Source organism: Gymnodraco acuticeps, unplaced genomic scaffold, assembly GCF_902827175.1.
Source record: "Gymnodraco acuticeps unplaced genomic scaffold, fGymAcu1.1, whole genome shotgun sequence".
Lineage (NCBI taxonomy): Eukaryota > Metazoa > Chordata > Actinopteri > Perciformes > Bathydraconidae > Gymnodraco > Gymnodraco acuticeps.
In genome coordinates, this window is record NW_022991435.1 from 4292038 (window position 1) to 4414998 (window position 122961).

A 122961-nucleotide genomic window follows, 5' to 3' on the forward strand; every position below is an offset into this window, starting at 1 on the left:
AGGATTTAAGATAATTAGCTTAAATGAGTACCTTTCATCCAAGTATTGTTATCATAATTATACCCACACTGGTGGCAGAGTGTATAAACCATTTAGTGGATGATTTTATCCAAAGTTCCAGCTCACATTACTGCAAGTGAATACCTTTGTTGCGTTCCCTACTGGACTAGGGGAACCAAAGGGAAGCCACACAATACAAAACAACTGGGCAAGAGAAAAAAGGAGAGGAAACTGGTTTGTGAAGCCACAAGATGGTCTTCTAATTATTCAAAGAAAAAGGGCTCACCAGCCAACTTGCAAAGTAAACTAAGATAAACTTTCTTCTAACAGAAAGTGACTAAATTAAACAAGGTACAAAGGTACACATCTCCTAACAATGAACAACACACACGTTAAACTAGGCCTCACACAGACACAGAGACACATGACACACAGAGACACAGAGACACATGACACACGGAGACACAGAGATACACGGAGACACAGAGACACATGACACACGGAGACACGGAGACACATGACACACGGAGACACGGAGACACAGAGACACAAGGAGACACGGAGACACATGACACACAGAGACACAGAGACACATGACACACGGAGACACAGAGATACACGGAGACACAGAGACACATGACACACGGAGACACGGAGACACATGACACACGGAGACACGGAGACACAGAGACACACGGAGACACGGAGACACATGACACACGGAGACATGGAGACACAGAGACAAACGGAGACACGGAGACACAGAGACCATGCTGCACACATGCGCCCAGAGCCGGCCCGACCCATTAAGCGACATAAGCGGCCGCTTAGGGCCCCGCAGCCACTAAGGGGCTCCCTTTTTAAATCAAAAAAATATATATCAGTACACCGTCGCCGTGATAAGTATGTTTAATTAATTGTGTTAATATGCCTAGATTGCCTACTCTCAAAGTCATGTATTATATTATTGAGTCAATAATATAATACATTAACCCTGCTTTACCTGAACCTCATCATGACACAAGAGAGGACGGCAGGAATGTAATTTCCCGTGTTCAGTCAATGCAACAGAGGCAAGACACCAGAGCAACCAGAGAGTTGAATGGAAATAAACATCTCTCTTATTGGCTGACAGGTACCTATCCTGTGAGCTGTGACAATGTTTAAAATAAACTGTCAGTCGGACTCAGAGTTTTTGAAGATGGACATAACAAAACATTTTCTTAAAAAAGACGACAATTCTCAAGTGGTGGCTCACACAACAACCCCAGAGCCACCACTTGAGCCAGATAAACAAGGTATGTAAATGTCAGTAAACTTCCAAGTTATGCGAACATGTAAGCAAAGCATAAATTACAGCTACGTTGACGTTACTTTGAATCGCGGGGTAAGCTAAACCGTTAGCAAGTAGCTATAGCTAGCCAGATATATTAAATAAACACTTTGTCATACAATCTAAATGTAATGTTTTTTTAGCATTACCTGGTGATTTCAAAGAAAGCTCTCTGGAAAATGTTGACTGTTCGACATGAAGCTACCTTACAGTACACCGTTGATCCTGAGTCCTGTCAGTTAAAGTGTTTCATAGTTAGCTTAGCTAAGCATCAACCTAGCACTGAAATATATGTTATGTGACAGTATTTCTGAGAAAAAGTCAGCTGAAATGGTGGCATAGTTGCCACTGTTTTACGTGTCAACAGCATGTTTGAACGTATTTGCAGCAGTAAATGTGGCTGTTTGGCCACTGACGTTGCCATAACAACACCTGAATTTAAATGTGCAACCTCTTTTTGTGACAGATTTTTGCAAGAAATTATAATTCTTCTGAATGATATTCCTATTGACAGCTAGTTTCTATGTGAACATTATGAGATGGACAGCCAGAGAGAATACATGAAAAACAGTTATGAAATACTATATGACAAAACAAGAATACAGTTTAAGTGATTTGTAAAATATCCATAAAGAAAAATCTGTTTACAGTTCTGTTTCATATGGGTGTTGAGAGATGTATCCATAGATCTCTTAATGTTGCTCTCAAAGTGCACCAGATTGATGCTTTTAACATCAATATTTAAAAAAAAAATCTTCCCGGGGGAGCATGCCCCTGGACCCCCCTAGAGGAGGTTAGGACCACAGTGTTTACATGCTTATTTATGCTTATGCTAACATCATAAGACAAAAGTTGGTTCAGTGTTGTGTGTAGTGAGAACGTGCTAGAGTGAGGGGGTCCCCAAGCCAAAGCTCGCTTAGGGCCCCCAAAAGTCTAAGGCCGGCCCTGCATGCGCCAGAGGAGAAGGAGAGAGCGACTGCAGCCTTTCTCAGGTCCTTTATGGAGGCCCTGATTGGGGATTAGGAGCACCTGAGGAAGAGGCTGCACCTGGAGACAATCAGGGGGAAAGAGAGAGACACACACAAGCACCCACTACGGCACATAACAACCTTAATAGCCAGAAAGTGCAATGGAGTGCAGAATAATTTGAAATCCAGTGTCCTGCCACAAACCAATGCATGCCCTTCTATGAAGGTAGATATGGTGCAAAATGCGAGAGCGTGTAATAGTGATGGCGAGATGAAGCCTTATGAAGCTTTGAAGCTTTCCAGCTAATTGGTTCGCAAAAGGGTTCATCTCATGAGGCTTCATCATGGGCTTCATTTGAACACAAACCCCCTGTTGGTCAAAGTATGTAAAACAGGCAGATTTGACATCTCAACAGTGTGCTCTATCTCATACTGAGTTCCCATTGAGTAAAGCCTTAGAATAACGAACAACGAACATAAAATCATATTTTCATGTTAACAACATTGTATTTATTCCAGTTTAATTGTGATTGAAAAGCCTAAGGAGGCTGGTAAACATTGCAAAGAGGGATTTGTATTCCTTAATAATATTCGTAAACTTAACCATGTTGTAGCCTGAGAAAGGCTAAATCATATCAAAGAATACATTTATTAGCTACATTTTCTCTTTGTTCAGTCATTGAACCAGGGACCCTGCGGTTGTGAGTCAACTGCTTTCCAGCTAAGCCACAGCACACACACTGATTTTGACTGAACACACTGTATACTATTTATTCCTGTATTTATTCATTTATTTATGTATACTTATGACATGTTCCAACCTCTATATAAGTGAGGGTCTGAGCTCTCTTAATTCCGTCACCGGGCCCGGGTACAGGAGGGGTAATATCGTTTTTATTATACATCCATGGGTAATATGAGCGTTGTGGTTCAACCGATCTGAATCGCTTCCTGAAGCAGTCACGTGGTATTGACAAGCAGCGAGGCTTCGTTTGTCATCAATGACGTCACTGGCCCAAAACGATACAAGCCTCGATACAAGCTTCACAAAAAGCTTCGGGGATTACTCGACACACGCTCCGAAGCCTCTGCGCAATACGTAACATCACTAATTGATACCACTGTCATATTGCTCAAAATAATGATATTGCCAGCAGGCGGTTATTAGCTTAGGATAAGACTTAACACAGAGACAAAAGTGTTCCCCAAAGCTCATTTATTGCAAATGTTTTAAATGTGGTGATAGTGGGTAGGTTTTCCCCCAGGTTAGCTTTTTGCCCTTGCTTTTGCCTTCATGCTACGCAAAGCTAACCAGAGCAAAGCTGTTTGCCCCTGCTTGAAGTCTTTATGCTACGCTAACAAACCAGCTGTAGCTGTATATTTATCAAACAGACAAGTTGGTTTTCATCAAATGTTAACCTATTTCTGTAGTCTCAGCCCCACAAGAGAGACATTACATGGATTTACACAGTGTGTCATTGTGCCGACTCTGGCCATGTTTCTCTTTGGTTTATAACTCTGTCCACAGCACCTCTCAGCTGTGACAGCATAACAACAACAACAACAAAAAGCTGTTTTATAAAGCAGTAAAGCGGTGAGGTAAGTGGAAAAACAGAGGATACATTGTTGTTATTGGTAATACTAGTGTTTTTTTTATTGCGTCTTTTAAAATTTGACACGATTACTTCTCCTTGATTATTTATTCAGCATTTACTTGCAGTGTGTCCAACGGAATCTGTCACTTTGTATTACGAATGATCATTCATGACTCTCGTAATGGATCATTTAGCCTTTCTGAGGTACAGTTAACTTGTTTCCATTTAAAGTTTGAGGAAACCACTTTGGAACAAACACTTTTTTTGAGACGTGAGTCAAAGCAGTTAAAGTGTTGAGCATAGCCCTACAGTAGCCTGTCAAACTTCAGTAGCCCTCAAGACATTAGCTGCAAGCTTCGAGTGTGCATCATTTTTCTTCCTCTAGCGTTTATTTCTCTTTGCCCAAAGTTTCCCTGAGCTAAGCCTCTCTGACCTATTACCCAAAGTCCCACAAAACTGGGTTTGTTCAAGTCCCTTTAAAAAAAAGAAAACACGTTTCTGCCAGATGTTGTTCCTTGTTTCTTTCCACATTCTCATAAAAAATGATGTTTAGAAAGAAAAAAAGAATGCTGCAATGACATCAGAATCAGCTTGTTGCTGTCCAGAGCTGCAGGAGAGTGATGTGCTTGTGGGTAATTGGAAATAAAAGTCCTTTTATTCCCATTTACAGGAAATGTATATCCGTTTTTCTGATTTATTTCAATGTGTTTAACATTTCTTCTTCCTGTGCTTTTTTCTCATTCTCTCTGAATCAACCCTCATCCTTTTGTCTTTGACTCCTGGGTGCTCCAAAACACCTATTTTAGTGGCATGTTTACTTCCAAGCAGAGCTTCTCCTCTGCCTCTTTAAGTCATGTTTAATAGTTCGTCACGGCGTGCGCGGCGCTGACTGTTTCTCTGTGAAAATACAGTGATCTGTTTAGTCTGTTTTTCTCCTCTTAGCTAGTCTCTGCAACAGCATACACTGTAATAAGTAATACTAATAAACAAACGGTTCCATGACACATGTACATGTTTTTATCACATATAAATCCAGTATGACTAACCCTTTTCCAAATCAAAACCATCCACCAGACAAATAATGTTTTCATTTTTGAATGGATATATTTTAGTAGGGCTTAAAAAAAAAATCTAATTTGGTTGTAATGCATCACTGCCAATATAACCATGATCACAGTAATGAGAGTTGATTTCATTGTAGGCAGGTTCACTACTTTCCAAATAAACTGGTCAATAATTAGACAGGGAAAATGATCAAATGCGTGTTTATCTGTTTTATATTAACACAAATCTTTAAGTTGTTTAGCAGAAGTCATTTATTTTCTCATGCATTTGACAGTTCTTCAGTTCTGGAATCAATGTATTTTTCATATTTGACCATTGAAAATGTTTCATTGTGGAAAACGGACTTGTCCATGTTTATCACCCGACTAACACTTCTAGGAAGGTTTACTTACACAATAACAATTAGGAAACATAGGATACACTTGTCTCTTGTCTTGAGCAGATTTATTTCAAAAATAACACAAAAAACCGACACTAAAACCGAAATAACGCCACAAGCCAAAATGTACACAACCTGAATGTGTTTAGTGTTTTTGAATTGAGGCACCAGGGGGGGGGGACTTCACTGCAGGGACTTCACCCCTCATGTCTGCAGCAAGCTGCAGCAAGCTGCAGCAAGCTGCTCCCTGAAGGACTTCTGAGTGTGTGGCTTCGTCCTGCCGGGGTCACCCCTCATCTTGTGCAGCTCCTTGTGGAGAAGGAAGCTGTTCCCCACTGCAATGTCCAGAAAATGGTAAAAAAAAAGGTCTTGTACCAGTTCATGGTTTTGTGGTGAACGCTGTAGTACCCAATCAAAGCATCGGACATATCCACGCAGCCCATGCTTCTGTTGTAGTCCATCACAGTGTCAGGAACGGTAACAACCTTAGTCTTCCACACACCAGCCCGTTTCACTTTCCTCCTGACAGTCTGTCCACTGAATCAGAAGATGCAGAGGGAGGCTGAGTTAGTACTGGTGCAGACGTCCGGCGGCGTAGCTTGGATGTTGATGGCTCTGGGGCAACTGTATGCTGATCTGATGCACGTCGTAGCTCGGATGAGGCAGATGTTGATGGCTGTGATCCAGAAGCCATTTAATACTTGTCTTCATCACTGTGAAAACAAATGTGGAAAAAACAATTACTTTGATTACTTCACTGGATTATTCTTTCAAAAATGTAACTCAAATCAGAAATAATTCCTCCATTTAGCGTGTGTGAAATAACAGTATATATATATATGTGTGTATACTGTTATTTCATATATATATATACTATAGCGTGTGTGAAATAACCGTTTACATATATATATATGTGTATACTGTTATTTCATACACGCTATAGTATATATATATTATGTGTATACTGTTATTTCATACACGCTATAGTGTATATATATATATATATATGTATACTGTTATTTCACATATATATTGTGGTGCCGAGAGACGGGAGTCGGAGGCGGGGTATCAAAGTTACAAGCTCTACTTTTATTTAGCATCGGAACACACATGTAAACAACTTCATGCCCGGGAAGCGAAGACCGGCGGAAACAGGAAGTCCGGCTCACTCAAATGTCCGTGCGGAACAATACCCCAACCCATAGATCCGTGGGTGAATAATGTCAATCACCACACAAGCCCCCCCAGTATTCACCCATAGTCAAAATCCTCGTGCCTGGGAGGAAGTACCACCCGACCCCGGCGCGTACGGACCACAGGGGCCGAGCCACAGGCGAGGGCAAGGGCGCCAACGAGGGCATCCCCACAGGGGGCGGGCCATGGGAGGGCGGCCCCGACGTGGGGGCAGAGCCAACTCCAACGGCCTGGAAATGTCCACGTGAGCAGGCTTAATCCGATCAACGGACACAGTCTCAGGCCTGCCACCAACGTCCACCACCAGGCTCTTGTCCCCGTGACGTATGACCCTGAACGGACCGTCGTAAGGGGGCCGCAGGGGACCGCGGTGGGCGTCGTGGCGAATAAAAACGAAATCGGCCGACCGTAATCCGGGGGACACCCGGAAAGCTGGGTTGCTGTGCTGCGACGTGGGGACGGGCGTGAATGTCCCGGCGGTCTCCAGCAGGGAGGAGCGCTGCCCGGCTGCAGACCAGGGCACAGTGGCGGTGGGCAGAGTTGGGTGTAACGCGTTACAAAGTAACAATATTACTTTTGTCGGGTAACGAAGTAGTGTAACGCGTTACTTTTATAATTTAGTAATCACACTACAGTTACTAACATTGCCCCGACACGCGTTACTTCGTTACTTTTATAAAATAATTAGGGCCGGGACTCGATTAAAAAAATTAATCTAATTAATTAGAGGCTTTGTAATTAATTAATCGAAATTAATCGCATTTTTAATCGCATATACATATTTGACCTAAGAACAGTGAGAAGCAATTTTTTTTCACATGGATTTTAGTATACCATTAGGCGCATTCACACCGCAGTACTTTTCCCACAAAGGTTCATGATAATTTAGTTCATGAGAACTCTTTGAACCTGGGGGTGGATTAGGCAAATGAAGCGGCTGACGTCACTTCTTCTTCTTCTTCTGCTTTGGGTTTACTGGCAGGCCGCAAACCACTTCACGGCGTATACTGCCGCCCAAAGTCCCCGGCCGGAAGTCCCCGGAGTTGGGGACTGGCTTCAGTAGAAGCTGCTGGGAGTCCCAGCAGCCTTCCGAGTAAATCGCCAGAACGCCAACACCTCCTCATCTCCACCGCTCCCATGTTTTATTTTGTGTTGCCATAAGTTAGTCTCTCTGCGTTTCTGCGCTGGGCTAATGCTAATAATGCTAATGCGAGGATAATAAAATGGCGGCTTCACAAAACTTTTTGGGAGTTTTACGGGGCGTGGTTTGCAATCCGCCCAGCCAATCAGAAATATAGCTCTTTTCTCACAAGAGAGCCGTACGAAAGTCCCTGCTCTCTAGCAGCTCTCTGCTCTCTAGCAGGGACTTTCGTGGGGGTAAAAAGGTTCTCATGAACTAATTTTAGTACCGGCTCTTTTTTGTGTGAACGCGATAAAAGAGGCTAACGTCCACGCTAGCTGCTATATGTTTTGCATTGAGGTGATACTTGAGGCTTGATGTGCTGCGGTGATATGCGAATTCCTTTTTGCATAATTTGCACACAACCGTGCTCTTATCGACGCTTCCATCCGTCCGTTTTTTAAAACAACATTTCCCACTGTTGTTCACTGTGGTTTGTTGTTGTCTGAAGTCATGAACGTTAGTTGGTGCTCCAGTATAATCGGTACGCCTGAAACTCATCCAGTGAGAAACGTTCCGCGGTGCAAAAATAAGTGCGATTAAAATGCGTTAATTTTTTTAACGCGTTAATTTTTGTGTAATTAATTCATCTTAATTAACGCGTTAAAGTCCCGGCCCTAAAAATAATCACACTCACTGACAGACTAGAGGGGTTTCCGCCGCAGGTTTATATACATGTAGGCCTATGTAATCTGCGCGACTTGCGAGACCACATCTCCACGTGCAGTGCTGCATAAACATGGATGAGTCATCTGTAAACTCCCTCAACGGGGCAGCTCGCTCTCTTTTGTTGATCACCCTCTCACGGGTGAACAGTTCAATGTCCCGCTTCATTGTAGGAATTCTGCCATGTCTCTACCACTTTAGTTTGACCATCTCTGTTACTAAGTTATGGAATACTAAATACATAAATAATTAGATACCTTACCGTTACTGCGCTCATAAAGAATGATAAGAATAATGCGTCTTGAACTGGTTTCATTAATTAGTGTCTTGACGTTTCACAGACTGTTAGCTTGTTGTGGTAGGCTGGTAGCCTATTTTAGAGCATATAAAAAGAAAGACTTGTGTTATGTCTTCCTTAATGCAATAGTAATTGGGGGTGCAAGTGGAGTCTCGCAGAGGCAAAACTGTGGCGCGCACACTGTAGGTGCGCCGCAGTCTGCGTGATCTGCCTGTAGGGAGGGGCGGGTCGGCCCTGCGAGTAAAGTAACGAGTAAAGTAACGAGTAAAGTAACGAGTTACTTTATGTAGAGAGTAACGAAGTAGTGTAATATATTACTTTTTTTTTAAGTAATATGTAATATATTACTTTTATTTAGTAACGACCCCATCTCTGGCGGTGGGAATGAATTCCCCAGGGACCCGTAGCGTCTGACCATAGACGAGCTCCGCCGACGAGGACTGCAGGTCTTCTTTGGGGGCACACCTGAGGCCGAGCATAACCCACGGGAGCTTATCCACCCAGTTGCCGTCTATCAAGCCGGCACGCAGTGACGCCTTCATGGACCGGTGAAACCGCTCACACAATCCGTTAGCCTGGGGGTGATATGCAGTGGTGCGGTGCAGCTTGACCCCCAAACCCACAGCAACATCGTTCCACAGCTCCGAGGTGAACTGAGAACCGCGGTCAGAGGAGAGGTCAGACGGGGTCCCGAATCGCGCCACCCACGTGCCGATGAAAGCGCGGGCGACGACGGAAGCTGATGTCGAGGCGAGGGGAACGGCCTCGGGCCAGCGGGTCGTCCTGTCCACCATCGTAAACAGGTAAGTGAAACCGTGAGAGGGGGGAAGCGGACCTACGAGGTTGACATTGACATGGTCAAACCTCCTCTCAGGAACCGCAAAAAGTTCAAAAGGGGCCCTAGTATGGCGGTGGACTTTGGCCCGTTGACAGGCCACGCACGAGTCGACCCAGAACCTCACGTCCTTCTTAAGCCCCTGCCACACGAACTTCTGTGACAACAACTTCACGGACGGCTTCCTACCGGGGTGGGAAAGATTGTGAACCGCCTCAAAAACGGGTCGACGCCAGTCCGCAGGGACCAGCGGTCGAGGCCGGCCCGTGGAGACGTCACACCACAGCTTTGCGCCAGAGTCACTGACCGTGACCTCCTCCAGGCGTAATCCCGTGACCGAGGCCTTGAGGGTCTGGACCCCGTGGTCAGAGGCCTGGTCAGCGCCCATGCGGAGGTAATCGAGGCCCAGCTGCACAGCTCCGATGATCGCTCTGGAGAGGCAGTCCACGACCACGTTAGCCTTGCCAGCGATGTGTCGTATGTCCGTGGTGTACTCGGAGATGTACGAAAGCTGGCGTTGCTGTCGGGCGGACCACGGCTCGGCCACCTTGGACATGCAGAAGGTCAGTGGCTTGTGATCCACGAACGCCGCAAACTCCCGGCCTTCCAGCAGGAAACGGAAGTGGCGAACCGCCAAATAGAGACCAAGGAGTTCTCTGTCGAAAGCGCTATACTTGCGCTCCCTGGGAGTCAACTGGCGACTGAAAAAGGCGAGCGGTTGCCAGGCGCCGTCGACCCATTGTTCATGCACCGCGCCCACTGCGTAGTCAGACGCGTCAGTGGTGATAGCGATGGGGGTCCTGTGTGACGGGTGAGCCAACATGGCGGCTTCGCTCAGGGCGGCTTTGGTGGCGTTGAAAGCGACCTCCCTTTCAGCCGTCCAGTCTATGGCCTGGCCGGGGGATTTGTCCCTGAGGGCCTCGTACAGCGGGCGCAACGTCACCATCCCGAGGAACTCTCGGAGCGCCCGAGCTGTAGGCGGTCGTGGACAGGCAGACACGGCCTCCACTTTCGACGGGAGGGGGGCGGCCCCGTCCTTGCTGATAAGGTGCCCGAGGAAATGGATGGAGGACAACCCGAACTGACACTTCGCCGGGTTGATAATCAGGCCGTGTTGGTTGAGCCTCGCGAAAAGGACCCGGAGATGTGCCTGGTGCTCTTCGGAGGAGGAGCTGGTGACCAGGATGTCGTCTAAATAGACGAAGATGAATGGCATGTCTCTGAGCGCTGAATCCATCAGCCGCTGAAAGGACTGAGCTGCGTTCTTAAGTCCAAACGGCATACGCAGGAACTCGAAAAGCCCAAACGGCGTAATTACCGCAGTTTTGGGGACGTCCGAGGGGTGCACCGGAACCTGGTGGTAGCCCCGCGCCAGATCCACCTTGGAGAAAACCAGCTTGCCCGCGAGGTGTGCAGAGAAGTCCTGGATGTGAGGGACCGGGTAGCGGTCTGGCGTAGTGGCGTCGTTAAGGCGGCGGTAGTCACCACACGGTCGCCAGCCACCGGCTGATTTAGGGACCATGTGAAGCGGCGAAGCCCAAGGGCTGTCTGAGCGGCGGATGATGCCCAGACGCTCCATGTTGACGAACTCTGACTTGGCGACTGCCAGCATGTCAGGGTTGAGCCGCCGGGCCCTAGCGTAGACAGGGGGGCCTTCAGTGTCAATGTGGTGCTCTACCCCATGTTTGGTAGTGGCAGCGGAAAAGGTGGGCTGCGTCAAGTCGGGAAACTCACTGAGAAGGTGCTGGAACTTGTCGCCCTGTGAGAGTGAGCTGGAGAGCCCGCTGAATGACGCCTCGCCGCGGGTACACGTGAACGAGGCAAACGTCAGTGCTGTTCTTGACGTCCACCAGCAGTCCGTGAGCGCACAGGAAGTCTGCGCCGAGGAGAGCGAAGGAGATGTCAGCCGTGACGAAATCCCACTTAAACCGCTGACCCTCGAAGCACAGGTCCACTGTCTTTGTGCCATAGGTGCGAATAGGGGTGTCGTTAGCGGACGTTAAAGGTGGGCCGTGGCCTCCACCGGCAGCGTCCTCCACGGTAGCCGGCAGGACGCTCCGCTGGGCTCCTGTGTCACAAAGGAGTCTGCGACCAGAGAGGGTGTCCCTGATGAACAGGAGCCGGTTGGATGTGCCCACGCTCGCGGCCACTACCGAGCGCAGGCCTTGGCGTTTCCCGTTACCTTGTAGGTGCAGGGAGGACGGCACATCTTCGCTTTTGCCCCATAGCGTGCATGGTAATAGCACAGGCCAGGGCTGGAGTTGCTGACGTCGGCCCCGGAGCTTCTGCTAGGTGGCATGCCTGTACCAGGGAAGGTGCCGCTGCGTGTCGGGGCCAGCACCTCCGGGGCAAAACGCTGGGTTGCCAGGAAGAACCGGTCAGCTTCTTCGGCCAAAGCGCGGGGCTCAGTAATAGCCGTGTTAGCGAGCGCTGTCTGTACATGCGGCGGCATGTGCCGAAGAAACAGTTCTATGAACAAAAAATTAGGTTCTTCCGTACCCAGCAGGCTGAGCATCATCTCCATGTGGTCAGAAGGCTTGTTGTCCCCCAGGCTATGAATAGCGAGCAGGCGTCGGGCCCGTTCCGACCGTGACAGCTCGAAAGTCTTTAGCAGGAAAGCCTTGAACGCTGCATATTTATTCTGGGCAGGAGGAGATGTAATAAAGCCCACCGTCCGGGTCACAGTGGAGCTCCCCAGCGTCGAAACGACGTGAAAATAGCGTGCTGCGTCGTCAGCCACTCCGCGGAGGGCGAACTGAGCCTCCGCCTGAGCGAACCATGCAGCTGCAGATGTCTCCCAAAACTCCGGCAGTTTGAAAAAAACGGCGTTACTTGCCATGCTCGGTTCAGTCTCGGATCCTTCAACAAGACTTATGTCGGGGTCACCAATGTGGTGCCGAGAGACGGGAGTCGGAGGCGGGGTATCAAAGTTACAAGCTCTACTTTTATTTAGCATCGGAACACACATGTAAACAACTTCACGCCCGGGAAGCGAAGACCGGCGGAAACAGGAAGTCCGGCTCACTCAAATGTCCGTGCGGAACAATACCCCAACCCATAGATCCGTGGGTGAATAATGTCAATCAACACAATATATATATATATATATATACTGGGTTGATATACAATACAGCTTTATTTATATACTGCCGTGTTATATTCACGAAATACAATTAATCTATTTATACGTTCACCAACATGATGTTGCCATTGTTTTAGTTTCTCACGGAAAGATAACGCTACAACAACAAAGCGGCGTCCATTTTGTATTTTGCGAGTGTGGAATTACTATAGATTACACCAAATACACAACTAATAGATACAAACAGAGAGAGTACATACCTTTCCTGAAGTTCATAATCAGGGTTGCCTGCTGTTGTCTCTGTTCGCTGTGTTCTCTGTTCGCTGTGTTCGTTGCTGCTGTGCTGGAGCGGTTGTGCGGGCTGCTTCTGCTCCGTCTGTGCGTAAAGCAGCCGCTGCTGGCATTATTCATACTACGCAGGATCCTATCTCTGGAACCCAATGGTCGATTTGGGTGATTGACACCTTTTTTGAAACTTTGGAGCCAATAGAATCGAGGGGGGGTTAGTAAATCCCGCTTTACACTTACTTCAAGGAGAGAGAGGCTTGCGTAAACAGCACGTGAGAAAGCCTAAGCCCCCAACTGCAAAACTTTATACCTACGATGCGGCCATGAATGTAATGATGGATTATCAGGAACAATTCTAAAGTGACTAAAACACATTGAATTAACCTTGAGCATCGTTTTTATTCCCTTGAACACGACTTTTGATCACAAAACAGCAACGGTAAGACATAATTATTGTTATGCTTTAGAACACTGTCGTTGTTTTCTTGCTCTGTTCTGGCTGCTCGCTCAGTGAGTTTGTGTCCTACAGTGATGATACTTATATACAAATAATCTGTGGAGTATCAGATTTCAGCTGATATGTAGTTTGTGCAGAACATATTAAGTTTTAAAGATCGTTTTTGCTAGTTAGCACCGGAAGTAGCATCAGCCTGTTTTCACTAAGGGCTAATGCTAACGCTTCTTGTGAGACTTGTGTTTTGTTTCGGTAAGAATGGCTCATATCATTAGGTTGCTGAGTTTTTTCCCGTTATTTGAGTATAATTCACATTCATAGGTTTTTAAATATTAAGAAGCCCCCAGACGCTGTCTCTTGCAGTGACGTGTTTTTCCGCCCGGTATCGGGGGGGCCGGGTTTAAGAGGTTAAGTGACAATATACAAAACAATATATATATATATATATATATATATATATGTATATATATATTAATGCTGTCAAAATTATCGCGTTAACGGCGGTAATTAATTTTTGAATGAATTGCGTTAAAATATTTAACGCATTTAACGCATGTGCAGAATGGCCCGCCCCATACATCCCACCAGTGGCAACGCCAGGGTATGGCTGGGGTAGGCTACACTCATACCAAGAAATGGCCACCATGAAAAATGATGTTAAAGTAAGCAAAATAAAGTCCGCCAACTCGCACGGAGTAAATTGCACAGACATCAGTTAGTAAGATTGATTTCAGTAGCCACTTGTCTGGAAATACCGAAGACCAGAAACGGTTTTGAAAACTTTTGTCACGTAGTGATCGTCTTCTCAATAGAACATCTTTGATAATGTCTTCTGGCCAATCAGAATCAAGATAACGGCGTGGTGTTGTCCCGACGGAGAATACTTTTGCTGTAGTAGGTGCAAATAACTGGTACGCAGGTATGCATGCGCGGCAACAATCTGAAATGCTTACCGTCACTTGTGTCACAAAGCGCATTTTCGTACGGACGTACTTGTGAAGCTTTTCCAGAAGGCGGTTAGATCACTGTGTTGATAGAAATCAACACGTAATGAAATAAGACCCCACGGTTTGATGATTGATAGGTGTGTGGGCCGACTTTCATTTTGACACACAGAACAATGTTATAATAAACATACATACATAGCAGTAACGTGCGGTGAGGTTCATGGCTGGTGAGGCACTGACTCTTTCAGAGTCAGATTTACAAATATTATATTTTGACCTTAATCGAAATATTCGGTTATTTTCAAAATCAATCAATCAATCAATGTTTATTTATAAAAAGCTTTTTTAGTCTGATGTTTCGATTCATTTTAAAGAGACCGTTCAACAAAAGGATACCCACAATCTAAATATTGGATTGTTCTTTCTTAGTAAGATCCCATTTTCATTACAATTGTGGTCTTACCTTGACTTGAAGATGAAGTCCATGCTATCCTTCTGGACAACAATCTCTATTACTTTTTTGTAAAAGTCCTCCTTATCTTCCTGTAGTTTAAAAAGTCTAGTTTGTTGTTCGCGTCTACCGTCTCTGCGTAGAATAACAGTAGCAACAAGAACCTGTGGGCTCACTTGCCCTTCAGTGCGGCAGAGGTTATGGCTGCCTCTCCTGGTGCTTTTTTCATTGCCGTTGTATGATGAGACCAGCGAGCCTAAATATCATATATACGTGAAATAAGTTATTTAGAGACTACGGATGGCGAGGATAAATGTAATAAAGGGATCTACAAACATTACATTGGTGACATACAGTGAGATGGTGCAGGCATGCGCTTAGGGCCCGCTTTCCAGACAGTTTCTGTGGGGTGACGCATCTGAGGTGAGGCAGAGCTCATCTGTGCCTCACCTCACCACACAGTAACTGGCTTGAGCGCGCTCACAAAATAAGTGCCCGCGTTAAATTAGTGCCCGCGCTCCAGCCAGTTACTGTGGGCTTACGTGAGGCAGAGCTCGTCCATGCCTCACTTCTCATCGCTACCCGTAGTTGTAGCGGAGCTCGACAAATTTGCTGATTTTGACTATAAAAAGCGATTGGAATCATACAGAAATCACATTTACAACACAGATCAGTGGAGACATTTTATTATTATTACTATTTAGTTTTTCTTTAGTTGTTTTTCCGTTACATTGGAGTATGACAGGTGAGGCTCTGCCTCCCCTGCCTCTCCTGACTGCACGTCGCTGATACAGAGGCTACTGTATGATAAATGGATATATCCGCCTTCTTTCATTTATCTTTCCATTCCCACAACAATATACATAAAGAAATGGCATATTTTGGACATAGTTCGAATGGTGATTAATCATGATTAATTAATTTTTAAGCTGTGATTAATCTGATTAGAAATTGTAATCGTTTGACAGCCCTAATTTATATATATATATATATATATATACTGTATATATATATATATATATATTCAGAAATATCTGTGTTTTAACCATCACTTATGAGTGAACACAATTTTCAGGAACAGTTCTGCGTATTAATTTACCACATGGACCATCAAGACCCAATACATATACAAGTATAAAACATCTACAAACTGTCCTTCAACTTGAAGCTGAACAGTAAGAAATCTGTCAATGCAATACACAACACAGATGTAAATCAGCAGGATGTAAAAGGAGGAGAACAGTGTGTGTGTGTGTGTGTGTGTGTGTGTGTGTGTGTGTGTGTGTGTGTGTGTGTGTGTGTGTGTGTGTGTGTGTGTGTGTGTGTGTGTGTGTGTGTGTGTGTGTGTGTGTGTGTGTGTGTGTGTGTGTGTGTGTGTGTGTGTGTGTGTGTGTGTGATTGTTAAAGTGCTTTGTTGGTAGGATTAAACTGCCAAAAGCTCATTTTTCAGGCTCAACACCCTGGGCTTCAAGTTCCCCTCATCCAGGCCCATCAACACTTTCTGGGTGAAGTCGAAAGTGTTGGCCAAGTCTTTTGGGTAGCTCAGATGCAGGGCAAAGGTCAGTGCAAAAAGCAGGATGAATGCATCAGCCAGTGTGGGGAGTTCGATAACTCCGTTACCCTCAATGACAACAGCGATCCTCTCTGGGCAGAAGAGCGTGATATCTGTTGACCTGGCACTGATCATGAGAAGTCCGACCGCGATGCCCTCTGTGTCTGGATCATCAGAATGCTCCACCTGATGACAAGAACAGATAAACGTTACCCAATTTGCCTTGGCTATCTCAGAAATCTGTTTTCTGAAAAATACATCAGTGACATATCACATCAAATAACCGTATGTTTTGTGCATAATGTGGGTTTAAGGAAACGCCTATTAGCATTGCACAACATAATGTTACAGCACCAGAAACGTCAGCCTCCAAAATAATAATAATTTTATCACTGTATTAGACTGTTACTATTAGCTAGTTGTACCTAATAAACTGGCAACTGAATATATATTTACAGTATAATCACTCCCTACTACACATACAAAAAAATATGGGGAACACTAGAGACAATTTTGTATTGAACTGATGCTGCAGGAAAGAAAGCCCTCTCTTGATTGCATGGGCGCGGGAAGGGGAGACGCTTGTCGTCGGGCATGTCTGAAGCTAGACCAACAGCCAATCACCTGAATCTCCCGCCCCGGACACACAAGCAGCGGTTTGCCAGTACAAGCTCTAGCCAATCAAATCGCGTGCTTGTGTGTCCGGGGCGGAATATTCATGTGATTGGTTGTTAGTCGAGCTTCAGACAAGCCTGCCGCCGTGTGTAGGGGCCGTAAGCGTGCCACAATTGCGCCGCTGCGAGGCTCCACTCGCGCACCCCCCCCCCCCCCCCTCTGGCTTACCAGATTGAAGAAGCCATATATCTGCCAGTTGCTTCAGCTTCCTTAAGAGAAAAAACATTGAAGGTTAGCTGGGTTGCAAAGTTTTCACAAAATGATCTGAGAAACACTATTTTCGAACCAAAAATGGCAGCAGGCGGCGCGCTTTTCTTCTTCTTTTTTGTTACCGCATGCATGTCTGTGCATGTTTTATTAACTTAGAGGCGTAGAGGCTTTACGTTCATTGTGCCACCATTGGCACGCGGCACCGTAACCAGTGGCACACTAGGAATTAGTGGAATAAGTGTGCAAAATATTTAAATGTTATTTTGGATCCTGAACGAGACCGCCGCCAGGGCGCGTCTCCCCGTTACCTGCAGAAGGAAGCCATGCACGCAACGCAGCCCCGCTCTCTTTAACTCCAGGCGACTTTCTGCCGCTTTCCTCCGTGGTGCTGATCGTTTCACCACGGAGGAAAGCACTTCACAAATTGCAGTACCCATAAGGAGCTGTACACATGCCACAGTTTTTGCGTGTCTGTGTCTTTAGTTGAAAGCCCAGTGGCGATCTGCTCATCGAAATAATATGCTACAAAGGGGCGGACTGGCCATCTGTGTGTTGAACTTTCCTGTCGGCTCCCAGACCGTAGTCGAGGAAACAGGGGGGATGACTCTCTGTCGTCTCCCAGGGCAGAAGCAACAAGCTTAAAGGGGACCTATCATGCAAAACGCACCTTTGTACGTCTTTTATACATGAATATGTGTCCCCGGTGTGTCAGCAAACTCATCAAGTGTCAGAAAACACAACCCTCTCTCTTTTCCTCCATACCCAAATCTCTAAAAACGGGGCTGCAACAGATCTGATACAGACAGATACAGATTTGAAATTGTTCTGACGTCAGAAACGGGGAGCTCCGCCAATGCAACTCTCCACCTATCAGGGGAATGAGAGGTTGCCGTGGCATGGTAACAGCATGGTAACAGCATGGTAACATGACGCTCGTGCCTCGCCCCCCTCCTTTGCAGGGGGGCGTGGTCAGCTGCAGCTCATTTGCCACAGAATCAGCCCTTGCAAAAACAGGGCTGGAATAGAGCAAATAGAGCGAAATGAGGCATGGCTAAAATGCATGATCTGTTTGGTATTTTGAAAAAAAAACTTCACAGACATGTTTTATATAGGTATGGCCCTACAATATATTATTCAATCAAATATAGCATGATAGGTCCACTTTAAGGTTCAATAACCCACTTTAGCTTAAATGACTGGAGAGAGGCGAGCTCTTCTTGGGAGGCCGTTGCATTTATTTAGTTGTTCTTCTGTTTCACAAAATACATTACAGACCTCTGTTTTTCTGCTGCCTCGTTTCACTTCCAGAAACATACTCGCTCACTCTCGCTCTACCATCCACACACACACATGCACACACCACACCCCTCTCTCTCTCTCTCTTAAAGGGACAGCGATCTCATCTCACTCTGCATGACCCTAATATCATAACATGTGTGTTCTGGAGAATCACAGAACGGACGATCGTCCTTATAATTATGCCGTTTAAACAAATTATATAAATTTGTTGCGCTTACAGGTCCACACATTGCTTCCCCGCAGCGAGGCTCCTCCCACCCTCCTGTTGACAGTTCACGAGCATCGAGCTCAAAAAATTTCTAAAATGATAAATAGTGAAAAATTCAATAAAAAATATTTCGAGTGTGAACCAAAATATAATACTAAATATTATACAAGTGATTTTTCTTAACCAAAATGACAAAAATGGCATAAAAACACATATTATTCTCATACGGGTCCTTTTTGACCTTTGATCTAAGGGTTAACAGCTAGGGTTGTAGCAGATTGTAAAACCATACAAAAAAGAATGTCTTTGATAGCATCTGACAACACAGTCTCATTCCCTCATAATCACTGTAAAATCAATCAACAGTAAGGAGAATACTTACTTCCTGATGTAAAATCCTCCGTTATCCAGAATGGACGCTCACAGTCACATTGCCTTTAACTGCCGCCGACATGGACCGATGCGGTGCTTCCCTAAGCGTCAAATGCCGCCGCCGATGGGAATACATTGCAATCAGTTGAAAGCTCTTTGCGTCCGTTTATGAAGCTGAAGGAGACTCGGTGCGTCACAACTGCACGCCAAAGGACCCTGACCAAGCGTCGCTATTGGATGTTCAGGGAGTGAGACTGTGTTGCATCTGAAACATTTTTAAACCTACTTTTTCCTGTTAATTCATAGTAAACTTAAGTGTAATGAAGGTGTTGGAGGTTTCTGCTACCTCACTGCTTACATAAGTCCATCTGGCACACAGAGATGAAGCCATTATTACAATTTCAGACTTTTATATAATTTATATTTGCATCACAACTCTGTCAGGACCTATATTTATTTGCTTTTTAAGTGCTGTAAATCAGTCGTGAGTAGGGGTGTAACGGTTCACAAACATTTTGGTTCGGTACATACCTCGGTTTTTAGGTCACGGTTCGGTTCGGTACGTTTTCGGTACAGCAGAAAAAATTATCACAAAACATAAAATATATATATATATTTTTTTATTATTATTAAACTGTGAATAATGTATTCACTCAAATAAATACAAAATATAATAAAATAAGCATTAAGGTGCAGCATTTCGATGAACTGAAATAATCTGTATTTGAACTTTACTGTATTAGTACTCACAAAACAAACTATTAGTTTTGGGTTTTTAATTATTATTAAACTGTGAATATTCACTCAAATAAATACAAAATATAATAAAATAAACATTAAGGTGCAGCATTTCGATGAACTGAAATCATCTGTATTTGAACTGTACTGTACTAGTACCTAAGCAGCCAGTTTGACATAATGACTTGCTTGTCATTGTATTTTCATGTTTTTTTAAAGAAAAATGAACTTGTCCACATTGCTTGCCGAAAGGGCAGATCTGCTGGCACTAACAATGTCTCCTGCTGTGGAGAACACCCTCTCGCTAGGGACAGAGGTAGCAGATACAGCCAGGTAGCGCTTTGCTAACATGGCAACATAAGGATACTTGGCGTTTGTAATAGCTTTGGCTCGGTCTGAAATCTCTGCGAGTGGTGGAGGCTTAAATGCTAGTGGGAGTTGGGTTTGCACTTCAGTCTTTTTTCTTTTGGTACCGGTGATATTCACGTTCGGGTGATGCCTTTTCAAACGAGTGTGCAAGTTTAATGTATTGCCAGCCGCGTAACCAATTTTAGTTGAAAAATGCCGACAAACAGCTTTGGTTCGGTCCACCTGTCTTTGTCCGTTATCCTTGTACGTAACTGCGAAACCAAAATGTTCCCAAACCGGAGACTTCCAAAAAGTTGTTCATGTTCTCAATTTTTTACGTTTAACGTTATTCGTTCGGTACACGTGTACCGAACCGAAGGACCCGTTCCGAAATCATTCGGTACGGGTACGTCTACCGTTACACCCCTAGTCGTGAGGCAAACATTATGAATAGTTAAGTGTCTTCAAGATCTTTAATCTGTTTAGTGAATCAACCATTTCAAGCCAGAACTAATTTTCATGGGAGGGGGCTCAGCACTGAGGAGTGTAACAGAATAATTCACATAACAGCATACACAAGGCTAATCCTGTTGCTGTGGTCGTATGTCCTGGATGGATCCTCTATCCTGAGGACTGGATCTGAGTCCTGGACTTCGAGTCGTGGCTGAACCTGTCTCTGCGGTCCTGCCAGACTCTCACCATAGCCTACTACTTCCCTGATGGCTCCCACAAGATTGTTGACATCCTCGTGGATTCATTTTCTTATTACAGACACATGCATTTCCAAACATTTGGACTACCTATGTTATAAATGTATTATCTTTTCGATTTGCACCCGGCATCTATTGCACGTCTGTCCGTCCTGGGAGAGGGATCCCTCCTCTGTTGCTCTCCCTGAGGTTTCTCCCATGTTCTCCTTTAAACTGTGAGTTTTCTCCGGAAGTTTTTCCTTGTACGATGTGAGGGTCTAAGGACAGAGGGTGTCGTTTTGTCATACTGATATTCTGTACAAACTGTGAAGTCCACTGAGACAAATATAACATTTGTGATATTGGGCTATATAAATAAAAATTGATTGATTGATTGAACACACAAAATCGTCTTTCTGCAGACAAACAACATAAACTTATCAGACTGTGTCGCTTTATGTTTGATATTACTATAATGCAGTTCATCAGGAGAACGGAGAATACACAAATGTAGTCAAACCTTGTATCAAAACACAACATATTTGTCAAAACAGTTAATTTATACGGAAGCCCTGAGAGGCAAAATGAATCTTAAATATGATCTTGACAAAATAAAATATTGACCAAAACCTTATTTTTACAGGTTTCAAAGATACAACAAAATGTTCTTGAGTCAAACAAAGTTGAAACACAATGGAGATCAAACTAATGCAAGAGAAAAAAAGAATCATTCTGGTGATCCATTGTCCCTCAAGGCTTTCGTATTTGTAGTTCAAACTTCTACATTCTTATTTATTGGACATTCATAAAAACGTCAACATACAATATAGATTTATTTTTAGATACACACATGTAAAAGGCTTTCCTAGCTCTACTGTAAGCAAACTAGTGGAAAACATATCATGTACTGTATTGTATATATATATACACAATTAAAATGATCATTGCTTAAACACTATGGGCAGCATATACACATATAGAGCCATAAGACAAAGGTAAGAGATGGACAAAAATGCTCTCCTTGTACAAAATTCACACTAAGTGCCATCGGAATACTCTTTGATACCATTAGTGTCTTGCAGAGACCTTACTTGTTTATTACTGTGTGACCCTGGGAGCTTTCCATATCATTTCAAAATATCAAAAATACATGTCTCTTAGTGACGTTCCATTTATTTAATATTTTCTGCAAGACGCTGCACACAAGTTCTGAAATCTACAAATGAAAATGTACAGTGACACAAGAGAAATGCATATTATTTCGAGATATACTTCTCTTTTCCTTTTTTTTTTTTCGACAATAAGTTGAAATGACAACGATTACTTGAACACCTGAAGGCCTTTCTCAACATGCAACATTGTTTAACGGTCAACCCTAATGATTGTACAAGTTTTAAAAAACCAATACATGGCACGTGGAACAGCATAAACACCCCTCTAAGCCACCACCATCACACTGATAGTCTTCAAAAAGGAGACATCACATTTTACACGAGAACATACGTGTTTGTAGTTCTTTACAACGCCAGAATTCACTGCACATACCGTCAACTATATCAGTAAGGACAGTTGCATCAGGTCTGTACTGTGTGAGTTAGTATAGGAATGTACAGTAGTCATGCATAAGAAAGATACCCTGCTATATATATGATGAACACTAGGTGGAATACTTTGCCCATTGGAATACAGCTCCAGTCTGCCTGGGAATAAAATGTCATGGCAGGGGAGAGGGAGGGACATGCAGAGGGAAACATTACACTGGGATCAGGTATATTGCTTTTTCGGAGAATGTGCATTTGGGATTGATTAAGATGTATTCGCAAAGAAAAAATAAACTTTGGAGCAACTCAAAGTAACAATCCTTTTTCCTCATCTGCCACCATCTGTTTCTCCCATCTTTCCCTGCTGGGAACAGACTAATCTCTGGATTGATCTCTTCCCTTTGTCAGTAAATGTCGCCCCACCCTTATGGCCCATTTTTCATTTTGTTTTCATTCGTCACTCACTATCTGACACCTCCATCTCTCGTCCTTTTACTCCCCCCTCCTCCCTGTCCCTTCCTTCCTTCCTTCCCTCCTCCTCCTCCTCCTCCTCCTCCTCCTCCTCCTCCTCCTCCTCCTCCTCCTCCTCGCTAAGCAAAAGAAGTAACGCCTCCTCCAGCAAACTCCTCCTCCTCCTCCTCCTCAAATCCTACATGCCTACCGCCTCCTCCTGTCCTACTCCTCACTCCGTCCTCACTCCTACTCCTCCTCCTCCTCCTCCTCTCTGCAGGGCAGCCGGAGAGACTGGCATTTCTCTAACAGCAGGGGGGGAATCTGCACCCAGCTTCAGCCCACACTGGGCAAAGATAAAGGGGGGTTGTTGTGTAGCAGACAGAGGTGTGTATGTGTGTGTTTGTCTAAGCACTGTGTGAAGGTCTGTAATAATGAACACGTGACCGGAACCCCCGCATTACACCCGCAAACACTTGTCTGCTCCCCTCTGTGTGACTTCCACATCACAATATTCCTCTCGTCACTAATTCATCTGGTCGGATTAATCCGGGGGGGTTTCAAAGTCGGACACTGTGGCCCCCTCAAACAGAATCGAGACAACTGCAACCCCCACTCCTGCAATATTAATGGATTTGTCACTCCTGTTATTATTCTTTGATGGACTGTCATTCGGGGGATAACCTGACTCAAATGTTTCCACTACTGTAGGTTCCAATTACAGGGGCTGTAAACAATAAATATGATGTCGGTTTACAGATTGTTGAAATTTGAGTCCCATTTTTTGCACTGGATTTGTTCACATTTTGACAATCATTATGAGTATGCTGAATTAGATAGGCCTATTAGCAGTTCCTGTTTACAATGTAGTCACGGATGTACATGAAACGATAACGGACCACTATGATACCGGAGACTACCTAAAAACCTGAATGTTCTTGAAGATGACGTTAACTTACCATATAACATAACGGAATTGTAAATAAGGGTTTTAGGGAGTTTCTCTTCTTACAAATAGTTTTAGTTTTTTAATTTACTACTACAGTTATTTGAAATTTAATTGAGAATGCCATATAGTCGAATTGGAAACTAATTGTGTAATGTAGGTATATATAGTGAACAATAATATTTAGGGTTGAAGGTCCCATATAGACATCACTTCAACCTCTTGTGGCCAAATGATTATAACAAAATCATGACCATAAAAAAAACGTTTGAAGAAAAAGTATTCTTGCTAAACCTTTGATTCCAACTTGGTTGGTTAAATGCAGTGTTTTGACTTCATTGCAAATTAATTGGTGCTTACACACTATGGACACGGAGATAGTGATATCTCCTGAAATTGAGTCGAAGTGAATCTAAAAATATGTGTATTGTGTTTAAGTGATTCATGACTTGCAGAAGGAGAATAATGTTTGACAGAAATTGCGACAAACAGGCATTAGAAGTATCTAAATTGACGCCATGAGCTGCATGTCACATCCACTGTTGCAGCTCTAACTGTTGACGGTGGAAATAAGTGGAACAAATCAACACACCAAACTACCCAGGACGTCACTTCTGTCCCTCTACACCGCCACCCTTCAACTCTTCTTCATCCCCTGGGAAGGCGCGTCTCAAAGTTCTAAAACCTGAACGGATTGTTTGCCAGCCTCTATTTCAGTTTCAAGAGATTTGAAACTGCTTGACAATAACGATGATGGTATACTGTAAATCACAAACACCTGTCCTCACAACGACAAGTCTCTCTAATGTGTTACAGTCAGAGCTCGGCCAAAAATACCCACAGAGCACCTGATGCAAGCTGGCATCTATTGCTCATCAAGAGCTCAGCTTTCATTTGGGGACTAGCTTCTATTCAATTTAGTGTCTGGCACTTTCTTGTACTCCTGCCAAATGTAACTGGTGTCAAGACTTGGTGAGGACAAGGACAAACGAAAAAAACTCTGCTTTAAAAGTCCCTCAGGAGGGGAATTAACAGACACATCTGAAATGTCAAGCTGTGAGTGATTGTCATTGGGGAGCAAGAGGGGGCAGTTGTGGCTCAGGCTTACTGCTCTGTAAAGTAATGCTATGTAACAGGGTGAGTTAGAGAAGGGGAGATGAAGAACAGCAGCGGGTGAGTCAAGGATGAGCGCCCGCTGCATCGTATGGTACGCCCCCCATCGACGATAAGACAGGAAGAGGGCAAGTCACGGGTCGATCCTTCCGCTCCTTTTAAAGTGACAAATGACTGTATGAGAGGTGAGTGTAGATAAGCAGAGAGGGGAAGAGAGAGTCAGGGTGGAGAGGCAGAGTGTGGGAGTCAGATATGCCGATGTAGCTCCGGTAGAGGTGAGGTGGAGAGGGCCGGGCGCGGTTCAACTCCTCGGCTCTTCATGAAGGACAGCAGCTGGTCGGGGATCTCGGCCAGGACGTCTTTAGCCAGCCGCGCCATGCTCAGGACCTGGTTACCAGATCTGTCGATGTAGTCTCTGAACGGAACAAACTGGAGAGGGAGGGACAATAGTTTAGATTCATTTTGTATGGTTTGTATATTGATAAGATCCCTGTTTTAATAAAGAGTTCTGTTTGGAGGCATCATGAACAAAGGATAAATTGAGTCTTTGTCACAATGTAATTTCAACAAGCCATTATTCAGACAGGAAATCCATCCTCTTTAGACAACCTTTTCTAATGTTCAATATGGCTTCATTAATTCTCACTTAAGCGCTTGGTTTGATCGATCATACAAGTCTAAAGAATCTAATTTGTTATGGCTTCAGTGAGAATGTTATCATTGGATGAATTCCTATTTTGAAGATACAAAGCTATTCATAATACATTAAAGAAGACCTAATTATGTTCATTTTCAGGTTCATATTTGTTTTTTGTGCCAGCTCCTCTTTTCACCCTCTGTCTGAAACCAGAGCCCAGTCTGCTCTGGATGGTTAGTTGTCCAGCTCTGTTGAGATTAGTCAACTGCTTAGAGATGTCCCGCCCCTTAGCCTATCACGTACAATGTGTTGGAGCGCTAGCCCTTTAACTGCCAGCACCACCATTTGGTAGAGCACATTTTGTGTCTTGATATCTTGTTGAAAAAAACAACTTTTGTAAGGTAACCATATCCTTTTTGACATATGTAGTGGCAGGGCACTGACTGAACATAATTAGATAACTTGATGCAAATTGTTTGTGCTTATTTGTGGCCCATTTGATAACAAAATGCAAAAAAAAAAATGTTTCCATAGCTTTTTTCTTGGTCCGGCAGTTAAAGGGCTAGTTACATGATGATGATGTCACTGTGTTAGGGAATTCAACAAAGGAGTCAAATGGAGGCGTTACAGGCAAGGGGGCAAACCATTTAAACGCAGCAGGGACAATGCACATTAATGAACACTTAAAACAAATGCAAATAGTGTAAATATGCCGGATTTTAGCTTGGAGCTCATTTCCATCTGCAGTCCCTCACATAAAACATTTAAGAACATGACAATTATACACATAACAAAAACAAATACATGATATGCAAAAAGTGCAAAAGAGCAAGAGCAGCACACACAAGTATTTACCACATGACAGTACAATATAGCAGCAACAACATATAATGCGCAAGATAAGATACAAGAGCTACCTAAAGTGCAAGAGGAGATACCCCTGTATTAAAGTGCATTTAGCGGTGATTGCACGGCTTAGATATGTCTCATAAATATGTGTGAACATAAACATAATTTGTGTGTAAATATGTGATTTGTAAATGTAAAACACCATCCACAAATGCATTTAAAAGATTTGCAAACTCACAAATACATTTTCAAATGTAAAACGGATCTGCAAATACGCAAAAATATTTTCTCAAATAAAAAAAAAGATCTGTGAATACTATAATTAATTTACAAATAAACAAAAGGAATTTGTGAATATCTCTTTAACATTGACAACTTTCGATCAGGCATTTGTGAATCCATTTTGTATTTGTCGACCAAAAATGCACTTGAGGATCTCAAATCTCTGCTTGTGGATCGTCTTTTTACACACACAGAGTTTTGAGACAAACTTTCCGCCGGTCTCGGCCAAAATCTGCTCGTGTCACTCGGTTATTTTTCGGAAACCACGTGATGACCTGCTGATGACGAAATTTCCGGATTTCAAGGTTTCAAAGTAAGAGCATGATGGTTTGTTTAATGTGCCGTTTTTGTATTACTTTAATGAACAGCGGTACGTTAGGTGCATTCTTTATCACCATCATGTTATAGTGATACAGTAAGTTTGTGTTAGTTTATTTGTTCAATACAGACTATTTCAAGCACATTCGTATGCATTGATGTTGAAGTAGACTACTTACGCTACGCCACTTTCGGGTCCCGGGGGGCTGTATACATCTGGCAACGAAGTAGCCCCAGAGATAACTCTTTCTTCATATTTTGTGTGTATTCATTCAAGCGGGTCAAAGTTACAAAGCACTTCCCATCTTATTAATCGGCCTAGTTTTACCTTACCAGTGCAGTGGTAAGGTTATCTGTAGAAAAGCACCGTATTTAGGTCAGCCTTTACAGTAAGGCTACATTAAATGTTGTAATATTCATCGTGTTTCTACTAGTATATTCGTGTTTATTGCTTTTATTTGTATTTAATTACTACTATTAATTGGGTTAATTTAGAAATTGCTTCAGTTTATCATCATAACAGATCAAATAGTTCAGATTCATTTTACAACAAATCAAGGAATGATGCACTTCTCACAAACAAAAACAACATAATTAAAACATTTAAACAAACAAACTACTAAAAGTAGATGAACTGACATATTCAAGTTTACATGTAACTTCGGATAATAACACAGGGGGAAATTTAGATCATAGCGATAGCTAAGCGAATAGATCAGTATAGAGTCTATATCTATAGCGCTCTATCTCTATCTCTCTATCTCTCAGAGTCCTCTCTCTCTTATCTTCTCTCTTCTCTCTCTCTCTCTCTATCTCTCTCTCTCTCCTCTCTCTCTCTCTCTCTCTCGTCTCTCCTCTCTCTCTCTCTCTCTATCTCCTAGGGTACAAATGAATCCATGCTGTTATTAGTGTTCATTAATTTACCGTTTTGTCTTCTCTTTGCAATGCTTAATCGATTTGAAACCAAGTCTAACGTAGCTTAAACTTAACGTTAGCCAGTGGCGAGCCGTGACTTTTATACCTAGGCTCTCTGACTTCCCCCCCCCCCCCCCCCTTCCCTCGAGTTATTAAGTCACAGCGTATACTTCAGCGGAATATCAAAACAACGGCCCGGGGTGCAAAACGCATCAATGAAAGCGACCCTCTACCACACAAAACAACACCTGTAAATAACCCTATATGTGTTCTTTGAAATTGAAAAGGATACTTTCGTTGCAGTTGTATGTCTTAAGTGTAATTTTGCATGCTTTTATTTTGAAGGCGAGTTAACGCTGTTGACAGGAAGTTGTTGTTGCTGTGGAAACAAGAAAAGTTTCACAGCGGGCGGAACTTGTCATAAAGTCCGCGATAATAACACCCACCCATTTAGAGGGAAGATATGATTGGTCAATTGTACTGTCATTTGACATTACTCTCTCATTCAGTTACTATAGCGGGGCCCTCTGTGAATTCATAGCTGGACCGCCTGGACGTCCAACAGCTCCTCTCTTCACAGACTCGCAGAGACGAGCTTTCATTTAACCCTTCACATTCCAACAGAAACTGAATAGGCAGATTCGAAGGATTTATTTCTTTGGAAATGTTATTTTAAATAGAATTAAATCAAGTTATTTTGGTAAAACTAATGAAAAATATAACTAAAAAAAATATTTAAAAAAATATTATTTTTTATTAATGTTTTTAAATATTATTTTGTAGAATATCTTAGGCCCTCACAGAGGGCCTAGAGGGCCCTGACGGCTCGCCACTGACGTTAGCTTTCTTGCTAACACAACACACGCACGTACGTACCTTTCTCTGTGGGGTTTTTTGTAGTGACGAATGAAGTTGGATGTTGTGGTGGTCGTGTCACTGATCTTTATGCTGCAGACCCTGCATACCGCTGTTCTCTTCTTATTATCATCATCGACAAAATAATCATTGAATCCAAACTTGACTATTTTTGGAGTAACGCTAGCCGCTGCCATGTTAACTGACACTCCTGCCGTCTAGTGGGTTGCCAGGTTTGCGCGCACGGCGCTATAATCACCCAATCACGTTTCGAAATAACTAAATGTAATATCTCAATACAAAAACAAACGCAAATATTTAATTTTAAAAAGTCAAGTCCTTTCAAGTCATCTGTCTCAAGCTTAAGTCAAGTCTCAAGTTATGAATACCAAGTCAAAGTCAAGTCAAGTCTTTTATCAATGTTAGTCAAGCAAGTCTCAAGTCCAAAAATGTGCGACTTGAGTCCGACTCGAGTCAAGTCATGTGACTCGAGTCCCCACCTCTGGCGTCCGTAACTGTTATGTTTTTTTTAGCCATTTTCTCAGTGTCTCTCTTGGTCCTTAGGGATTTCTTGAGTGTCCATTTGTCATTTCAGACCAACATAGCTGCAGCTGCCCCGGCCGAGATTTACTTGACCGACATACGATACAACCAAATCCCACACAGTGTAACGCAAAGTCAAGCTGCTTTGAGCGGCCTTATTGGCCGCTGTGAGTCGTCGGGTAAAGTCTCACAATAGGTACCGGAGGGAAGCCATCATGCTCTTACTTTGAAACCTTGAAATGCGGAAAATCGTCATCAGCAGGCCATCACGTGGTTTCCGAAAATAACCGAGTGACACGAGCAGATTTCGGTCGAGACCGGCGGAAAGTTTGTCTCAAAACTCTGTGTGTGTAAAAAGACGATCCACAAGCAGAGATTTTGTGAACATATTTTGCGTATTTGCAGATCCGTTTTACATTTGCAAATGTATTTGTGAGTTTGCAAATCACTTAAATGCATTTGTGGATGGTGTTTTACATTTGCAAATCACATATTTACACACAAATTATTTTTATGTTCACACAAATATTTATGAGACAAATCTAAGCCCATAGCCGTCTGTTTGTTTCTCAACCATTCTTTAAGTTGACTATTGACAGTGGGAAAATCCCGTGTCTCAGTTGGGAGGCTATTCCACAATGAGCTGCCTTTAACGGAGAGTACATTTAGTCCAAAAGTGGTCCGTCTGCGGTGGACTTCACAGCCTCCTCTGGTTTCTGACCTAGTGCAGCGTCCAGTGTGTTTTTTTTGTGGATGAATTCCCCTAAGGGGGGGGGCAGTCCATGTAAACATTTATAAACAGAACACATACTTTTAAAAGACTTAAAATTGTCAAAACTCAAGAAATTGTGATTTTCTAGGATGGTACAGTGGTGGTATGAATGTGGCTTTCTGTCAAACACCTTGATAGCTCTCTTGTACAGCTGTTCTGTTTGTTTCAGGTTTGTGGCACAAGCAAACGACCAGTTTTTAAAACAGTATTCAATGTGGGATAGAATCATTTAGTGGAGGTATGATTTTGCAGCATTGACAGTTAAGAAGGGTCTGATTTGTTTAAAATGTTGCAAGTTGAATTTAAGTGCAATTAATAAGAATAAGTGCAATTAAACAAAAAGATACAAACTTGGAACAAAAGAAAATGCAGGTATTACTACTTCAAAAAGCCAAATAATTATGAGTGCTGTTGCATTAGTTTCAAATGAGCTAAACCCTTTGAGTACTACAATTGTTTTGTGTGTGTATGTGTGTGCGTGTGTGTGTGTTAGCGTGTGTTAGGTTTAATGGCAAAACAGGTGTTTTTTTTTAAAATTCTGCAATGGATGAAAAGGAGGCGTGTGGCGTAGTGGTCTAGTGCGTGAGTTCGGGTGTTCGGATCAGGGAGGGCACAGGTTCAAACCCCACTGCAGTCAGCATGTAGTTGTGTCCCTGGGCAACACTTCACCCCAAATTGCTCCTTTGGGGATTGCCCACAGTATTGAGTATGTAAGTCGCTTTGGATAAAAGCGTCTAACAAGTAACATGTAATAATGATTACATTCAGATTGTCTACTAGAATTATTGCTTGATTTTAATGTTGACTTTTGCTATACAGTATAAGCCAAAAAGCTATAAAAAAAGACATATACATTACATAATGCTTCATTAATACTTGACAGGATTTTTACCAAACAATTACCCACAATGCCGGTGACATATTTGGCCCCTGGTTCACGAGAGGGAGTTGAAAGTAATGTGATTAAGGAAGAGAAGTGTTTTCTGATCTCTCCCCGGATGCATCACTGATAGATTTTTAAACTTATCTTGCCGCTGAAGCTTTAATTAATGACCATCATGAGCATGAGGGCTGCCTGCCCCCACTTCATCTCACAGTGAATCCCCTTGATCATTTTCTCATTATTTTCATCTCTATTTGAAGGTTATTTGTGATCCCAACTTTATTATGGGAGACAGTACAGACACACGTTGTGTCCATTTGTAATGTTGCTCACATGCTGTAGTTTGGGGTTTTATTTACATTTTTAGTTCATTAATGCCAGTGGCAACAACAAGGTGAAAATATCTTTTGAACAGACTGAACTGAAACAAATCCTCTTCAACTATTAAGTTACAATTGGCTTGATAACATTATTTTAAAGTCTTTTTTTCCTAATGGATGAATATTAATTTAAAAATATGATGTTTTTTTAAAGTTTAGATATGCCATGTTGGAGGTGATGCGAGACTTACCAATTACCTAGGACGCAACATTTGAACACATTATGTAAAAGCCCTTATTTTTTGGATACTAAATACAAGATCATATTTAAAAACAACTCTCTGTTATAGAGGTCTGAGGGGAGCAATAGAGTAGTACAGGAATGAGTCCTTAAACCCAGAAATGACTCAGATTTCCACTACCGGTTGCCTTGTTTTGAAGTAAATCTTTTTTTTGTGCGTGGTTAGAAGCCTGAAATAAGATCTGTGGTGAACACAAGCTGAATATAATCTCAGAAGCTGTTAAAAGTTGCTTAAACTTAATCAAACCTAAGACTAGCCGCCTTTAGCTTAGCTGAGTGATGTAGTCCATTACTTTAGCATTTTACTTCTGGCATTTGCATGTACGCTTCAAAAATCACATAGTTGTGTTAATATGGAGATCATCCTTCCGAACAAAACTTGAATCATAAACGTGTGTTGGACACAGATCTTATTTTCTGCAATATACTGAAATCCAATGGGGAAATTCCATTGCTTTTTGCAGAGGGAGCACTTGTGATGCTAACTTTTGGGTCAGCAAAAATACGTTATCATTGCACCACTCTATATGACTTTAATATTAAACAGGAATTTCAATGCAGGGGAGGCAGACATTATATGTTATTAAAAACAACAAGAATAAATGGAAACGTTGAATGATTGCACTTTTTTTTTGGCAAAGCAAAATCATTATAAAATGAATGTCATAATAATGTAAAAGGCATTCCAGGGATTACTGTGAGCAAACAAACTACAAACAATGAGTTTTGCTATAGGTGAAATTAAGTGTGGGGGCCGGACTATGATTAACATTATGGAAAATATGATGGCATTATCAATACAGCATCAATACTTGTTTTTCAATGTTAATATCCTAATTGTTAGCTGTAATTTGCCCTTCCTAGTGTATATTTGACAGATAGTCTTCAGATATATATATTTCACTGTCATTGTATATTTACTTATTATGTTTTAATTCTATTTTAAGATAGTTTAGTTTATATTTAATGTTTATGCCTGTTTATTTCATACTCCTTTTCATTTTCACATTGTGTGCATTGCCTTGTTTGCATGATGCTTTATGTGTCTCTGTGATGTGTCTACTAGTGGTGGGCCGTCAGGGTCAGCAAGGCCTTCTCTGCTGGCCTAAACACTATCAGAATCAGTGACTAACCTTTTAATATCATTTTTTTCATGAACTAAAATATTTTCAATAGTTTATACTCTTTATTTTATAGCTTTTCTCTGTGTTGCACTGCCTTCAGTAATGGTTGTCAATGTTGGAGCTTAAATCCAATCATATTGAAGTCAGAATGTGTTGCTGGGTCAAAGGAATCTGCCTAACGGAGCCTACACACGGCGGCGTGCGTTGACTCTTCAACGCTTCTGTCCATTCACTTTGAATGGGGTGATGTCACGCTTCGCCGAACTGCATTGTGGGAGCAAAGCGTAGCTCTTCTCGCGGTGCTCGCGGCAAAAGTAGAGCAATGTTCTACTTTTGAAGCCTCGACGGAGGCGTCAGCCAATCAAATCCCGTTTATGCAAATCTGCCAGTACAAGCGCTAGCCAATCAAACCGCGTGTATGCTGGGAGAGCCAGACCGCAGTTCATTTCCTCATATGTCAAAAAATGGAGGAGAAAATAATTATTGCGGTAGTGAATCACCCGGTGCTGTATGATCAGTCCCTGTTCACCTACCGGGATACAAACCGGAGGAGCCAGGCATGGAGGGAGGTGGTAGAGACAGTGGGTGAAACTGGTAGGTTTTCGCCTGTTTGGGGAGTTTATATCCAGTGTACTTCATTTGAATGGACAGCTAGCAGACATAGACAGTATTTAGCCAGCATGGAATGTTGCGTAAAATAGCACCATAGACATTAATGTCATAAATGTTCATCATGTAAAGTGTGACATGTAAAACCTTTTATGCAATTGACAGGAGAGATTCATGTGATTGGTTGTTGGTCGCGTTGCTCGCGTAAACTCCCCAAGCTCAAGACACGCCCACCGCCAAGTGGCAACGCACGCCGCCGTGTGTAGGGGCCGTAAGACCTTCAGAATCAATTGTGCGGGCCTTGTAGCTTAAAATAAATGGCAATGAAACTGTTGCGTTGACAATCAGATTTCGAGTTGGCAATGCTGGCAAACACTAGCATGTGTAGCGACCTGCTAGCAACGGAATCTGTAGCTTCCTTGGCGATCTGCACAAGGTCAAATATTTCCGTTTAGATTTTAAAGCAGTTTTTTCAACCCACAATGACTGAAAGCTGAGGAGAAATGGATTTGGTGAAGCTGTCGCAGCCGGGGAAAGGGTTTGTCCGCCACTTTCGATTCACTAACTACGAGCGGTACCTTCGCTCACAGTCTCCGAGGAGGACTGCAAACTCTATTGCAGTGCTGCGGTGAAAGGAGCGTTGTTGAATTACGTTATCTGGGTTTCTTGCTTTAGTGATGGCATTCATTCTCGCTACATTATATACCTGTCTGTGATGAACGCCCTGTTATACCGTGTTTCTGTACAATATCAATGGTTTCTATAGCTGTGACGTCATAATGATGGTATTAAGAGGTGGATTCATTCAGGTAGGAAACTACTGATGGTGTGAAATGCACACAGTTTGTTGCATTATTGTAATGCATTGATGTTTTACAAAACAGTTTGTATGTCTAAGTTACTTCTGAGTCAGGAGTAGCAAAACAAAAGCAGAAACTTAGAAGTGTGTAGTAATTGTATGATACCCTCATGCCTTATAATTGAAATCGACACAGTTGAAATAGACATGGTGAATAGCCTCTGCTACCTGCTAGAATTACATGTTGGTTATACTTAGATATCAACTCGAGTAGACACTATGCATTTATCTTTCTAAGTGCTAATTTTTCATTATACCCTATGCTCTGCCACTTTCCCTCTCCTACTACAGTAGAGTATAGGAATACAAGATAAATCCCACTTGTTGTGAGACGACGAGGCTCCATTAAAAATAAACCTATTTTTTGTGAATTACTGAGTTTAGGCACGTTAATAAAGTTTTAATGAAGTTGACTACAGCAAATTCATATTTGTTAATGCTTTCATGTCAATCCGGCGAACAGATGATACATTAAATGATCGTGAGGATGATGATTTCAAATAGTTTGTTTGAGCCGGGCTGCATGTCTTGATGACAAAACAAACCGATTATTTTTGTAGCTGTAGTATGCCAACGTGGATTAAACAACATTATTTTGTTAAATAAAAACAAGGTGATGTTTTGTAAATGATTACATGTCTCTTATTTAGCACAGAATATGATCCTATCCGTGAAGATCCGCTATATCAGATATATCTATCAGCTGTTTATTTCACATGAGTTCCAGTGTGGCAGCTTTTTAGTCACTGCTCCCCCTGGTGGATCCATGATCCATTGCAGCTGGTTTTATTATAATTTATCAAAGGGGCGTATCAAGTCATGCGGGGGAGTTTTCCTTTCAGCGAGGGCCCACCCCGTGCCGATCACGGCCCCACGTCGGTAGGGGTGTCCGAAATGAGGTGCTACATCTGTATACACGAATTCAAAAGGACATTGTTATCACAGGCCATTGTATTTGTGTTCTCAACTCGGGCTTTTTCTAAAATTACTATTCACTGTTGTCCTGGGGTTTCTGCTCGCTCCTTATGAAAACTCACAGCAAAACAATTTGAAGAAAGAGCTGGCTTTTTGTGTGTGTGTGTGTGTGTGTGTGTGTGTGTGTGTGTGTGTGTGTGTGTGTGTGTGTGTGTGTGTGTGTGTGTGTGTGTGTGTGTGTGTGTGTGTGTGTGTGTGTGTGTGTGTGTGTTGTGTGGTGTGTGTGTGTGTGTGTGTGTGTGTGTGTGTGTGTGTGTGTCACAAGAGAGTCACTCTTGTTGAATTTAACTTTAATGATGGATGTGAAAGAGCTTTTGAGAGCAGACTGGGGAAGTAAATGTCTTGCTAGTTTTCCGACAAAAACATCATTTTTTTCAGCAAAAAATGTACTTTTTAGCAATATTATTAAACTGTGTTGGTGAAATGAAATACTGGACGACAGAAGTTGACGTGGAAATTATTTTTGTCCTGGATTGTGGTAAAAGTGACTTCAAACAAAACCACTTGTCAAGGTAAATCATACTACCATGGCTTGGGTTAAAATGAGTGTCTATTGCAGACTTACACACTGTGCGTACGTTACGTGTTTTACATTGTTGACGTAAGTGAATGATGTGGGCTAATATTAATTTTCTACTATTACAGCCAATTTTGATAAACCTGTCCAATATAATGAGAAAAATGTGAATTACATTGTAATTTCATTTGTTTTAGGTTGGAGAGTAGTTTTTTTGCGTTGTACTATTGTTTTCTTTATATCATTTTGACAGAAGTTACATTTTAATATATGAATTTCAAATATTTAAATGTGCTGCATGCTGCACTCCACGTAATGATGTATGCAATGTATGTCAAATATGTGGGATTAAATGAGTTAAACTTAGCCCTTTGGTTTAGTCTTGGCCCAAGGACTTTTGAGTGGTGTGTACTAATAACACCAGAGCCCACCATAGCTGGGTACTGTATATTGCATGAGGCAGTTCCCAGTGTGAGTCTGTTGTGAATGCCAGCCTTCTTCCTGCAGGGATAACTCCTGCTGTTGACACAAACATGCTCAGGTCTAACCTGCCACGATAAACAGAATTATGGTGAGTACCTGTACAATGTCTCTCTCCGCAAGCCGTCCTCTTGAGGACACTCTCACCTCGTCTCCATCCAGCTCCTCCATAGCTAAAAGGAGAGAAAGTGACAGGGAGAGAGAATGACTCAAAAGTGGAACCACCGAGGGAGAACTTAAAAGAGGGTACAAGATGTTCTTTTGGATTTCCACAACAGATTTGCTGAAGTGGAACGCAGATTTAGGAGTAAGAACAGGTATTCAGCAGGGAATGATTGGAACACTTTGTATATACCAACAAATAAAAAGCCATTTCTTAAACAAAACTCATTACCCAAAATAATCCTGGCCACGTCTGGAAGTTCAATAGCTTAAAGCAGCACTTGCTCTTAAATTGCGCTCTGATAGAGGAGTCATTCTGGCACAATAGCATACAGTATTTCCTGCATCTGGGAAAAAGCATGGAGGTGTGCCGCTGTCATGGGAAATTGGCTTAGCATAAAGAGAGGTTAAACCTGCAAAAGGGCACTGACAAAACAAGAACATATTAGAGTGCCAAAAAAATCCCTTATATGATTTTCCTTTTTTGAAGAAGAAACAGGATGACATTTCAAGAAACATGCTGATCTCTCCTAGGATTTATGAGGCCTCCACTTTGTATGATAAATCTCTGACTAATCAGATCAGATACATAATGTAATCACGCCACGGCAAAATAATAATGATAAGAAAGACAGCCTATTGTGCTAAACACTAAAGGGGACATTGGTTCAGCTGCTCAAGTGGTTTCCTGTTTGCTCACAAGAGTCTTATTAAGTCAGCTAAAAGCCAAGGTCAAAGTCGAATGGTGCCTTTCATTTAAAATGGCACACATATTTGCATTCATAACAATGTCAAAGTTGTTGAATTTAATTATATTTAACATTTAAATATATTCAGTGCATGCACCTGCTGCTTCCTGTGGGTCGAGCACTAGTGGTGCCATATATTGTTAAGAAGGTCCCCATATTAAAAAAACACATTCAGCCTTTTTGTAAGGATACATGCTTTGTGTAATACTGAGGAAGGTTTTTTTAATTTTGTATTTATTTAACCTTTATTCAACCAGATAAAAGCATTGAGATAAAATCTCATTTACAATGCTGACCTGGCCAAGAAGGCAGCGACGTTACACATCATTACACATAACACAGACATATAAAATATAGAGAACACAACTAAGTAAACAAAAGACGAAAAGCAGTCACTACATTGTGCACATTAGGACAGTAAGGTGCACTACTTATTACTGCAAGAGCAGCTGGTGGTAAGGACCTCAGACACATTCAATTTAAAACAGGCTATGACAAGTGCCCTCAGTTTGAGGCTTGATTGAAGGTCATTCCAAGACCAAGGACCATCATAAAAAAGACTCCTTTTTCCAGTCTCAGTCCACACAGCAGGAACCTGGAACCGTATCCAGGCACTGGATCTGAGGTTGTAAGAGTCACAAACTGGAGCAAATCTGGCACATATGTACAGTGGAAGCTTACCTACAATGGCTTTATACATTAATAAAAACCAATGCTGCATCCTACGCATAGTAAGTGAGGACCATCCAGTTAGGCTATACAGTTTGCAATGATGAGTCCTATAGGGTGCATTTGATATATAACGCAGTGCAGCATGGTAGAGTGGGTCAAGTTTGGCCAAAACAGTGGGACAGGCAAATCTATTAATTGTATCACCGTAGTCCAGCTGGGACAGGAATAAGCCAGAGACCAACCTTCTATGGGATGAAGTTGAAAAACAACATTTAAGTCTGTAAAGGAAGCCAAGAGTGAATTTCAATGTATTTGATAGAACTTCAATGTGATGTTTAAAGTTCAGATTAATGTCCAACCAAAAGCCAAGATATTTGTAGGTATCGACAAACTCAACAGAGTCATCAAGGGTGTCAATGGAGAGGCAAGAGGACGCTGACTTGGGAGCAAAAAGCATTGCTTTGGTTTTCTTACTGTTCAATAGCAGTTTGGAATCAAGAAGTGCATGCTGCAGCGTGATACAATCTGATTTCAATTTGGAAACGGCCATATCGAAAGAAGGAGCACATGAGTATACAATAGTGTCATCAGCATACATATGATAGGTAGAAAATGGCATCCGATTATAAATATTGTTTACATATAATAAAAAGAGCAATAGAGCCCTATGGAACTCCCTTCTCCAAGGTGACAGGGTCAGAGACAGTACTGCCCAACCTGACGCATGGAGTTTGGTCGGTTAGATAACTCTGAAACCAGCAAATGGCATGTTATGCCAGGCTGGGACCTTCTCAATATAACTGTATGTTATTGAATTACAGTTTCCAGATTTAGAGAGGCTTATCGTCTCTTCCGCAATTATTAGAAGATGTACCCACGGTAAGTAAATTGGCCAAGGCCAGAGGAAGTCCAAGGGAGGTCTTCCTCAGATATAATACAGTTACAGTCTTGTTAGTTAGTGGTTCATATCCAGCATGCATTAGCTAAGAAACGATAAGGATGTTGGTGTGTTGGCTAATGTAAGGAAAATGTATGTGTGGTCATGTGCAAACGTATATATAGTTTGTTAATTGGATCATTCATATCCTGCAAGACTCCTAAAGACGTCATGAGATAATGACCTTTCCACTGCTGGAACATATTAACATATCAACTATCTCTGCCACGTATGTTTCAAGTGTATGTTCGTGTGTGTTTTACGTGTATAAAGCGCACAAGATCTGGCATTTTCCACGATTGGCTGCTGTGGCAGAAGGTGATGTCCCCCAATATCATTTGTTGTTGCACAACTGAATCATAATTAATCCCAACCATATCTGTGTTTGTGTTTTATTGATCTCTCTTTCTGTGTTAACATTTCAAGTTGGTGAGCCATTAATTGCACTAACAGGCATTATGACCGAAACGAGACACCAACATAACATTAGACAGAATGTGGTGATTTACAGTGTAAAAAATGCTTTGGCTAGGTCAATAAACAATGCAACACAAACAGATTTCTTATCCAAAGCAGCCTTAATATCGTCTGAGACTTTCAGACTGGCAGTCACAGTACTGTTCTTTGATCTGAATCCAGATTGCAAAGGGTTAAGGATGTTGTGTGAATTTAAAAAGAGCTTTAGCTGAGTAGAAACTAGGGACTCAAGAATCTATGATAACACAGAAAGATTTGAGATGGGTCGATAGTTATTCAACTCCGTGGGATCACCAGCTTTCAAGAGGGGCGATAACAGAGCTTGCTTCCACGCAGCTGGCAGTGTGTGAGTGGACAGGGAGAGATTACAAATATCAGTAACTGGTTGTACTATAATCCGAGCTGCAATTTTTTAAAAGAACGGGTCGAGGCCGTCAGACTTTTTAGGGTCAATTGAGTGCAAACCCTGTAAGACTTCAGAGACCGAGAAAGAAGCTAAATGAAAAACAGGGGAGTTCATCTCTTGACTAGGGCTGTGAGTACGACCATTTAGAGAGTCATGACTTTGCTCATCAAAAATGTGACCAGCCTTTTTGAAGTGAGCATTGAAAGCATTAGCCATACCATCTGAATCTGAAATAAAAGAATCACTGACCTTCAGTTTTTGTGGGAAACTAGAAACCTTCTTGTTCTGAAGTGATTTAATTGTTTTCCAGAACTTAGAATGGTCATTAAAACAATCAGTGGTTAAGCTCAGATAGTAATCAGCTTTAGCTTTTTTAATAAGGACTGAACATTTATTTCTGAGGACACGAAAAAGAAGCCAGTCATCACTAGTGTTAGGCTAAGGAACATTGCTTATTTCGATCATGACTGAGATCAGATAGTTCTCTAGTAAACCATGGAGTGTTCCTATTCTTAACTCTGAATTTTCTATGGGGGGCATGTCTATTAATAATCGATAAAAAGTGATCAATAAAGAATTGGACAGCAACATCGACAGATAGAATTAACGCTATGAAGTGCCATTTAACCTCCGCCAGATCGTGTAGGAAAGCCTGCTCAGAGAAGTGTTTGAAGCAGCGCCTGAGCACGATAAGGCCCTTGGCTTTGGGCAACTTAGTGCTCCTAACGCAAGCAATAGTGCAATGGTCACACATACACAGGTATTTATTAGCTTTCTTGATGTGTGTGGCAATTTTTTCCACAAACAATTAGCATTTTCGGTCACTACTGTCGAACAGAAAATATTTAGGTAAAAGTCAAGCCACGGTAAAGACTTTGAGAAACTCTTCATTGACATGTAGTTGGGGAAACAGAAGTTTTCGGCTTGTAACCTATTTCCTTTGGGAGGGGTTAAAAAGAGCATGTAAAAGTCATCCAGCAATGTCCAATCACTGCACAAAGATTTTGGATTGGTTTAAATTATATGTATGTTTAAAAACAGCTCTCGGGTTGCTTAGGGTGAGATCAAAGTAGTTTTTTTTTAATAATCTGTGACATGGTCTAATAATTGCATTACAGTTTGATGATTGTGAGGAACATTTATGGGGGAATCTGTTTATTTAAGCTTATTAGCTTAAGGCCTATGGCATTTTACAATGCATAAATTAGCCTAGCGGCCAATCTTATTTTAATTTGCATGCACATTTTTCAGCCTAATGTTAAAAAAGAGCAACTTTTATTATTATTATTATTTTCTTTATAATTATTATATTATATTTGAATTCTAATGGAGCTGAAGCTTGAAGCTTACATCCACATATTTGAATTCTGTCTCTATGGTCCGCCTTTGGTGAAACCCAATGATAAAAGTAGTGGAGAGAAGCTATCGTGACAGAAAACAAAGTTTTGTGTTTGCGGGTGGTATGGGGCAGTGTGGCATCTTATACACAATGCTTTTCTTATTTTTGAAAAAAATCCTGACTTTGAATATCGATACAAGATGTTAGATTTCAAGATTTAAGACCAATCAGATCAAACTTTTTGGGGTTTTCCCCTGTTCATTCCAAATATAGCTGAATTGGTTTTAGGTCCTCTCCACTTCATGACTGTGACACTGACTAAACGTTTGGTCTTCTGAAGATTAAATGACTCCTCAAGATTGCTCATGATGACATGAAGAATTATAGACCTGCTCCGAAAGCAAAACACTCACCATCAAACTCAGCAGGTCCAACACCTACGATGATTATGGACAGGGGGAGTGATGAGGCCTGCGCAGGAGACAGAAGAAAGACCACCAGTTCATTAATAATACCCTTAGATAATATTAATGCATAAGCTTCAGGTGAATCCTCTTTCTACAGAGCTACATTATTCTGGTATACTGTAGTAAGCATTGTGTTGATTCAAATGTGTTTTTAAATCTAAAGGGGAGGCTATTACCTGAGCCTAAACCAACAACTCCTTTTATTTTCCAAGCCGTAACTCTACATGACACAAAATCAAAAGTTGTGCAAATGGAGAAAAGAAAAAAGATAAAAATAATTGTATCATTATTAGGATGAAAAAGCTATTGGGACATAGAAAAAAACAATTATTTACTTTTAATATGTCTGCATGACAAGAACACATCACTCAGAAGTGACCTAATTAGATCAGACTCCTCTCAAACTCTAATTTGACATTATAAACAACTACTATAGATCTCACTACAAAAGTAAGATCAATTATGATTAAAGCAACAACAAAAGTTTCCTTTCCCTGGTGTCATTCTTCAAGAGAGAATTTAAGTTTTATTTCTACTGTTTTTCTGAAGTACAAAGTGCTGGGACATGACAACGTATTTGTATCCAAACATCAGTATCAGGAGACACTGATAGCATTGCTATCCATCAGTCTCTGTTATGTGTATGTGTGAGGGAGTGTGTGTGTGTGTGTGTGTGTGTGTGTGTGTGTGTGTGTGTGTGTGTGTGTGTGTGTGTGCGTGTGCGTGTGTGTGTGTGTCCATTTACTCACATTGACCACAGCCTCTTTGGTCTGGACCATGTCAGATATCACTCCATCTGTGATCATCAGCAGCACAAAGTACTGAGAGCCATCTGTAATCTCTGCTGCACAGCTGGGGAACACACACACACACACACACACACACACACACACACACACACACACACACACACACACACACACACACACACACACACACACACACACACACACACACACACACACACATCCAGGTCAGAGCTAACATTCTGCCTGAGTAGCAGACTGCTAATGCAGACACAAAGCACACCAGCATGTTGGTCTTCAAAATGACCCTTCTTCGCCCTTCCTGAAGTTGTGTTCCACATACCGAGTCACTTGCACCCTTTTTATAGTTCTCCTTTCTGCCCTCTACATGCTGATAATAAATGATTTAAGGAGAACATACTCCCATAATCCAGTAATAACATCACTGTCTGTGATGGTATAGATTTATCAAACCTTATAGCACAAAATCAACCAACACTGTCAGTACAAAGCAAAGGAAACTAATGAAATAATGAGTGGTCAAAAAATACTATAAGGTCACTAAAATACTACATTACAAAAGTCCTGGATTCAAATAGTTATTTGGCTCTAATTTGCTTTCTTGGGATTCCCCTTCCCTGTAGTGTGTTTTTTACGCCTCCATTGGACTCCTTCATTTACTTCCGTAACTGCTGCTCGATTATGGCAAAAATGATAATCTCGATTATTTGGGTCAATAATTGATATCACGATTATAAAAAACGATTATCCATTGACTTTGAAAACGTCCATTTATTGAAAAAAAAAATATGTTAACAGTATGTTTTTAACAGTTGATTACCCTGAACTTCAAGTATAATTCAACTGAAAAAGCAATAACATTTTTTTTTTTTTTTAAATCGTTTTATTTCGATTACGTTGTTTTCATAATCGTTGCAAGCCAAAATCGTAATTGCGATTAAAATACGATTAATTGAGCAGCCCTAATAGTAACATCACAATGTAACAATTGCGCTTCTATTGGCTATACTTTAACACATACAGTTGCAAGAAAAAGTATGTGAACCCTTTGGAATGACCTGGATTTCTGCATAAGTTGGTCATAAAATGTGTTCTGATCTTCATCTAAGTCACAACAATAGACAAACACAGTCTGCTTAACTAATATCACACAAACAATGATATGTTTTCATGTTTTTATTGAACACACCATGTAAACATTCACAGTGCAGGGTGGAAAAAGTATATGAACCCCTAGGCTAAAGACTTCTTCAAGAGCTAATTGGAGTCAGGAGTCAGCCAACCTGGAGTCCAATCAATGAGACGAGATTGGAGGTGTTGGTCAAAGCTGCCCTGCCCTATCAAAAATACACACCAGTTTGAATTAGCCATTCTTAACCCTTTGGAGTCCAGGGCTAATTTGGCCGTTTTCGCATACTTTTGATTTGTCTTACTAATAGTTGGGTCTAGAACCTCAATTCCGTGACCATTCTTCTGCTAAGATGTTTTGACACTTGATTTGACAACATTGGACCTTTTATAAAAAATATAGATCCAAGGTCCCTCCCAAAAATCCCGGCAATTTTTGCTAGAGGGCCAAATCCAAGATGGCTGCTCGCGCCATCTTAAAAAATTAACTTTTGAACCAGAGCGCCTAGAGTCATGTGTAAATGCACTTTTTGAGGTAAGTCGGCCACAAGGATTCAATTTCTGACATCAGTTTGGTGCGATGACATCGTTCGGACCCACAAATCCAAGATGGCCACCATCCGGTCGAGAAAATATACACGTTTTGAACGGGAACATGCAGGATCACGAGGTACCGGTCACGGCAGTAGAACAAGCACTCACTGTTATAAACTGAAGTATATATATGTACTATATATGGGGGCGGAGCTTCCTACAGGCGATATAGGCGTTTGCCTAGAGCGCCACCCAGAGGGGGGCGCCACAAATAAATAAAAAAAACGTTTGCTTGGCGCAGTTTTGGCTCTATATCTGCAACCATTATTTAAAAAAATAAATAAATAATCTAACATAAGGGAAAATGAGCCAAAAATCTAAAATGGTCGGTCGGTCTAAGAGCCTCAGCTTTAAGTGTTCACAGTCAGAACATGCTAGAGCGCTGTGCATTGATGGGTATCTGTCAAGTGTTTTTAAAATTGAGCGTTGAGGAAAGAAAGACTAACGTTAGAGAACTGTGAAGAGGCAAAAGCCATCGGGGCGCAGTATAAAAACAGAAGAAAAGAAGAAGAAGAGAAACGTGCCAAGTTGAAAGGTAGGCTATGCCATTTTGATTGTATTGTCAACATTAGCGAATGGATCATGTAATCTTGCTAGTTAGCCAAGCCAACGTTAGCTAGCCAGCGTTTGTTATTACCATTCAGTAGAAACTGTCATAAGGCTATTTTTGTTGTGTCATGAAATAGAAATATTAGTAATAATAACAATGTTAGTTTTGGTGTAGCGAGCTACACGTTAAGTTTACCTCAGAAAGCAGATTGACTATCCGAGTCAAAAATTTGCCAAATTCAACCCTGTCATAATGTGCGCTAACGTTAGCTAACTAGCTCAGTGGTTCTCAACTCCAGTCCTGTTGAATGTTTTCGTTCCAACCCAGAACTAACACACCTGATTCAACTGTTCTAATAAGATAGTCATAGCTCTTGATTAGTTGAATCAGACCTGTCAGGCTGTCCAAATGCTTACTAACTAAATAATAGCTACATTTAACAAATGGAAATTATTCTTAATTTCTTATCTGCCCCCATATCAATATCTAATACGTAGGCCTACTTGTGTTTCTTATAGGGATTCATGAGTATGCCGCACGATATGGATCATAGCTTGTGACAATGTCCAACATTCCGTGTATCCTGCAGTGTGGAAGGGTTTGCAGCAAAGCCACCGATGCCATTACCTCAATTGAAAAATGGGACACTCTAAAGAACAATACAGAGTTATGGAGCGGTCTTGACAAGTTCGGAGACGTCCATACATCCATCGACTGGGATACAGGTCCCGTCGGACACTGTGTCCATGATACATGTAGGTTGACCTTATGCAATGCCACAAAACTGGAACAGGCCAACAACAGACAGAAAAAACGAGTTGTCGATGAATTCCAAGCTCAGTCTTCGTCTACGTCTGACATTAGTTCCACAGCTGCAACTCCATCTTTCAAGCGGCTGCGATCTAGTCTAGGGCTGATACACGATAAAAATAAATGTGTGTGGTGTTGTAAGACGGAGTCGGCAAAACATCCAGAATCAAAGTTGGTCCTGATTTCGTACGATCATGCATGGGCAGCGTTCAAGAGCCATACGGTGGCTCTGGAAGATGAACTAATGCGCGACAGAATCAACTGTCTGATCAATTATGCAGCTGATCAGCCGTATGCACTTGAGATCAGATATCATCACAAATGCTGGTTTAAATATGTTCGTAACTACCAGAGAATGAGTGAAGATGACAAACTTCCCCACATGCACAATGTCACTCTCCGTGAAGCTCAGACAATTTTCTTTGATAACATCAGAACAGTTATCTTTGATGAACATGAACTAAGGTCACTGCAGAGCCTCCTCAGAGATTACAGCTCTATCGTTTCTCGGTATGGATTCCCAACATCTGGAGTCAAGTCATCCTACATCAAAGATATCCTGACCCGGGAGTTTAAGGACAAGATCGGCTTCCACTCTCGCCCTCAGAGAAACCAGAGCGACCTAGTCTATGACACGTCTGGGAGCGGTTCATATGTCGAAGCAGCGATCTCCTCTATTGGTGTCAGCAGTGAGCAACTGGTGCAAAATGTGGCTGCGCGGCTCAGAGATGATGTCAAGTCCATCAAACTCGTCCCATGGCCTCCACGAGTCGAGGAGCTAGAGGAGGAGGAGGAACTCCCGCCTCTCGTTTTGCAGTTGCTATCGGCTTTGCAGGGGAAGCATGGGGTAGATCTGTCTCCAAGCACACTTTCTCTCACCTCTCTCATCACACAGTACATTATAAAGCGACCCACCACTACCGCCATCAATGCCACCGTCACCCTTCACGGATTGACTCGTAGCAAGGAGCTTGTTGATTCGTACTACAAGCTGGGCATGGGGATCAGTTACCCGAACGTGCTTCTGCTACGTGATGTTTGGACAATGCATGACCTTGAGCGGTGCTCGGTCTGTCCGGCAGAGATCGCTGAAGGGGAACCAAGCATCAGTATCATCGACAATGACGATTTTCGGAACGATACATTGACAGGAGGAGGTACTTCACACCGCTGTAATTGGATGTTTCTGCAACGCGAAGAACGTCTTGTACATAAGCATGAGGCAAACACCCAGGATGAGCAACCGCGGATCAAACATGCCAAGACTGTCTCGGACGTGCTGACTGAGAAGGCCTCTGAGATGCAAACGGTTATGCCATATAGGACCGTCAAGCGTGGCGAGCCTCCGATCCGTCCTAAGCCTACTACTGTCTCATCGAGTACTGAGCCTCAGCGCCAGCGAAGCATTATTCATGCCCTTGCACGTGCTGATGTGAATGGTGACCGCCCTGTTGCAGCCGAACAGAATATCCCTTCGTACAACGGGTTTCACGCTGGATTGAATATGTGGCAGGACAAAAGCAAGGCTTATTTTCATACATCTTACAATCAACCGCCCGACAAGTCAGTTGTGAAGGACGTCATGGACAAGCTGGTTACCATCATCGCAACTAAGCACATGCCCTTTGCCTTCTTAGTTGGAGATCATCCCGTGTATGTCCTCATCACCCTGCTCAAGGCCGAAAACCCAAGCAAATTCAGTGCCATTGTACCTTTTCTTGGTCCCTTCCATACACAGTGTGTGATGATGAGTGCCATCTACAAGCGGTACAAAGGTAGTGAACTAGGTGAAGTACTTGTCGCGGCTGGAGTTATTGCCGATGGCTCCGTCGATCGTGCACTGAAAGGCAAACATTATAAGAGGGGGCTACGCTGCTTGCGACTCATGTACGAGGCCCTTATGTGTCAGCTGATGAAGGAGAACCTCGGGCCCGACCTGGCTGATGAGACGAGGGAGAACCTTGACATTCTGAGAGATACGAGTCAATCCGAGGAATCCCGCGCTGATGCTCATGTGGCACTAGAGAATGATGCTGACCTCAAGAGCCTTGTCACCAACATGTTCACCCACGTTGAGGCCAGTGACATGGCAAACTACTGGAGGGATTTCCTGTCCATGACAGACGCGCTCATGCAGAATGTACATGCGGTCCATATATGCAACTGGGATGAGTATATGAGCTCTCTGCGTGCGATGCTGCCATGGATGGTAGCTTACGACAACAATAGATATGGGAAGTGGCTGCCAGACTTTTGGGCGATGTTGACAGCTCTCCCTGCAGATCAGGTTGCGTTCCTTCGTACTGACTTCACCCAGTCCATCACAGGCAACCCCTATTCCAACATGGCCTGGGACATGTGGATCAAATGCACCATGAACAAGGGTAGCAAAATGAAGTCTGGTTGGCTCTCTATCCTACAGAATGAGAAGCAGCTGCTGGTGCACTCCAGAAATGTGAACAATGTGGCCCAGATCCGGGCAGCTCACAATGCCCTTGCAAACCGAAAAAAGACAAAGAGGAAGCACACGGAATGCGGCCCCAAACGGATGCGAGAAGATGAGCAGTGTGTGCAAGACCTGGTTGAATGCATGCATGAGTTTGACACCTTCCCGTTCGATACGGCCTCAACCACCCTCCGTACCTTGCAGTCGGCCATGCCCGCCTCTGATGAGCTCGTTGCAGACTTCAACTCAGCCCATGCCACAGGGGAGAAGAAATTGACCCACTTTTTGGAAGAACGGGTATTCAATAAGAATACCTCTCTTCATGCACCCGTCCCTCTGTGCAAACGATTGACGTTTGCGAAGGCGTTAAGCAAGGAGAAGCCATCAGATGAACTCAAGGCGAAAGCTGCAGAAATGGAGCGAAGCGCCCTCACGGCAATGATAAACCTGGTTGAGGGCAGTCAACTTGTGAACCTCCCCGAGTTGCTCGAACATCGTATTGTCGAGGAGTGTGTGCCATTATTTAACTCCAACGGCACCTTCAGAAAGACACAGAAGAGCATGCTCGTGCAGAAGCTCTCTCTGGAATCTGTAGATCTGCAGGAATCATACATCGCTCTTGTGGACATGGGCATGATCTGGAGGATGGCAACTCCATCAGCAGAGGATCGGCGGACGCAAGATGGCAACCCATACAAGTGGTCGGACTATGTCCACAAGCTATCATCTATTATCCTTGCACGCCATCATAATGCTCACCGTATCATATGTGTGAACGACCCGTACGACACAGCATACTCGACGAAGGATGACGAGCGAGACCTGAGGGTACAGGGAAACACACATGTGCCCAACACCTACATGAAATTGGGTGACGCATTCCCCACTGCCAGAATGTTCAAGACGCTGCTGTGTAGCTCCAGCAACAAGGGGCGGCTGCAGAAAATGATATGCAGCTACCTGACCGATCTTGCACAGAGTGTTGATGTGGAGATTGTCTACTCTGTCGGCTCCCACTGTACCAACTTATCAACCCAACAACCGATGCAGAACTACAGCTTTGACCAGTCTGAGGCTGACACTGTCCTGTTCTCCACCTATGTAGTTTTGCGCGAGTCAGGCTACAGTGGTCCAGTTGTCATCGATGCCACTGATACTGATGTATATGTTGCGGCAGCACTTATCTCACAGCAGCTGCCAGGTATGCTCTGTATCAAGAGGAAGCAGGAAACGGTACGCTGCTGTGACATGGCAACTGACATGATGGCCGACTGTATTGTGCAGCTGCATTGTATGACAGGCTGTGATGCAAACTCAGGCTTTTACGGCAAAGGTAAGAAGTCTGTGTATGACCAGGTGGCGAAGAGCCCTGTTGCCCGACAACAGCTCTCGCGATGTGGAGATAACCTTGCCCTGACAGAGGAGGTGCTGGAGCAGCTCTTTGCCTTCACACGTAGCATCATCTACGGTGACAACAAGAGCAAAACCATGGCTGAGGCCCGTGCTGCTAAATGGAGGACCATCAAAAAGAAATCCTTCATCCGTCTCCCTCCGGATGCCGACAGCTTGCGTCAACATTGCCTCCGTGCCAACTACCTGGCGTATCTGGTGCGCCATCCATCGCTAAAGCACCATCCCTCACCAATCGGACATGGTTGGGAGCTGGTTGGTGGTTGCTGTCGCCCTGTACGTCACACGCGACCCGCACTCCCGATGCATCTACCTGCACCAAGGCCAACTGAAGAGGGACAGGAAGATGAGGAAGATGAGAGCGATGATGATGACGAAAATCGAGTTGCTGCTGTCCAGAGAGGCGATTCATCGGAATCGGAGGATTCAGAATGTAGCGAGGCAGGGTGCTCTGATTCAGACTGATACGGACTCTCAGTGTCATATTGATAAATTTAAAAAAAAGCAGAATTGTGTTTCATTTGTGTTATTGTTCAAAACTTGCCATTTCTCGAGGCAGCATTTTTGCGTTATTACATGTTGTTTGAAGTGTTCTCATTTGCTAACTAGTCAAGTTACAGCTAATAAAAGTATTTTATTTGAAGGTTAAGTAGTTGTATATCTTGTCATACATTCTTATTTCATGGTAAAATATTAATATGCAGATTATTTGCTTATAAGTCGATCAGTACTCAAAACGTGTGTAATTTCTCGACCGGGTGGCAGCCATCTTGGATTTGTGGGTCCGAACGATGTCATAGCGCCAAACTGATGTCAGAAATGGAATCCTTGTGGTCGACTTACCCCAAAAAGTGCATTTACACATGACTCTAGGCGCTCTGGTTCAAAAGTTAATTTTTTAAGATGGCGCGAGCAGCCATCTTGGATTTGGCCCTCTAGCAAAAATTGCCGGGATTTTTGGGAGGGACCTTGGGTCTATATTTTTTATAAAAGGTCCAATGATGTCAAATCAAGTGTCAAAACATCTTAGCAGAAGAATGGTCACGGAATTGAGGTTCTAGACCCAACTATAAACCCCATTAAGAAATGTTTGGCATGTCAATGTTTGGTATATTTCATTTAAGGACAACCTCACCTATATAACCTGATAGTTATTTCTGTCATTTTGAGATACTATATGAACATTTTGGACCCAAAATAAAAAAAAAACGTAAAAACAGATTTTGAAAATGATATTATTTTTCATATAGGTAACACAAACATACACAACGAAACCATTTGAAAGCTGGAAATATATACATGGGATGTCACTATGATAATGTGAAAGTTTGATTGAGGTAGCATGAACCTATATAGGCCTACAAATGTTATGAACAAATAACAGGTGAATCCATAGGCTTTTTCCCCTTATTTCTCAAGTTCTGTCAACAGACACAGTAGGCACAACAAAACATTTAAAAGCTTAAATAATGTACATGTGATTTCATTCTGATATGGCAAAAGTGTTATTATAAATATAATACAAATATATATATATATATGTACACATTATGTTTTTTCTGTCTTTATCTGTGCCACGCTTCAAAGCAGTTTCTGTCAACTACGACACAGAGGGCAACATCACAGGCTCCTCCTCCTCCTCCATGTCAAAAAACAAGCTTATAGCTTGACTCACGTTCAGAGTCCTCTTCATTATAGTTGAATCTTCAAAACTCTAAATCTATCTAACTATATCTAAATTCTCAATGTTTGTCTGTCACTTTACTTCAATCGCAGTCTCCCGCCGCCTATCTTCGTATATCTTCGTCTCTCCATTTCCCGCCGTCTCACTTCGGTTCCCGCCGTCCCTCTTCGTCTCTTTTCGTCTCGCTTCGTATCACTCCGTTTACCTGATTACCTCACCCTCTCCCTGGTAAATACATCCTGTTGAGCAGAATCTACAGTTTCCAGTATTTTTCGTTTCGTAAAATGATAAAATACGGCGAAGATATTAAAATATGTGCTTCCATTATTCATACTTTTGAAATAGTAGTATTCAATTTATATCATCGTATCTCCGTGTTTATTGGGTCTTTTTGCATGAAACAAAGACTGGCATATAGTTTCAAGCCAGTACTTTCGACAGAAATACACTATACATCCTGTTGAGCAGGATCTACAGTTTCCAGTATTTTCCGTTTCGTAAAATGATCAAATACGGCGCAGATATTCAAATATGTGCTTCCATTTTTCATACTTTTGAAATGTATTAACTTTACATCATCGTATCTCCGTGTTTACTGGGTCTTTTTGCATGAAACAAGACTGGGATATAGTTTCAAGCCAGTACTTTCGACAGAAACACACGGCAATGTTGTCCGGACTGTTGTTTTTATGCGGCACCGGCTTGAACAGGTCATGTGATCTGATCACGCCGGCGTGACGGTCGACTCCAAAGGGTTAAGAAGCATTGCCAGATGTGAACCATGCCTCGCACAAAAGAGCTCTCAGAAGACCTACGATTAAGAATTGTTGACTTGCATAAAGCTGGAAAGGGTTACAAAAGTATCTCTAAAAGCCTTGATGGTCATCAGTCCATGGTAAGACACATTGTCTATAAATGGAGAAAGTTCAGCACTGTTGCTACTCTCCCTAGGAGTGGCCGTCCTGTAAAGATGACTGCAAGAGCACAGCGCAGAATGCTCAATGAGGTGAAGAAGAATCCTAGAGTGTCAGCTAGAGACTTAAAGAAATCTCTGGCACATGCTAACATCTCTGTTGACGAATCTACGATACGTAAAACACTGAACAAGAATGGAGTTCATGGGAGGACACCACGGAGGAAGCCACTGCTGTCCAGAAAAAAACATTGCTGCACGTTTGAAGTTTGCAAAAGAGCACCTGGATGTTCCACAGCACTACTGGCTAAATATTCTGTGGACAGATGAAACCAAAGTTGAGTTGTTTGGAAGGAACACACAACGCTATGTGTGGATAATCCAAAGGGTTCACATACTTTTTATTGCAACTGTACGTGAAGGGGCGGGACATTTCCGACACATTTCTAAGTGATTTACCAATCACAACAGAGCCAGCCAGCTAACCAATCAGAGCAGACTGGGCTCTGGTTTCAGACAAAGGGTGAAAAGAGGTGCTGCAGCACAGGCAGTATGAGAACAATAAAGAGCTTTTTGAACATTAAAGGATGTCACAGTAGAGACACTAAATACAAATATGAACCTGCAAATGAGCATCATACTGTATGTCCTCTTTAAGAACAATACTTGGGTAAATGCTCTTTATTACATTCCACCATTGCTTACTACTAACCCAGCACTATTGGATGGGCCTAGGATTTAGGTTATTCATTGCCAACAACTACACTGTGGATATATTGTGCACATGACAATACAACCTTTACATTTCAATTGGAATTTGCTGATACTGCATAGATAACTAGCAATTCCAGCTCGACTTGTTTACTGTTTTGCAACATTAGGGTAAACTAGTTATTTCTTAATTCACATATTTAAAAGTCTCTTGTAAATCCAGTGCACAAGTGAACACTGTTAATGTGTTTTTTTTATATATATATTTGATTTGTACAATTTCATATATCTGCATGTAAAGTACCACAGCAAATTTGCATATTTTCCATGTTTGGGAGTCACAATAAAATGTGGAAAATAAAACCTTAACAAAATGCTAAAAAAACATTGTAATTACCAACAAAAAGCGTATTTATTTTTTAGATCTTTGGGAATAAACCTTTTGATTTAAAAACAGAATTAAGACTAAAATTAAATAGTTTTCCACTCTCACTAAACTAAAGTTTTTATGCTGTTTCCTGAGCCGAAAACAGAGTTGTTTACTATACCATATTTAGCAACAGAGAGACCCTTCAAAAATAATAAGCACTGAAAAACACTGCATGAAGAAAACCATGTGACCCTGCAGCTTGTTTTTCCAACGCTTTCCAACAAGGGATTGGATAAGAAAAACAAATGATTATATCCACATCTCCAAACTCATCTGGTATCCTTTCAATCCAGAGCTGATGGTTGACAGGGTTTCAAAATGTAGGTGTGTGTGTGTACCTACTGTTTGTGTATTTATTTATAGGAGACATAATCTAATACCAGCGACTTAGCTGTTCCACCTGGCTGAACACCACATTGATCTGTGAATCCATGATTCTCTGTGTGTGTGTTTGTGTGTGTATGGGAATTTGGCACTATGTTAGATGTTACTTGTGTGTGTTTCAGTGGGTGATCTTTGCCTCCTGTATGCCTCTTGCCATTTGACTCACTCGTATAAAACACAGGGTGGGATAAAAGATAAATCAGTGCAGAGAAACATAGGCTAAAATGTTCAACCCTGCTCTGGTCCAACCATCAGGTCCATTAATTTTTTCTCTATTAAGCTTTAATCAACATTATTGTAAATCTTCCATATTGTTGGTCTAAATAGGATTTAAAGGGGCCCTCATATGCACATTTTCAGGGCCATATTTGTATTTTGTGCCTCTAATGTGACATGCTTAAATGTTCACAAAGTACTTAATTTTTCTCACACTTTTGTTCACCCTCTGTCTGCGGGGTGGGCAGGGGGGAGTGTGATGGACAGTAACTCTCCCTTGAGGGAACTTTGGAATTGTAGCCTTTGCAGACCATTTACGTGCACAAAAACCTTTATAACACACTACAGGAAACGGAAAATCCAAAAAGCATTATAGGGGCTTTTTATGGTACACAATCATTCAATGACATCAATCAGTTCAGTCCTTGTAACTGTCTCTTTGCTCCTACGCTGATCAACAGATGAGCATGTGGAGTACCAATGGCTGTTTATGATTCAGATAATATTTTTTGTAATTTTCGCCTTTCAACCATAACTGTCCAAGCCAATCACCATTGGAAAAAAACTATTAACTATTTCATAAAACTCAAACAATATTCTTAAAAAATGCATGCTCTGGTTTGATGTATGTGCATTATTATGGCAACTACATGTAAAATAAAACAAAGGGTCAATGCTTACTATTGTATATACAAAGTCCTCGAGCTCACAAAAGCTGGACCCAAAATTGTAATCTTCACCTGTTTTGTTTTCCATTAAACCCTTAATAATAAATGAATGGACATCCTGCCACTGCAGATTCATTTGCATGCAGATGATGCACCAATGTATCACCGTGTCTAAATCAGTGATCTACTGAATGCCTTCCACAAACTGCAGTTATCATTTTACCGACTTCAATTAACTTTGAAGGTTATGAAACGTAATATATAACTTCCCAGAGATATCCTGCCCATTGGGTAAAGAATGAATATAACATTACCCTTGAGAGGCAGGAAATACATGAGAAAGAGGTCTCTTCAGACAGATATCTTGAAATATGGTAAAATGACAAATTAACTTTCCATTCATGGATAACCATTGAAAGAAACATATTCCCTTTATGCATATTTAATTCATTTTAAGAAAGTGGCCTTGCTTCATATTGAGAACACAAATAATAATCTGTATCTGTTCTGGTTAATGGTGACATGTCATAAATTGGAAGTTGTTTTAACTCTATTCACTTCATTAATATCTGGTATTATCTTCAATATCAAACTAGGAATGTATCACTTTCATTAATGTGCTAAATTCAATAACCCTCACTGAAGATCCAGAGGAAGATTTATATGTAGCTTATCAGCTTCATAGCCATTCTTGTGCGGCCGGTGGCCAACAGGTGCAAACACGATATGATCGCCCAAACAAAGTTCAATTAGGTGGAACACAAAGCAGCTTCAGAAACGAGGCAAATATAAAAACACAAGTGTGCCAGTGTTTAGTATTTGCATCGTTTTTGAAACTGCAGCGCATTTCTCCTTGTGGAATGCATTTCCACCTGTCGTCCACCGTACTCTTGGTACCCACTTTACTTTTTATTCAAAAAGCTATCAGACCAATTCTTCAGTGCTCTAATCATTTGTTCTGAATTTGGACAAAACTGCATCTTGTACTCATCATACTGTAGGCCTGGAAAATGTTACAAGGCTCAATTTCACAACACGGCAGAAAACAAGAAGAATGGAACTCTTGTGTTAAGCTTGCTAAACAGAGTCAATGTTATTGTGATACATTGTATACGTGTGAAAGTCTATCTTGTAAAGGAGATACTGTTTCTCTATGGGGTTTCTATGGAGTCAAGGTTCACTTTATGTTGTATTTACCCTTTGGTAAGCACAACATATCCTCACCCTTTATATGTAAAATGTCCCTATACTTCAAAAATATTTTGTGCCAACTCAAAATATTATTATATAACAATATAAAGGCATAAACATGGTATACATTTACATGCAAAGGAATTTTATAAGTTTTTTGGGGCTTTTTCAATCGAACATTAATGCTATTTAGAGATGCTGTAAATACTGTGTACCTGCATTTTACAAGATGAAAACACACTTAACTACAAACAAATGAAGTAATGTGTGACCATTTGAGGGGATAAAATGTGTCATTGAAATAACCAAAAGTGGGACATTTTTATTAGACGGGATGTTCCATGACCGCCGCTGTTAATATTATAAAACAGAAAATATTAGCATTGTTAATCTGGCAAAAACTTTATTGTCAGTTGTGTCTCAAATAATCTTTGATCAAACAAAGAAAATACATTACTCTTGATGGACTGGACTCAGTTTTGAATGAAAGAAAGCTAAATAGAATAATTATACCCAACTCTAACATACACTCTAACATAACTCTTAAACTTACTTTGCCACTTTGTTGATGACAGGTGCAAAGTTGGTGGGTCCATAGAGCTGCACCGTCCTCAGGCTCTGGAAGTACGCCTCCAGAACTCCCTCTATGCCCACACAGTTTGGATTCTCAGCGTCACCGCTCTGCAATGAAAGAAAACAGCACACTAATGAAGAGAGGCGGAGGAAGTACTCAGATCTTGTACTTAGCTTAAAGTAAAAAAACACACGGATGAAATGTTACAAGTACAATTCTAGCACCCAAACTGTTACTTACCTAAAAGTATGAAAGTATTTGCATTAAAGTGCTAAAACTAAAAGTACTCAGCATGCAGAATGGCCATTTTGTAATAATAGTAATTGTATTGCTGGATTCGAATTCATGATCCATTAATGTTAACACAAATTCATAATACTGTCAGGTATCTTAATCAATAATTAAAAACCATCATACTTTATTTCATTTAATGTGTATTTTAATAATTTGAATTTGCAAAGTAACTAGCAACTAATCTTGTCATATAAATGTAGTGAGTACCATCATTTATTCAACATTTGTCTGGATTAGAAGCATGAACTAGAAAATGCATTTCTTGCAGAAAATGCGTGCGAATGCTGTAAACTGTGAACATTTATGGCTGAATTTAGCTGAAAATGCAGAAAAAGCTTAATATGTTATTAGCTGAATGGTAGCTGCTTTTAGCTAAAAAAATGCAGAAAAAGCTGAATATTTAAAAGAAAAGGTTTAAAAAAGGTATAAACAACAACATGTATAGCCTTGATGTCCTGAAATAGCTGAATAATGTAATAGTTGAATGGGTTCTGCAGCTGAAAATAGGCTGAAGGAGTTAAATATCAGATGTAAGTAGTAGTGAATTAATTTGTATTAAGATGAGAAAAGAAAGTAAAAAGGCTTGGGAAACTTTTGAACTAACTTGATGGTGAATGATCTGTCGCCATGGCAACGGCATTTGATGACATCCCATAATACTCTTAGATGTGTTGATGGCTGCATTGTTACCAAACCTGTGAAGTTTTGGGCCATTTCGAGTATTTTCACTGAAGTTATGAGAAAACCGTGTTTCATGGTGAGCATTGTGTTGCCATGGCAACGGCATTTGAAGAAATCTCAAAACTGTCACGTAGATGTCTTCACGGCTGGACTGTTACGGCCCGTCCACACAGCAGCTTTTGGCGATTTGTCCACCGCTTCCAGCGCGTCTCCGCCCATTGACTTTTAATGGGGATGACGTCACTTTCCCTCGCTTGTCGCCGAACTGCATTGTGGGGGGGCGAGGCGAAGATTTCCAGGATTTCCAGGATGTTCAGGATTCCAAAGTTGAACAATGTTCTACTTTTGAGGCTGAGCTGGAAGCGACAGCCAATCAGATCCGTTTATGCAAATCTGACATTTCAAGCGCTAGCCAATCAAACCGCGTGCAAGCTGGGAGAACCAGACCCGCAGTTCATTTCCTCATATTCCAAACGAGAAATTACGGTAGCAAATCACCCGGTTCTTTACGACCAGACTATTTACCGGGATACAAACCGGAGGAACCAGGCATGGAGGGAGGTGGCAGAGACAGTGGGTGAAACTGGTAGGTTTTCGCCTGTTTGGGGAGTTTATATATATATATATATTGCTCGCATAAAAATCCCCGTTTTTTTTTGCTTTGTATGTCGGGGGCGGGAGATTCATGTGATTGGTTGTTGGTCGTGTTGCTCGCAAAAAATCCCCAAGCTGTCAGACACGCCCAGCTCCTAGATTTTCAAGATTTGTTCAAAGCTGCTGTGTGGACGGGCCGTTAGCACACATGTGAAGTTTGCGCACTCTTTGAACATTTGCATAGGAGTTATAGTGACATCATATTTTATGGCGAGGGATGCGTTTCCATGGAAACGGCATATGGTGAGATCTCAGATTTGGCGTAGAGCTGTGGAGGCATGGACCGGTGATATACAAGTGAAGATTGGGGGACGATTGGACCGTGTCCATTGGACTTATAGCGACATCAAGTTGTATGGCGAGGGATGCGTTTCCATGGAAACGGCATATGGTGAGATCTCAGATTTGGCGTAGAGCTCTTGAGGCATGGACCGGTGATATACAAGTGAAGATTGGGGGACGATTGGACAGTGTCGATTTGACTTACAGCCTCATCGTGTTTCATGGCGAGTGGTCTGTCGCCATGGCGATGACACCCCATACTACGCTTAGATGCATTGATGGCTGCATCTTTATCAAACCTGTGAAGTTCTGGGCTGTTTGGAGTATTTTCACTGAAGCTATGAGAAAACCGTGTTTCAAGGCGAGCATTGTGTTGCCATGGCAACTGCATTTGGAGAAATCTCAAGACTGTCCCGAATCGTCTTCACAGCTGGACTGTTGAAGTCTGCTGCATGTCAGTTGGAGTGATGACATCATCGTGTTCCATTACACAGGTGTTTATATTTGAACTAACGAGCTCTGTAGAGATCACAGGTTTCCATTGTTCTGAATGAGAGATGAACCTCTTACATGTGAACGTTTTGTGGAAGAACCGTAACAGATATCTGTGAAATTTCAAAACGTGAAGCATGTCAAGGAAGTTGAGTATCTCAAGTGTAATTGTTTTGTAGTTTTGGTTTAATAATGTGGCCTTTTTGGCAGTTTAACTAAAGGTGTGCGGCTGCTACCGTGAGGAAATATCTGCCTGAAATTACAATGGGCTTCAATGGAGGAATGTTGAACGTTTTTGTCACTTAATGCCCTCAAGACGCATTTTCTTTAATATTTTTTCTTATTTTTTCTTTATTTTACAAGCTAGAAGAGGTTTTCCTAAGTTTTCCATGAAAAAATATGTCTGAGGAGTGTAGGGTTTGGGAAGTATGGCAAGTTTAAAACATTTTTGGGGGAGAATTTTGAGCTGTCCTGCACTCTGTTTTGAGATCAAAGCACTCTAGAGTTAATGAGCTGCTCCATCCACTCTAATGTAAAAATCTTAAAAATGCCTCTCTACCAAGCTCCAAACTAAATTCAATATCTCAAAAAGTTGAAAAGATATCAAAATTATTTTATACAAGTTCTATAGCTGAAGGTATTGTGATCATTTGAAAGTTGGAATGAAGTGTCTGGCTGAAATTATGTGGAAGGAGATGCATTTGGCGCAAAGTGTAGGAAAACAGGATTTGAAGGCATCTCCCATTGACTTCAATGTTAAAAAAAGAGTTTAAAAAGCTGAATATTTCAAAAAGTATGAAATATTTTGAAAAAGTTGAAGGTTTCCCATCGATTCCTGAACAGGCTGAATAGTTTAATATTTGAATGGTTTCTGTAGCCGAAAGTAAGCTGAAGTTATAGAGAGCTAAAGTATTGGCTGATTTGAAGGCTCTTCCCATTGACTTCAATGTTAAAAAAAGAGTTTAAAAAGCTGAATATTTCAAAAAGTATGAAATATTTTGAAAAAGTTGAAGGTTTCCCATCGATTCCTGAACAGGCTGAATAGTTTAATATTTGAATGGTTTCTGTAGCCGAAAGTAAGCTGAAGTTATGGAGAGCTAAAGTATTGGCTGATTTGAAGGCTCTTCCCATTGACTTCAATGTTAAAAAAAGAGTTTAAAAAGCTGAATATTTCAAAAAGTATGAAATATTTTGAAAAAGTTGAAGGTTTCCCATCGATTCCTGAACAGGCTGAATAGTTTAATATTTGAATGGTTTCTGTAGCTGAAAATAAGCTGAAGTTATGGAAAGCCAAAGTATTGGCTGAAATAATAATAACTAGAAAATGCATTTCTTGCAGAAAATGCGTGCGAATGCTGTAAACTGTGAACATTTATGGCTGAATTTAGCTGAAAATGCAGAAAAAGCTGAATATGTTATTAGCTGAATGGTAGCTGCTTTTAGCTAAAAAAATGCAGAAAAAGCTGAATATTTCAAAGAAAAGGTTTAAAAAAGGTATAAACAACAACATGTATAGCCTTGATGTCCTGAAATAGCTGAATAATGTAATAGTTGAATGGGTTCTGCAGCTGAAAATAGGCTGAAGGAGTTAAATATCAGATGTAAGTAGTAGTGAATGAATTTGTATTAAGATGAGAAAAGAAAGTAAAAAGGCTTGGGAAACTTTTGAACTAACTTGATGGTGAATGATCTGTCGCCATGGCAACGGCATTTGATGACATCCCATAATACTCTTAGATGTGTTGATGGCTGCATTGTTACCAAACCTGTGAAGTTTTGGGCCATTTCGAGTATTTTCACTGAAGTTATGAGAAAACCGTGTTTCATGGTGAGCATTGTGTTGCCATGGCAACGGCATTTGAAGAAATCTCAAAACTGTCACGTAGATGTCTTCACGGCTGGACTGTTAGCACACATGTGAAGTTTGCGCACACTTTGAACATTTGCATAGGAGTTATAGTGACATCATATTTTATGGCGAGGGATGCGTTTCCATGGAAACGGCATATGGTGAGATCTCAGATTTGGCGTAGAGCTGTGGAGGCATGGACCGGTGATATACAAGTGAAGATTGGGGGACGATTGGACCGTGTCCATTGGACTTATAGCGTCATCAAGTTGTATGGCGAGGGATGCGTTTCCATGGAAACGGCATATGGTGAGATCTCAGATTTGGCGTAGAGCTCTTGAGGCATGGACCGGTGATATACAAGTGAAGATTGGGGGACGATTGGACAGTGTCGATTTGACTTACAGCCTCATCGTGTTTCATGGCGAGTGGTCTGTCGCCAGGGCGATGACATTTGATGACACCCCATACTACGCTTAGATGCATTGATGGCTGCATCGTTATCAAACCTGTGAAGTTCTGGGCTGTTTGGAGTATTTTCACTGAAGTTATGAGAAAACCGTGTTTCAAGGCGAGCATTGTGTTGCCATGGCAACGGCATTTGGAGAAATCTCAAGACTGTCCCGAATCGTCTTCACAGCTGGACTGTTGAAGTCTGCTGCATGTCAGTTGGAGTGATGACATCATCGTGTTCCATTACACAGGTGTTTATATTTGAACTAACGAGCTCTGTAGAGATCACAGGTTTCCATTGTTCTGAATGAGAGATGAACCTCTTACATGTGAACGTTTTGTGGAAGAACCGTAACAGATATCTGTGAAATTTCAAAACGTGAAGCATGTCAAGGAAGTTGAGTATCTGAAGTGTAATTTTTGTGTAGTTTTGGGTTAATAATGTGGCCTTTTTGGCAGTTTAACTAAAGGTGTGCGGCTGCTACCGTGAGGAAATATCTGCCTGAAATTACAATGGGCTTCAATGGAGGAATGTTGAACGTTTTTGTCACTTAATGCCCTCAAGAGGCATTTTCTTTAATATTTTTTCTTATTTTTTCTTTATTTTCCAAGCTAAGAGAGGTTTTCCTACGTTTTCCATGAAAAAATATGTCTGAGGAGTGTATGGTTTGGGAAGTATGGCAAGTTTAAAACATTTTTGGGGGAGAATTTTGAGCTGTCCTGCACTCTGTTTTGAGATCAAAGCACTCTAGAGTTAATGAGCTGCTCCATCCACTCTAATGTAAAAATCTTAAAAATGCCTCTCTACCAAGCTCCAAACTAAATTCAATATCTCAAAAAGTTGAGAAGATATCAAAATTATTTTATACAAGTTTTATAGCTGAAGGTATTGTGATCATTTGAAAGTTGGAATGAAGTGTCTGGCTGAAATTATGTGGAAGGAGATGCATTTGGCGCAAAGTGTAGGAAAACAGGATTTGAAGGCATCTCCCATTGACTTCAATGTTAAAAAAAGAGTTTAAAAAGCTGAATATTTCAAAAAGTATGAAATATTTTGAAAAAGTTGAAGGTTTCCCATCGATTCCTGAACAGGCTGAATAGTTTAATATTTGAATGGTTTCTGTAGCCGAAAGTAAGCTGAAGTTATGGAGAGCTAAAGTATTGGCTGATTTGAAGGCTCTTCCCATTGACTTCAATGTTAAAAAAAGAGTTTAAAAAGCTGAATATTTCAAAAAGTATGAAATATTTTGAAAAAGTTGAAGGTTTCCCATCGATTCCTGAACAGGCTGAATAGTTTAATATTTGAATGGTTTCTGTAGCCGAAAGTAAGCTGAAGTTATGGAGAGCTAAAGTATTGGCTGATTTGAAGGCTCTTCCCATTGACTTCAATGTTAAAAAAAGAGTTTAAAAAGCTGAATATTTCAAAAAGTATAACATATTTTGAAAAAGTTGAAGGTTTCCCATCGATTCCTGAACAGGCTGAATAGTTTAATATTTGAATGGTTTCTGTAGCTGAAAATAAGCTGAAGTTATGGAAAGCCAAAGTATTGGCTGAAATAATAATAATAACTAGAAAATGCATTTCTTGCAGAAAATGCGTGCGAATGCTGTAAACTGTGAACATTTATGGCTGAATTTAGCTGAAAATGCAGAAAAAGCTGAATATGTTATTAGCTGAATGGTAGCTGCTTTTAGCTAAAAAAATGCAGAAAAAGCTGAATATTTCAAAGAAAAGGTTTAAAACAGGTATAAACAACAACATGTATAGCCTTGATGTCCTGAAATAGCTGAATAATGTAATAGTTGAATGAGTTATGCAGCTGAAAATAGGCTGAAGGAGTTAAATATCAGATGTAAGTAGTAGTGAATGAATTTGTATTAAGATGAGAAAAGAAAGTAAAAAGGCTTGGGAAACTTTTGAACTAACTTGATGGTGAATGATCTGTCGCCATGGCAACGGCATTTGATGACATCCCATAATACTCTTAGATGTGTTGATGGCTGCATTGTTACCAAACCTGTGAAGTTTTGGGCCATTTCGAGTATTTTCACTGAAGTTATGAGAAAACCGTGTTTCATGGTGAGCATTGTGTTGCCATGGCAACGGCATTTGAAGAAATCTCAAAACTGTCACGTAGATGTCTTCACGACTGGACTGTTACGGCCCGTCCACACAGCAGCTTTTGGCGATTTGTCCACCGCTTCCAGCGCGTCTCCGCCCATTGACTTTGAATGGGGATGACGTCACTTTCCCTCGCTTGTCGCCGAATTGCATTGTGGGGGAGCGAGGCGAAGATTTCCAGGATTTCCAGGATGTTCAGGATTCCAAAGTTGAACAATGTTCAACTTTTGAGGCTGAGCTGGAAGCGACAGCCAATCAGATCCGTTTATGCAAATCTGACATTTCAAGCGCTAGCCAATCAAACCGCGTGCAAGCTGGGAGAACCAGACCGCAGTTCATTTCCTCATATTCCAAACGAGAAATTACGGTAGCAAATCACCCGGTTCTTTACGACCAGACTATTTACCGGGATACAAACCGGAGGAACCAGGCATGGAGGGAGGTGGCAGAGACAGTGGGTGAAACTGGTAGGTTTTCGCCTGTTTGGGGAGTTTATATATATATATATTGCTCGCATAAAATCCCCGTTTTTTTTTGCTTTGTATGTCGGGGGCGGGAGATTCATGTGATTGGTTGTTGGTCGTGTTGCTCGCAAAAAATCCCCAAGCTGTCAGACACGCCCAGCTCCTAGATTTTCAAGATTTGTTCAAAGCTGCTGTGTGGACGGGCCGTTAGCACACATGTGAAGTTTGCGCACTCTTTGAACATTTGCATAGGAGTTATAGTGACATCATATTTTATTGCGAGGGATGCGTTTCCATGGAAACGGCATATGGTGAGATCTCAGATTTGGCGTAGAGCTGTGGAGGCATGGACCGGTGATATACAAGTGAAGATTGGGGGACGATTGGACCGTGTCCATTGGACTTATAGCGACATCAAGTTGTATGGCGAGGGATGCGTTTCCATGGAAACGGCATATGGTGAGATCTCAGATTTGGCGTAGAGCTCTTGAGGCATGGACCGGTGATATACAAGTGAAGATTGGGGGACGATTGGACAGTGTCGATTTGACTTACAGTCTCATCGTGTTTCATGGCGAGTGGTCTGTCGCCATGGCGATGACATTTGATGACACCCCATACTACGCTTAGATGCATTGATGGCTGCATCGTTATCAAACCTGTGAAGTTCTGGGCTGTTTGGAGTATTTTCACTGAAGCTATGAGAAAACCGTGTTTCAAGGCGAGCATTGTGTTGCCATGGCAACGGCATTTGGAGAAATCTCAAGACTGTCCCGAATCGTCTTCACAGCTGGACTGTTGAAGTCTGCTGCATGTCAGTTGGAGTGATGACATCCTCGTGTTCCATTACACAGGTGTTTATATTTGAACTAACGAGCTCTGTAGAGATCACAGGTTTCCATTGTTCTGAATGAGAGATGAACCTCTTACATGTGAACGTTTTGTGGAAGAACCGTAACAGATATCTGTGAAATTTCAAAACGTGAAGCATGTCAAGGAAGTTGAGTATCTTAAGTGTAATTTTTGTGTAGTTTTGGGTTAATAATGTGGCCTTTTTGGCAGTTTAACTAAAGGTGTGCGGCTGCTACCGTGAGGAAATATCTGCCTGAAATTACAATGGGCTTCAATGGAGGAATGTTGAACGTTTTTGTCACTTAATGCCCTCAAGAGGCATTTTCTTTAATATTTTTTCTTATTTTTTCTTTATTTTCCAAGCTAGGAGAGGTTTTCCTACGTTTTCCATGAAAAAATATGTCTGAGGAGTGTAGGGTTTGGGAAGTATGGCAAGTTTAAAATATTTTTGGGGGAGAATTTTGAGCTGTCCTGCACTCTGTTTTGAGATCAAAGCACTCTAGAGTTAATGAGCTGCTCCATCCACTCTAATGTAAAAATCTTAAAAATGCCTCTCGACCAAGCTCCAAACTAAATTCAATATCTCAAAAAGTTGAAAAGATATCAAAATTATTTTATACAAGTTTTATAGCTGAAGGTATTGTGATCATTTGAAAGTTGGAATGAAGTGTCTGGCTGAAATTATGTGGAAGGAGATGCATTTGGCGCAAAGTGTAGGAAAACAGGATTTGAAGGCATCTCCCATTGACTTCAATGTTAAAAAAAAGAGTTTAAAAAGCTGAATATTTCAAAAAGTATGAAATATTTTGAAAAAGTTGAAGGTTTCCCATCGATTCCTGAACAGGCTGAATAGTTTAATATTTGAATGGTTTCTGTAGCCGAAAGTAAGCTGAAGTTATGGAGAGCTAAAGTATTGGCTGATTTGAAGGCTCTTCCCATTGACTTCAATGTTAAAAAAAGAGTTTAAAAAGCTGAATATTTCAAAAAGTATAACATATTTTGAAAAAGTTGAAGGTTTCCCATCGATTCCTGAACAGGCTGAATAGTTTAATATTTGAATGGTTTCTGTAGCTGAAAATAAGCTGAAGTTATGGAGAGCTAAAGTATTGGCTGATTTGAAGGCTCTTCCCATTGACTTCAATGTTAAAAAAAGAGTGTAAAAAGCTGAATATTTCAAAAAGTATAACATATTTTGAAAAAGTTGAAGGTTTCCCATCGATTGCTGAACAGGCTGAATAGTTTAATATTTGAATGGTTTCTGTAGCTGAAAATAAGCTGAAGTTATGGAAAGCCAAAGTATTGGCTGAAATAATAATAATAATAATAAGGGGAAGAATAAAGATTTGAAGCACTATAGTGGAATGCTGTAAACAGCATTCGCACTAACTAGAAAATGCATTTCTTGCAGAAAATGCGTGCGAATGCTGTAAACTGTGAACATTTATGGCTGAATTTAGCTGAAAATACAGAAAAAGCTGAATATGTTATTAGCTGAATGGTAGCTGCTTTTAGCTAAAAAAATGCAGAAAAAGCTGAATATTTAAAAGAAAAGGTTTAAAAAAGGTATAAACAACAACATGTATAGCCTTGATGTCCTGAAATAGCTGAATAATGTAATAGTTGAATGGGTTATGCAGCTGAAAATAGGCTGAAGGAGTTAAATATCAGATGTAAGTAGTAGTGAATTAATTTGTATTAAGATGAGAAAAGAAAGTAAAAAGGCTTGGGAAACTTTTGAACTAACTTGATGGTGAATGATCTGTCGCCATGGCAACGGAATTTGATGACATCCCATAATACTCTTAGATGTGTTGATGGCTGCATTGTTACCAAACCTGTGAAGTTTTGGGCCATTTCGAGTATTTTCACTGAAGTTATGAGAAAACCGTGTTTCATGGTGAGCATTGTGTTGCCATGGCAACGGCATTTGAAGAAATCTCAAAACTGTCACGTAGATGTCTTCACGGCTGGACTGTTACGGCCCGTCCACACAGCAGCTTTTGGCGATTTGTCCACCGCTTCCAGCGCGTCTCCGCCCATTGACTTTGAATGGGGATGACGTCACTTTCCCTCGCTTGTCGCCGAACTGCATTGTGGGGGGGCGAGGCGAAGATTTCCAGGATTTCCAGGATGTTCAGGATTCCAAAGTTGAACAATGTTCAACTTTTGAGGCTGAGCTGGAAGCGACAGCCAATCAGATCCGTTTATGCAAATCTGACATTTCAAGCGCTAGCCAATCAAACCGCGTGCAAGCTGGGAGAACCAGACCCGCAGTTCATTTCCTCATATTCCAAACGAGAAATTACGGTAGCAAATCACCCGGTTCTTTACGACCAGACTATTTACCGGGATACAAACCGGAGGAACCAGGCATGGAGGGAGGTGGCAGAGACAGTGGGTGAAACTGGTAGGTTTTCGCCTGTTTGGGGAGTTTATATATATATATATATTGCTCGCATAAAATCCCCGTTTTTTTTTGCTTTGTATGTCGGGGGGCGGGAGATTCATGTGATTGGTTGTTGGTCGTGTTGCTCGCAAAAAATCCCCAAGCTGTCAGACACGCCCAGCTCCTAGATTTTCAAGATTTGTTCAAAGCTGCTGTGTGGACAGGCCGTTAGCACACATGTGAAGTTTGCGCACTCTTTGAACATTTGCATAGGAGTTATAGTGACATCATATTTTATGGCGAGGGATGCGTTTCCATGGAAACGGCATATGGTGAGATCTCAGATTTGGCGTAGAGCTGTGGAGGCATGGACCGGTGATATACAAGTGAAGATTGGGGGACGATTGGACCGTGTCCATTGGACTTATAGCGACATCAAGTTGTATGGCGAGGGATGCGTTTCCATGGAAACGGCATATGGTGAGATCTCAGATTTGGCGTAGAGCTCTTGAGGCATGGACCGGTGATATACAAGTGAAGATTGGGGGACGATTGGACAGTGTCGATTGGACTTACAGCCTCATCGTGTTTCATGGCGAGTGGTCTGTCGCCATGGCGATGACATTTGATGACACCCCATACTACGCTTAGATGCATTGATGGCTGCATCGTTATCAAACCTGTGAAGTTCTGGGCTGTTTGGAGTATTTTCACTGAAGCTATGAGAAAACCGTGTTTCAAGGCGAGCATTGTGTTGCCATGGCAACGGCATTTGGAGAAATCTCAAGACTGTCCCGAATCGTCTTCACGGCTGGACTGTTGAAGTCTGCTGCATGTCAGTTGGAGTGATGACATCATCGTGTTCCATTACACAGGTGTTTATATTTGAACTAACGAGCTCTGTAGAGATCACAGGTTTCCATTGTTCTGAATGAGAGATGAACCTCTTACATGTGAACGTTTTGTGAAAGAACCGTAACAGATATCTGTGAAATTTCAAAACGTGAAGCATGTCAAGGAAGTTGAGTATCTGAAGTGTAATTTTTGTGTAGTTTTGGTTTAATAATGTGGCCTTTTTGGCAGTTTAACTAAAGGTGTGCGGCTGCTACCGTGAGGAAATATCTGCCTGAAATTACAATGGGCTTCAATGGAGGAATGTTGAACGTTTTTGTCACTTAATGCCCTCAAGAGGCATTTTCTTTAATATTTTTTCTTATTTTTTCTTTATTTTACAAGCTAGGAGAGGTTTTCCTACGTTTTCCATGAAAAAATATGTCTGAGGAGTGTAGGGTTTGGGAAGTATGGCAAGTTTAAAACATTTTTGGGGGAGAATTTTGAGCTGTCCTGCACTCTGTTTTGAGATCAAAGCACTCTAGAGTTAATGAGCTGCTCCATCCACTCTAATGTAAAAATCTTAAAAAGGCCTCTCTACCAAGCTCCAAACTAAATTCAATATCTCAAAAAGTTGAAAAGATATCAAAATTATTTTATACAAGTTTTATAGCTGAAGGTATTGTGATCATTTGAAAGTTGGAATGAAGTGTCTGGCTGAAATTATGTGGAAGGAGATGCATTTGGCGCAAAGTGTAGGAAAAGTGGATTTGAAGGCTCTTCCCATTGACTTCAATGTTAAAAAAAAGAGTTTAAAAAGCTGAATATTTCAAAAAGTATGAAATATTTTGAAAAAGTTGAAAGTTTCCCATCGATTCCTGAACAGGCTGAATAGTTTAATATTTGAATGGTTTCTGTAGCTGAAAATAAGCTGAAGTTATGGAAAGCCAAAGTATTGGCTGAAATAATAATAATAACTAGAAAATGCATTTCTTGCAGAAAATGCGTGCGAATGCTGTAAACTGTGAACATTTATGGCTGAATTTAGCTGAAAATGCAGAAAAAGCTGAATATGTTATTAGCTGAATGGTAGCTGCTTTTAGCTAAAAAAATGCAGAAAAAGCTGAATATTTCAAAGAAAAGGTTTAAAAAAGGTATAAACAACAACATGTATAGCCTTGATGTCCTGAAATAGCTGAATAATGTAATAGTTGAATGGGTTCTGCAGCTGAAAATAGGCTGAAGGAGTTAAATATCAGATGTAAGTAGTAGTGAATGAATTTGTATTAAGATGAGAAAAGAAAGTAAAAAGGCTTGGGAAACTTTTGAACTAACTTGATGGTGAATGATCTGTCGCCATGGCAACGGCATTTGATGACATCCCATAATACTCTTAGATGTGTTGATGGCTGCATTGTTACCAAACCTGTGAAGTTTTGGGCCATTTCGAGTATTTTCACTGAAGTTATGAGAAAACCGTGTTTCATGGTGAGCATTGTGTTGCCATGGCAACGGCATTTGAAGAAATCTCAAAACTGTCACGTAGATGTCTTCACGGCTGGACTGTTAGCACACATGTGAAGTTTGCGCACTCTTTGAACATTTGCATAGGAGTTATAGTGACATCATATTTTATGGCGAGGGATGCGTTTCCATGGAAACGGCATATGGTGAGATCTCAGATTTGGCGTAGAGCTGTGGAGGCATGGACCGGTGATATACAAGTGAAGATTTGGGGACGATTGGACCGTGTCCATTGGACTTATAGCGACATCAAGTTGTATGGCGAGGGATGCGTTTCCATGGAAACGGCATATGGTGAGATCTCAGATTTGGCGTAGAGCTCTTGAGGCATGGACCGGTGATATACAAGTGAAGATTGGGGGACGATTGGACAGTGTCGATTTGACTTACAGCTTCATCGTGTTTCATGGCGAGTGGTCTGTCGCCATGGCGATGACATTTGATGACACCCCATACTACGCTTAGATGCATTGATGGCTGCATCGTTATCAAACCTGTGAAGTTCTGGGCTGTTTGGAGTATTTTCACTGAAGCTATGAGAAAACCGTGTTTCAAGGCGAGCATTGTGTTGCCATGGCAACGGCATTTGGAGAAATCTCAAGACTGTCCCGAATCGTCTTCACAGCTGGACTGTTGAAGTCTGCTGCATGTCAGTTGGAGTGATGACATCATCGTGTTCCATTACACAGGTGTTTATATTTGAACTAACGAGCTCTGTAGAGATCACAGGTTTCCATTGTTCTGAATGAGAGATGAACCTCTTACATGTGAACGTTTTGTGGAAGAACCGTAACAGATATCTGTGAAATTTCAAAACGTGAAGCATGTCAAGGAAGTTGAGTATCTGAAGTGTAATTGTTGTGTAGTTTTGGGTTAATAATGTGGCCTTTTTGGCAGTTTAACTAAAGGTGTGCGGCTGCTACCATGAGGAAATATCTGCCTGAAATTACAATGGGCTTCAATGGAGGAATGTTGAACGTTTTTGTCACTTAATGCCCTCAAGAGGCATTTTCTTTAATATTTTTTCTTATTTTTTCTTTATTTTCCAAGCTAGGAGAGGTTTTCCTACGTTTTCCATGAAAAAATATGTCTGAGGAGTGTAGGGTTTGGGAAGTATGGCAAGTTTAAAACATTTTTGGGGGAGAATTTTGAGCTGTCCTGCACTCTGTTTTGAGATCAAAGCACTCTAGAGTTAACGAGCTGCTCCATCCACTCCAATGTTAAGATCTGGAAAATGCCTCTATACCAAGCTCCAAACTAAATTCAATATCTCAAAAAGTTGAAATGATATCAAAATTATTTTATACAAGTTTTATAGCTGAAGGTATTGTGATCATTTGAAAGTTGGAATGAAGTGTCTGGCTGAAATTATGTGGAAGGAGATGCATTTGGCGCAAAGTGTAGGAAAAGTGGATTTGAAGGCTCTTCCCATTGACTTCAATGTTAAAAAAAAGAGTGTAAAAAGCTGAATATTTCAAAAAGTATGAAATATTTTGAAAAAGTTGAAAGTTTCCCATCGATTCCTGAACAGGCTGAATAGTTTAATATTTGAATGGTTTCTGTAGCTGAAAATAAGCTGAAGTTATGGAGAGCCAAAGTATTGGCTGAAATAATAATAACTAGAAAATGCATTTCTTGCAGAAAATGCGTGCGAATGCTGTAAACTGTGAACATTTATGGCTGAATTTAGCTGAAAATGCAGAAAAAGCTGAATATGTTATTAGCTGAATGGTAGCTGCTTTTAGCTAAAAAAATGCAGAAAAAGCTGAATATTTAAAAGAAAAGGTTTAAAAAAGGTATAAACAACAACATGTATAGCCTTGATGTCCTGAAATAGCTGAATAATGTAATAGTTGAATGGGTTCTGCAGCTGAAAATAGGCTGAAGGAGTTAAATATCAGATGTACGTAGTAGTGAATGAATTTGTATTAAGATGAGAAAAGAAAAATAAAAAGGCTTGGGAAACTTTTGAACTAACTTGATGGTGAATGATCTGTCGCCATGGCAACGGCATTTGATGACATCCCATAATACTCTTAGATGTGTTGATGGCTGCATTGTTACCAAACCTGTGAAGTTTTGGGCCATTTCGAGTATTTTCACTGAAGTTATGAGAAAACCGTGTTTCATGGTGAGCATTGTGTTGCCATGGCAACGGCATTTGAAGAAATCTCAAAACTGTCACGTAGATGTCTTCACGGCTGGACTGTTACGGCCCGTCCACACAGCAGCTTTTGGCGATTTGTCCACCGCTTCCAGCGCGTCTCCGCCCATTGACTTTGAATGGGGATGACGTCACTTTCCCTCGCTTGTCGCCGAACTGCATTGTGGGGGGGCGAGGCGAAGATTTCCAGGATTTCCAGGATGTTCAGGATTCCAAAGTTGAACAATGTTCAACTTTTGAGGCTGAGCTGGAAGCGACAGCCAATCAGATCCGTTTATGCAAATCTGACATTTCAAGCGCTAGCCAATCAAACCGCGTGCAAGCTGGGAGAACCAGACCCGCAGTTCATTTCCTCATATTCCAAACGAGAAATTACGGTAGCAAATCACCCGGTTCTTTACGACCAGACTATTTACCGGGATACAAACCGGAGGAACCAGGCATGGAGGGAGGTGGCAGAGACAGTGGGTGAAACTGGTAGGTTTTCGCCTGTTTGGGGAGTTTATATATATATATATTGCTCGCATAAAATCCCCGTTTTTTTTTGCTTTGTATGTCGGGGGCGGGAGATTCATGTGATTGGTTGTTGGTCGTGTTGCTCGCAAAAAATCCCCAAGCTGTCAGACACGCCCAGCTCCTAGATTTTCAAGATTTGTTCAAAGCTGCTGTGTGGACGGGCCGTTAGCACACATGTGAAGTTTGCGCACTCTTTGAACATTTGCATAGGAGTTATAGTGACATCATATTTTATTGCGAGGGATGCGTTTCCATGGAAACGGCATATGGTGAGATCTCAGATTTGGCGTAGAGCTGTGGAGGCATGGACCGGTGATATACAAGTGAAGATTGGGGGACGATTGGACCGTGTCCATTGGACTTATAGCGACATCAAGTTGTATGGCGAGGGATGCGTTTCCATGGAAACGGCATATGGTGAGATCTCAGATTTGGCGTAGAGCTCTTGAGGCATGGACCGGTGATATACAAGTGAAGATTGGGGGACGATTGGACAGTGTCGATTTGACTTACAGCCTCATCGTGTTTCATGGCGAGTGGTCTGTCGCCATGGCGATGACATTTGATGACACCCCATACTACGCTTAGATGCATTGATGGCTGCATCGTTATCAAACCTGTGAAGTTCTGGGCTGTTTGGAGTATTTTCACTGAAGCTATGAGAAAACCGTGTTTCAAGGCGAGCATTGTGTTGCCATGGCAACGGCATTTGGAGAAATCTCAAGACTGTCCCGAATCGTCTTCACAGCTGGACTGTTGAAGTCTGCTGCATGTCAGTTGGAGTGATGACATCATCGTGTTCCATTACACAGGTGTTTATATTTGAACTAACGAGCTCTGTAGAGATCACAGGTTTCCATTGTTCTGAATGAGAGATGAACCTCTTACATGTGAACGTTTTGTGGAAGAACCGTAACAGATATCTGTGAAATTTCAAAACGTGAAGCATGTCAAGGAAGTTGAGTATCTGAAGTGTAATTGTTGTGTAGTTTTGGTTTAATAATGTGGCCTTTTTGGCAGTTTAACTAAAGGTGTGCGGCTGCTACCGTGAGGAAATATCTGCCTGAAATTACAATGGGCTTCAATGGAGGAATGTTGAACGTTTTTGTCACTTAATGCCCTCAAGAGGCATTTTCTTTAATATTTTTTCTTATTTTTTCTTTATTTTCCAAGCTAGGAGAGGTTTTCCTACGTTTTCCATGAAAAAATATGTCTGAGGAGTGTAGGGTTTGGGAAGTATGGCAAGTTTAAAACATTTTTGGGGGAGAATTTTGAGCTGTCCTGCACTCTGTTTTGAGATCAAAGCACTCTAGAGTTAATGAGCTGCTCCATCCACTCTAATGTAAAAATCTTAAAAATGCCTCTCTACCAAGCTCCAAACTAAATTCAATATCTCAAAAAGTTGAAAAGATATCAAAATTATTTTATACAAGTTTTATAGCTGAAGGTATTGTGATCATTTGAAAGTTTGAATGAAGTGTCTGGCTGAAATTATGTGGAAGGAGATGCATTTGGCGCAAAGTGTAGGAAAACAGGATTTGAAGGCATCTCCCATTGACTTCAATGTTAAAAAAAGAGTTTAAAAAGCTGAATATTTCAAAAAGTATGAAATATTTTGAAAAAGTTGAAGGTTTCCCATCGATTCCTGAACAGGCTGAATAGTTTAATATTTGAATGGTTTCTGTAGCCGAAAGTAAGCTGAAGTTATGGAGAGCTAAAGTATTGGCTGATTTGAAGGCTCTTCCCATTGACTTCAATGTTAAAAAAAGAGTTTAAAAAGCTGAATATTTCAAAAAGTATGAAATATTTTGAAAAAGTTGAAGGTTTCCCATCGATTCCTGAACAGGCTGAATAGTTTAATATTTGAATGGTTTCTGTAGCCAAAAGTAAGCTGAAGTTATGGAGAGCTAAAGTATTGGCTGATTTGAAGGCTCTTCCCATTGACTTCAATGTTAAAAAAAGAGTGTAAAAAGCTGAATATTTCAAAAAGTATAACATATTTTGAAAAAGTTGAAGGTTTCCCATCGATTCCTGAACAGGCTGAATAGTTTAATATTTGAATGGTTTCTGTAGCTGAAAATAAGCTGAAGTTATGGAAAGCCAAAATATTGGCTGAAATAATAATAATAATAATAATAAGGGGAAGAATAAAGATTTGAAGCACTATAGTGGAATGCTGTAAACAGCATTCGCACTAATTAACACAAAATGGAAATACTCAAGTAAAGTATGAGTACCTCAAAAGTGTGCTTGAGTACAGTACTTGAGTAGATGTACTTAGTTACTTTCAACCACTGCTTGGTACACACTTAGTATATAAACATAGCATTCCATCTAAAGCACATAACCGTATACCGTAGTTCTTCCAAATAAAGATATCTATTTATTTGCATTTAAAATACAATTGTTTTAAGATATATTGACATTTTAAGAAAGAACCGTTTTACATGTCTAACAGGTGATACAATTTACCCTAACGCTAAATGTCCCAAGAAAATATACACAGGAAATTCAAGAGGAAGAATTAAAGGTAAACCATCAATCCTGAGTTCTGGATTAAGTCGTGGACGTTTCGGGTCGTGGCTGAACCTGTCTCTGCGGTCCTGCCATGGGTCTCGTCATGCTGCTTCCCTGATGGCTTCCTCAGGATTGTAGTTGACATCCTCGTGGATTCATCTTCTTATTACAGACACATGCATTTCCTAACATTCGGTCTATATGCTGTAAAATGTATTATCTCTTCGATTTACACACGGCATCTATTGCACGTCTGTCCGTCCTGGGAGAGGGATCCCTCCTCTGTTGTTCTCCCTGAGGTTTCTCCCATGTTCCCTTTAAACTGTGGGTTTTCTCTGGAAGTTTTTCCTTGTACGATGTGAGGGTCTAAGGATAGAGGGTGTCGTTTTTCTCATACTGATATTCTGAACAATTTGTGCTGTTGTATTTGCTGTAAAGTGTATCTACTGTAGGCTATTTTTATTATATGTACAGCACTTTGGCTCGACCAAAAATCGTTTATAAATGTGCTATATAAATAAAACTTGATTTGATTTGATCAAAAGACTGGTGTTTTACTGGTTCAAAGACATTTGTTATATCGTTGGAGATGACAACATTAAACTTAATCTGACCACACTCCTCTCCACTCCCGCTCTCCAAGCAGATGGCTATAAAAGAGCCAGGGTTGAGCATCTCCTCCAGACCTGTCAAGATTTCCCAACCGACCACCTAACAACATTGGTCATTTTCTCCATATGAGTTAATAATTGTAACATCAACCCAAAGCACACATTACAACAGCTTGCTTCCTCAAATTGTTTACAACATTTCCCATGTCAGATATTTACTTTGCCTTTTTTAAGTGCTCCCCGTAGTTAGACACTGAAACGCCAACCCTCAAAGCTGACCTAACCCAACCCCATAAAAGACAGCATATCCAGAACTTAAATGAAGGCACTCCGAAATAAACATTTCTCTTTTTATAATTAGCGTAGCATTAATATACTGTATAATGAAATTGTCTTTGAGCTTGCGGTTTACGGATGCTAGTACTCTTCTTTCTTAGGCAATTGGCAGGTTGATCATGTGGTGGTTGTAAAACGCAATATAAACTCTATGTAAAGATGTTTTGGTTTTTTAAAGACACTCGTCCACCTTCCATAAGGTACAGGAACTCACATGAGGTGCAACAGAGGCCAAACTAGTATTAGCTTAGCATCCAGCCGTTTTTAAATGATTGCCCTGATCTCTCAGGAGGATGGAAGGAGGAAGTGGAGGGGATGCTGGGAAATTCCCGCTGGCATGGGGATGAGCCAAGTCCTCAACTTGTGCGACCAGCTGTTGCCGCAGCGACAACTCCTGGTTCCAAACCACACCCTGCTATGGTTGGACCGTGTGTGTCTTGTATGTGTGAATGCATATGTTTGTGTGTGTCTTACCAGTGGGAAGCCGTGGGAGATTTTGCCATCAGGGGGCAGCTTAGCTCCGAAACCGTAGGCAGGAAAGAGCTTGTCGCTGTCGTAGTCCTGGATAATCTCACCTACTGCTTTCAGGGCCATGGCATATGCATTCATCTGGTAGGGACTCATATAGTGAAGGGAGGTGGGCTGGGAGGGGTTACCTTGGAGAAAGAAACGCACACAACTCGATGAGTTGAATGATAATTCACCTTCTTTCTTTGTGGTTTTCATCTGCAATTCGAAGCATGTTATGTCACCAGTGGAGCACAGGAGATGATTCATAGAAAATAAAGTACTGCATGCTTTATCTCCTTCTTTCAAACAGGGTTCACATAAGCTGCTTCTTGTATCTGCATTTTGAATAGCTATAGAGACATGCAATAGCTGTGATGAAATATATTTAACAGTCCAATTTTAATCAAAGAGTCATGTAAAAAATGATGAGTATGGGGATTTATCAGTTAATGCAATCAAATTAATGTTTAACACATTTACATTATATATATAAGTATAATTATAATTTACATGTAAACATAGCTAAATCTGACTTCTCCCCCAAGAATAAGCACGTGTGGAGTTTCTTCTCTGTTATTAAACAAGTGCCTTGCTTGAGTGAAAGGGTGGGGGGAGGGGGGAGATTTCATTATCCAGAATAGATGCCCGCTCCTAACACACCTACCGATAATGTATTCCTCCTAATCCTATCTAGCTTCCAACTGCGCCGCAGGTGTACCCCGTGCTTCTGGATATGAAAATACCAAACGCATTCCCCAAGCCCTGTGCACCATGCACGCTCGACTGCACTTCCCATCATGTGAAAATAAGAGCCTAAATGTAACAATCTATTCAGGACAGCTGTGTGCCTGCCCATCACGAACACCAGTGTATCTGCCATAACAACTGAAGAAAGGTAATGTTACATCACAGATGGGAAAAGGGACAACTGCATTTCCCACTCAAGTGTTACATTTTAAAAATCAAGTTTTCTTTCTGTGATCCTTTAAAACAAAAAATTCAAGTTGTGTCATTTTAGTAGTTTCAGAAAGAGATATACATGTATGAGAATATGGTAATTGGTGGTTTAATGGTGCATTACACAATGTTTTAGGTCCTCGTGTCTTGAGCAAAAATCACTGCAACATTGGAGTCATGCATTAAGAAACACAACCAAACACTACTGAATATAATTCCTTTCTTCTGTGCCATTGCATTGGTATGACCACAAATAATTTCCCCAACTTTAACTTCACCAACTACTGTCATATGGTTTAACTAAATCATCTTTTTTAGATTGTAGTATTTTGCAGCACTAACCTAGATTTTGATCAGAAGATTGCTTGTATTGGTGAGCTGCCATTACTTGACCAACAACAAATTCTTACGATTTCACACATGAGTGGGCCCAAACAGTTACCCTGTGGCACTCCAAACTGTAATCGTCTAGCATTGGAACCAACTTGCTTTCTAGCATTAAATATCTCCTGAAGTTTTGGTTGTTAACCTGTTAAGCCCGGAGCCTGTTTTTCAGGCCTCAGGCTCGAAAATGACATGCCCAGAACAAATGACTATATCTTCACTTCTAAAAGGGGTAAATGATTAACACATTATGTTATTCAATTTGAGAGGAATAAAGCAAGGCAAGTTTATTTATATAGCACCTTTCAACACAAGGCAATTCAAAGTGCTTTACAAAAATAGACATGAAGAAAATGGCATTTAAAAACAGTTATTAAAAAGCAAAGATAATAAAATAAACATTAAAAGAAAAAATACATGATTAAAAATTACAGTGCAGTTTAAGATATGAATAGTTCAATTCAAAGCAGCGGCAAAAATAAAGGTCTTCAGCCTGGATTTAAAAGTAGTCAGAGTTGCAGCGGACCTGCAGGTTTCTGGGAGTTTGTTCCAGATATTTGGAGCATAATAACTGAACGCTGCTTCTCCATGTTTAGTTCTGACTCTGGGGACAGAAAGATGACCAGTCCCTGAAGACCTGAGAGATCTGGATGGTTCATCATTTAGCAGGAGGTCAGAAATGTATTTTGGGCCTAAACCATTCAGTGCTTTGTAAACCAGCAGCAGTATTTTGAAATCTATTCTTTGACACACAGGAAGCCAGTGTAAAGACTTCAGAACAGGAGTGATGTGATCCACTTTCTTAGTGTTAGTGAGGACTCGAGCAGCGGCGTTCTGAATCAGCTGCAGCTTCCTAATAGATTTTTTAGTGAGACCTGTGAAGACACCATTACAGTAGTCAAGTCTACTGAAGATAAAAGCATGGACAAGTGTTTCCAAATCCTGCTGTGACATTAGTCTTTTAATCCTAGATATATTCTTTAGGTGATAGTAGGCTGATTTAGTAACTGTTTTAATGTGACTGTTGAAACTCAGGTCCATGACTACACCTAGATTTCTGGCTTTATCTGTTGTTTTGAACATTACAGACTGACTGATTAATAGTCTGAATAATAGTCAAAAACAATTGCTAACAGAACATGCCCAATTTAGATTCTAGCATAACACTGTAAAGCTTAGGCCTACTAATAAAGACCTTATACTGATTGTCAATTGAAACAGAAATGTAAAAATGGCAATTGAGACTTTTAACCATGAATAACTATTATCCCATGTGCCAAACTATTCTCTTACGATGTGTAACTATTACTGTAGTTAACTGATTCATTACTAGGAGCCAATTTTGGCATTTTACAAGCAACATAATTATTTGTATGTTTAGTTTGAAAAGCTTGACTGACCACATCTAGTCAAACTGCATTTTAATTAATATAAGGGAGACATCAAAGAGTTCTAAAACCCACCTGTATGTACTACAATCAATCAAAATACATGCAAGTCAAAGCAACTAACCGTTTGACGCTGTGAAGTCAATAGCCACCGTGAAGTTCAGTTGTGTTCTGTTGCAAAGAAAATGGTAATCATAGAAGAAAATATCACACACTTCAGTTCACTTAATACCCATTGTATTTCCATCACACATACACATCAACACACTGACGTTCAATATAATTAGTTTACTGGTTCACTGGCTAATTAGTATGGCAGGAAAATATTCCCTCCACCATCATTGAGGCCTAATTAAGTCAAACAAATGAAAGTAGTGATTAAAAGTGAATGAGGTGAATAAATAGGGTATTTATAATTGAGTTTTACCAATACACATCCCCCCCACCCAACACTTTGTGTGATGCTGTGAGGGTTTAAGACATTCAATCTAGTAACAACTAAAATGGTGGCTATTGACACTCACTGTGAGAGCAGTCTAATTATTATTCCACTCACCCTCCTCGGATGAAATCCACAAAGGTATACTCGGACTCCACTTTGAAGGACAGCAGAGTTACCTGGCAAACACACACACAAACAGAGTGATAAACAGAGAAGGAGGGTGGATAGGGACCGGGCCAGGTAGACAGGGAGGAAAAAGACAAACAGGTGCAGACAGCAACATAGTCAGTGAAAGAGAAGCTGATGTGGTGGTGGTGATACCTAAAGAAATATACATGAGAAAAATTACACTGGAGACGATATGGGACACATGAGACTTGGGTGTACTCACAGTTCCAGAATTGATGTATTTCTTCTTTTTGCCTTTCTTCTTTGGATTTAAAACCTGCCGGTGATGCGGACAAGTAAGTTAGTGATTGAGAGGGTACTTGTAAAAACCACTTCATGCCCTGAAATGATGTTTGATAATGACTATGAATAATTCAACAGAGTTCTGATACTGGAAGACCATGAATTGAAACCAATAAGGTTTTACTGAGAAAATCTAGTCTAGAGAAAATAAATGAAAGGTGAAAAGATGAATCCCTCCAACCAGCCATCCATACATTTGTCCTAATGTAGGTTTGTACACCTATACATTCCTCCATTTGTATATCAATCCATCCACATGTACATCCATCCATCCATCCATCCATCCATCCATCCATCCATCCATCCATCCATCCATCCATCCATCCATCCATCCATCCATCCATCCATCCATCCATCCATCGGTTTGTACTTCCATTCATCCATCATTACTAATCTGTTTAATGATTTTTTTGGTCATTATGCCAGTGCTATTATTAATTAGTTCCCTTGGAGCATAGAAATCCTTTCTCAAATTCCTAGCTCAATTACTAAATAGTTCTTGTCATGATTTTGTTTGGAAAGTGATAATTCAAATTGCCACAGACTTTAAGTCCCTTAACCTGACCATGAAGGATCCAAAATGTACTTGGTCCTTTTTTCTTTACCTCATTAAAGTCAAATACATATGTTTAGGTAAGAATTCAGTGTATATAACAGTGAAAAGAGTTACCATGTACCATGTATTCATTATTGATGTTGATATTGACTTGTATTTGATGAAAATAGGATGGGTGGTCATAAAAAGATCATTATTTAATTATCATTGAGGTTTACATAACAACCTATGAGAAAATGGACAGGCCACATGTTGACATACTATCCTAGTCTTCTATTTAATTCAATTGCATTGAGTATTGACATTTATCATCATGTATCATTACAACCAAGTAACAATTTAGCATCAACATAATAAAAAAATTAACATTACAGGACCTCTCATTCCTGTGACTTTATTTATCCATGTGTGAAAGCTTCGATTCCTTCAAAGGGAAATAATAATATCTACAAAATCTTTTCAGCCTTTCCATTTTCATCCCCTATTTTGTATTACTTCGCTTCGTAAAGCTGTTGGAAAGATTGTTTTGAGCCTTTAGAGAGCTAGCCAGCTGGAGTTAAAATATCAATATCATAATAATGAAATTTCATATGACAAAAGCTATGAGAAACAACAAACCACCCCCCATGTCACGTCTCACCTCGTAGACATTGAACTGGTTCTGCCCTCGAGACAGCTCTCTGTAGCTGGTGGTGAACTCGCCAATGAAGTCATGGCTGCACACAAACACCCACAAAGACAGGCGAGCATGAACACAGACTTCATAATCAGAGAGAAATGTTCACGTCTTTGTCTCTATCCGCACGTCTTGCTCCATTATTGTTTCTGTCAATCTCACAGTAACTGCTTCACATTTTCACCTACAGAGTGTACACAAGGCTGTTCACTTTCTTCTGACATTTGAGAGAGAAAGCTGATTTATTTGTACCTTCCATCTCGATCCCAGTCATAGACATCTACCTTCACAGTCCTGAAACAGAAACACAATATCTTATTTCTCAAGGTGTGCTCTGTACCACATTATCTCCCGTCAATATAACGAGAATCTGAAAATGGTAATGAATTTTAAAACTGCATCACACTGGGAAAAGAGCAATTACACATTCACTGATTCAATAGCCGCACGTCGAACAGGATTATTTGCACAGCAGGTACAGGTTGTTATGTGAGCTCTGAATTAAAAAATCTATCTATGCTCACTGCTTCAAGGCAGTGAACATCATCTATTCAAAACCTAGATAGAGGGATACAAATGAAAAATAAAGCATACCGTACAACAAGTATATATGTTACAGGCATACAGTACAAGCAGAGTAAGATATAGTGAAGTTACTGGGCTGGGTTGAAATTCAGTTAAAACATCACATGTCTTAGAAATAGCATATGGGGAATGAAGCTTTACCGTGAAGACCCACAAAGTTTGCCCCTATTTACTGTAGGCATTGTTGGATTCAAGTTGAACTAAATGCAAATGCACAGAAATCTCCTCAAAGATAGGCATTGATTTGCCAAAAACTGGAAGTTTAATCTTGAATCTCTAATAGTTTTTACTACACTGTAAAAAATGGCTGTGAAATCCACAGTTATTTACAGTGTTTGTGCACAGTACATTACTGTATACCATTTTAGAGTATAATACCGTGTTTCCAACCAAAGATTACAGCAACTCTGGAGTTGTAGAAATAGCAGTAGTAACGTCACAACTGTATAAAATCACAGTAACCAACAATGAACTGTAATCACAGTAACCAACAATGTACTGTAGATATTCACAGTAACCAACAATGTACTGTAATCACAGTAACCAACAATGTACTGTAATCACAGTAACCAACAATGTACTGTAGATATTCACAGTAACCAACAATGTACTGTAATCACAGTAACCAACAATGTACTGTAATCACAGTAACCAACAATGTACTGTAGATATTCACAGTAACCAACAATGTACTGTAGATATTCACAGTAACCAACAATGAACTGTAATCACAGTAACCAACAATGAACTGTAATCACAGTAACCAACAATGTACTGTAGATATTCACAGTAACCAACAATGTACTGTAGATATTCACAGTAACCAACAATGTACTGTAGAAGATCACAGTAACCAAAAAAGAAAGAACCAACCGAAAAACCCCATTTCTAAAATATCTTAAATAAACCAACATATTTTTCTTAATATACTAAATTTTGATGCAGTGTAATTACTAGTTTGGCTATACTAGATATTTGATATACTTAGTAGATATATATTTGTAAGACCCTATGTCTTTGCAAACCGGAAGAACTACAAATGTGGTGCTGATTTATACAAAGAATGTGTCTTGCGCCTTAAAAACGCAACACAGAGGAATACAAATAGACAAAAGTAAGGTAATAATCATCATTTTTATTATTATTGTGGCGGCTCAATTCCCAGTCCAGTTTGAGTTGCAGAGAGGCTAAGCTTGGCTATAGGCTGTGACGCGTTTTCAAAGAGAAAGTCCACACCGAAGTAATATAGTCTGACAAACGAACGACAAACTATGGGGACAAAAACGGTCAACAGAAAAAATAGACTTGTTTGAGATGAGCTGCGGCTCGCCTCGAAAGTAGATGAGAATAGCCGATTGCAGCCGGGGGAGGTCTCAAAAAGCTTGCCTGAAGTCGGACAGCTCGGAGTCGGCTTGACTCGGTTTGCAATGGCGGAAATTGCGTTGGCTTTCTTCATTGCAGATGAAGTGGATGCAATAGAAATTCCACAATTATTATATCACTACAAATGAATGACTCAAGTGTCTGTTCATTTTAAAGCAAATCAATACAAGGGGGGTTGAATCCTAGGCTACATGTAAAAGACAGAACCACTACTTTTCAAAATTACTTCCGTCAGTGGTCTTGACCAGTTTGCATTTATAAAGAATGCACACATGTGTTTAATCGTTAATGTCAGACATGTACTAAGTAAATACATTTGTTCCTGCTCAAGATTAGATTCAACTTTATTGTTATTGCACATCTTACAGGTACTGAGACAACGAAATGCAGTTTAGCTTCTAACCAGGTGCAACAAGCAGTAAAGTGAAAAGTAATGTACACAATAAAATATAGAATTAATTGAATGATGAATAAACAGTGAGGGGTATGAACAACAGGACAGGTTTGAATAAACTGTGTTTTTTTATTTACCCAAAGGTCCACAGAAAACATCATAAATCAATCATTTGTAATAACTAGGCCTATAAAAGAGGTCAACAGTCAGTCTCACAACGGTGAGACTGACAAAACAGCCAGCGCAATCATCATATCAGCTCTCTTAACAATTATATTGGATATTAGCAGTTATTACATGGGTTAGTGGAACAGTTCATTATTATTGGCCAGATCAGACATTCCAGAGGCCTGCTTTTTTTAGCTAGCAGACTGCTGCTAGGGATAGCAGACCGACACTAAGGAGGATCAAGGGACTGCAGTATGTACAGAGACATCAATCTGCAAAAATACGTTTTTGGAGAGCACAGAACTTCTAATTCAGATTGGCTGAACGAGTTCTGTTGCAGAAGCACTGTAGAGATCTGGCACTCACAAGGACATTCAAACGGAATTGAGGATGTGGTTGAAACTCCAAATTCATAGTTTTTTTTCAAAGACAAATATTTTATTGGGGCTAATACAAATTGTCTTGGCGCAAGTTGATACTAGACCAATTTTCTCAAACTGGGAAGAGGTATAAAACATTAACGGGGAAGTATAACACCAAATGATTATTGCTTATTTTGTTATCTTATAAATAAATAAGACAAAAGTCTAAAGGGATAATAATTCTAAAAAACCTTTAAAATAACCCAAAGAGAAGTACAATTTATTTTAGCAAGTGGCATTGCACTTATCTATGCTTTTTGTATGCAGAGTGTACCAGGCAGGAAGTGACTTTACCAGCTGCTTACAGTCCAACCCCACTTATAATGTGCAAAACAGTGCTGTGTGGAAACTGAGGCAGTCTCAATAACACCAGTGCTGGTCCCTGGGACACCACGACCGACTGCTGGCATTATTCTGACCGCCCCAGCAACAGGTGACAAGTCCTTGATCATAGAGAAACTGTGTCTGCTAGGACGCAGGAACTCAAGTTGTTCATGTAAAAAGTGATTAAACACATCTTCATAGATTAATTTAATGTCTAATGAGTAATTTAAAGGTCTCCTATCATACTCTTTTTCATCAATATATGGTAAAGATATTTCCATATATTGATAAATATATGGTAATATACAATGGTATATATGTTTTGGATATATACAAAACATGTCTCTGAAGTGTTTGCCTCGAAATACCAAACAGATCATTGTAGCATCCCATAATCCCCTCTGTTTCAGCCCTGTTTCCAAAGTGCTGATTCTGTGTCTGTTACTTTAGATGAAAATAAGGAGCCACTCCCCACGCCCCTCTGAGAGAGATTTGGTTACCTTGGTTGGATATTGGCTAATGGTTACACAAGCCAAAAAAATCATAAAATGGCCAGAAGCTCATTTCCAGACAGGTTTTTATATAAATGGATCAGGACAAAAAGTGAGCGAATCTTTTTTCCTGAAACTTTCAGAATGTTTTTACACAGAGGGGACACATGTTTATGTAGAAAAGATATGAAAAAGTGGATTTTGTATAATAGGTGACCTTTAACATTTCACTATTTGGACACCTTTTCTGACCTGTCAAAGTCGCCATTGCAGAGAGCTCGAACCGGGATGGTGAAGGGCTGCCACACCGGGTTCAGTGTGTTCTTGATCACCTCCGTCTTGTGGCAGATGGTGAACCTGCCAGCCAAATAACATAACAAATGTTTGCTCATATTGTACCTGAATCCCACATAACTTAATTTAAGCTTCAGCTGCAATGCTGCAAACATCTTACAGATACCTGTTTACGTATATCTATGGGGCATGACAGAATTAAAGATTGAGTTTTATTCCACTGAAAGTCTCTAGAATGCAGATTAGCAGAAGGTGGTAATAACATTAAAGGTTGGGATAAGCCTCAGAGGCTGGTGTCATACAAAGACAAGTTGATTTTTATGGAAAACAACAGAGAACAGATGCAACACAAGATATTATTTGCACTTAATCGTCACTCAAAAAAAGCTCACAATTGCTTTCCTTTCTTTGTCCAAAACATTGTTTGAGGGCTGTCTGGCAACATCTCGCTTTACCCTCAATCGGGCTTCCCAGTGAGACCTCAGCTGCTGCCGGTTTTCACCGAGCGGTACCAATGAATCTACAGATATGCTGCGCTCTGAACAGCAGTCCCTTAATAGTAATACTTGTATCCACCCGAGGATAAGTGGCTGGTAGCATGCAATTAAATCTTATAACAAAGGATGAACAAACTGTTCTTTGGGTGTGTGGATTTAAAGGTTTTTAGGGGAAATTACATTTTTGGACTGCTTTGAAGGTTTCAGCTTTCTGGAATACTCTCATGGAAGAATAAAGTACTATATGCTTTATGATAGGTATGATTTCAATCTTAAGCCCACTTTTAAAACATGAAAAGTCCAATTCAAACTGTAAATTAATCGTGGGAACAAGAGGTTTTAACAGTAGGAAATAAAAAATCAGAATCACATTTATTGCAAGATTTATTAAGTGAAATATGAGGAGGTTCAGATGTTGGTTTGAAGGGTCTTTAAACATTTATTTTTATTTTTCATGTCTTATCTTAAACATTAAATACATCAAAAACAGTGTGTATGTCTTTAGAACCATGAAAACAACCATAAAAGAAGAGCCTGAGATCTGAAAAGTGAAACCAATGCGGATGATCTGCCTTAAACTTACATTCTAACTATTAGCCAGGAGGGGACAAACCCACTAATCGCAAAAAAAGACTGTTTGTATAGAAGTCTATGAGATAGTTAGCCTTCCTTTTACTTAATTTATTACCTCGATAAACATTTTTTTATGGATGCAATCTCTTGTTTCAAGTCTAAGATATAGCATAATGTTAATTTTTGTAAATGATGGTCCCATTTACAGTAAAATAGATTATACAGCACCATGCCGTTCTACCATGCCTAGTAATTTCCATCAACTTGTCCAAATATAGTCATTTCTGAATTCCAGAAAAACAAGATGCTAAAATGCTAAACATACGGCTACAAAACACAAACCAATGTTTAAAGTAATGGGTGCCACATGACCTTCTTTTAAATCCTATACAAAGTGTGTTATTACATTTGTATGTTCTTACTAAAAGGTGAATAAAACATATATCTCCTTGGTGTAACAGTTGGTGGTATAATTTGAAAGACAAAGGTAAAAGACTCACGTTCCGTCCTCGTTACTCCGGTAGAAAACCAAGAAGGGGTCCGACTTGCCAAAAAAGTCTTTTTTGTCCAGCTTGTTGGCACACAACTGCATGGTAGCAATATCCTGAGAGTAGAGACGAACCGTTTTAGTTGAACATCAATATAGTCATTCTAATGCAATTTCATTTCTAAATCAGCAATTTGTTTTCTTCAGGAACTCATTTCTTGGTAGAATAGGGTTTCAAGGAACACCGCCCCAACAATCATAAAACGGAGACTCTCTTTGAATATAAAGTAATTGCTATTAGGAATACATTAAGGCAGGGGTCGGCAACCCCTGGCACGCGTGCCAATGCTGAAACCGTAACCAGTGGCACATTAGGAATACGTGGAATAAGTGTGCAAAATATTTAAATGGTATTTTCGGATCCTGAACGAGACCGCCGCCAGAGCGCGTCTCCCCGTTACCTGCAGAAGGAAGCCATGCACGCAACGCAGCCCCGCTCTCTTTATCTCCAGGTGACTTTCTGCCGCTTTCCTCCGTGGTGCAGTGCTGATGGTTTCACCACGGAGGAAAGCACTTCACAAATTGCAGTACCCATACGGAGCTGTACAAATGCCGCAGTTTTTGCGTGGCTGTGTCTTTAGTTGAAAGCCCAGTGGCGATCTGCTCATCTCTCATAGAAATAATATGCTACAAAGGGGCGGACTGGCCATCTGTGTGTTGAACTTTCCCGTCGGCTCCCAGACCGTAGTCGAGGAGGGCAGAAGCAACAAGCTTCAGGTTCAATAACCCACTTTAGCTTAAATGAGAGAGGCGAGCTCTTCTTTTTTAAATGGCACTTCATATGAAAAAAGTTGCCGACCCCTGTATTAAGGCAATGCAAAGGTGAATCAGAAACACAAAAGCTAGCAGTGAGAATGGTTTAATAACAGCCTGTCCTCCTCCAAAAAATGACCAAATAGGTTGATTGTTCAGCAGCTTATTATGACTTAGTCACGTTTTAAAGTTTAGCACCTCTAGTGGTCGTGTAAGAAACAACAATTTGCGGCAGATGCTCCCGTTGATTGCAAATGCTCCGGAGGGTCGGATATTCACAAATAACCTCTCTGTAAAATCCTAAATTGATAGTTTGGCCATTAAAATGCTTTTTGATTCGATTTCTAGCGAGAAGTATATTGTACTTTTAGAATCCATGTCAAGTGGATGTGTAGGATCTATAGTTTGAGAGATATTACGAAGATGATTTGAGGTCTCGTCAGGAGAACGTTAATATACTACGTCTTTCCCCACAGCGTCCATGTAAAGTTGGCGTCAACCCTCACAGGGTGAAAACAGTATTTCCGGTCTCGAAGTTTAATAAAACCGGAAGTATTCCTCTCACTGTCAAATGATTTCACAGTGATATATCTGCAGTACTCATCCACTAAAAAACATCAGTGTATCCTTGTTAATTACACGGGATACACTGATGTTGATTAGTTTAAATTGTGTACAATGCTTTTGTGTTTTTAACCTTCGATTCGGAGAAACAAATAGTTTTTTCGGAGTTTAGGATGGCCGAAGACACTACACTACCCATAATCCTCAGCTATCGTTTGGGACTACAACATCCGCTTTGCTTGACAAACCCCGTGATTAGTCCTCAAGCTCTGTGATTGGATGTTGGAGTGGCAGTGCGCCAAGGTTACGCAGAGCTCTTTGAAATGGAATGAAACCACGGCAGACTATCCAAAACTGGACTCGAACGGAATGACCTGTAACAGTCAACTGCATGAGGAGTTGGAAAGGTAGTTTCTGAAGATGTTACAAATAACACACAGCATACAATGCCATAATAACTTTGTATTATTAGTGTAGGACATGTATGTATGTATAACATCTGAAGATGTGTAGTTTTATTCATGTTTTCACATAATTTTACAGGATATTGCTATATTATTTCACATATTGTAGTTCTATACATTAATATCTGACTTGTAAAACATCACAAACAGAAAGGTATATGCGTCATTTAATGTTAAGCTATTGGAATTCTGATTCCATAGATGTGTCTCCCATCACGCAAAACCCCTGACTATTCTCTGAACTCAGTATTTACATTCTTATATTCAAAGAAAATCAGTAATATCTTTAAAAACTACAAGTCCCTGTCTACCAGCTCTGCACCGTTATGGTGTAAATAAAGCCTATCTACCAATTGGATCAAATATAAAAGTCAGCCGAATTAGTATTGATACTGCAAGGAGACGTATTGTGTGAAGAGAAATTGAAGATGTTGTTTAATTGCTGATATATTTATCATCCACGTCACATATTCAGTTTCGGCGGCATTTCTTCCAGTTTGTCCAGAAGTCTTCTCATCAGGGCTCTATAAATAGAGAACTACGGCAGATATGTAATATTTAATGCAGCCGAACCGTGTATTACAATGCCGTTATGTGATGACGTTCAAAGAGAAAAGCAAGCACACGCGGAATAAAGTATTATTATTATCGTTGTTTTAATGTTTTCGAATTTCACATCACATAAACACCATATCCCAACGTGCATTGGGGCTAAAACATCCAATCACCGAGCTTCAACGATTGCTGAGGATTATGGGTAGTTCAATGTTTTAGCCTATCAAAACCTCTGAAAAAATAAATGTGTCTCTCAGAATCGAAAGGGAAAAACCTATGGGAAAAACACAAAAGCAGTGTACACAATTTAAACCAATGAATGTCATGTAATTAACAAGGATAAACTGATATTTTTAGTGGAGAGTAGCGCAGATATAACTTTAAAATCATTTGACAGTGAGGGGAACACGGTTTTATTATGAAAACTTCGAGACCGGAAATATTGTTTTCACCCAGTGAGGGTTGACGCTAACTTTACATGGACGCTGCCGCATATACACGTTCTCCTTGCAAGACCTCAAATCATCTTCATAAATTATCTATCAAACTGTAGATCCTACACATCCACTGGACGTGAATTATAAAAGTACAATATACACTTCTCGCTAGGAATCTAATCAAAAAGCATTTTAAAACTATCCTACCATTTTTTAATTTTCCAGAGAGGGTTATTTGTGAATATACGACCCTCCGGAGCGTTTGCAGTCAACGGGAGCACTAGAGGTCGAAAACTTTAAAACGTGATTATAGGTCGTAATGCTTGAACAATCGACCTATTTGGTCGTATGAGTTGGAGGACTTGTTGTTTAATAAACATAGCATGCATGGATTGTTGTGATTGCATTCCAGCATTTCTTTTACATCACACACTTGGGAGAAACTGATTTGTATTATGGGTTGTCTGTAATATAGTCAGAAAGGCGTTGAGAATATGAATGAATGGTAACAGCAGCTAATGAAAAATAATGTAATCTCTGCTTTTGTAATGCCTGGGACAGGAACAGATGTATGAAAAGTAGGTTTTGGCGATAAGAAGAAGTTCACCCACGTTGAGCACATCGCCGGTTGAGGCTTTTTAGGGGGGTATTTTTGATTGTATTGTTAATTTAATGCTTTAAATTGTTGGAATAGTGAAAAGAATAACCAGCAGGTTTTTGGTTGTCTATTTGGTTTTATTTCTCACTTAAACTACAGCGGACATGCACACAAACCCAGGATAATGGTGGCCATTTTAACATATTGCTCAATCCTTATTGATTGATATTGAATAGATTAATAGAAATAGAAATAGAATAGGAAATAAATAGATAGACAGATGGATAGATTGCACCAAATGAGGCCATTTAGTTATTGCCTCCAGCAGGAAGGCATTATAGGAAACTTAAGCTTGTCATTTCATCTCAATGGGATTTGACCTGGATAAATAAAGGTTTTGAATTGAATTGTCATTGACAGATTGGGGTTGTCAGTGTACTGACACACACACACACACACACACACACACACACACACACACACACACACACACACACACACACACACACACACACCACACACACACACACACACACACACACACACACACACACACACACACACACACACACACACACACACACACACACACACACACACACACACACACACACACACACACACACACGATGGTAAAACACAACCAGGTTAAGCACATAATGATATCTGGAGTGCACACACAGAAACACACACGTACACATCACACAACACAGAGGACATCCTGTTAGTATCTAACTGTTTCGTAGTAATATATAAATGTAAACCATCTTGTAAGTTAATTTTAAACACATTTGAATCAGATCTAAACACTGAAAATAATACTTTGGGATTGTGGAGTTCCCAATGCAGAGATTTACACATTAAACTTGTGCATATTGGTTACATTTTATGATCTGATTTTGCAAGAGATTGGCCCATCATTAAATATCATCTGTGTGTTTGTGCGTGGGTGTGTTTGTGTGTAGGGGGGGAACCGATTGCAAGCTATTACAACAACAGTATCAGGGCATATAGAAAAAATGCAGACAATATGAGAATATTCCAACAGCGCTTCAATTGTGTGCATGATGAGTGTGTGTGTGTGTGTGTGTGTGCATGTGTGTGTGTGTGTGTGTGTGTGTATACTGACCCTGCAGTTACTGAGCTCCTCCGCGGTAAAGATAATGACTCCACACTTCTTCCCCGGAATCCCACTGGGAGAGAGACAGAGAGAATGATTGAAAAAGAGGTTAATTGTGGCAAGACATAAATAATACAATTGCCATGCCATTCATAGCTACAAGCTGTTATTGTGATAGGTGACAGCCAAGCATGCATATTGTCATATTAACAAGCTCACAAATGCAGTCCTGCACTTACTTTTCTGAAAAAAGGACATCTTTTGTGAGGTCTATTTTACTTTATGCATTATATTCCTTACTTTTTGACATTTTTCTTACATTCACATTTAACAAAAACACTTCAATTCAGACACCTACATCCTGTGATTTTACAACTTTTCAAACACATATAAGGCCTGTTATCTGCTCTTATTAAGTGAAATACAAGAGCTTTATAATAATAATAATAATAATACATTACATTTATAAAGCGCTTTTCCTGGTGCTCAAAGCGCTTTTTATGTGTTATATGCTTTTTAAGTTAATCAGACATAAAGCCCTCCTCTCCTACCGTATTGGTCAGTGAAAATAGGTTAAATTGCTCACGTTTTCAAAGGTAGAATGCTCTTCTCTAATACATGTAGGTAGCTGCCTGCATTTGCACCCAATCTATTTTTGATACTGAAGAGCTCCACTTGAGCAGTTGGAGGTAAAGTGCCCTGCTTAAGGGCACCTCAGAGATGATAACAATAGAGTGGCCCAAATATAGATTTTCAGCCCAGGATATTGAACCATAAGCAGAAATTGTGCGAATGTGTGTTTGAAACGGGATGATTGTGTGATCACTTTAAAGCAGCAACCCCTATGTTCACGTATACATTGAGTCAGCCATGTCAGCTAAACAGATGTGTGTGCCTAAGGTTTGTTAGCCTACATTAGCCAAACTACGCTAATGGTCATACCCAACCAAGTAGAGCTGCAGCTTTAAAATCTTTGAGTGCATTCAAATGATTTCTATATTTTTGAACCAACACAAATGAATTGTATCGAATTACTTCTTCAGGCCAAATGTTATCCCTTTTCTTTTATCAAGTAACTTTTTCAAACGACACTTGTCTAGAAATCCTACATTTTCTGCATTTGAATGTGCTAACAAGAGGTTTCGTGTTAGTATCAATACGTTAAACAGTTATTTCTTACATGTTGACATATCACACTTTAAATATCAGATGCATGAATACAAAAATAACAAATTAATTCAATTTAGCTGGTTTACTTTCAGGGTCCTTGTATTGTATATTCTGGTGTACTTTCTTACTTCCAATCCGAATGTATAGTACATTTCAAGGAACATTTTGTTTCCTATAGTGTGTTATATAGATTTTTGGTCATATAAATGGTCTGCAAAGGATAAAACCCCCAAAGTTCCCTACATAGGGAGTTTCTCTCCCACACACTAACCCCTCCTTTGGATTCCTTTGTTTACTTCCGTAATATAGTTAATTTATTTTCTATTACATTCCTGCAAAAATACAAATTGCGCATCAAAACAGGTGGATTGAAACACACTAGCACATTGCAGCACTTGTCTTCTGGGAAAAAGCTTTTCATATTAAACCTTAAATAGGAATGTGTTTATTCGCATGGATGTTTGTGCGTCCTTGTGAACAACATTACAAAAAAGCAGGGCCGGCTTAGAAAACCTCCACAAGATAAACAACTCTACCGTGTACATTAATAAAGCATAAAGGAGACGGTTAAAGCAATACAAAAAAAAAAAATGTGCACAAGTTATTGGACTTTTATCTCTATCTCTATCTAATAACAATGGAAAATATTTAGTTTTAATCAAAAACAAGTGAAGAAGATATAATCTTAGGTAATAAAATATGTCTGTTACATATTTTAAAGGAACAATTGGTTTGAATAACTGCTTTAAATATTATTAGACCTTGTTTTTTGTGGTATAATTGAGATTAATGTTACAAATCTGACTCCCACATAATTTTCCCTTCCATCATTTATTTAATTAGACATATTCAAGGTTAGAACTTGTTAAAGAGTGTGCCTTTCTTTTATTTCCCCCCCATTTAAAACTCTATTGAGACAAAACTGGGTTTGGTGAAAGAACATTTGACTCAACCGTCACAAAAGAAGAAAGACATTGGACAAAAGAAATTAAGTGGATGTTTAAAAGTAGAGTGAACAAGAAGGAAAGGAGGAACCGAACGTGAGTTTGGGGCACAAAAGGGGCCAAGCTTCACTTTCTGTCTCATCATAATTTTCTGAAGTATATGAGTAAGTTGAAAGAGATGAAGAAAAATGAGAAAAGAAGAAATAACACAGAACGGTGAAAAAAAGAAGACTGAAAGAAAGATGAGGAAAGGGAAAAGGAGACATAGATGATGTCGGCTACTCCCATGCAGCACATTTGAATTCAACTTTTAGTGATTGACTCTCAGCTCGAGATACTGTGTCACACTCATAGCTGCATCAGGACTTGGAAATCGACTGCGATCTTTGTCACCGTGCGGCAAGAACAAATAATGTTACAGGTACATGTAACAGGATCCCGTTCTCTGTGATATGAGCACATATCCTCAGATAACAAGTGTATGAATCAAAATGATGACGAAACCAAAGTGACACACCTCCATCAGTTAAAGCAGTGGTGGGGAACCTCCGGCCTCCGAGACAATTTTGATACGGCCCTCGAGGTAATTTATAAACACACGCAAACATTTTTTTTAAAGAAATCTAGACCGTAAAAGAATTAGACAAGCGAGTGCCTGTTTTCCCTGGCCAAGGACAGTTTCCTTGAACACAACACGAACCTAACGTGTCATCACGTGGTATATGTCTCGTCTGACAGGGGTGTAGTGCTGACAATTGCAGTACGCATAAGGAGCCGTACACATGCCGCAGCTTTTGCGTGGCTGTGTCTTTAATTGTAAGCCCAGTGGCGATCTGTTCATCTGTCATACTGATCATACAGTCAATAACTTTGTTGTTATTAGCATCTGGTTAGCTAGCTATGCTAACGAATATAAGAAGCTTTTTCTACAACCAGTGAGGTAAAGGCACATCTTTATATGATCATTATAGTTATAAAATAAGAGAATAAAGTAAACAGGTATAAAATACTATATGACAGTAGAAAAAAGTTGTTATTAATAAACAAGAATAAAGTTTAAAAGAGGAGTGATTTGTAAAATATCCATAAAGAAAAAGAAAATCTGCTTACAGGTCTGTTTCATATGGGAGATGAGAGATGTATCCATAGATCTCTTAATGTTGCTCTCAAAGTGCACCAGATTGATGCTTTTAACTTGAACATTAAAAAAAAAATCTTCCCGGGGGAGCATGCCCCGGACCCCCCTAGAGGAGGTCAGATCCACCTCCTACTTAAATCATGTTCACATGGATAGGAAACTAAATACATTTGCACACATCTTGTTTCCATATCTTTCTGTTTTGGTGGTCATGCCACAACCGTGCACGTGAATGCGAGTCATGGTAAGATATCTGGATTAAGAAGTTGCTTTTCCTTTGCACAGCATGAAAGAAAGGCGAAATGAATGGGCTTTGATTTTAGTATTTTTAAGCAGAGGTTGAGTTCAATCATTTGTACGGCCCTCGGAGGATGTTGTAAACATTTAAATGGCCCTTGAGAGGAAAAAAGTTCCCCACCCCTGGTTTAAAGTCACAGTAGCACATGTAATAAATGGTGCAGAGGATGCTTACCATGTGAATGTGTAATCATTTGAGTACATTCACTCAAGGACTGCACTATGGTCTGCACAATTTGTGCTTTGAACTGCCTTTTTTTTTGTTTAATTGATATTGTTATTTACAGCTACTTTCCAAATAAACTCTACGGAAGACTATCAGTGCCACATGTGAACTTCATTTTTTGGATCTTATCAAAAGTGATTTTTTTAATTCTGACTTTTTTTTTCATATTCTGACTTTTTTCTAGGAATTCTAGTACCTTTTTTCTCAACATTCTAATTTCTCCCAAAAAATTAAAATAAAATCTGTCCCTAATCCACTTAAGTATACGTATACTCCACAAGGTTTACGAGGAACTATGGGTATCCGTATTCGTCCCGTATCGTCACGGTTCGGACGTCACGGTTCGGACGTCACGGTTCGGCACATGCAGTCACACGGCGAATACGCCTTTCTTTTACGAGTGGGAAAAAAGTCTGTCATTCAGGGCAGTATCCATTACAATATTTAATCCAGGGGGCGGTATTGCGCCTAAAAGCTGTTTGCCAGCCGCTCTTAAACAACAAATGAAGAACAATAAGAAACAACTGTTGTGACTCGACAGATATGTTAGGTTTAGTTATGTTTTTACTCTAGTTTTGTGTTTTGATCTTCTCACTTCCTGTTTTTATTTTGAAAGTAATCTTTCCTGTCATTCCAGATCCCACATTTCCTGCCTTTGTGTGTTTCCCGCCCGTGAGATTGCTTGGCCCTGCCCTGATTGTTTTCACCTGTGCCCATCCCCCTCACCAGTGACATGCGGTGAGGTTCAAGGCTGGTGAGGCACTGACTCTTTCAGAGTCAGATTTACAAATATTATATTTTGACCTTAATCGAAATGTTCGGTTATTTTCAAAAGCTTTTTTAGTCTGATGCTTCGATTCATTTTAAACAGACTGTTCAACAAAACGATACCCACAATCTAAATATTGGATTGTTCTTTCTTAGTAAGATCCCATGTTCATTACAATTGTGGTCTTACCTTGACTTGAAGATGAAGTCCATGCTATCCTTCTGGACAACAATCTCTATTACTTTTTTGTAAAAGTCCTCCTTGTCTTCCTCTAGTTTCAAAAGTCTAGCTTGTTGTTTGCGTCTGCGTAGAATAACAGTAGCAACAAGGACCTGTGGGCTCACGTGCGCCCCCTTCAGTGCGGCAGAGGTTATGGCTGCCTCCCCTGGTGCTTTTTTCATTGCCGTTGTATGATGAGACCAGCGGGCCTAAATATCATATATACGTGAAATAAGTTATTTAGAGACTATGGATGGCGAGGATAAATGTAATAAAGGGATCTACAAACATTACATTGGTGACATACAGTGAGATGGTGCAGGCATGCGCTTAGGGCCCGCTTTTCAGCCAGTTTCTGTGGGGTGACGCATTCTGAGGTGAGGCAGAGCTCATCTGTGCCTCACCTCACCCCACAGAAACTGGCTTGAGCGTGCTCACAAACTAAGTGCCCGCGCTACATTAGTGCCCGCGCTCCAGCCAGTTACTGTGGGCTTACGTGAGGCAGAGCTCGTCCCTGCCTCACTCCTCATCGCTCCCATGTAGTTGTAGCGGAGCTCGGCCAATTTGCTGATTTTGACTATAAAAAGCGATTGGAATCATACATAAATCACACTTACAACACAGATCAGTGGAGACATTTTATTATTATTACTATTTAGTTTTTCTTTAGTTGTTTTTCCGTTACCTTGGAGTATGACAGGTGAGGCTCTGCCTCCCCTGACTGCACATCGCTGCCCCTCACCTATATATAGCCCTGGTGTTTCTTTGTTCCTTTGTCAGTTCGTTATGTTTCATGTCGTGAGCACCTAGGCCTTTTGACTCCTGATACCTACCTTGCTTTTTAGACCTTTTGCCAAGTGAGTTTTTGTGTTGCTGTACAACTTAGTTTTGGCTGTTTAACTACTTTCTATTTTTTGAAAGTACGATTTAGTTTTTGTTATTAAAGAACATTCTATTTTTGGACAACTGTCTCCGAGTCCTGTGTCCTGTGTCTCGGTTCATAACAGTACAAACTGACCAAAATATGGACCCAGCGGATTCAGAGACAGTGAAGATAGCTCTGCGAGCTCAAGGAACGAGACTACACCAGCATGAGGAGCAGCTGGGCGCCATCAACCTGGGGGTGAGGGACCTGACCGGCCGTCAGGAAAATGTTCAAGCCTCCGTCAATACTCAGGTGAATCACCTTGCCGAACAGCTGCACCGTGTCCTCGCTCACCTGGAAGCTGGTTCATCCCCTCAGCCTCCTGCTGTTGCTCACACACCAATTGCTCCAGCTGACCATGTGCCACTCCATGCTCCACCGCCTCGTCTGGCATCTCCAGAGCGATTCTCCGGAGATTCCGGTGACTGTCGCCCTTTCATTGTTCATTGTGATCTCCATTATAAATATAACCCTGCTACATTCCCCACTGATCACTCTAAAGTGGCCTTCATGGTGAGCCACTTAACAGGGAGAGCAGTGGCCTGGGCTACGTCCGAATGGGCGAGAGATTCACCTACCTGTAATTCTCTGGATGTATTTACAGACAGTCTCACCAAGTTGTTTAATCGCACGGCTCCTGGAAGGGAGGCAACCAGAGCACTGATGCAGATTAAGCGGAGCCAGCGCAGAGTATCGGACTATGCCATTGAGTTCAGGACCCTTGCAGCAGATAGTGGCTGGAATTCTTCAGCACTGCTCGACGCCTTTTTGTCTGGTCTTTCGGATTCCATTAAAGACCAGTTAATACCTTTGGACCTCCCAGAAGACTTGGATTCTGTCATTGCACTGACAGTTCAAATAGACAATAGACTGGCCGAAAGACAAAAAAGAAAGGTTCAAGAATGTGGCACGTCTGCCTCGACACCAAGGGGACACACCAAGCCATCGTCCCGCATGGAGACCTCCTGCCGATACTCCTCCTGAGAGAAGAGTGCTCCCTAGTGTCTCAGAGGAGCCCATGCAGTTGGGTCGGGCAAAGTTGACTCCGGAGGAACGTCTTCTGCGCATTCAGGAGGGCAGGTGTTTTTACTGTGGGGAGCAGGGGCACCTCCTGGCTTCTTGTACAGCAAAAATATCGGGCACATCAGGGACGAGGAGGACCCTGGTGAGCCGACTGTCATCTGGATTCCCTCCTCGTACGTTGACACAGGTACAAGTAAAAGTAGACAGACATGTTTTAACTCAGGGGGTTCTCATAGACTCTGGTGCAGATGAAAGTTTAATGGATTGGGGGTTGGCCAAGAAGTGGAACTGTGTGGTAATTCCTTTGAAGCAACCGTTAAAGGCCTCTGCTCTGGATGGTCGGTTATTGTTTACCGTTACCCACTGTACTATGCCCATTGAAATAACCGTAAATGCAACACATACTGAACACATGACTTTCTATTTATTTGACTCTGCTCAGCATCCACTTATTCTTGGTTACCCATGGTTAGTCAAGCACAACCCACACATAGACTGGAGATCTGGGAGAGTTAAGGGATGGGGAGAGGACTGCAAGCATTTCTGTTTGAGAGACAATAAGACTGGTGACAACACTCCCCATGCTAGAAGGATTGAGACCCAAGCTGTTGTTCAGATTGCATGTACATAAATGACTGAGGCTATCCAAGTACAGGAGCAAGATTTCCCTGACAAGTCCAAGGTGCCCAATTGCTATTGGGACCTAAAGGAGGTTTTTAGTAAAGCCAGAGCCACTGACCTGCCACCACATAGGCCTAATTACTGTGCTATAAACTTGGTACCTGGCTCCCCCATTCCCAAGGGTCGCCTCTACTCTCTTTCCGGACCCGAAAGGGAGGCCATGAACAATTATATTGAGACCTCCTTGCAGGCCGGACTCATTCGCCCTTCCTCGTCACCGGCGGGAGCGGGCTTCTTTTTCGTAGACAAAAAGGATGGATCACTCCGGCCCTGTATAGACTACAGCCCTCTGAACGCAATCACCATCAAAAACAGGTACCCTCTCCCACTCATCTCCTCCACCTTTGAACTTTTGCAAGACGCCAACATTTTCACCAAACTGGATTTAAGGAATGCTTATCATTTGGTGAGAATCAGGGAGGGGGACGAATGGAAGACTGGATTTAACACACCTAGTGGACACTATGAGTACCTAGTGATGCCTTGTGGCTTGACAAACGCACCGGCAGTGTTTCAGGCCCTCATAAATGAGGTTTTGGGGGACTTCCTGAATAAGTTTGTGTTTGTATATCTTGATGACATTTTGATTTTTTCTCCTGACAACATAACCCACCAGCAGCATGTCCGTCAAGTCCTCGACCGCCTACTACAGAACCAACTTTATGTTAAAGCAGAGAAGTGCGAGTTCCATGTCCAAACCACATCGTTCCTGGGTTTCATCATTGCCCCCGGTCAAATAAAGATGGACCCTGCCAAGGTCAGTGCCGTGGCCGAGTGGCCAGTTCCTGTCAACAGGAAAAAAACTACAGCAGTTCCTGGGGTTTGCACATTTTTATAGACGTTTCATCAGAAATTTCAGTTCTATTGCTTCCCCGCTACATGTACTTACCTCTCCTCATGTCCCTTTTGAATGGAACTCCAAAGCTGCTAATGCTTTTCAAGCTCTAAAGGAAATGTTCACCTCTACTCCCATCCTCACCATCCCAGATCCACTTTGACAGTTCGTGGTAGAGGTGGATGCCTCTAACCTCGGTGTGGGGGCAGTTCTCTCTCAGCGGGCTGCAAAGGATAATAAGCTCCATCCCTGCGCTTATCTCTCACGTAAGTTGTCCCCAGCGGAAAGGAACTACGACGTGGGCAATCGTGAACTACTGGCAGTGAAACAAGCCTTGGAGGAGTGGAGACATTGGCTAGAGGGGGCCGCTCAGCCGTTCCTGGTATGGACAGACCATAAGAACCTCGAATACATAAAAAAGGCTAGGAGAATTCACGCCAGGCTAGATGGACACTTTTTTTCAGTCGTTTTGATTTTACCTTGTCATTTAGACCTGGCTCCCAGAACACCAAGCCAGATGCCTTGTCCCGTCTGTTTGACCCTGAGCCTGCTGCCAAGGAACCAGAACCCATCCTACCACTGAACCGTGTGGTAGGAGCGGTAACTTGGCAGATAGAAAAAGAGGTGCAGCAAGCAAATGTTGAGAGCCCAGCACCTAGGGAGGGTCCGCCTCATAGGCTGTTTGTTACAGTGCCCTTACGCTCCAAGATCATTCACTGGGCTCACACGTCCTTGCTCACTTGTCATCCTGGGGTTAGAGGAACCATGTTCGCACTTAAGCAGCGTTTCTGGTGGCCGTCCATGGCTAAAGATGTTGGTGAATATGTGAATGCCTGTCCTGTTTGTGCTCGCAGCAAAACTTCTTCCAGGTCTCGGGCTGGGTTGCTGCAGCCGTTGCCCATTCCTCAACGGCCCTGGTCTGACATATCCATGGATTTTGTTACTAGACTCCCGGTGTCTCAAGGTAATACCACTGTGCTAACAGTGGTAGATCGTTTTTCTAAAATGACTCATTTTATTCCATTGACCAAGCTACCCTCGGCCAAGGAAACGGCGGAAATTATGATGGTCAATGTGTTCCAGATACATGGATTTCCCAGGGATATTGTGTCAGACCGGGGCCCACAGTTTGTTTCCAAGTTCTGGAAAGAGTTCTGCAGTCTCATTGGAGCGACCGCTAGCCTCTCCTCTGGGTATCACCCCCAGTCCAATGGACAAACGGAGAGATTAAATCAAGTGTTGGAGACATGTCTGAGGTGCTTGGTGGCTCAGAATCCCTCATCGTGGAGCAAGCATCTAACCTGGGTGGAATACGCCCACAATTCTCTTCCCACCTCTGCCACAGGTCTGACTCCCTTCCAGTGCGTCTTTGGCTACCAACCACCTGTGTTTGCTGAGACTGAAAAGGAGGTCTTGGTCCCGTCTGCACATGCCCTGGTCAGACGTTGCCACCGCATCTGGGCGGCTGCCCGTCGAACCCTTCTAAGGAGTTCTTCTTCAATGAAAAGGGGGGCTGACCGACACCGCCGGCCAGCTCCAGTGTACCAGCCTGGGCAGAAGGTGTGGTTGTCCACGAAAGTTCTACCCCTCCATGTCGCTTCAAGAAAATTAGCCCCCAGGTTTGTTGGTCCCTTTCCAATAACGAAGATTGTGAACCCTGTGTCTGTGCGCCTGCGACTCCCCAGGTCCTCTGCGGGTCCATCCTACATTCCACGTTGGGAAGATCAAGCCTGTCAAGGAAAGCAGTTTGGTGCCCGCAACCAAACCGCCGCCACCCCCCAGAATTGTTGATGGTGGCCTTGTTTATACGGTCAAGAAACTGCTGGCAGTCCAGAGAAGGGGACGTGGCAAGCAGTTCCTCGTTGACTGGAAAGGCTATGGAGCAGAGGATAGGATGTGGATCCCTTCTCGCTACGTTGTGGATCAGGAGTTGAACAGGGATTTCTACAGGCAACATCCTAATCTGCTTGGGCCGTCAGGAGACGTCCCTAGAGGGCGGGGTAATGTTGTGACTCGACAGATATGTTAGGTTTAGTTATGTTTTACTCTAGTTTTGTGTTTTGATCTTGTCACTTCTTGTTTTTATTTTGAAAGTAATCTTTCCTTTCATTCCAGATCCTACATTTCCTGCCTTTGTGTGTTTCCTGCCCGTGAGATTGCTTGGCCCTGCCCTGATTGTTTTCACCTGTGCCCATCCCCCTCACCTATATATAGCCCTGGTGTTTCTTTGTTCCTTTGTCAGTTTGTTATGTTTCATGTTGTGAGCACCTAGGCCTTTTGACACCTGATACCTACCTTGCGATTTAGACCTTTTGCCAAGTGAGTTTTTGTGTTGCTGTACAAGTTAGTTTTGGCTGTTTAACTACTTTCTATTTTTTGAAAGTACGATTTCGTTTTTGTTATTAAAGAACATTCTATTTTTGGACAACTGTCTCCGAGTCCTGCTTTTGGGTCCTGTGTCTCGGTTCATTACAACAACAACAACAACAAAACGAACAAAATTCAAGAAGAAGAAAAGTTAGTATGGCGATTTCAGATAACACACAGGAGCTAGAACCCACCTGCTTCTTTTAAATCAGCTGTGTGGGAACATTTCGGGTTCCCTGTGGACTACAATAACGATGGAGTGCGAGTGGTGGATTGGACGAGGACACATGCTAAATCATATCAGAAGGCATCACCCAGATCTGCCAATCACCGGCACCCGGCAAAAGACAGCAGCAGTTCAACAGCTTTCCCCGCTGTTTTTAATAAACCAATAGACATGAAAGCCGAGAGACCAAAATAAATAACGGAAGCTATTGGCATATATATTTCAACGGCTGTGCGCTCTTGAAACAATTTCTTATTATTTATCATGTAATATTTTCAAGACATTCTTTTTAGTTTTGCAGCTTGATGAAACCTTTTTGTTTGACATCAGCCATTATAGATAATATGGCCATATGAGTGTGTGTGGTACTGTTTGTGGTTTGTTTTTAACAGTGTAATACAGTTAATTATTCAAAATGTTAGAGTTCCTTATTTTTAAACTGAAACTTGCACTACTGTTCAAAAATAAATAAGAACAAACCTGGAATTATGCATTTGGGACTTTTTTTTTGCTTTTTCTTGTTGTACCGAACCCGTACCGAACCGTGACCCCCAAACCGAGGTACGAACCGAACCGTGACTTCTGTGAACCGTTACACCCCTACGAGGAACACATTATAATTTGTACCTCACTACATTTATTTGATACATAAAGTTGCTATTCTGCAGATTTAGACTATTTATATAATACACTATACAAATTAACAAAAATGTAATTAGATTTTGTTATTATTTATTTAGCTACCTAGCAGTAAAAAAGGTAAATGTTCGTATCCCAAACAATACCAACTGACCTATTACAGTTCTGTAATATAATTAATATGAATCTTAAACAGACTTTAGCGTACGGTACTTGAAGTGTATTTATAAACTATACTTGTAGTGTTGTCATTTGGCATGTATCTTGCTTTGTTATAGACAACTCAGGAGACAGCGAGTATCGTTAACTGTCCTTTATTCCCGCTCTGTACTACCTAATAACAGGTGTCACACATATCACATTCCAGGTATCCACAACTCCGGACCAAATAGTATGTCACAACATTACATCCCTCCCTTATTTCAGATGAACATTGACTTTTGATATTAACGAAATGTAAATAAGAATTTCAGTAAGAAAGGTCTCTTATTCTTAGTAATCAAATAAATAAATGAATATCTCAATGTTTTAACTTAAATGACTAGGTCTTCTTTGTCACTAGCAAAATGTCCTTTTTGTAATTGTTCAACTATCTGCAGTCTCTTGACTTCTTTAAGTCATATTTCAGCAATGAGACGTTGTGGTGGTCTCCTGTTTGTTCTGCTTGAATATCTGGTTGGAACAGGGCCTTCGGGGTTGATATTCTCGTTTTGGAGCTGATGAGTTTCCTCATCTGGTGGGTCAGGAAGTTGTAGATCCAGATCATCCTCTTCGTCAGTCATTCCTGAGTCAGATCCAATAGGAACTGAAGGTGGGAGCAGTTTGAAGTATGAGGAGTTTCGTGTTATCTCATGTCCTGGGCGAGCTGCTGTCACCATTGATCCTCTGATCTTCACGATGGTGTACGGTTTGCTTCCATAAGGAGTCATGAGCTTGCCTTTGATATTCTGACGGCATAGCACAATGTCACCTGGTTTGAGGATAGAAGGTTGAGCTCTGTTTTTGTGGTCGGCATGCTCTTTCATGCGCTGCTTGGCACGCTGATCAATATCTTGGAGTTTGGTGTCAGGTGTGTGATGTTGAGTCACATGAAGAGCGGGGAGAGTGGTGTTGAGTTTTCTCCCAAACATTAACTCGGCTGGAGTCAGCTGTGTAGTACCGTGTGGGGATGCACGGTCATTTCTAAGAAAACTGTAGAGGTTCTGTTTCCATGGTTTTCCTTCAGTGTGTGCGGCTGTTATTGTTTTATTCAATGTTTTCATGAAGCGTTCAGCTTCTGCATTAGCTCTCGGCCAATACGGTGTTATTTTTCAGTGTTTGAATCCGAGATAGTGGCTGAAATCTTTGAACGGCTGTCCATTGAATGGAGGTCCATTATCTGTTTTCACCACATGTGGGATACCATAGGATGAGAAGATTCTGTCCAGTTTGGGAATCACTGTAGTGGCTGCTGTGGACTTTAGTATCTCAACTTCGGGGAACCTGGAATACTCATCAATAACCACAAGCAGGTAATCACCTGATGGGAAAGGTCCTGTAAAGTCAATAGAAACATTTTGCCATGGACCTTTGGGAAGTTCAGACATATTAAGTGGTTCCATGTGATTCTGGGAGGTTGCTGCTTGACATGGTATACAGTGTTTTATCATATTTTCCACCATTTCATCTATGCCTGGAAACCATACATTTTCTCTTACCAGTTGTTTGGTCTTAACAATGCCAAGATGACCGGCATGGGCTAGGCTTATTGCCTTACGTTGGAGAGAGGTAGGTAGCACAAGTCGTGTTCCTCTGAGGATGACATTCTCTCCAGCGTTGACTGTCAGTTCGTTTCGTAGGCGGTAGAGTGCTTTCAGCATTGGATAATCAGTGTAGTCTGAATCCTGTGGTGCATGTCTCCAGTGTCCTGCACTCAAAAAATGCATCACTTTACATAATGTAGGATAATTCTTTGTTTCTGTTTGAACTTCTTCAAGTGTCATTGCCTTTGGAACAACATTGTCAATGACAAAGTTGACATATTCCTCAGCCCAGAGATGTTCACAAGTCTCTTTTTGCAAGTCCAAGTCAAGTCTCAAGTCTTTGGTCACGAGTCCAAGTCTCAAGTCTTTGGTCACGAGTCCAAGTCAAGTCTCAAGTCTCTAAAAAATAAAAGTCTCATGTCTCTTCTGGTTGTAATAAGCCTTCTATTGTCTGCTGCTATCCAGTCTATTAAGAATACTGCACAGCTATATCTAAGAAATTCAAAGCATTTACTCTATTATTATCACTCCTATATCTATTAGCATACAGTATCAGTACTGATTAGTTGTTTGCTAATTGATCACTTTAAACAGGCTATTGCAATGCAATATGAGGAAAAATATCACACTTTAGCTAATTGCAAACAACTAAGCAAAACACGTCAGAATCAGAAATCAGTATCACAAATACTTTATTAGTCCCCCGCAGGGAAACTGTGTTAAAAGTACTTAAAAGTAAACATTTGTTCTCTGCCATTTGCAACTAAAAAACTATTGCTGCAATATTATCTGAAATATACTGAACTGGTGATATTAAAACATGACCTGTTCCAAAAGAGATATCTACCATTAACACCATTTACCAGCCAAATGCTGGTAAATCATGCAAGTGGCTGGTACTGCATGTTGCACGCACCAGCCAAACATAACAATGGCAATCTATTGAGTGGCTGGTAACATTTCAACATTCACTAGGCTAGCCATTTGGCCAGTGGACAAAAATGTTAAAATGTGACCTCTGCAACCGTATTGTTTAATTACACTGTGTCTCTAATGACATCTTTTAAGTCTACTATAAATAAACATATTCCTCTATCCTCTCACTCAAACCCAGTGTAATGGTAACCTGATAAACCTGTAACATTAACGTTACGTGGTCAACAATAAACCTGTAACCTGCCTATAAACCGACAGATGTATTTATGTATGTAACTATGTATTTTTCTACGTTTAACGTTAGCCAGTAGATGGTGGCAGCGGAACGTAATGATTAACGTTACCGACCTTTTTTATGTCATGTCAAGAGTTGGATGTCAACGCCACTCAACGCAAACAAGTGTGACAAGCAAACATTCACTCCTCTTTTCAAATATTCAGTTACAAATCTAGTAGCAAGCTAAGTTAACATTACATAGCTGATGCTGAGCTAAACATGTTTGCTAACCGTACATATGCGTTAATGTGACTGACCTCTCCGGGTGAGTTTTCAAGTGCCTGATGAAATTTGACATTGTTGCACCAGCATCCTTGATTTTAATATTGCAGACTTTGCAGTGTGCGCTGCTTTTGTTGTTGCCGCCGGCGTTTTGTTCGAAGTTTTTATAGTTGAACCTAATTACAAGCGGTACAGCTGCAGGTGTGCCGCCGGTCGCCATGGTGTTACCATGATGTTAATGTTAATGTTAAAGGTGGGGTAGGTAAGTTTGAGAAACCGGCTCGAGATACACTTTTTGTTATATTCCATGGAATGCTCTTAACATCCCGATACCCGGCCCGGCTAAAATAACTGGATGGCCTACCTGCCTGTCAGCCTCCCATCGGGGCACAAACTTATCTCGTGCCCTCATTGGTCATGTGTGCGTTCGTGTGTGTTGGAGGAGGGGCTCTGTGAGGAAGTGGCAGATTTTCTCCGGTTGTGTATTTTCTAATTCTAGCGATCTCGAGCCGGTTTCTCAAACTTACCTACCCCACCTTTAATACGCCAAAAATAGAAAACACAATGATTGTTCACGAGTCCCAAAACTCGAGTCCGAAGTCTTTTGAGCAGGAATCCAAGTCAAGTCTGAAGTCTCTGTGTGTGCGACTTAAGTGCGACTCGAGTCCGAGTCACAGACTCGAGTCCCCATCTCCGCCTCAGCCATGCGAGATGATCTGCTTGGTATGTTTCCCTCAATAGGATGTCTGGACATGTAATCGGCAGGGTTATCTTTTCCAGCTTTGTACTTGATAATGTAGCTGTATGGTTGTAGTCTAACCGAGCTGGGGGTGTGGCTTTTGGGTTGTTGAAGATCAGTTCAAGCGGTTTGTGATCTGTGATAACAGTGAAGTGTGACCCATAGAGATATAGGTGGAAGTGTTCACATGCCCAGAGGATTGCCAGAGCTTCTCTCTCTGTTTGAGAATAGCGCTGTTCCACTGGTGTGAGTGCTCGGCTGGCATATGCAACAATGTTGTCATTACCCTCTTTGTCAGGGCTGTGCTGGCTGAGTATGGCACATAGACCAACAGGGCTGGCATCAACCAGTAGTTTGGATTTCTTCCTTGGGTCAAAGTAAGCCATTGTAGTGTTTTCCATCAGCTCTGATTTTAGCCTCTCCATTGCCGACTGTTGTTGTGGTCCCCAAGTAGTGTATTTTGTTGTTAGTTGACGTAAAGGTTCAGAGATCGTGGCATAGTTATGAATGAAACGTGAGCAGGATGTTATCATCCCGAGCAGACTGCGAACCTCTGATGCGTTTTGGGGTGGAGGAAGGTTCTTGATGGCAGTGATCTTTTTAGGATCTGTAGATATGCCTTTTGCAGAAAAAATATAGCCAAAGAACTCAAGCTCTGGTTTACTTTATTCACATTTATCAGCATTGAGTGTGATATTTTTCTCCCTCAGTCTCTGAAAAACAGCTTTGAGGCTATTGTTGTGCTCTTCTTGTGTTTTCCCATACACAATGATGTCATCACTCATGTTCCTGACGTTGGGAATACCATGTAGCACTCCTTGAATGACATTTTGGAACACTTCAGCGGCAGAGTTAATGCCAAAGTTCAGTCTGGTGTACCTCCAGAGGCCAGTGTGTGTAGTGAAGGTGGTGATATACCTTGAATCTGGATGTAGCTCAAGTTGATGGTATCCAGCATTCAGATCCAGCTTGGAGAATACTACAGCTCCATTCAGGTCGTGGATGAGGTCATCTACAGTTGGTGTGATGTGGCGCTCTCGCTGTATTGCTGTGTTCGGCAGGCGCATATCCACACAGATGCGAACTTTGTCAGGGTTCTTTGGTTTTGGTGTAGCAACTATCGGAGACACCCATCGCGTTGGGCCGCTGATTCTCTCGATGACTCCTTTTTCCTGTAGCTGGTTTAATTCTGATTCCACTCTTTTTCTCATGTGGAAATGAATCCTCCTGTGTGGCTGTGTCACAGGTTTCACTGACTCATCAATGTGTAGCTTCACTTGAAAATATTTGAGTTTTCCTATGCCTTGAAAGATTTCTTGGTACTCATAGAGGAGCTGGTTTGGGGATGAAATAGGCATTTCTGTGGACATAGAGTTCACAACTTTCAGAAGTCCTAGTTCTGTTGCTGTCTTTCGACTCAGCAGTGAGCCATGGTCACCCTGTATCACATAGAATGTAGCTGCATTTACTGTGGAAGTAGTTGAATGGACTGCAGCTTTAAATGTTCCTCTCAAAGGAAGAGCAGTGGATGAGCCATAAGGATAGATCTTGGCAGCAGATGGTTGCAGTTCACAACTGGCTTTTAGCTCTTCATAGGAAACATCATCTAATATGTTCACTGTCGCACCAGAGTCAACAATAACATGTATTATTGTGTCCACCATTTTTATTTGTGTACGTTTGTGTCCTGCATTGTCTTGCAGTGCATACAACATACACATAGTCATCTTCTGCTGAGCTGTCTGGAGTGTCTGGTCTCTGTGTCTTTTGCTCAGTTTGTTTCTGCACTTGATGCACTTTGTATTTTGGTCGGTAATGTTGTTGTTTTTCTGCAGCTTTAGGCATATAATCTTTGTTTTGTGATCTGCAGCATCTTTGGAAATGATTTAATTTTCCACATGCTTTACAATCTTTCCCCGCTTTGCTGGGCAGTTTGCTTGTCCTCCCTCATGAGGAAAGTGTCCACCACAGTTGTTGCAGGTTTTGTATTCATGCTTCACATTATTATATTTATTGAATTGTGTATGACTTTGGAAGCTTTTCTTTTGTACAGCATGCACTGGGAATTATTTTTGTGATCTTCCTGTCTCCATACCTGCAGCTTGTTTGTCTGACAGTTCTTGAGCTCTGCCTGCATCCAGTAGTTTTTGAAGTGTCATATCGCTGTCCTTTAGCGCCGCCCTGCGGAGGCGTGCGGAACAGCAGCTTAGAATAATCTGCGACTTTATTTCCTTATCAGTGTCGGTAAAGTCACATGTTGACGCCAACTGTCTCAGTCGCGTGTGGAAAGCATCCAATGTCTCACTGTCATTTTGCCTGGCTTGTCTGAAAATATAGATCTCATATTCAGGATTTACTTTACTATGGACATCAGTATTTTTGATACTCGAGTAATCGAGCTTGATTTAAAAAATGTAACCCGAATGAAAAGAAAAATGAATTTGAGTATTCAACTCTTGAAAGGTTCCTCATGAGTCATTATTCTCTTTTATGGTTGCCACTAAGTCATTTTTTTACATTTTCATTTGCTGCCTTGTGCCACAGCGGTGTCCAAATTCAACTTTTCTGAAAACATGGGGGCCTGGGGCAATGCCAGAAGCTGGACCCGCTGTCCCCTGTCCCTGAATATTTCAACCGTGTCCCAGTTTGGTGTCACGATAAAGCAGAATGCACAATAACAAGCTCCGTCATGGGACTGCTGACTTATTTAGCTTTGATATGAAGAAAGACAAGAAGAAGTAAGAAAACTAACAAAACAGATGGAAAAAAAGGAGCATATTTAGGAAAAAACAGATTTAGGGGGATGAAGAGGGTAGGAACGTAGTCTCTCAGACCCTCTCAACTTGTCTTGAATGAGGTAGTTTTTTAAGTCGATGGTCTGTTTAGCTCATGCTGCCCGCCGGCTGTAGCAGGCAGCTACAGTGAGAGAATTATTTATGAATACATCTAGTGTGTCCGACTGCACGCCTGCCAGCTAGCCCACCGGTTAGAACCACTGGACATGCACATTCTCTGGAGTCTGAGCCCTGACTCACTGTCTGCAGAATAATAATGGAACGCTGATAAATATTAAAAAGATCTAGCCTGTTCTGTTTCTCATCATGACACGTATATGCGACCACAGAGACTTATAGAAACAAAACTCAGTTGATGTGTATTGTTTTTTTGCACACAATACCTATGCAAAGTAGCATCAAAGGGATGCAGCTGTGAGCTATTTCATTTGCTGTAAACAGCTCAGGGGGGAAACAACAGGCTGAGCTGCCATCTGCTATTAATGAAGTGAAAATGGAGTACAGTCTCTTGACAGAACACTGGTTGACCTTGAGGTCAGAGCAAGCATTTGGAAAGTTTGCAGTGTGCCATGCATGGGCGTATTGGACACTTTTCCTTTTATTTTCTGGGAATCAACCCAAGAATGGTTTTCTCTGGCTCAGGTCAGGCTCTGTGACTCAGGCTTTATCAAACATGGAGGGCTCAGTCTGCTAATATGATGATTAGCCCAACGCGCTTGGTTATTATTTTCTAAGCTACTTAGTGGATGCAAATAGTGTATCATTAAGAGTCTTCCAAGTATAAAACAGCTTGTTTCCTCTGCAGAAAATCAACTGAAAAACATTGGCTTTCTTATACTGACCATCAGCAGGTCAGCACCTAGTCAAGACCTGCTTTAAAATGAGACTATTGGCCAAGACCAAGTCGTTTTTATCTTTTAAAGACCTAGAAAGGGTTATTAACGCCTATGTAAACACGAGGACTGGATTATTGCAACGCTCTATACGTGGATATGGACCAGGCGTCAATTAGACGCCTGCAGCTAGTGCAGAACGCAGCTGCGCGTCTTCTCACTGGCCATAAAAAGCGTCACCACATCATCCCAATTCTGGCCTCATTGCACTGGCTTCCAATTCGGTTCAGAATTGATTTTAAACTCCTTTTATTTGTTTTCAAAGCCCCAAATGGGCTGGCTCCGGCCTATGTAGCCGAACTCCTCCATCGCTACACCCAAGCCAGAGCTTTAAGGTTGGCTGATAGGCTCTGGAACACTCTGCCCCTCCATGTGAGGTCAGCTCAGACCCTAGGGGTTTTTAAATCAACACTAAAGACTCACTTCTTCTCTCTGGTCTTCTAGTCAGAGCGGAGTACGACTCCTGACATTTCCCTGTGTTTGATTTTTATATTTGCTGTTGTAATTTATTGTCTTCTGTTTGCCATGGCAGTAAAGTATTTTTATTGCATGTACAGCACTTTGGCTCGACCAAAAATCGTTTTAAAATGTGTTATATAAATAAAACTTGATTTGATTTGATCAGATAATTTACATCACGCTGTGATTATGGCCGATCAGTGGCTTTCCCTATTTGTTCTGTCACTGTTTGATATGTTTGTTCATATCAGGTTTATATTTTCTTTGGTTGTACCATGACACAAATTGTAAGGTTTGGTGATATAAAAATTAGGAAATGCCGCCACCCAATTGAACAACAGAGGAGATTATATTGCACTCGATAACTATGCAAAAGGGATGTTTAGAAACCAGGTCTGGAAGCAGTAGTAGTGCAAAAAGAAATTGCACTTATTATCAAAATGTATACTGACACAACTGGATAAAATAAAAGCAAGGAAACAACAAAACCAAAAAGCTAAATAAGACTGAAGAAAAATAACACTACCAAAGGAAACCTCCAGCCTCATGGCAACCTGTTAATCTACTCTCTCACGCTCAATTCCAGAAAATGGCATTTAACTGTCTCTCCTAAGTGGAATGTACCACCTGTCCTGGTAAGCATAGGTCATTGCAGGTCTCCCTTGCCAATCTGGATAAATAAAGGTTACAAACAATAGGGGGAGCTTAACCAAGCTAGCATCTAAATCCCACAGAATAACGACCATACCTCTATTACAATATCGCTAAGTTACTGCTGATATCTAAATCTATCATAGGGCTATTTTTATATACCAGTGAGCACATAAAACTTTACACAATATAATTTACTTCAGAAATATATTGACCCTATCTTCACACATCTTAGCAGAGACCAGCCCCTCCCTGCTCAGAGCACATCAGAGGCACACCTGTTAGAATGTTCCTTGATAGCTGATCCACCACAAAATACAAACAAACAACATTTGACTGGAATTAATAATAAAATAGATACAAAAACTCTAAATGTCAGGATACAGGGCTTACAGTAGTCGAGGAGAAAAAAGGTGACCTTTTCCTAAAGTTAAAAAGTGCTTCGCTTGGGAAATAACTCAATTAAAACAAAGGGAAATGCAAACATCCCTATGTGACCCCAAAGGAGAGAAGAACTTACAACTGCAATGTGGAAATGTAAAACCACGAGAAACATATTGAGTATTCAGAAAAACTTTCTGTTAAAGTAAGGTTTTATTGAGGGATAAAAAAGCAACATTATCTAGCAAAGCCAATTAGCTCTAAAAGTAATCAGCAGAATTGGAAAAATCTGACAGTAGCTCAGAGAGTTTGTAATTCCCCATTATAGAATTTACCAGACACGTCACCAGATCATCCCAAAGCTAAAAGAAAGCTAATGTATTCCTATTATTATTCAGTGCAAGAGATGCTCTTGCATCAAGTTGCAAAAATGTATGGATGGATGAACTTACTGCTACTTCCCATCTCACTAATGAGGCAAAAGCTAAAGATCAACCGTCTCACCTTGGATTTCTCCTTCGGTTTATTCCACATTCTCCCAATAACCACTAAACTCGTTTATTATGCATTTCATTCAGTCTGCGCAATTCCCTCTATCACAGTTACTCCCAAATCAGTTATCTGTTTGTAGCCCTCTATTTCCAAAGCCTCTGTCGAACCAATTATAAACTGCTTGTCAGAAAGTATAATCACTATATCGTCATTGTCAGATTAAGTCTTCATTACATTACATTACATTACATTGCATTTAGCTGACGCTTTTATCCAAAGCAACTTACAATAAGTACATTCGACCAGGAAGACACAACCTTGAAGAAAACAGAATCATATAAGTACATCAGGTTTCATAGAGCCAAACATTTCAAGTGCTACTCAACTGGCTTTAGGTAAGCCAGTCCTTTATTAGTATAAAAGTGCTTCGTTAATAGTTCTAACGCTCGAAGTGGAGTCGAAAGAGATGAGTTTTCAGTTTGCGCCGGAAGATGTGCAAGCTATCTGCCGTCCTGATGTCAATGGGGAGCTCATTCCACCATCTTGGAGCCAGGACAGCAAACCCACGTGTTTTCGCCGATGGGAACTTGGGTCCCCCTCGCAGCGAGGGCGCAACGAGTCGTTTGGCTGATGCAGAGCGTAGTGCACGCGCTGGGGTGTACGGTTTAACCATGTCCTGGATGTAGGAAGGGCCAGATCCATTCGCAACATGGTAAGCAAGTACCAGTGTCTTGAAGTGGATTCTAGCAGTTACCGGAAGCCAGTGAAGGGAGCGGAGGAGCGGAGTGGTGTGGGAGAATTTAGGAAGGTTGAAGACCAGACGAGCCGCTGCATTCTGGATGAGCTGCAGAGGTCGGATGGCACATGCAGGTAGACCAGCCAGGAGGGAGTTGCAGTAGTCTAGGCGTGAGATGACGAGAGCCTGGACCAGAACCTGAGTCGCTTTCTGAGTCCGCTGGGGACGTATCTTCCTGATGTTGTAAAGCGTGTATCTGCAGCAACGGGTTGTAGCAGCGATGTTTGCAGTGAAGGACAGGTTGTTATCTAGGGTCACACCCAGATTCCTTGCAGTCTGAGTCGGGGAAACAACTGAGGTGCCGATGTTGATTGTTAGGTCAAGAGTGGGACAATCTTTTCCCGGGAGGAAGAGCAGCTCAGTCTTGTCAAGGTTGAGCTTGAGGTGGTGAGCAGACATCCACTGAGAGATGTCAGCTAGACAAGCAGAGATGCGTGCAACGACCTGGGTCTCTGAGCGGGGAAAGGACAGAATTAATTGGGTGTCATCAGCGTAGCAGTGGTAAGAAAAACCATGCGGGCTAATGACTGATCCGAGCGAGTTTGTGTACAGGGAGAAGAGGAGGGGACCAAGAACAGAGCCCTGAGGGACCCCCGTAGTTAATTGACAAGGGTCGGACTCAGACCCTCTCCAAGTCACCCTGTAGGTACGGTCTTTCAGGTATGATGTGAGGAGGGAAAGTGCAGAGCCTGAAACTCCAAGTTTTTGGAGAGTGCAAAGGAGGATCTGATGATTCACCGTGTTGAATGCAGCAGACAGGTCCAACAGGATGATGACAGAGGAGAGGGATGCAGTTTTGGCAGTGTGCAGTTCCTCCGTGACAGCAATGAGAGCAGTTTCTGTGGAGTGACCTGCCTTGAAACCAGACTGGTGCGGATCCAGAAGGTTGTTCTGATTGAGATAACAGGAGAGTTGTTTAAAGACAGCGCGTTCAAGTGATTTAGACAGGAACGGGAGGAGAGAGACAGGCCTGTAGTTTATAACATCAGATGGATTGAGAGTGGGTTTCTTTAGGAGAGGGTTTACTCTTGCCTCCTTGAGACTGTTTGGAAAGTGACCAGAAGTTAGAGAAGTGTTGATGAAATGGGTGAGAAACGGTAGAATATCAGGAGCGATAGTCTGAAGGAGGTTTGAAGGGATAGGGTCCAGAGGACAGGTGGTAGGGCGGGCAGAGGTAATGATGGTAAGAACCTCACTTGGAGAGAGAGGGGAAAAGGAGGTAAGTGTGTTGGTGGAAGGAGGGTCTGGTGACCCAGCGGTGAGTAAAGGTGAGTCAGAAAAAGAAGAGCGAATATCATCAACCTTTTTTTCAAAGTGGTTAGCAAAGTCGCTTGACAGAAGTGAGGAGGGGGAAGGGGCTTTGGGAGGGTCCAAGAGGGTGGAGAAGATGGAAAATAGTTTTTTAGGATTGGAATAGGAAGATTGGATCTTATCTTGAAAGAAAGTGCTTTTTGCCTGAGAGATCGAAGCAGAGAAAGAGGAGAGGAGAGCCTGATAGGTTAGGAGGTCGTCACGGTGTTTGGATTTCCACCATTTCCGCTCTGCTGCCCTAAGGACGGTTCTATTAGCACGCAGTGCATCATTTAGCCAGGGAGCAGGAGGGGACTGACGAGCCTGCCGAGATGTGAGAGGACAGAGCGAGTCCAGAGTGTATGAGAGAGTAGAGAGGAGAGTTTCTGCAGCAGAGTTTGGAGGCCTGAGATGGAACGAATCAGAGGAAGGGAGGGCTGAGAGCACCGACGAGGCAAAGCTAGAGGGGGAGAGGGAGCGAAGGTTACGGCGGACAAGTGCAGGATGAGAAGAGATTAGTTTGTTATGTTTGGAAAGGGATAGAGAGAATGAAATGAAGAAGTGATCGGATGTGTGGAGCGGGTTTACAGAGAGGTTAGAAGTAGCGCAGTTCCTTGAGAATATGAGATCAAGGACATTGCCAGCTTTATGAGTCGGTGGGGACGGAGACAGTGAGAAAGCAAAGGCGGTTAACAGAGATGTTAGTTCGTCTATCTTCCCCGTCTGGAGGTTGAAGTCTCCGAGAAGTACAGCGGGAGGGCCAGTTTCAGGGATGAGTGAGAGGAGATTATCTAATTCCTCCAAGAAGTCCCCCAAGGCGCCTGGTGGACGGTAGAGAACAACAATGGTTAACTGTATAGGATGGGTTACTGCGACGGCATGGAATTCAAAGGTGGAAGGAGTGAAGTTAGGTAGCTTGAAGAGGGAAAAGCTCCATTTGGGAGAGAGCAGGAGACCAGTGCCACCTCCTCTGCCAGTGGGTCTGGGTGTATGGGAGAAGGAATATGCAGTGGAGAGAGCTGCTGGGGTGGATGTGTTGGATGGAGTAATCCAGGTCTCAGTGAGAGCAAGGAAATCCAGAGACTGCAGGGAGGCGTAGCCAGAGATGAAGTCAGCCTTAGGAACAGCTGACTGGCAATTCCACAGGCCACCAGAAACTAGATGTTGGATCTCAGTGGAGCACGTGGGATAGACGAGAGCAGGCCGGTTATATCGATTAGGAGATACACGGGGCCAGTGATAATTGCGAGAAGACACATGAACAGGAATAGAGAAAATACACATGATTATAGCATGCGGGGCTAGAAAACTAAAGAAAAGAGAAATAAGACACCAGCTCGATCAGAGTAGGATTTGCCTCCTCTTTGCCTCCCTCGTGACTCCCGTAGGACTCCAATGTCTTTGTCAGTCTTACTCCCGCAGGACTCCAATGTCTTTGTCAGTCTTCGGCTGTCTGAGCTAGAACGGGGGCATTCCATCATCTTTAAAGTCAGAAATTGTAAAGGTTCAATATAAACACGTTTGTAACATGCCTTTATTAGATGTAACATGTTTGAAAAAGCATGACACACATCTGTTTTTAACAGTATGTTACTACATAAGGATTTAAAGTCAGAAGGCGTAAGATTTGTCAGTTACGATTTGTAGTCATTCATGGTTAATTTTTCCTCAATGGTTCAATGACATCGGAAACCATTTCTTTAGACTGTGATAGGATTAAGTTGCTGGCCAGAAAGAGAAAGCCATCCACAACTGTGTCCACTTGGTTTTAATGCTCCATATAGAGTGGTGCAGGGATGGCGTATTTACCCAGAAGTAAGCTGCGCATGGGTTCCCTTGACAAAAAAGCAAAGGGATTTTTCCATAGGATTTTGGAAAATAGCTCAAAATAAGGTCTGTGGAAAAATAACCTGTTTGATAATATCCACATGTCTACCCTACTTTTATAATTTTCGAATCATAAATCTAATCGCCAGAAGCAAAATGCTAACGCCTTATGTATGGGATTAGTTTTGTTTCATAAATATAAAGCAACACTTTCTCAGAATCAAGCAAAACTAAGAGTTTAAGAGAAAAAAAAGTCGAGCAAAATACATTTTATTTAAAAAATAAAACTATAAATTGCAAACAAATCATTTGTGTAATTATGCAAACTATAAGTTTTTTTTTCTTTGTTTTAACACATATTTTTGATTGCAGTTCTCTTTGCTTCTTTCTCAATGATCAGACTTTTGCTCTTGCTGCAGCTCTCTCGTTTTGCTTATTTTTTGCTTTCGATTCTGACACAAACATCCCAGGTGGGCGGGACTTTCAGGGGTGCGTCCCCAATGGCTACTCAGTTTTTGAGTGACAGCCCAGTCCTGCAGCGATTGTACAGTGCAGGCAGCTGCGGTGTGGTTGCTGAGCACGGACAGAAGACCCCCAGAAGAACCAGCATTTCAATTATTATAATACTACAAGTGAAAATGTATGTAAGTATTGATCATTTGTGTTATTTGTGCTGTACTATACAGTCGGTTTCTTTATTGTGTTAAGTGAGAAGTAAAGAAAATCTCTGCTATGAAAGTTAGCTTTGGCTAACTTTAGGTCTATAACAATGCAAGCTCAGTAGCCTAACAGCAGGGACAGTTAGCTACAGCTAGCAGTGAGTGAGCGTTCAGACACCGGCGCACACACTCAAACGGACTCATGTGCCTGACTCTACCAACAGGCTTTCATGATTCTGTTTAGATATGCAAGTATAAGCCATGATATCTTATTTTATTAACACTCTAATTTGATATGAAAATCAATGGAGGCTGAGTTAACTTTGTTGGAAAACCTACCGTCCATGATGCCCCTGAGCTGTGTTTTATGTGTTAACTTAATATTTTTCATTTCCTAAAACATTTATTTTCCTCTCATATTAACAGTGTGGATCATTGAGACAGCGTGGCGTCGATAGTCTTATCCCGTGTTCCCACTTCCTCTGAGGGGACAGCACGAAGGGGGGGCATGAAGAAAGACCTGCACCAGCTTCATCCACGCTGGGCGTTGCTGTTATCACTGGCTCAGTGTCATTTCATTTGACCAAATGTCTTTACATATATATTTTATTATTATCCACCTTTTTGTTTTATGTCCTTATATTTAAATGGTAAATGGTAAATGGACTGTACTTATATAGCAACCCAGTCTCACGGCATTTCGTGTTCACCAACACGATTTTTAATCTATTGATTCGTGTTCACCAACACGATTTGCCCCTTTTTTTCATGTTGCACAGCACGATTTTAAAAGCAATGTATTTCTACTGCCTGCAGCACGTCTTTTTCTCCGGTCGGGTCAAGGAAGACCGGAAGCTGTGTGGTTCATAAAAACATGTTCTTACTCAATATCAAGCCACAGTTATTGCTTTTATTTGAAATCGTATAATTTCGGACTTTTGTTGCCGTCTGTGAGGAAAATAAATGGGGCTCAGAGCCTCAGAATACTGAAATCTGTATTTTTAAATATTTTTTTCCTTCTAATTTGTTATTCTTTTCAAAATAACACACTGTTATTTACTCACCAATAACACACAATTATCCTTGCTTTTATTTATTGGTTTAATTCCATAATCTCGGGCTTTTTTGGCGTCCGTCAGGAACTGAATTTCAAAATAAAAATAACCGGAAACAGACGTAGGCCTGTAAGGGACATTTCGAGCATCATTGCGATTGTCAACATTTCTGAGTTTAGGATGGCCGAAGACACTACACTACCCATAATCCCCAGCTATCGTTTAGGACTACAGTCCCCGTAAGGTTACGCAGAGCGTCAAACAGCTGTGTGAAATGGAACGAAACCACGCCAGACTATCCAAAACTGGAATCGAACGCCCCCCCAGAACTACACATGCTGGCTATTGTGTATCGCAAAATGTTCTATGGGACGTCTCTACTGAACGTTTTCGTTTTTCCCACAATTAGAAGCTGCCAGTATTAAACACATTGGTGTCATCAAATGTAAAACATATAATTAATAAATGGGTGAAAATCGCTTGTGTCCATAATGCGCAGCATTAATATATACCCACATGACAGCTCATTGTTACTTTGTAATTCTACTCCACTACAATTCAGAGGTTAACCTGGTATTTGTACTCCACTACATTTATTTGAGTTACTTTGCAGATTCTGATTAATTATGTGAAATATAAACAACCCTTAAATCAGACTTTACTTACACCTGAGTAAAATTCAGGTACGGTGATTGTCAAGTGCCAACAATCAGGAGAGATATTTGATAGTTGTGTGCTTGAGAAGACTAAACATGTATCTGCAATTGACATGAATGGAAACGAGTAATAAAGTATATTCATTACTCGTTATTCTCTACTAATAATTAATTAAAGACTGTATATTATGGCTATTTTGCACATCCCTTTCAAGATTTTTAAAGGTGTATTGACATAATCATATACACAACTACGGTGTAGTTATGCAATGAATGAAAAACTTGGGTCACAGGTTCCTCAACAGTGCATTACAAGACATATATGTGTGTACCTCCACCATTAAACTGTCATATTCTGCACATGTCTTATTCTATCTACATACATAAGAGTATAATTCATATGTATAATATCAGTTAAAATAAGTGCTTCAACATAGTTAACATTGCAGGAAAGCAATATATTAGACGTTAAGTACTTTGTCAGGCTTAATATTTATCTGTAGATAGATACCCCTAAAGTTTTTTTCTTGTTTAAAAGAAGACCTTAATCTGTTATTTAATGTTTAAATAAAGGTTAATTCGTTTTTCTGTTTTGCACCTCCTCCTATTAATATCTTTGTACATCCTGCACTAAACTGTTTTATTGTAGAGATCACTTATAGTATCTTCTTGATTTTTTATATTCTATATTTCTATATTTATACTTTCCCCCTATGAAAGTATGTACTCTTAATATTTTTTTAATCAAATATATCACATAAAAACAATAATTCAATAACGTGCTTTAACCACTAGGAGGTGCACACAAGGTACACACAGCCATAATAACTTTGTATTATTAGTGTCGGACACTTAAGTATGTACAACATCTGAAGATGTGTAGTTTTATGCATGCTTTCACATAATTGTACAGCATATTGCTATACTATTTCAGACTCAGTATTTACATTCTTACATTCAAAGAAAATCAGTAATATCTTTAAAAACTACAATCCTTTTATATCAGCTGTGCACCGTTATGGTGTAAATATAACCTATCTGTGAATTAGATCAAATGTAAAAGTCAGCAGGGTGGCTGGTGTCTCCCTTAGGGATAAGGTGAGAAGTTCGGTCATCAGGGAGGGACTCGGAGTTGAGCCGCTCCTCCTTCGCGTCGAAAGGAGCCAGTTGAGGTAGTTCGGGCACCTAGTTAGGATGCCACCTGGGCGCCTCCCTAGGGAGGTGTTCCAGGCACGTCCAGCTGGGAAGAGACCAAGGGGTAGACCTAGGACCAGGTGGAGGGATTATATCTCTTCGCTGGCCTGGGAGCGCCTTGGGATCCCCCAGTCAGAGCTGGTTGATGTCGCCAGGGAAAAGAAAGTTTGGGGCTCTCTGCTGGAACTGCTACCCCCGCGACCCGACCACAGATAAGCGGGAGAAGATGGATGGATGGATGGATGGTAAAAGTCAGCCGAATTAGTGTTGATACTGCAAGGAGACGTATTGTGTGAAGAGAAATTGAAGATGTTGTTTAATTCTTGATATATTTATGATCCACGTCAAGTATTCAGTTTCGGCGGCATTTCTTCAGTTTTTCCAAAGGTCTTCTCATCAGGGCTCTATAAATAAAAAACTACGGCAGATCTGTAATATGTAATGCAGCCGAACCGTGTATTACAATGCCATTATGTGATGACTTTCAAAGAGAAAGGCAGGAGCACTCGGAATTAAGTATTATTTTATTATTTTAAAATGTTTTCCGGATTTCATATCATATAAACACCAAATCCCAGCATGCATTGCGGCTAAAACACCCAATCAGCGAGTTTAAAACCATAGCTGAGGATCTTGGGTAATCGCTCGAAATGCTACCGGTTAACCGGTTATTTTTATTTTGAAATTCAGTTCCTGACGGACGCCAAAAAAGCCCGAGATTATGGAATTAAACCAATAAATAAAAGCAAGGATAATTGTGTGTTATTGGTGAGTAAATAACAGTGTGTTATTTTTCTTGCTGGTAGCCAATCCCCAGTGCGATTTAAAATCATACCTAGAAACATACGGGATATTGCAGCCATTTTGTAGCCTTGTCTAAGATAAGATGCTATGTACACAGCATTTTACTGCGTCACTTTGCAAGAGGCGATCTACAGCCATTCCAGCCATTGCATGTGTATTTATCTTTTATATATAACATCAGGGCCGTCCCTCCCTACAGGCAGATCACGCAGATTGCGTGGGGCCTCACCTTGCGGAGGGGGCCACACCTCGCGGAGGGGGCCTCATCTTGCGGACAGAGCCTCAACTGAGCTGCAAATGCGGCACACCTATGCGCTTATGCGGTTCAATTAGTGTGGTTTCGCCGCTGCGAGGCTCCACTAGCACCCCGTCACCAACCCCTCCCCCCCCCCGTCGACGCTCGCGAAACAGAGGGCCTCATCATATAACTTTGCGTGGGGCCTCAAGTTGGCCAGGGACGGCCCTGTATAACATTACCACATATTTGTAACGATTCATTCGTCTTCAGAAAATACACCACAAAAGTATTGTGTGACAGAGAGGCAGGGAGAAAAAGCAATGGACACAAATTGACATATTTATCTGTTTCTGTTGTCAGAGTATAAAATAGATTGCGGCTGGAAAATAGCATGTTGCCGAGATGTCATTACTGACTGCCGAGACAAGTCATTATTTAACGATCACGACATTGTCAGAAAAAATAAAGAAAAACACAGGTTAGTGACAGCAGTGTGGATTAGTGACATTTGAGGGTTAGAAGCAACTGGAGGTTCTCATTAAATAAAGCCATTAGGGATCCATTACTGATTTAAATGAGCTGCAAATTATAGTTTATGCTTGTAACAACTGATTATAAAATCTGAATACTGAAATAGAAAACTAGACCTTAAACTGCTTCAAAGTCAGAGTGCCGCACTTTAAAGAAGGAATATTATAATGCTCATTTTCAGGTTCAAATGTATTTTGTATTATTGGGATTTTAGCCTTTACAGACCATTTGCATGCACCACAACATGTTTACAGTAACAAACTACAGGAAAGGTAAAACATCCACAAACCATAATAGGGCCTTTTAAAGGGGGATTGATAGGCTATGGTTATTATTTTTGTATGATTCTTTATTTGATTTGACAACTGAAAGGCCAAAACAGAGAAGCAGAACAATATATTGTATCTTGATTTTAAAAAGCAAAATGACACCACTAGGATGTTTTCTCGCTCCATTTGCAAAAGCTGTCTCATTCCTCATTCTTATCCCAAAACTCAATCTTTCTACACCAGATCCTTTGTTGTTTCAACAAGTGGTGTTGCTAACAGATTGGACGTGTCGCCTGTATCTGTGACTGTTACAGACAAACATCGTCACATTATTTGCCAAGATCCTCAAAGCTGGCAAGCGTGAAACTAGCTCTGAGCTCATTTCTGCTTGCTCAAGCTTTGGTTTACAAGATAAAGTAACATGCCAAGAGGAAGATACACAGTTGTAAATCTTTGAGCTGATTCATGTGCGAGGTAGATTTATTTCATTGTGACATTAGTGTTAGGGTTAGTGAAACAGGCAGGACCCAAATGCAGATTGAACAGAGCAAAATACCTTTATTTCAAGGTTATAGGTGACAAAAACAGAACACTACCCTGAGAACACAGTCTCAGACAAACAAGAAACCAACAATGACAGACAGCAAAAACAGAACTTAAATACACACAAGACTAATCAACGAAACAAGAGACAGGTGAGGAGGGAGGAGAAAACACAGGGGTACCAGGTGAACACAATCAAGTAAACAGGTAGGGAACAGGTAGGAGGGAACACACACAAGAGGTTTCTCAATACTCAAATGTCCCCTCCTGGACTCATCGACTCCTCGGTCCTCCGGTAGTGACCCGGAAATGAATTAAAGCGCGCCATTTTGAAGGACATCATGGCTGCAGTCGAATAGTCCATTTAGCTTAGGAACCTTCCTAACGGAGTGAAATTACCCGGAAGTCCCTCAGTGGCAGCCATGATAAGTGCCGTTCCAATTCTCTAAATGATAGGAAAGGAGGTTTCAAACTTCCTTTATAACCTCCTTTAGCTTAGGAACCACTGGACCTCCCTAACCGAAAGGAGAGGAGAAAATGCTGCCCCACAATGCCTTGCAGCCGCAGCATTTGCGTCACACAACAGTCGGCCGTTCACGGAAACAAACGATTATGACAGAGAAAATATATCATGAAAGTTACGGTGCTTATTATTGCATTTTAAAACGTATGTGGTAAGTTGCCAAAGTGCTTTGTTTTGAACGTTCATCAGTATTATAATCAAAAAGAGAAATATGAACGTTAGTTTTTACTGAAATGATCAAATAAAGTCAACATTTCACTGAGCTGTGTAGGGTCTGTTCAACTTTTAAAAGATGTTTGAATGGTGATATACACAGTGATAGATGTTAAAGACTAACGTTTAGAATAAATACATTTGTATTGATTTTAAGATCTTTTCATAGTTCATACAATCATACGTATTGGGATCATTTGTATTAATGTGGACCGGAGGGAGAGGGTGACGAGCATAAGTTTCACTTTCCTTTTTATTTCAATTCCAACTTTGGTCATGAAGAATATGTTTCTCTGTTGTCCCCGTTCATAAAGCATAAAGCAACAGCATCAGAGCACGGTGCAGAGTCTCTAGATGAGTTTACAGTAGTCCCTCGTTCTTATTGAACATCCATGTTGTAGTCCGCTGTATAGAAAACTGTAGTTTCCATAGTTTCCCCACAGCAGCAGACGCACATTCATGACGTCCGCTGGCGCATCATAAACACGTCGGATAGTGAAAGTGCATTCGGATTCTCTAAAGCAGTGGTTCTCAAATGGGGGTACGCGGACCCCTAGGGGTACGTTGGAGTACTGCAGGGGGTACGTGAGATTTATTTTATGTTAATGAAAAAAAAACGTAATTAATTACGTTAATTAATTAATAAAACTACTAATAGTAGATTAACTACTTTCTTCAAAAGTGTACAGTAATTCTGGATAATAAAATGGGAACAATAAACGGGGTGCTCTCTTTTCCTCTCCCTCTCCTGACAGCTCGTCAGGCTCGTGCAGCTCGCTGAACCTGTAATAAGTGACCCGACAGTAAAGAATAAATGTATAACTATTTTAGCTAGTTCCAGAGTAGATAAACTAGCTAAGTGTGTTAGGTCTAACTCTTAGTGTATTTTCCTCCGCTCAACGGTCCGTCACAGCGGACGGGAGCTGTGATCATGCA

The 122961-nt window shown here is 41.2% G+C and overlaps 1 protein-coding gene across 1 annotated transcript; it reads right to left on the bottom strand.

The window, feature by feature from the left end:
* Nucleotides 1-23093: 23093 nt before the first annotated feature.
* Nucleotides 23094-103827, bottom strand: LOC117532661 (copine-9-like). The gene is made up of 15 exons (XM_034196052.1): nt 103538-103827; nt 90391-90454; nt 85844-85947; nt 84232-84336; nt 80465-80506; nt 80177-80252; nt 78901-78954; nt 78624-78685; nt 78192-78238; nt 75303-75484; nt 55780-55907; nt 42074-42176; nt 41271-41328; nt 36215-36288; nt 23094-25305 (listed from the first exon to the last, which is right to left on the bottom strand). Exons 1-15 carry the CDS (start codon nt 103573-103575, stop codon nt 25123-25125), a joined length of 1320 nt encoding a protein of 439 aa, XP_034051943.1. The 5' UTR covers nt 103576-103827; the 3' UTR covers nt 23094-25122.
* Between the last annotated feature and the right edge of the window lie 19134 nt (nt 103828-122961).

Bases quoted from the DNA above. Each gene is read 5' to 3' on its own strand.
- LOC117532661 (XM_034196052.1), bottom strand. From the start codon at position 103,575: ATGCCGGTCATCTTGGCATTGTTAAGACCAAACAACTG. The intron at 78,686-78,900 runs GTGAGTACACCC...TGTGTTTGCCAG, and splicing joins AATACATCAATTCTGGAACT to GTAACTCTGCTGTCCTTCAA. The intron at 36,289-41,270 runs GTGAGTGTTTTG...CTCTCCTTTTAG, and splicing joins TGGACCTGCTGAGTTTGATG to CTATGGAGGAGCTGGATGGA.